Source organism: Leucopleurus acutus (genome assembly GCF_964270905.1).
Source record: "Leucopleurus acutus genome assembly, chromosome: 7".
Lineage (NCBI taxonomy): Eukaryota > Metazoa > Chordata > Mammalia > Artiodactyla > Delphinidae > Leucopleurus > Leucopleurus acutus.
Window position 1 is genome coordinate 62274416 of NC_139150.1, and position 144179 is coordinate 62418594.

At 37.4% G+C, this 144179-nt stretch overlaps 1 protein-coding gene across 1 annotated transcript; it reads left to right on the forward strand.

The window, feature by feature from the left end:
* The first annotated feature begins 25650 nt into the window (after positions 1–25650).
* LURAP1L (leucine rich adaptor protein 1 like) lies at positions 25651–70177 on the forward strand. Its single transcript, XM_082843133.1, has 2 exons — positions 25651–26618; positions 69490–70177. Exons 1-2 carry the CDS (start codon positions 26313–26315, stop codon positions 69865–69867), a joined length of 684 nt encoding a protein of 227 aa, XP_082699259.1. The 5' UTR covers positions 25651–26312; the 3' UTR covers positions 69868–70177.
* Positions 70178–144179: the final 74002 nt, after the last annotated feature.

The following is a 144179-nucleotide window of genomic DNA, read 5'->3' on the forward strand; positions in this document are numbered from 1 at the left end:
GCAGCATGATGGAATGGGGAGTGGTAAGAGGCTGCTTATTAACTAATCATGACAATAACCACCCACCCTCTGACTTCATTTCTGCTTTAATGGAAGGGGGATAAGTAGGTGGATATGGCTCTAGGGTTGTCTAACTAAGAAATGTGAGACTAAATTATTATCTTAAACCTAGCAGATGCTGGAAAATGCAAGAAAGAACACTTTCCACATTTTAATTCAGAAAAATTTCAGTACAGAAGAAATTTTTAAAAATTGTACAGTGAACACATACATACCCACCACCTAGATTCTATCAGTAATATTTTAGCAAAGGTGCTTTATATAGATAAAGGTATCTATCCATTTATCCATCCCTCTATCCATTTATTAATTTATCTTAATTTTTGATGCATTTCAAAGTAAATTGTGAATAATAGTATACTTCCCACCATGCACATTCCAGTATGCATATCATTAAATACAATCAATGTTTGTTTTTCTTTCAATGAAAAATTATACATGTAATGCACAATTCTTAACTGTACATTCACTGAATTTTGACAAATCTATCTGTGTAATCCAAACCCCTTTCAAAATATAGAAAATTAACATGATTCCAGAAATATTTCTCATACTCCTTCACATTCAATCTCTACTTCCACCTCCACAGAGGCAACCACTGTTCTCATTTTTTTCCATTCTAGAATTAATAGAAAGGAATTCATACAGAATATACTCCTTTGTGTCTGTTTTATTTTTGTTGTTGTTGTTGTTGTTGTTTTGCGGTACGCAGGCCTTTCACTGCTGTGGCCTCTCCCGTTGCAGAGCACAGGCTCCGGACGCGCAGGCTCAGCGGCCATGGCTCATGGGCCCAGCCACTCCGCGGCGTGTGGGATCTTCCCGGACCGGGGCACGAACCCGTGTCCCCTGCATTGGCAGGTGGACTCTCAACCACTGTGCCACCAGGGAAGCCCTGTATTTTTTTTTTTTTTTTAACTCAGCATACTGTTTTTGAAATTCATCCATGTTGTTGTGTATATCAGTATTTCATTCCTTTTTATTGATGAGTAGTATTCCAATGTATGAATATACCATAGTTTGTTTATCCATTCTCCTATTTGATGGATATCTGAAATATTCCAGGTTTTGCTATTATGAATAGAACTGCTATGAATATTCTTAAACAAGTCTTTTTGTGTACGTATATTTTTAGTCTCTTGGATAAATAACTAAGATTAGAATTGCAGAGTCATAATGTAGTTGCATGTTTAGATTTTTAAGTAATGTCCAGAACTCTTCCCAAATTAGTTGTTCCATTTTACATTCCAACCAGTAAGAGTTCCAGTTGCTCCACACTCTTACCAACATTTGGTTTATCTTTTTTTAAAATTCTAGACACCTCAGTGAGTTTATAATGGTATTTCATTGTGGTTTGAATTTCCCTCATGACTAATGGTGCTGACCATTTTTTGTTATGTTTATTACCATTTGTGTAACTTCTTTTTATGAAATAACTGTTCAAATCTTTTGCCTGTTTTTTAATTGGGTTGTCTGTGTTTTTATTATTATGTTGTAAGAGTTCTTTATCCATCTAACACCAGTTCTTTGTCAGATACATGTCTTGCAAATATTTTTCCTGGCCTGTGACTATTTATTTTCCTAATGATGTCTGCTAATAATCAGACGTCTTAAATTTCAATGAAGTCTAATTTATCATTTTTTTCTTTTATGGTTATTGCTTTCTATGACACAAATAACCTTTGTTTACCACTGAATCAAACAGATTCCTCCATGTTTTTTTTTCCCAAAGCTCTGTAGTTTTAGCTTTAAGATCATAGGTATATGATTCATTTTTAATTTATTTTGGGGTATGGACTAAGACAAAGATCAAGTTTCTTTTCTTTTTTTTTTTTAAATGAATATCGAGTTACTTGGTACCATTTGCTGAAAACACTTCCTTCCCCGGGCAAGCAATTACATTCCCACCACGCATTGCTTATCTTGAATTGTACTTCTTTGAAATACCTTTTTTTTGGCCAATTTTATGCGCTTATTTACGTTAAAGAGAAATGTAAAACAAGTGAGCAGTTTTCACTTTGTGTAAATATTATAGAACTTGCCTCATCCTCCCCCAGCAAAGCCAGTCATAAAAGACCAGTTGAATCTGACCCATGTTGTCATCTTCCTCTCATAGACAAATGCTGTTTATTACACTGAATAGAACAGCTCTGTACACTCGGATGATTCAGAGATCCTGGAAAATGAGGAGTTAGCTTTGATTCATGGGGCACTTCTTTCAGGGCTACTTACTAGTTGTGGTTTGTGGCTCATCTCCTACCACTCCCTGACAAACACCCTGCCCTCAACAATTCTGAAATACTTATTCCCAGAAAAGCCCAGGCTTTTCTCACTTCTAGGGATCTGCACGTGCTATTATCATTGCCCATAACGCCCTTGTCCTAATGCCTAAGGAACTCTATTCATATCAGAGGGAGCTTTCCTCAACCTCCTCATCAATGTGAAATATTCCCTCCTAGATGCTCCCATGCACATAGGTCATAATGTATTATATCACTTATCCATATTCCTCTGATTATTCGTTCTATATTTCTCTCTCCTCCCCACACATGGCCTTCTCATCATGAACCTCTGGAAAGTATAAATCTAATCTATCTTTCTCTGTACCCCAGTAAGTTAAAATAATAAACACAACAATAGTAGATTTGCTGGATGAAAAAATTTTAATTTTCTGATATAGTTTAAATTTCAAATATCTTCCACCTTACACTTAAGTATATTTATATTTATATTTACTAGATCTCACAGCCTGACCATTTGGTTTGGAAACTGTAATCATCTTCCTATATCCTAGAATAGACCAAAAAAACTTCCTTGAAAGAATAACAAACACCTAGTGTTTGAAGTTCCCTTATATATGGAGATTGGAAGAATAACTGTAGTAGGATATTTGAGGTACATCTCAAAGAAGTGTCTTACGTATAGCCTACTGTTTTACTAATTAAATTTCTTCTAATACACTGTTTGAGATTCTGTAAAGAAAGAACACTAATAAGTAGATGGAGTCCCAACTCTGCTATTTACTAGCTATGTGTAAATATCAGTGAGGACAGGCTGGGTTTTGCTGCAGTAATAGCAGTCTTGAACATCGTAGTTGTCTCACTCACATTACAAAACTCATCATGGATCAGCACAACGCTTTTTCATGTTGCCATCACTCTAAAAATGAGAAATACTGCCCATCATCGATACAAAGGGAAAAAGAGACATGGCAATCGGTACCCTGACTCCTGGAGCTTCTTCCTGGGAATGTCACTCACATTATTAATGGCCACTCCTGAATTCATCAGAGCATAGTCTTCAATTAGGGGGGAAATTTGGAATGCATTATTTGGCAAAATTAAATCTACTAAATAAATAACTTTAGGGAAAACACATTCTATCTGAATCTCAGTTTCCTCACACATAAAACGATAACTATGCAATGATAATAAAACTACTTCATAGGGTTATATGGATTAACAGAGATAATGATTTAAAAAAAAACACTTAGCACAATACCTAGCATGTAATTACTACTCAGTAAATGTTTGTTTAAAACATTAAGAAGAAAGAACCTCAGTTTCTGTATCTTTCAAATAAGTAATAGACTGATAGAGCTCCATGGTATCTGGGGTTTTAGCTGGGTGGTTAAAAGAGCTAGAGATGATTAGGATGGCTCAATTGTGGACATGTGCCTAGGGTCTTCATGCTTTTACATGTGGAGTCTGTTGGGCTGAAATATGCAAGATGTTCACATGCCCAGTGCCTGGGCCAGGACAGGTATAACTTCCGGGGGCTGGTCTGCATCACTCTCTGGCCACACATGGGGGACTCAAGGTAGCCTCAAACTTATATGGCCACCAGCTTCTCCCAGAACAAACATTACGACAATAAGTGTTCCAAAAGGCCCAGAAAGAAGATATAAGGCTTCCTCTGATATAGCTTCAGAGGTCTGGAATATCACTTTTAATGTATTTTATTAGTCAAGCAAATCACTAAGGCCAGCAGTGTTCTTATATCTTCACTAAAATAAGCTGAAAAACTACGGTTTGCTACAGGAAAAAACATAACATTATAATATAAAAAACATTATAATAGTGGTTTATTTATTTTGCATTTCCCTAATGGCTAATGAGGTTGAACATCTTTTCATGTGCTTATTTGATATCCATGTGTGTTCTGTAGTAAAGTGTTCAGATTGTTGACCAATTTTTAAATTGGGTTGTTTGTTTTCTTATTAAGTTTTGAGAGGTCTTTAAAGATATATCCTAAATATGTCTTTTGTCAAATATGTGATTTATAATTATTTTCCCAGTCTATAGTTATCTTGTTATTCTCTTTATAAGGCTTTTGTAAAACAAAGTTTTTAAAGATTGATGAAGTTTAATTTACTGAGATTTTCCTTTCTTTTACGGATCATGCTTTTGGTGTCAGATCTAAGAAAACTTTGCTTAACTCAAAGTCACAAAGATTTTCTCCTATACTTTCTTCTAAAAGTTTTGAAGTTCTACATTTTAAAGTCAAATCTATAAACCATCTTGGGTTAATTTTGTGTATTGTGAGGCATAGGTCACGGTTCATTTTTGTTGCAGATGGATGCCCAGTTTTTCCAATACAATCTACTGAAAGGAGTATCTTTTTCCATTGAATTGCCTTTGCACCTTTGTCAAAAATAAATTTACCACACTGAGTATATTTTTGGACTCTAGTCTGTTTCATTAATCTATGTGCCTATCCCTTTCCTAATATCACACCATCTTGATTAGTGTGAATAACATTGCATTATCTTGATAGCTGAATAACATGTCTTAAAATAAGGTAATTTGAACCCTCTTTGTTCTTCTTTTAAAAATTAATTGTTCTAGTTCTTTCTTCCTCTCCATACAAATTTTAGAATCAACTATCTAAATATGTACAAAATCATGCTGGTATTTTGATTTGTATAGCATTAAACCTATAAATTTGTCGGCGAAGAATTGGTACTTAACTATGTTGAGTATTCCAATCCATGAGCCCTGTATATCTCTCCATTTACTTAGGCTTTTGGGGTTTTTTTTTCAATTCTTTCTTAAACCTGCATTTTGTAATTTTTGGCATACAGATCCTGCACATTTTGCTAGATTTATACTTAAGTATTTCCTTTATTTGGAGCTACATAAAAGCTACATATTTTTATTGTAATTATTATTCATTGATAGTATAAGGAAATAATGATTTTGTATGATGACATTGTATAAGGAGAACCTGTTAAACTCAGTTACTAGCTCCAGGAGCTTTATTATGGATTCTACGGGATTTTCTTAAGAAGACCATCACATTATCTGAAAATAGGGATAATTTCAATTTTTTTTTTAAACATCTTTATTGGGGTACAATTGCTTTACAATGGTGTGTTAGTTTCTGCTTTATAACAAAGTGAATCAGTTATACATATACATATGTATACGTATACATATGTATACATATGTATACGTATACATATGTATACTCTTCCCTCTTGCATCTCCCTCCCTCCCACCCTCCCTCAATTTTTCTTTCCTGTGGGTATATGTGTTTTTTTTTTTTTTTCTTGCCCTCATGTACTGACTAAATAGGCATGCAGAGAGTAGACAACCTGCCTTATTCAAAATCTTAGAGATAAATAATTTGGCCTTTCATCATTAAGTATGATGTTAGTGAAGGGGGTTTTTTTGGTAAATGTGCTTTATTAGCTTAAGGAAGTTCCCTTCTTTTCCTAGTTTCCTCAGAGATTTTTTCATGAATACATGTTAAGTTTTGTCAAATGTTGCTTCTGCATGAATCACTATAAACCTGTGGCTTAACTTTTTAGTCTATGAATATGCTGGATTACACAAATTGTTTTTCAAATGTTGAACTAGCCTTGCATCCCAGGATAAATCTCACTTGTCGTTATATATTCTTTTTATATGTGACTAGATTTTGAATTGCTAATATTTTGTTGAGGATTTTTGTGGCTATGTTCATGAGGGAAATTGGTCTCTAGTTTTCTTGTACTGTCTTTTGGCATCCGGGAAATTCTGCCCTCATAAAATGAGTTTGGAAGTATTCTCTCTTCTTTAATTTCTTGGAAGATATTGTGTAGAGCTGGTGTTATTCCTTCACATGTTTGGCAGAATTCACCATTGAAACCATCTGGAACTGGAGATCTCTTTTTTGGAAAACTTTAAGCTGCAAATTCAATTTCTCTAATAGACATAGCTCTATTCATGTTATCTACTTTTTTAAAAAATTCATTTTAGTTATTTTTTTAGGCTGCATTGGGTCTTCGTTGCTACGCACGGGCTTTCTCTAGTTGCAGCTAGTGGGGGCTACTCTTCATTGCGGTGCGCAGGCTTCTCACCGTGGTGCCTTCTCTTGTTGTGTAGCACAGGCTCTGGCGTGTGGGCTTCAGTAGTTGTGGCTCACGGGCTCAGTAGTTGTGGCTCACGGGCTCTAGAGAGCAGGCTCAGTAGTTGTGGTGCGTGGGCTTAGCTGCTCCACACCATGTGGGATCTTCCTGGACCAGGACTTGAACCCATGTCCCCTGCATTGGCAGGCGGATTCTTAACCATTGCGCCACCAGGGAAGCCCCCATGTTATATACTCTTTTGGTGAGTTTTAGTATTTTGCAGCTTTCAAGGAATTGACCCACTTTATCTACATTATTAAATGTATGTACATAGAATTGTCCTTGGTATTTTCTTATTAACATTTTAATGTCTGTAATGATATATTCTCTTTCATTGCTAGTAATGATAATTATGTCTTTCTTGATAATTTCAGTTAGAGATTTATCAACTTTATTGATTCTAAGAAACAGCTTTTGATTCCACTGATTTTTTTCTCTATTTTGTTCTGTTTTCTATTTATTTCTGACCTAACCTTTATTTAATTCTTTCTGACTTCTTTAGGTTAATATTGCTCTTCATTTTCCAGTTTCTTAAGGTGGAAACTTAAATTGTTGATTTGGGACTTTTCTTCTTTTCCAATACAAGCATTCAATGCTATAAATTTCCTTCAGAGCACTGTTATAGCTTCATTCCTTACATTTTTATATATTGTACTTACATTTTAGTTCAGGTCAAAATAGTATATTTTCTAATTTCCCTTGAGGTTTCATCTTTGACCTCATGGATTATATAGAAGAATGTTTTTATTTGAGGATTTTCCAGATATCTTTCTGTTACTGATTTCTAATTTAATTAAATTGTTTTCAGAGAATGTACTTTGTATGAATTCACTTCTTTCACATTTGTTAAGTTTTATTTTATGATATAAGATTTGGTCTACATTGATGAATGTTTCTTGGACAACCAAAAAGAATGTATATTCTACTGTAGTTAGGTGGAGTGTCCTATGAATATCAGATAGACCCAACTGGCTGATGGTAATGTTCAGTTCTTTATACTTCTTGACTTAATATTAACTTGTTTTATCAAACACTAAGAGAGAAGTCATCACAGCCATAATTGTGCATCTATTTCTTGTTTCAGATCTATCCATTCTTGCTTCATGTATTTGATGTTTTGTTAAGACTGTACATATTTAGAATCATTAGGTCTTATTAATGAACTTTTACCATTATGTAATAACCTTTTTTTTTTTTTTTTTTTTTGAGGTACGCGGGCCTCTCACTGCTGTGGCCTCTCCCGTTGCGGAGCACAGGCTCCGGACACGCAGGCTCAGCGGCCATGGCTCACGGGCCCAGCCGCTCCGCGGCATGTGGGATCTTCCCTGACAGGGCACGAACCAGTGTCCCCCGCATCGGCAGGCGGCCTCTCAACCACTGCACCACCAGGGAAGCCCTGTAATAACCTTTTTTATTCTTGGCAGTTTTCCTTGCTCTGAAGCCTATTTTGTCTGATATAAATATAGACTCTCCAGCTGTCTTTTGATTGGTGCTTGAATTGTATCTTTCTTCATCCTTTTATTTTTAACCTATGTAGCTTACTTAAATCCAACGGATAATGTTGAATTGGTGTAGTTGCTTTTGCTGTTGTTGTTTCTGTAGGCTGGTCACGTATTTTGACTCACATTCTGTGGACTGTGGTTCCAGTATCAATTCACTATCCAAAGCCTTTGCTAGGCCATTTACAGCTGTCCTGTGTGTCCCTCACCCAGCAGCCAGTCTAGGACTTGGGCTGTAGTCTACCCCACAGTTCTGTTCTCAAAGCATTTAACATGGTTTTTAGCTTCAGATCCACCCCTGGCTCAGGAGTGAGCACAAGAATTCATATACATTTTATGGGATCATTTTCTCAGGCTGTCTCCTCCCAACTAATTTGCTCATTTAAAAAAATTTAATCTTACCAAATTAGCAAAACATCAACTAACCATTCTCGTTCTTCACTCAACTTGAGTTCTACTGAAGCTGTCAGATAAAGACACCCAAACTTTTATATCACTGCTTCAGGGTCTTTTACTCAACTCCACCCTAAATGACTCTTAGGGATTTATTCAATGTTTCCTTAGTCAACTTTCCTTTTTTTTCTCTCTCTCTCTCTCTCAGTGGAAATGTCCACCAGAACACACTCTCTCCTGGCCCAGTGACTACCATGTATCTATTATCTACCTCCTGGCAATAGTGAGTTTTGCCTGACTATGTCTTCATCTTACTTTCTCAGATCCAGTTCATGTGAGGAAAAGCACACCAATACCCTGTTGGACAGCCTCCCTCCTTTTCACGAGCAGTGAACTATGTTGATCTTTGTGCACACTGTCACTGGAGAGCCCACCATCTGAACACCAGAACTGGTCCTAAACCAAAGTGCTTAAGGGGGAGATGTGTCTCGAGTTGCCTGCTGCACTCTGTCTCTGCTTGCAGTTCCTTTCTTGTCCTCTCAGCACTCAGCTCAAGCTATTTAACTGGCCAGAATTCCCAGGCTTGCCTGCTCTCTGGTATAAGAGAGAAAATTATTAGGATAAATGAAATCATACTGAACTGTTCAAGTCATACTCCTTCAGGGAGCATTTGCATTTTAAATAAGCTTGTGAAGACAGGTTACTCCCTTCATTCTGGATTTTCTAGCAGGCTGACACTTGGAACAAGGGGTTAGTATGAGGCAGAGGTGCCCCTAATTTTTTTAAAAACCCTTCTGTTAATATAAAGGATTGAAAATGAGAAGAGTATTTTGTTTCATTTACTTGGAGGGGGGAGGTGTCTGTATGAGTGTATGAGAAAGATAATTTGTACAATTTGTTGTCCACAATATTCTAAATTTCAAAATACCTATAAAATCAGATGGAGAAATGAGGGACAGAAATGTATTACCTTCCCTTAAAATGCATCTCGATTCTCCTACTCAAACTGAGTGCATAAAAACTCTTCACAAGCTGTGCGTGCTGATAATGTATAATAATCTGCAATGATATGTAAAATACTTCATATTCCTCAGTCATATATATATATATATATATATATTTTTTTTTTTTTTTTTTTTGCGATACGTGGGCCTCTCACTGCTGTGGCCTCTCCCGTTGCAGAGCACAGGCTCCGGACGCGCAGGCTCAGCGGCCATGGCTCACGGGCCCAGCCGCTCCGCAGCATGTGGGATCCTCCCGGACCAGGGCACGAACCCGCGTCCCCTGCATCAGCAGGCGGACTCTCAACCACTGCGCCGCCAGGGAAGCCCTCCTCAGTCATATTAATAGGCTCACAAGTATAGAGAAAAGACCTGGTTCACCCACAAATAGCTATTATAGCTGACTACATATGTGTGTTATATATTTCTACTGAAACTTTAGAAAAGTATTTCATGAAGTGTTTTATGTAGAACAATTGCCTAACAAATGTTTCTAAGAGAAAGGGAACCCATGTAGCTATAAACCATATCCCCTCTTGGAGATTTAAAATGTATTTGACCATATGAAAGGCTCTAAGTGGCTCTGCAGTAAAGAAATCTAATTTTTTTGGCAAAACTTTTCCTAAATTGATTAGACTACTAACTCTTCTCTTCACATGACACCCATTAACATCGTGAGCCAGTGTATTGCATAGCACATTGTGGGAAACATTCCAGTACATTCTTATCATTTGGGAGAGATATATTCTGCTGCTTTTATAAATCCCCAAATTCATGAACACCACTGCAGCATATAATTTCTATCATAAATTATACGAATGTTGATCTTTATTGAAACAGTTTGTTGAACTATCTTTCCTGTTCCTGTGAGGAATACATGGTAGATTCAATAATGTCATAAATCCCACTACCTTCCACTGAATTAGGCATTTATCTCTGGACTTATCCAAAAATACTCTGGTTAGAAATACCACTTCTTTTTTAACTTCTTTACTTTTTCTTCATTTCCATCATAAGGATTAGCAGAGGATAATTTGGGGAACAATTTCTGTCTCTGCCTCTGCCCCCCACACACATATACACACACAATTTTCATGCTTTTGTTTTGCTTTGTATTTTGTGGAGTAATAAAAAGTAAATTATGGGGCTTCCCTGGTGGCGCAGTGGTTGAGAGTCCGCCTGCCGATGCAGGGGACATGGGTTCGTGCCCCGGTTTGGGAAGATCCCACACGCTGCAGAGCGGCTGGGCCCATGAGCCATGGCTGCTGAGCCTGCGCGTCCAGAGCCTGTGCTCCGCAATGGGAGAGGCCACAACAGTGAGAGGCCCGCATAGCGTAAAAAAAAAAAAAAAAAAAAAAAGTAAACTGTGGCCCAAGTTCTCAAGGCACTACATGCACGTAATCAGAAAAAAATACATAAGCAAATATGTATAATCAGCCTATCCCTTAACCATAATGACCTACCCACAAAACAGGAATTTGGGGAGAATGTTGGTATCATATCTGAGATGGTTTTGGAGTCAAACAGAACTGGGTGGATTCTAGGTGACACTGAGTAAGTTACTTTATCTCTCTGGGATGTGCTATCCTCATTTGTTAAATGGGATTATAATAGTTATTTGAAAACTAATTGAGATAAGGTGTAAATGCCTGGCACCTAGTAACTCATCCAAAGGCAGGAGTAATCATGTAAGGAACAGCCTCATGGCCGAAACGTCATTAAAATCTAAGTCTTTAAAAACTACATGTGTGGGCTTCCCTGATGGCGCAGTGGTTGGGAGTCCGCCTGCCGATGCAGGGGACATGGGTTCGTGCCCCGGTCCGGGAAGATCCCACATGCCGCGGAGCGGCTGGGCCCGTGAGCCATGGCCGCTGAGCCTGCGCGTCCGGAGCCTGTGCTCTGCAACCGGAGAGGCCACAGCAGTGAGAGGCCCGCGTACCGCAAAAAAAAAAAAAAGAAAAAAGAAATTACATGTGTGCCCATGTGTACAGCAATCAAGGCTAAGAGTGTATTTGATTTTCTCAACAACTTTTGCAAGCTAGTTCAGACTTATGCCACATTACAATTCAATAAACATCTATTGGGACACTCTTTTCCAGCCCTACATAGAAAGAACAATATTCTTTGACCCAAATTCTAGAAGCAGATAACCTTCCTGCACCAGTCTTCTTTTCTGAGTAGAGGCAAATAGGACACTAGTTTTACATACATCTCCATATCTTATATTTCTTCAGGAATTAATAATCTTTTTCTTTGCAAAGATGCCTGGACACCAACTTTCTACCTACTTCTATTTAGGTCAACACTCAGCAATTTTTTTTTTTTTTTAGTAAAAAAATGAGTATTAGATGAAATTATGAAGAGTAGGTATTTATAGCAATGACTGACATGGAAAGAAAAATAAAATCACACCCATATACCCATTTTCCTAAATACAAGTTATTTTTTTTACTTTTCATATCTTCTATTTGACCTCTCAAATACTCTCTATATGACCTGAAACAAAACAATGTGTGAATAAAACATAATAGTAGAAAACCTTCGTGTTGAATCTTCTTTTGTTCAACTTCCCTTCATGGCAGTGAAATGGGACAAAAATCTCTCAGATGTAATGTCACAGTGGCAGAAATACAATACACAATGCACTGTCATTTCTCTATGTCATACACACACACACACACAAATGGAAACCCATAGCACAAGTAGATGGTGTTTTATGCGAGGAAAATTAAACAAAACACAAACAATGGCTGGATTACCATGACAACAGAGTATATGCCATGGTTTCTGGAAACACTTGACAGCTGTTTTCAATTTTAACTGTTTGCTCTGGTACCTTATATCACGTTAGCAGCTCCATGGGCCTTAAAATGTGTGCCTTGGCCATTTTTTAAAAACTTTCACTCGTTCTGTGTGCTTCTAAGCATACAGAAATAAGGCCACAAGTGAGTCATGCTCAAGGCTGAGCCACTTCACAAGACTCACTCATAGAGAACCCAGAAGGTCTTCTCATTGTCCTGTAGGCTATGGAGAAACTGCAGTAGTGAGACTGCGCTGGTCAAACTTCTTTAAATTACCACAGAATTCTTAATTTCAGGCCATGTGAGTTTTAAGTGCTATCATCTTTTCTCCCATGGAGAAAAAATTCTGATATGAAATGAGAAGTCACCTTTCTTAAACAAGATTGTTAGGTAAAATTAGTTTAACCCTCTGAACAATCCTGTGATGTAAGTATTCTCGGCTTTATTTTATGAATGATGGAAGTTGAATTCAGAGAAGTAAAGCAATGTGTACCAAACCCACATTTTGAAAATAGGAAATCCTGGATTAAAACAGTTACTCTGAAATCCTATTCAATTCTTCCCAATTTGCACCTTCCTATGTCTTTTACTGCATTAATGAGCATGGTTCAGGAAATAATGTTTTGGGAACATCTTTGTCTAAGAAATATTTAATGAGGGCAAACAGTACAACTAAGAATAGTGCTATTGTTGTTAGTCTCCACTAGGTCTGTGTGTATATATGAGAAGGTTAAAAAAAAAAAGAAGAAGAAGAAGAAAAGAAAAGAAATTCAGTGAACACTTTTGAAAGTTGATAGATGCATCTGAAAAGCAAATAATTATCTTCTCTCACAGATACCTCCAAAGAATCTTAACAGAAAATGGGAAGATGTGAGTGTTTTAATCCCAGATCACATTGAGGATCTTTCTAACTTTACTGAAAGATATTGGATAGATTATTTAATCCCCTTACGCATGGGTTTTACCAACTATAAAATCAAAATTATACAACTTGGGTGAGTTGTAGAAAGAATAAGTAACTTGATGGTGATAAACTTAAATTCACAGTATTATTGCCTGTATAGTTTAATGCTTACTTACAATCAAGAGACAATCCTTTATTGCCCAGATCAGGTCTAGATGCTCTGGGAGATAAAAATAAACATACGAAAACACATGTCCTCCTGGAGGAGCTCACCAGGAAGCTGGTGAGACAGAATTCACAGACATAAAAGAATTAGAATATGCTAGAAGACAATGTAGAATCAAATGGTATAAAGTATGTTGCCCCCATCTAGCAATTATTGTTAGTCACATTTATTTTTTTCCGCCCAAACCAACTAAAGACCCATTCACCCTGTAAAGTCTTCCCCGAATTTTCTGGCTCATAGCTTCCTCCCTTGATCACTTTTTATTTGAGCCACATTTTAATCATCTTTTGTCAATTATTATATGTATCTTTGAATTTTAAAATTTGTTAATATGCAGTCTGCTTTCTCTAATAGATCATAAATCTCTTGATCAAAAGCCACATATGCTTCTTTATTATATCTTCAAAGCCAGATGCTTTGTTTTGCACAATGGACGTATTGCTGATTTTTTTTCTGATTATCATGAAAACGATGACAATTACTAGTCAAGTATGAATTCACAGAATGGAGCCACCACAGGAACAACACTTACATGAATGTGGTTACATTTCAGACACACTGGATTCACTTGACCTTGAGTTCCTTAAGCATGAGGATTGTCTTTTTCACGTGTATCCTTTGTTTTTGTCCTAGCGTGATGCCTGACATAATATCAATAGAAATGGAAGTGTCTGACAAAGGAAGGAAAGTAGGAAGGGAAGAAGAGTTGGAAGGAGAGAAGAAAGAGTCTGTTTACTGAAGAATGGACTTAAATATGAGAAAAAGTAGGAAATCCTAGACAAGAAGGATATTATCGGCAAAGGCAGAGTGGTTGAAATTGGCAGTGTGTGAGCGTGTACACATGTGTGAAACTATGTGGAAGGCATGCCAGCTGGAACAAGCAATTTTCTTTGTGAGGGCATGGGACATTGTGTTGAATAGGTAAGATGTTTTTCATGCATGGAGGTCATACTGTGAAAGTCAGAATGAATAATTTAGAACCGGGGCCAGAGGCAATAGAGCCATTACAGGTTCTTAAGATGATGAAAAGCATTTTTAGGAAAAGTACTTAGGAACAGCAGTATATGAAGTAGACAAGAGAGGAAACATTAAAGGAAGAAAATCCGCTTAGACCCAATTGTGCTAATGTAATCATGGGGTGATGAACCTGAACTATAGCAGAGTCACCAAAACAGAAAATCTTTTTATTGAAAAATATCAGTAGGATTTGATGATTAACTGAATATAAGAGTAAAAGAGATAAAGACATAGTAAATATTGCCAAACTGCTAAACGATGAAAGAGGTTGAGCTCACAAACTGTGGCACCATAAATTAAAATAAGGAAGTACAGAAATAGCTGGTTTAAGGAAGATGACAAATTTAATTTTAGACATGATGATTCTATGTAGCATGAGGTAGTAGGAAGAACATTGTATTAGAGATAAATTTGCAAAGCCTCTGGCTCTGTGAAGAGCATAAAGAAGTTACTTATGCTGTTGGGTTAATATTTTCATTAAGTCACTTAACATCTCTGGGTATTTACGTTTCCTGAGGTATTAAAAGGGCACATACATTCCTGCTATAATTACCACACTGTGAGGATAAAATAAGATGGTGATGGTTAGATTTCTTGGTTATTGTCAAATCTTATGTAAGTTAAAAATCAGAGATCCGAGGCAGAGGTACAAGTTGTTGCCTGATCCATATAGAGGTGGTTTATTTGCTCTTTCTAGGATCTTACAGAGGAATGATACTCTCCCATATCTACTTTCAAAGGGATGGAAGATAAAACTGCAGAGAACACAGGATTTATTTTCTAAGAAAACAAATCCTAGGATTGGCCAAGCTTTCTCCTGTCAACCAAGTACCTCTATTTTCCTAACTAGAACAAGACATCCCCAAACCATTTAACTGATTGGTTCTACAAGCTTCAGCAAACACAAGAACAGGGACATTGGATGGGTGGGAGAGGGAGAAAGTGGTGCTGGGTGACAGGGATATATGGCTCTCTGAGTTACAGCAGATCTACAGAAAGCTAGAACCAAGTAGAAGGAAGGGACCTTTTGATGAAAAGGGGAGAAAACATTCAATAATGATTAAGCTAAATGCATGGACTCTGGAATCAGACAGAAGAGTGTTTATCTTGAGATAAAACACAGCTCCTAGCTGTGTGGCCACAGGAAAATTGCTGAAGTTAGCTAAGCCACACATTTTAACATGGGCACAGTAAGAGCACGCACCCCCCAGAGTTGTGAGGCTTAGATGAAATACGAGTAAGTACTCCATAAATGCTAACATTATTAAAAGGAAACAGTGTTAGATCAACCTGAATCAGCATGAGGACACCACTAATTATTTCTAGTCTTTAAATATAAGGATAAAAAGAGACAGAGAGAAAATGGAAGAAAGGAGAGCAAAAGAGAGAGAGAGGAGATAGCAGCCAGGATAGGTAAAGGAAAAATGGGATAAAAATGAGGGAAAATGGGGAGAGAAATTGACAGGGAAGAGCTGAAAAGAGCAATGGCAAAAGGGGACAGGGGAAAGATTCTTAAAGTTAACACTTAACAGTTTGAAATTTCCACATTTTGTTCCCTGGTCATTGAAATAGAAGAACACAATAAAATATGATTATGAATGAAACTGGAAAAAAATGTTAATGAAAGACTCATAGGAAAGCTTAGTGGCAAAGCCAAAGTATAAAGGAGGAAAAAGCCTCCATGTTGTACTTGTGAGAACTGATTAAAAGACAGAGAAAAATAATTTCATCTAATTATTTTCTGTTCTTCTGTTTTACATATTTCTATAGCTACATAAAAATGCTACTTAAATAACGTGCATTGCAAGCCTTCTGAGTCAAATACGGTTTGGCCTTTATACACTACTTTAAACAAAGTGCACATATAATTAGGAAGGGTACCATAATACAAAGCAAAGATATTATATTAGACGAGGAAACTTAAGTTCTATAAAACAGAGCGTACATTCCAGCAAACTAGCAAATCCTTTTTATAATCCCTATTCATACACAACTCAGAATGATGTAATGCCAGGTTATATATCAACTAAACCATTCTTTCAATGAATCTCTGACCCAAATGCCTAAGGAGTCTGTCTGGAGTTGATGGCCTGTTGAAAAAATGAATAAACCTTGTGGTATGACTATCTATTATGGATTACTCCAGTTCTCACACAAGAACCAAAAATAATTCAATTCACGACACTCACATTATGCTTAGGAAATGAAGATTAATGTGATGTAAATTCATTGAGTTAGGACATTTTGCAATTTTCTTGTGAGTTGAGAAATCCTTCATATAGACTGAGATTTGTAAGAATGTATAAGACATGTACATTCAGAGGTGGCCATGGGAAAACTGTGTAGCACGTAGCTTCTATTTGATGACCCATCACCTCTCAACCCTCCTTCCCTCCCACACATCCAGATACACGTACCCAGAGACTCATCTATCTCTCCGGACACAGGACACCCAACCAAGTCCCTACACTCTAGTTATGGCTTTGGCCCCTTCCCATAATGTTACCCCATCTCTCAAACCTTCCTACCTAGTTATTTGCTACCCTACATGGCACAAACAAACCAGGAAAGGGTTACTGAACATTCATAGATTGAACTCCTTTCTAGTTAACATATTTGAAAGATAATGTTAAAAAAAAAGTTCAGTGGGAGTGCTGTGGGATGATAATTTTGCTAGATCATTTATTAAAAATATAGAGCACCCATTATTTTATGTCACATACAGTCTGCTTTTGACTATGATATTCCACGTTGTATCAGGTAATAATCCTACTGAATTTCTAGAGTTATTCTTTGCTCCCTACTTAAAAGTGTTATTCCAAAATCATATGCTATTCCAGAGTAAGCAGCCTCCTTCACTAGGGAAAGGTGTAACACAAGTTTGCCATGAGGTAGCCAGAGTGATCATATTATTGGCATTGTACAGAGTTAGGGTTTTAATATTCAGTATTAACAAAGGCTATTTAGAAAATCCCCCCGGATTCCCCTTCAAAATTATTCCACTTAATTTCTTTCTTTAGGGTTAAAAAAAACCCCGCTTGTTTTCAAATGTATGCATAAATATTTAAGAATAAAATAGAAGGCACTAAAAAGAAATTTTAAAAACAATGTTCTGAGGGTTTTTTAATAATTATAGTTAATAAAAATAGAAAAGCACAGAGATTAAATTAAAACTCCCATCATCTCACCACACAGTGATACTTTTGATAAATTTGCATACACATTTTATATGACTTTTATATACATCTAATATGTGAATGTATGTATGTGTATATACATATATGCATGGCAGCTTTTGCTTGCTTGGTTGTTTTTCTTTGGGATTTTGTATTGAACATATTTATAAATAAATCTCTCCACATATTGCTGATTACCGTTTTAGAAATAAATTCCTAGAAAATGAATTGCTGAGTCTAATGGTTTGCCTGATTTAAAACCCTGAACACCGGCTCACTCAAAATGTTATCAATTTACATGTACATCAACAGTATATTTAATTCATCCCAGATATAGTCCCAACTCAAGTGTTTTGAAATCTGAGATGGTAAGTAAACAAACAAATACTTTGCCTTCTGTTTTTCTTGTAAAGCAGTTGTAACAACTTGCTTAGGAGAAATCAAAACCTGTCTTTTCAGTATCCCGTTATCCCCCTAAATCATCTCTAGCACAAAACCAGATCTGAGAATGAGAATGAGAGGTGTTTCTGCTCCCAATTTGTACATGGCTGTCTGATGAAAGCGGCTGCTGTTGCAGCAGAGTGACCTTCACTGTCTGCAGGGGACTGTTAGGTTTGCGCTTGTCAGAAGCGCTCTCTGGCTCCCTCTATCTCTCCCCCCACCCCCGACACCCATCCTTTTTTCCTCCTCCTCTCCCTCCCTCTCTCTCTTTCTGAGACCATATCTTGTCCTATGGCACCTCAGATGTTTATGATCACATTTTTCCACTGACCCCTAAGGATCAGCATTGACACAAACTCAACTCAGATATGAAGTGTTTCTGGTACAGCATACTGAAATTTACCTATCGATAGAATTGAGCAATGTTCTTAAATCAAACCTTGACGTGTTTGAACTACCAAAGTATAGCCTAAGGTAACACGTCAAAGGTTATGGAACGGAGGGTCAGCTACTGCAAAACCAGCTACAACATGTGGGCTGGGTATAGGAAGAATACAACAAGAAGAGATGGAGCAATGGCAGTCTCAGCTGCCTTTTATCTTCTGGAACGGCAGTGTGCCTTGGGCTTTTTCTTTCCCCTGTGAAGTTGCCTTGCCCTTGGCATTTGCCACATCAGACTGGAAAAGAGCAGTCGCCCTGGTCAAGAGGTCATGAAACCTTCCGCATAGTGCTGATTATTGCCCAAGCTTTCCTACAGCACCCTTTCACGATTGCTCTGCTCCTCCATTTCCATTATTTCTTGCAGAGCTATCTCCCTTTGAATGAAAGGACTAATTCCCACATCTATTCAGATCTGGGCTCCACCGAGTGCCAGATTCGGTCTCAAATACTGGCCCCTTGCTGGAGGAGGGAGTGATAATTCACATGAAACCGAAGGTGGAGAACAGGAACCTCCTCATGTCCCTTAATGATGCGCTGTAAATGCATCTCCCATGAACGCACTTATTTTTTTCTAATCTATTTCACTTTTTAACTCTACCTCATTTGGAATTCGAGTTTCCCCAATAACATAGGAAGCAACTCAGTGTTGACTTCTTAAAAATATATGTGTAGCAGTGGAACCCCTGAACAGTTGTGAAGGAGGGCTAATGCCCATCTTTCAAAGAAATGGAAACAATAGGGGTTTGGGAGTAAACTCTAACTTAGGGCAAATCCCAGCTCTTCCACTTATGCTAATGAAGCATTAGGTGAGTAGTTTCACCACTTGGAGCTTCAAATTAATCTTAGGAGAGCAGGGTTAATAAAATTTGCTTCTCTGGGTTGTTATGAGGATTAAATGATACAAAATATGTAAAGAATCTGTCATAAAATGATGTTTAATATATTAACACCGACCCCTTTAGCCAGTGCTTTTTCAGAGTTTCCTCCACTTTATCACTGTGATTTGTGCTGCTCTGACTTAAAAGTGCTTTTCTACTTCAAAAAATGTTCTTGCCGATTCATCAGATGGGCATTATAACCAGTAACTATCTGCCTGAATATTCTGAGGACATAATTACAGTATTTATCTTTTATATAAGGTGCATATACTCAGTATGTCTCATTATGGTCACAAATTTATTCTCATTGAATCATACATACTGAAAGAAAATCACATTCTCTCTCTGACTCTCCAGGCAGCAAGCTTACTTAATAGCTTAAGAAGGCTAACTTTGAACTGTTGAGTAATGCTCTTAAGTCCTAAGACTAAGATCTGCAATTCTGCTATGGGGAGTTCTTGAGTTTTCACTTCCAAATAATACTAACTAATTTATGTGTGTCTTTACATATAATCCTTATGATCTTTTCAAAATTAAAAAATGCATAAAACGTTTATTTCTCTTCCTCCCAAGACTTTTGAAAGGCACTTCTGCTTTCCCTTCTGTACTTATGATGCTAAGTATAAGGAGAGAGTGGAAGCCTCAAATACAGACAGGAATTGAGATATTCATAGGACATTACCAGAAGTGGGCATTGATCCTGAAGCCATGACATTCAGGTGGGAATTCTATGTCGTGTGCCAAACCCCCAGGCCAAAGCTCTTGTGGAAAATCACAGTTCTCTGTAAACTTCTTGGACACCATCCTCTCTGTGAGCATTCACCATTGCTTTTTTCTACCCTGATTGGGGTTCTAGTTCAATACGCTTAGCTTCTGTGTTCCATAAAATCAATACTTCAAATAAAATCTGTCAAATAATTTTCAAATCAGTTCATAAGTTTGCTTCTAAGCTAGGACATAGAAATAGGGTATTTCTTTAGGCCTTTTATTTTTATTTGTAATGTTTACACTATATAATGTTAGAGCCAACCTCAAATTCAATTTTAGAAATTGTCAAGGTATTTGGTGAAAGATATCAAAAGTGGATTTATGAATTATGTCCAAGATCATGTAACTGGATTTCAAGATAGGGATGTTTCTGTGATCAAAGTTTTCTAGTCTATAAAAGCATACTTTAAAAAATAAAGCTAATAGCTGTTATTAACTAACTCAGAGGTGATTATTAATAAAGGAATAAATACATTTTTACTGATTAGAGACTTAACTATTTCTTTTCTGTGGCTTTAAGCCTTCAAGGTGACCTCCATACATCACTGCCAAATATAAAAAAGTACCAAATAAAACAAAGATTCCAGTTCTTTCGTATTATTCGCAGCCTCATGTCTGAAGTGGACCTGCAAGACCTACATCATTCCACAGTGTTATGGGTTGAATTGTGTCCCCCACAAAGATATGGTGAAATCCTAACCCTATCATACCTCAGAATGTGACTTTATTTGGGGATGCAGTTGTTGCAGTTTTAATTTGCTAAGATATACCGGAATAGGATGGGTCCCTAACCCAAAATAACTGACATCCTTACAAGAAGAAAGAAGTTTAGACACAGACACAGAAGGAAGACAGCCACGTGATGATGGAGGCAGAGACTGGAGTTATGCTACCACAAACCAAGGAATGCCTGGGGCTACCAGAAGCTGGAAGAGGTGAGGAAGGATCATTCCCTAAAGTCTCCAGAGGGAGTATGGCCCTGTCAGCATCTTGATTTTGGACTTCTCATCTCCAGAACTGTAAGGCAATGAATTTATTTTGTTATAAGCCACTCCATTTGTGTTACTTTGTTATGGCAGCGCCAGGAAACTAACACAAACAGTTTTATGAGACCCCTCATCTTTCTACTTTGACTTTGGGACTCACTTCCCCAATTATCACTTTACCCAACCTTAGACTTAAAGCTGAACTGCTTTCTCTGGCTTTGAGTTTTTATCTCTTTTCTTAACTAGAATTAATGATCATCCCCCAAGATTTTATGAAACAGAGGTACACTGGAGCCAGCCCATACCAGTTTACAGCAGCCAACTGTTAAATTTTTAGGAATTTTGTAAGCCAGTTGCTAAACACAGCCATTATTTTTAAAATAACATTGTATAAGTTTTAAATTAGGTAAATTATACTAAGACAAATGTCATAAATATCAAAACTCATCACTTCCTAATTGTTTGACTACTTTTTACCATAATCTGTGCTCTTGAGGTTATTTATGTCAAATTTATCTGTTTGGTGGAAACAGGTGGGGAAAAATGTGCTATTGCTCATTTTTTCCCAGCTTACACTGGTAGCTTGAAATCAGCCATGGTGGGAATACTTACACCATGAAAACTGTCAAAAGCCACAAGCCAGTTATTTTTATATTTTCAAAGAATTAATTGTAAACATTTACCAGCACTCCACCGAAATAACCTTTAAGTTCATTCAGTAAGCCAAACTAGGATGACTACAGAGGAAAAGCTCGTGGTTAGCTTCATTAAAGATATCTCTTTTCTGGGCCCTGCTATGCACCTCTCAGTAGAAATTCAGAGCTCAGGACAGCAAGTAAAAGGAAATAAAGGAGTCTATTACAAACAATGAAGACAGAGAGATTTGACAGGGATTATGAAGAGGGGATAAGACAGACTTAGATGCTGGTGACCTATTTTTAGTATTGTCTAGAAAATCTCTCAGGAAAGTGTTTAGCTCTGATTATACATATTAATTACACTCCAATCAGAGAACTATTTAAAGGATCTGTGCTCCTTAGGGAAAGGTATTTCAGACAGATAGATAGATAGATGGATGATACAGGGATATATATGGCATACACATGTATAAGTTGTTCAAGTGGGTAATAAACCAGATGATTTTTCTTAGTAAAACAGACCCAACCAAGCTACAAAATTATAATTGAATTAAATGACTCTATAGACAGGCAGGGTAAAATCTTCATAGCTTTAGCAAATATATAATCCCACTATGTATGGATGGGATCAACAGTCTTTAGTTTTGCTATGACACCTTCCTTGTTAAACACATCATCAGCTGAACAAAAATATTTATAGGCACAGCACCTCTACACATTTAAAACAAAGATTTAAAGAACCTGACACCCATTACATAGTTACTTCCTAAAATTCTTAAAGGTAACTTGAGGCTGTTAACCGTTTGAAATTACTCTGCACTGTGGGGAATGGAATCTCAGGTTAGAGACTCTGCCCTAGTCCTTGAACTCTGTGCCAGCGAGAGTTGGGAATGCTGCAGACTTTCAATCCGTGCCAGAGAGAAGGTAGAAGGCCTTTTTTTTTTCTTTTCACCGTAAGGCCAGCAGCAGATTATGGAGTGGCATTACTCACACCATACAAAGTCTTGCTGAGTCTACTTTTGCTCTAAACACTGTCTCATACCAGGAAGTGTTCTAAGGGTGGAATGTGTAAAGCTTGCACCACATCACTCTGTTTTTGTGACTGAGGCATTCTTTTAAAACCTGTCATCTGAGTCCAACAATGTTCCCACTTCATTAGCTACCAGATTTTTTTTTTTTTTTTTAATGATAAATAAGAGTCTCTCTTTCCTTCTTTGTGAACACAATCCAACTGGGGAAGAAACCCAGTCTCTTAAAAGTTCTCCATAGTTTAATACCCATTCTTAGATTCCTTAGGCATTCTAAATGGAACAAAGGCAAATCCAGCTCATACAATAAGGCAGTCAGAAAAGGACGCATATAATAAGGTAGTCTGGGTCTGGAAAATTGTATCACAAACACAAATAACAGAGTAACTACTTTTATGATTTTACTTTTCAGTATATTACTCTTGGGGAAACATCCTGAGTTTAGGTTGTTGCTGGAAGATGCTATCAATTAAGGAAACAAGAGGTGGCTGGAGAGGGACAAGAAAAGCAGAAGCAGGAAGGGAGCACTGCTGAGAGAGGGGGACCAGATAAATATAAAGAATTGCTCTGCAGAGTTTTTCCCTCCTATTTCTTCTCTCTTCTCTCCATGGGCCCTCTTTTTTGCTGATGACCTCACTTCCTCCCCAGGACTGCTACTGCAGTTCTTGTCAACTAAAACCTCAAATCAACGTATAATATAGGGCTAACAGTTAGCAATTAGTTAAACCTCTCACACATTCTTTTTCATCATAGAAAAATCTTGAAGACAAATAAAATATTCTCAAGACCCAAAAGTAAAAAAGATCCTTATTTTTGAACATTTTGGGCAAGGAATTTTCTCACATCAGACAACATAAAGCAGTAATGACAGGGTTAACACAGTCAATTAGAGGCCTAATAAGATTACTGTGATTCTAATATGTTTTGAAAATTATCATTTTGGCATTCAAAACATCTCTATTTTAAACTAAAATGTCATAAAGCATTAAGTTGAGAAATTTTAAAAGGCTTATCATAACTAAGCTTTTCTTAAAAAGCTCACATTTGTTTTATATTGCACCAGCACAAAATATTGATTTACATACAGATCATGTTTTTACCTTCAGAGATGGTTTCTCTGCAGAAATCTAAAATGAAAAAAATAGTTTTCTATTTTTGAATTATCTTTGGTATCAAATACAATTTTACTGTCTGTGACTCACAGCAGAGGAGGTGTTCCTTTTTTGTAGTTACACTGATGATAATTTGACAATAAACTACTTTTATGGACCAAGTTCAAGTTAGATACTGTGTTTGCGCACTACTCTTCTCAGCCAGCCCTATGCTGAACTTTGTAAGGGCTTTATGACAAAAAACAAAACAAACAAACAAAGAAAAGCGAAGCAAAAACCTCTTCTTTACTGAAATTCAGGCTTTCCATAATTACACGTTACAGTGTAATTCTTATCCAATGAGCTTGTGGTTTTCCAAATTTAGGACAGAGCATGTAGCTTTATCAGTGATTTGAGATTTAGTTTTGTTCTCCTTTGCTTCCATAAATGGTTGTTCCAACTCTAAAATGGGCCACTTAATTTACAACTATTTTCTTCATTTCTTTTTTTTTTTTCTTTACAGGTTTTTCACCCACAATAAGCCTTTTTTTTTTTAAGAAGAGGTTGGGGGTAGGAGTTTATAAATTAATTAATTAATTTTTGCTGTGTTGGGTCTTCGTTTCTGTGCGAGGGCTTTTTCTAGTTGTGGCAAGCGGGGGCCACTCTTCATTGCGGTGCGCGGGCCTCTCACTATCGCGGCCTCTCTTGTTGCGGAGCACAGGCTCCAGACGCGCAGGCTCAGTAGTTGTGGCTCACGCGCCTAGTTGCTCCGCGGCATGTGGGATCCTCCCAGACCAGGGCTCGAACCCGTGTCCCCTGCATTAGCAGGCAGATTCTCAACCACTGCACCACCAGGGAAGCCCTCTTCATTTCTTTTTAAGAGAAGAAATAACATACAATTTCTGACATGTTGACAAGAGAACTTTAGCAACTTTCTCCCTGACATGAAATATTTCACTCAGAAGGCTTGTTTCCTATCTAAGGCTTCCTGGATGAGGCTCAGCTAAAAAAGTACTCTGAGATGTATCTGCCCATGTGCTTATAAGTGTAAAACCTGAGTGATGTCTCTGGGAAGGACCAAGAACACAAATACTTACTTGTCCCAGAAAGAGAGGGGTCCCTGTTTTGAAATATCGTAATGGAACCCCGAATAGAGCTTACTAGATTGAAAATAGTACCCTCTACTTGAAGACTCTTAACACGAATTCAATGTTGAATCAAACCTATAATCCATATAGCTCATAATAACTTACTTGGTAGAAGAATCTCAGATCAATAGATGGCACACTTTGGGTTTCTTTCAAATAGTTGAAAAATACAGATAAATTATCAAAGACAACTTTTCACGAGTTTTACCTTAATTATGGAGAAAGACTATTGAGTATAAGTTATCTCAGCAACGTTCTCCTTTTAAAATCCACCACTATCCTCAGTAGTCATAGAGATTATTCTGGCTATTTTTCACATCTGCTTGCGGTGACAATGTAGCATTTGGTAAGACAATTAGCTTTGGTTGCACATTCTCACTGAACTTTTGGTGAATTTATTACACTGTATATTAGTACAAAATTATTAGGAAAAGCTTCTAAAGCTAATTTTTTGTCATTTAGGAAGATGGGCGGTAGGGAATGACACTACATTTAAAGTCATTCTTCTGCCTCTGTTGTTACCAGGCCTAAAAGTTGTAGCTACCCGGCAATTTCGCTGGGAAAACTGAAAATCTAATCCCCGTATTAGGCACTCCCAACTAAAACAGGATGTTGAAACTACTACTGGCAGCAGGGGTAGGAAATTTTCTGTTGCTCTTCTTGCCTGTGTTTTACGGTACAGGGGTTGGCCCTGGTTTGGTCCACCTGCCAGCGGAGCTTAAAGTTTCCGAGGCTTGGGGGAACACAATGACTTGGATCTAACAGCCTAAATGAGAAGAAGGGAATTTGTGCTGCCTCGAGGAAGCCGTTAAACTCCTGCTAAGCGAACTCTCTTTTTTATGCATCTATGCACACGACCGACCTCCTCTATCACTGACTAGAAATAATTTCTGACAATCCAGGATATTCCGAAAGCTTGGAGACATATGGCTGGAAAATGAAACTACCCTGGAGTGTGGCCACATCATTATTTTGTGTCGCATGGTACCAGATGGGCAGGTGGTGAATGGCGCTGGGATGTGAACGGACAGTTTAACAATGTGAATTTTTTCCCCCATAGAGCTCAGACAGACTTCATTTCCTTCTTGTCTTTCGGTCTCTGGTACTTGGAATTTCCCCCTCTCTGCAATATCAATTAACTCAACTTTGCAGTGGGGTAGCCAAAAAGGAAGAGGATGAAGGGGGCTCTATAATCTTAACAAGTGTCGAGGGAGTCACTGCGCCCCGGGAACCGCGGCGGCGACCCGCCCATCCTGTGCGGATTTCAGGGCTGATACCGCGCGGGCGGTTATGGAGCGGACCGTTTGATCCGCCGAGGATAGAGACCTGGCCTCGGTAGGGGTGTGCTGATCTTCAGGCAGACGTGGAGGCCCCTGCTGCCTCTCATCCGTAGCGTTTTATAACCATTTTCATCGTTCTTCAAAAGTCATGGACGACGGCCCGCTGCCCGACCTCCGAGACATCGAGCTGAAGCTAGGGCGCAAAGTGCCCGAGAGCCTAGTGCGCTCGCTCCGTGGGGAGGAGCCGGTGCCCCAGGAAAGGGACAGAGACCCCGCCGGGGGGAGCAGCGGCGGTGGCGGAGTCTGCAGTAGCAGCAGCAGCAGCTGCAGTTTCCCTCTCTCCCTGTCATCCTCCTCTTCGCCCTCCCCAACCTCTGGCTCCCCACAACCTAGCCATTCCAGTAGCGCCCTGGAGAGGCTGGAAACCAAGCTTCACCTCCTCAGGCAAGACATGGTGAGTGTGGTTCTCCAGCTGTGGGAGTGGGAGCGCGCGCAGAAGCACCGGGAGATCGGAAGATGCGGTGGAGGGCAGAGAGGGCGGCCGGGGCGGCCGAGCTGAGCCATGGGTGCGTGGGAAACACGGGGAGGGGAGCGCGCAGCGGGTGCGCATCTGGAGGCAGCAGCCGGGAAGCTTGTTTACCCGAGACTTTGCTCGGTCACAGTTTGCTAAGACAGCAGAGCCTGCCCTGCTCTGTGTACTTTCTGACGTCAACTCCCTTTTCCCGGCTCTGACCATTGAGATGCCCGTCTGCAGCCTCCCAGGCACAAGCCCGCCGAGGGGGTCTGCAGTTACTGCACGCATCTGGGGCCTGCTGTGCGCCGTTCACACTTCCAGTTCAAAAGGTGGCTCGGTCCCTTGCACTTACTGCAAAAATACTTCCTGGTTTGCCGAAAGGTGGCGCGGCGCGGTCTCTGCAGCCCTTCTTCCTGGCTCACTCCTCTTCCACCACCACCGCCCCGCCCCTTGGTGCAGCAGCCGAGCAGTTCCTAGGCCACTGTGGAGCTGATTCTTCACTGCTGGTTCTGAAAACAATGGCCCACTCGTCCTTGATGTCCTTATGAATAGCTTGTCTCCTGGTTGATCCAAAAGAGCAGGTGATCCCCAGGCCCAGGGATTTGCTAATGACCACTTCCTACCCTCCCCCGTCAGTCCTCAATCTGCAATTGTTTTCCGTGCTGTTTGCAAATGTTAGCCTAAGAATAGGACAATGGGACTAGGAAGGGTCCGAGAATACTTGTTATTCCGGATGTACTTAGAGGGAGACACTTATTTACTTACCATGAACTCAGGCAAGTCACTTAACCTCTGTGGACCTCGGTTTATTCGTACAATGAACTGCTTGGAGGAAATGATTCCTTCCTTAATCCTTTTAAGAAGATGACCACAAAACAACAGCATTTTCCACCAGCTTGGAAAGGAGGAAAGTTACAACAGGGGCCTCAGCCACTTCTACATAAATGACCCTATCTACTGGGGCTTTGCATGAAAAAGAAGTAACCGGTGGTGTTACTTTAGCTCCTCTCTTTTTGCAGTTGGAACACTGGGAGGGAATAAATTCCAAGCATAAAGTAATCTTGGCAAATATACTAGTGCAAAAAGCCATTCTTCAGAGATCATGTCCTATGCTCAGAATTTTTACCACACTATCAACACAAGGGCTCTAAAAACCTCTCTCAAGATCGTTTAAGCTGGTTTACTTAAGAACTTTAGTTTTTATGTCTCAAGAATCCATTTTCTTCCCAGTTTGAATGCAAATATATAGAGACATACATATATAGGTCTATGTATGTGTGTATATGTGTGTGTGTGTATTCATACAACATGTGTAATGCAAATGATTTTATTACTCTATTCATGTTTCACTAAATATACACACACACCACAGGTTATACATGTTAGTTATTCAACAAGTATTGACTAAGCATTGACTATACCTGGTAATTAACTGGGTGCTCAAAATACAAAACAAAAAGTTCAAGGAGCCTATTTAGGGCTCTCAAATCTCTTGCACTCATTTGCCATTTATTATTTGTAGTATATAAAGCCTAGTGTGCTGAAGAATTTTGTAGGGTACAAAAAAATCTGGTTATTTTCAACAAAAGACATTTCCCAGCCTTGTCTATTTTTCTTAATGAAAATGTCACAGAGTTAATAAAAATCTGTTTCCCCAAGCCAGATCTTGTTATGCATAATGATTATGGTATATACATAAATACATTTTAAAAAAGCAAGCAGAAACAACAACAGGAGGGGTAGATTATTAAACTGACTATTCATTATGTTTTCTACGTGAAGCATAGTTATCTATGAACCTAGGAGAATTTATGTCAGAACAGATGTTTTGTGTTCAACTCTGTACTCTAATAAAGGTCTCCTTTATTGAGCAAATGATAACATTGGCTATGGGAGTTTAGAGGGAAAGGATTGAAAACAGGTATATTCCCCTGCCAATGAGACAGTTTTCCCCCATTTTAACATAACTCTTACGGGTACTAAAAACCCCAGCTTCAGCATAATTGCAAAGCAACAGATTTGTTTTTATGCAGACTTGGCAGTTTAGTTATAAACATGGAACAGATGCAGTTGTGCAGTTCTTCCTGTCTCCTGGCATCCCCATGTCGAGAAGTTGGGCGATGCCCCTGTGAGTTTTATGTTCTTTTCTGTTCTCTTCTACGAGCACTGAGTCAGCCTCCTTGGTCTAATGCTTGACCACACATTTCATGCTCCTTACTTTGAGTTGTTCACAGATTTTTCTTCTGGATGGTCTGGAATTATCAGGCTTCGTTCAGTCCTGCCCTCAGAACTCCTTCGTAAGAAACACCTTAGCCATGTACAGGATTTTCTAGAGACTTTCAGGAATTAAGCCTTCCTTCTTTTCCTATTAGGATGGATGTACTTACCACTGACACCAGGCACCTTAGACTTGCAGGGACGGAGTCTCAAAACTTAAACTTATTTACATGCACCTGATCTTCTCATTGTCTCTCTCATCTCCTTTTATGAGATGAATCATTTCCTTAGCTCTTCTCTGTAAATATTACAATCAATGCTCTTGAAGTCTGTGAGATACAGGTGGAAAGGAAGCAAGATGAAAGAGATTGAAGTTGGGGGTGGACGGGGGACTGTTTCTGTGGCCAGACTTCTTCACCTTGAAACCCTTATTAACAACATAAATAGCACAATACATAATATAAAGGGTGTGGGAAGGAAAATATTGGAAAAGAAAACTTGCAGGCATATATTTGATACAGTAGGCCAATTCAGGATGTTCTGGAGAGAGAGCACATTTTCCCAATGTGTAAAATATTTTTTTATTTTTGATTTAAAGATAAGGAAATTTGACAATAAGCAAATGCAGGGATACACATAGGAAGTTTATAATGAAATCAGAAATAGATGTCAGACTTCTGGTACGAAGTCTGCCCAATTATATTTGTTCACTACTTTTCAATTCACAGTGTTTTACGATCTGTCATATTATTTGAGCATAAGGTCATACTGGGAAAGAAGTATTTTCATCCACATTTTGCAAATGAGATCACTGTGGCTTAGAGATAGTTGAGAAATCAGGCCAAGGTCACATAGCTAATCAGTCAACAGAATCACAATTTGAACTCATATCACCTGACTCCATGTACTGTGCTTTTCCCCCATTCTCGTCTGCATCCCAATAATTTCTCTTCAAAATAGTTTTTATAAATCTGTGGTAAGTCAGCAATCCCTAGAGTACTAAGGGACCAACAAACAGAAGCCATCAGGATGCATGTCAAGGGCTGTTTCAGATATGGGTTCATTCAATAATCAGCAAATATTTATTGAGTGCCAACAATGTACCAGGCCAGTCTGGAGACCTTGGGAATATAGTACAAAATGGCTACTTTAAAAAGTCAGTCTTCGGAAGGGGTCCTGTCCTATGATTGGACTTTTCATTCCACTGTCTATGCAGACTCCTTTTGCAAAATTTTCTTAAGACTTTAAGCATTACTTATCAACTGCTGCTCTAAGTTTTAGAACGCCTCATAACATCTGAAATATTTTTCCAGTAAATGTAAATAATCTCTGTCAAAGTCAGTGTTTACCACTTAGTAATACATTTTATACTGCACTTTTCTTTTACAAGATGTTCAAAGGATTTTCGTGCTATCTCAATAATGTCCATATCATACCTCTAGTTTAAGAGTGAAAATTATTTTCATCGATTTACTCTGGAAAAAATTTGAAATGCATAAGTTTATAAAGGCAATCACTAATGAATCAGAGCCTGGAATTAGAAGGGATCTAATGGACGCTCCCAAGTTTGCCTTCCTAGATAATTACTGTTCAGTCATCAAAGCATAGTTTGAAATGAAGTATATACTACCTATTGATGCCGTATTCCAGATTTTAGTCAATTCTGTGTCACGCTGGAATGGTTAATGCGGTACCATTATGAATAACTAATTTGAAGATATTGTGTCCTGATCTCATATTTTTAGCAAGTACATATTGGCACAGCAGCTGTGTAATAGTGAGAGAGAAACAATTTCAAGCTAATTACTTGTCTTACTATTAAAGCATTCAAATACCCCACCTGATTCCTCAACTCTTGCTTTAATAAAGTTTTCTAGGCAATACACAGGGCTAGACACAAACACACATAAATGATACCATAAGAACATGAATCAAAATGTCAAAATTTTTGAGAAGGATGCGATTGTACTTGTTTTTTATCAATATTTTCTCTTATTGATCTTTTTCATGTCCCCGCACCCCCATAATAAATGGCTTGCCTATTTTGTAATAAAAAATATACTTTATATTTCCTCAAAAAGAGATCATAATTTCATTACATTAACTTCACAACTGCTTTGGAAAAGATTCAGAGTAGGCTAGGAGCTTTCTATCATTTGTTCCATAATACTTTCAATAGTATTTTTACTATTTTATCATTTAGGTTTTTTTTTTAATTGAACAAAACTTTAAGGAAAACCCTTAAGGAAGGCGTCTTCCTTGATGAGTTCACAAGATAGCTGAAAAGATAAAATGGGGATATAATTTTGCCAGAGAAAGATTACAAACCAGCACGTCAGCACGTACACGATGCCATAGTGGAAATCAGACATAAGTGTTGAGATTAAAAGATAAAGCTGAGGAGATCGGTCATGGCGAATGTGCCTTGTACAAGGAATTAAAAGTGCTGATAGGGCTTCCCTGGTGGCGCAGTGGTTGAGAGTCCGCCTGCCGATGCAGGGTACACGGGTTCATGCCCCGGTCCGGGAAGATCCCACATGCCACGGAGCGGCTGGGCCCGTGAGCCATGGCCGCTGGGCCTGTGCGTCCGGAGCCTGTGCTCTGCAATGGGAGAGGCCACAACAGTGAGAGGCCCGTGTACCGCAAAAAAAAAAAAAAAAAAAAAAGATAAATAGAAAATAAATAAATAAATAAAACCCAAATAACTCTCCTTTTTAAGAAGGGGCTAAACACTGTGCTGGATGTTTATATATAGCTATTATGTTCATTTTACAGATAAGGAAACTATGGCTTACAGGGGTTAAATAATGAGTAGGTCACCATAAGTGGTTTCCCAGCCATTCATTCAAACAAGAACCACTGGCAATCCGCTGGATCCAAATTACTCCCAAACCATACTATATCTCAGCACCATGAAGTGTGCCTATGTATTGTGACTGAATATTTCTACAGTGATTTCATCCCACAACTACCAGTGGATCTTTTGGTATTCTTTTAAAACTGTTATTGTTTCCCTTTTAAAATTAAATATATGCTCTCATTATAAAACTTCCAGAAATATGATATAAAGAGAAACAAAAGTCCCTTTTTACCTACTCCCAATACATCTTCCCCATATTACTCTTTACCCCAAAAGAAACCACTGCTGACAGTTTGGTGTGAATCCTCTCAGGTCTTTTTCTACGTCTTTGCCTGCATATATAGGCACATATACATTTACATAATTTTAAAATGTCTGGATTTCACTTTTCTTGTTTTACATAATAATATTTTATTATGTCACCTGACATTTATTGGATGATTACAATATGTCAGTTGGCACTGTAAACAGTTTTCATGTATTATGTCATTTCATTCTCACTCCTCACCCACTTGTGAGGTAAGCACTGTGGGTTGTTAGGTAATATAAACAGATTCCTGATAGAATTTAAGAAATGTTTAGTTAATATTTATTTATTCTGTCAATTCTCTTATATGAACCTCAGCTAGTTACTAATTAAAATGAAAATGTCATTACTTTGCTTTTTATAATAAATGATTATCCAAATATTCAATAGTTCTTCTAGAATCAAATTCCATCCACAGAAATCTGACTTAATCAGAACACTTCATTCCTCTATTGAAGAAATAACCAAGTCTTCAAATTGGAATGTACTTCTCCTCCATCATATACCATTTTAACATAACCTTTTTTGTTGAGTTTTTTTTTTCTTTTTTGATAATAATAATATCAGTAAAACCTCTAAAAGTTGGATCAGAATGCTAACATGGCACAAGATGATCCATTCCACATGGAGAAGGCAGAATGGCCACCAAGAAACTATGGCTCAAAACCATCTTAGGTTTGTTCAGACTTTAGAAGGCCCATGATGACAAAACAGATTCTGCTCCTAGAGATCTGGCATAATCAGAACACTGGATTCTTTAGTTGAAGATATAATTAATATCCTTCAAATCAACTCATAACAAAGTGACGTATAACACTGGAACTAGGGACTTCCCTGGTGGCACAGTGGTTAAGAATCTTCTGCCAGTGCAGGGGACACGGGTTTGATCCCTGGTTCGGGAAGATCCCACATGCCACGGAGCAACTAAGCCCGTGTGCCACAACTACTGAGCCTGCGCTCTACAGCCCTCGAGCCAGAAATACTGAGCCCAAGTGCCGCAACTACTGAAGCCCGCGTGCCTAGAGCCCATGCTCTGTAACAAGAGAAGCCACCGCAAAGAGAAGCCCGCGCACTGCAGCAAAGAGTAGCCCCTGCTTACCGCAACTAGAGAAAGCCCGCATGTAGCAATGAAGACCCAACACGGCCAAAATAAATAAATAAATAAATAAATTTATCTAAAAACCCCAAAAAACTGGAACTATAATATATTACTAACTCGCCCTCTCCCTGAAGGCCCATTTTATGGACAGTTGGAAGACTGGTGAAGCAGAGGATCAGCACAATAGTGAGATAGGAATTTGATGGTATCCTGGCACTACCGGACCCAGTGCATTTGGCATCTCCAGGACAGCCATTTCCCTTAATTGTCTTGTTTGGGTCTACCAGCATGTCCACTGCTGTTCAGCCTGTATTCTGACACATCTTATTCTTCAAAATGTTAATCCCATCAATCAGGAGTTGGTCATATTGAGATCAATCTTGATCTCTGATGTCTTATTATTGATTTCAGATTTTCAGAGGATAATCAACTTCCCTCATTTCTAAGTGCTAGGGGGCACATCACATTCCCATGTATTCCCCCTCTACTATCAGCATCACATTGCTGTTGTAGAATAATTTTTAATTTTTAAAAAACATTCTGGATAACATGGCTTATTCTTATGTAAAAAATGATCAGATTATCCATTTGTAATTAAAATTACGGAATGTTCTTTTTTTCTCTGTATTTTAAATTAGGATGCCTGAAGTGAGCCAGATGTAAGTCTTCAACTTTCCATATATTTGGGAGCAGAACAAAATTGTTGCTATATTAGTACCCACCTCAGGAAACACATAGAAAGGTTTTAACACCAGCACCCCAAACAGTGAGATATATGTCACAACTCAGGGATTGATAGCCCAGGATATGATTATAATAGTTTCTCTGATTATTTATTTAGTTAGTTTTTGCAAAAGACATTTAACTAAATTTACGTTGATTTTGTTGTTTTGGTGCCGACCAAACGAAGCTTGAGACCAAAACTGAGAAGGAAAGTCCTTCCTCATGGTGATAAAGTCCAACTTTCACGGCTGCGCAAGTCACAGAACTACCTGTAGTTCTTTTGCTGAGAATTTAATCATAAAGAGCTACTACTAGCTCTTTATTGGTGTGATGTTAATTTTGTTTCCAGGTTTTCCCTTAATTTCATAAAATGTTTAAATTATTATAATTGAAATGATACATGCTGTTATTAAAACATGCAAATAGTACAAAAGGATCTAAAGTAGAAAATGAAGGTTCCCCACATCCTCCTTCCCAATTTCCAATCCCTAGAGACAACTACTATGAATAATATTCTATGTATCCTCCTAGAAATTTTCTGAATATATGTAAGTATACCTATAGTTTCTTATATACCTTTAGCTATAATTATAGACATATATTTGTGGAGGCATATGTGTGTATATAATTTTAAAATTGAGACTCTCAGAAGCTCATGTTGCAGCTAGTTTTCTAGATTCAGTAAATACTCTGGTATTGAATATATATCTATAGCTTCAAAACACAACTTACAGTGCTCCCACTTTGGATGGGTTACTGGCAAAGGACAGCAGTTAGAGTCTATTTGTATAAAAACATACTGCAGTTGGTGAGGCAAAAAGACAGAGTCAATAAACTCTAGAAACAGAAGAGACCACTGTAGAACCCTAGGGTGGGAAAGAACTTAAGAGGTTCCTTGGTGCCTTTAGACCAATTCCCCACTGGCATCCTCACCCATTGATCATCCATCCTTTGACGAATTTCTTCAGTGATGGGGACTTCACTGGCTCCCAAAGCAGACCATGCCATTTTCAGACACTTCTATTCATTATACTTGTTAACTGGCAATTCCAGTTGTTCATCAAAAAGACAAAACTATAACCGTTCATCAAGAGGTTAAAAAAAAAAAAATGTTCCAGCCTGTTGCCTACAAGCCATGAGTTTATAACTTAAGATGGATGCTCTATGAGGTGTAAAATACAATGAAAGCTCAGTGAGCTTCTCCTAGTTTGATATGGACATGACTAAAATAAAAGCCTTTCTTGACTTCCTTGCAAAATGAAAAAAAGAACGGCAATGCCATGTACTGGCAAGGATGGGGAGAACTGGGCACTCTCCTGCACTGCTGCCGGAAGTGTATGTTCAAAGCACCTTTTTAAGTGGTAAACCTGACACTGTATTTAAAAGAGGGGGGACTTCCCTGGCGGCCCAGTGGTTAAGACTCCGTGCTTCCACTGTAGGGGAATGGGGTTCGATCCCTAGTCAGGGAACTAGGATCCTGCATGCCACAGCTCAGCCAGAAATATATAAATAAAAATAAAAAAGGGGAAAAAAAAAGATACTCAACACAGCAATTCTGGTATCAGTAATATTTAAGATAAATATAAAAATTTACTCTAAGAAAATAATAATGAATTTGTACAAAAATACAGTTTGTGTGTACCTTTGGTATTATGTATGATTGAAAAAAAATGGAATCATCTAAATGACCAAAAATGGTAGGTAGGCTATTTATCTGCATATGATAGAAATTTGTGTAGCTATTAAAATTATACTGTAAGATTATTTATGGAAGAGAGAAAATGGTTATAGATATTTACATGCTTAGAACAAAAAGCTGGAATCAAATACTGCTGTTAACATTACAGGGTATCATTGGATGGTGAGGTTATGAATGACAATTTAAATTTTTTCTGTTCTGCTCTGTTGTTCTATTTACTTTATCTGCACTAAGTATACATTGTATTTTGATAAGAAAAAGTATAAATAGGCAGAATTTTAGAAAATAAAAGAGTATGGGCTTTAGAATAGGTAAAGGTGAATTCAAGGAATCACAGCCCTGCCTTTTACCAGCTACGTGTCTTTAAGCACATAATGAGTTTAATATATATAAAGTAGCTGGGAGTCTGCCTACTAAATAGTAAGCACTCATTAAGCATTAGTTTTTTTTGTCTTTCTCATTTGATTAATGGCTTAACTATATCATACTTATAGGAAAAGATGAGATTAGAAGTTGTCCTATTATCTTTCTCTTCTGTCCTTTTATTGTATTTCATAGAAGAAGGGGGAGGGGCATGGCTACATGTAAAATAACTTCTTGTCCTGCACAAACTACATCTGGGTTGCTAAATTTGGCATTGAGCACAAAAGCAACACCAGGAATGATTAATGCCCAAGTAAGAAATGACCACTTCAACTCCGGCAAGTCCTTTCTGTTGAAAAAGGTGAATTAAAAACCAACTGACAGGGCTTCCCTGGTGGCGCAGTGGTTGAGAGTCCGCCTGCCGATGCAGGGGACACGAGTTCGTGTCCCGGTCCGGCAGGATCCCACATGCCACGGAACAGCTGGGCCCGGAGCCTGTGCTCTGCAGCGGGAGAGGCCACAACAGTGAGAGGCCCGCGTACCGCAAAACAAACAAACAAAAACCAACTGACCCATCAGGATCTTAGAGTGGCTGATGGTAATCATGGGCAAGATCACCACAAGAAGGTAATGGAATGGACGACTGCTCTCAGAAACATTTACCAAGCATTCCACAGTCTCCTCCTATGGACCTTATGCCTCCTGCCAGAAACAGATGGGTAGAAAATATTAAGACTCTGATAGATGTTCACATAGGTTTTAAGAGAGAAAAGTAGTCACTGCTCAGAATACAGAAAAGGATAAGAAATAGTTGATTACAGACAAAGCCCTTTTTTGGACTTCATGGGTAAGAATCTGAAACCATAGTCCAGCCTTCTACCATCTTAGAAGGTGATGATAACACAGTAGTGCAAAAAATAATACACAGAGCCACCAATTTAATCACTTAGATCAGTGATTTTATAGTCACACTATAAAACTTAATGATTTAATGGTATTTTAAATATTGTTCATTGACACAATCTTTCTGCAGTAAAAGCACATGGTTATTTAAGTTATAAGTCTCTGGAGCTACAGATTTCCACAAGGTGAAAGTCTGACAAAATCCTGTGTACCTGACTTCATTTGTCACTTTATTATTGGGCCAAATGTTCAGCTGTATATTTCAACTTGGTTAATAAAACTGCTGTCTTTTTCTCCCTCCCTATAATCACCCTGAGGGCAGAAGCTATGATTAATCAATGCTTGTGTTTCTCTAACACCCAATCATTTAGGGACTCAGCATTTGTTTAATGTGTAAATTAAAGTACACCTTAGTCCTAATTCTAATTTTTGGGTTTGGAATGCATTAGCAATATTACTTTTTTGGACAGGAACACAGAACCCCAATCCGTCCTCTGCTTCCCACTGGCCAATTCCACTCACCTGGAATTTAGGTTCTTGGTTAAGAAAGACTAAAACATTTTTCTTCCTATTACCTGTTACTGTGACATTTGACTTAGAAAGAGAGAGGGAGAGAAAAAGAAGCAGCAGGGGGCGGGGGGGGGTGAGGGAGGAAGGGAGGAAGGAGAAGAGAAAAGAGAAGAGAAAGGAACCTTTCTTCCGCTGTGAAGTGATACAACAGAATTTCTTGGTTGCAGGACCTACTCTATCCTCAGATATGGTCAGTTGCAGAAACCATTGCTGTCAGGGGTACTGGCAACACATAGAAATGGAAGAGTTGTTTTGCTACTCTGTTAGGTGCACAAAGAAAAGGCACATTTTATTGATAGTTTTTGCCATCCTCTCTTCCTACTCAGGAATGAGGTTTTGAAGTTCCAGAGTGAAAAGAAAGAACTTACAAGAAAAAAGACATCATTTATAATTGTGTACGTATTGATATATGGTACAGTCTATGTGGTTTGGGTTGAAAAGAAATAATAGTCTATTTTGGCAGCCTACGTTAGTACCCAGATAGCATTGATTGTTTGGGCATTCCTTCTCTCACTATCCTTAGCACATCCTCAGTATAGACTTCGGAACTTAGGACTACAACGTCACTTGGGCACATTGTATCTGACGTGTTTGAGACAGTTAGCAAACTTGTAGTGAACCTCATCAGTGATGACCAGATGGTCAGTTAGATTGACAGAATGAAAAAAGCTAGGTTTCTTGAGTATTCATAAGATTCTAGAAGTGGAGACAGTTGCAAGGAATCAACTTATTTTTCTGTTTTTAATTAGTGACTAGATTTGAAAGATGAAAAATGGCTATCAAATATTCTAGTATTGCTACTAAAGCAGCAACTGCATGGGTTTCCTTCTGAATTTTTTTGTCCTTACATGAGCTTTTACATACCATTCACTTTCCCAAAGGCACTGGTTTTACCACCTTGCAAGAAGCTATATACTACATGGTCTTCTGCTGCTTTTAATCTTCATATTTCTTATTTATATTATCTGCAGGAAAAATTTACAAATATCTGGAGAAATATTTTTTAAAACCTGTATTTTAAAATAATTTTGGACTTTACATAACAAAAACAGTACCAAACATCACTATATACCCCACCCACTCTCCCACATGTTACCTTTACCTTCTCATTCTCTTCCCTCCCTCTCCTCTCTCTCTTTCTTCTTTCTTCCCCCCGCAAACACACACACTTTTCCTTAAACATTCTTCAACTTAAAAGCTGCAGACATGATATTACTTTACCTCTAGATAAATACTTCAGTGAGCATTTCTCAAAAACAAGAACAGTCATAAATGTTGTCCTTCCTCTCTCCTATATACAGTACAGTCATAATTAATGACTTACATCATTTTTTCCTGCTGAGTTTAGACCTGTCCTAAGAATATTTTTCAACAGAGCACTACAGGTGGCCACCTTGCATCAATCAGAAGCCTACCTCAGGCCAGCATTCAGTTAAATAATACAAGTGGGCCTACCTGAAGCATAGAAGGGGCAATTAGAAGAACATGCCCTCAATTTCCCACCTTCCTATTGACTTAATGTCAGAAATCCTGTTCTCACAAAATCATCTTTTGAGCCAGAGCTTGTGATCCATATGAAAAAATGAAAGAGTAACTGGAAGATTTTGGACCGTGGGTGGTATTCAGTAAATGCACTTTGAACGTTGGCTACACTAACAGCACTATCACCTTCTACCATGTAAGCTGTATGGGGGCAAGGATGCTGGGAGCCAGTTTTGGTAAGTGAGGAAGAAGAGAGAAGAGGACATAGGAAAAGGAAATATCTTTTAGCATTTTTGTCTAAGAAAAGATTTCTCCTAGGAGTCAGTATTTTGCACTGTACACAATAGTTTACAAAGCATTTTCTCATATGCTACCTTCTTTCCTCAGTCCTGGGATTATGAGGTTATAACAATTAGGCAATGAATATAACATTTGCAGCGTATGCTGTTATACCATGTTTACAGCATGTATTTGCTAGAATATAGTATTTGCCCAGTAAATGTGACCAATAATAATAGGCTTCTGCCTGATATTATACTTGCTTGGCCAAGGAAGTAATAAATCAAGCTATGCTATGACTGTCACTATGTGCTACATTCAATTTAGTTCTTAAAATTCAGACAAACTCCTTTTGGGGATTATATTGAATAGTAAAATCCATTTGTTGAATTAACTCTTGAAAATTATCCGCTTGTTTTTCCTTCTGGCTATGTTCAGAGTTTGCCAGGAACTATGGCCCTGACAAGTCTGATGAAATGAAACAGAATTTTAACTTTTATATTGTGCTTCTTAATTTTGAGTTTATTAGTTCAATTTCTAAATTGGTTTTGTGTTTGCTTTATAAAGTAATACTTGTTCCAATTATTCCTTATTTGAAAGTTTTTAAAAGTTAGTTTGGGAATGCCAGAATAAATACGCGAGAAGAAAGTCAGGATGACGAAGAGATGAGGTTTAGGGTCTTCTCTCTATGTGTGTTTCTGTCAGTGGGGAAAAATGAACTAGAATATGACAAGGATTCTTTTGGTGAATATTGGACTCATGATGATGAGCCCACATGGTTTTTATGGGGACCAAACTCACATAAGGACTTAGAAATGGATCTTGAAACTTCCCCCACTCAGTCCAGTTCCCCTCCCTCCAACCACCATCCTTCAGTAGCCTGGGAAATTATACACATATCTGCCATGTCTACCAACATGCATCCTACTTCAAGATAATCTGGTACCACAGGGAAATGCAGTCTGCATTCTCCTTATCAGTATGCTTAATGTAAAATGAAACTATTTTCTTAGATGTCCATATTGGTATGATTTCTTTGGCTTATCATTTGAGTTGATTTTTATCAGCACAGTATTGTCCATGACCTTGATCTGTACTTTGGAGTGGAGTTTGATGAACATCCTGTGTGTCCTGCTAAGCATTTTTTGGACTTGTTCAGTTACTCACTGGCAGTAATTTTTAATTGCCCTCCTTTCCAACCATGTTACGATTTACATTTATAAGTGGGATTAAAAGAGACCAATTTCATAGAAGATGAGAAACCTGTTCAGTGAAGCAACTGACTACTTCTACACTGTTGCAGTTGAAGTCTCATATGGATTCATACATGATAAGATCGGGAATTTTGAGATCTTAATGGTTGTCATGTATTATATTAACGTGTACTATAACTTTAAAGGGAAGTTAAGAAGACACAGTGAAAACATTTCTTTCAACAGTATTCCTCCCAGGCACAAACAAAGCAATCTTTTCAGTGAACCATAACTTTACTTGGCACTAGATGTGGAAAATCAACATGATTTGAAGGATGGTGCCAGCACAAAATGGAATTCCCCAAACATTTTGATTTAATTAATAAACGAAATGAGTTCAGAATATTGTCATTAGCAGTCAATAAATAAAAAAACAAGGCTAAAGTCACAAATGCATACTACTTTTTGTGTTGGAGACTTTTAAATAATCACAGCACAACCATATTATCTTATTGGCATTAATAAGCAAGTGGGTTAAAATGATTATTGTTAGAGTCTGTAATATTTTTATTTAAAACCACTAACCATTAATTAAGTCTCCTAGGAGCACTATCAAATGATCACATTGCTGAGTTGGACGTGGAGATACGGAGACAGAGTGATTTACAGTAGATTAAGACAAGCCCAGATTTCCCACTTTCCAAACTGACTGTTCAGGATGCGTGGAACAGCCAATACAAATAGAGGAGACGCATTTCCATTTACACTTTAATTCCAAAAGTCCAGACATCATTACTGGGACTGCTCAGTAATTTCCTAACATTAAGTGTTGCGTTATTTTTGTTTGCTTTCAGTCTTAAGACAAACTGATTCTATTTGGATTTCACCCAATATTCTTTAAGGAGAAATGCACTGTTCCTTTTTTTTTTTTTACATCTTTGATTTGATTTTGTGTCGACAGGATCAAATAACTTGAAAATTTTATCTACGTGAAAACCAGTACTTTTTTGTAAGCAAAATTTGGTGCTACTCAAAGGCACTAACACTTCGGAGAACAAATAAAGTAAGTTAAGTACACACTAAGAATGTCAAATTGATTCACGCACTTGGAAATGAGTCTAACAAGAATCTATTTTCCATCTCTTGACCTTACACATGATATTAATTTTGCCCCAGCCAAAAATCTTAGTTGTTCCAATTAAACACTGATGATGCATATCTATAGTAAATATACATATTTCCAAATCCTCACTCTTTGTTGGGCCTTAAAGACAGATGGAAACTCTCAGTTGCACACCATTTAACTATGTAAATGTCCACCCTGGACACTGTTCCCCATCTCTGCTTATAGAAATGTTTCTATAATAGAAATCAAGTAAATACAACACATTTTAAAGCATCAACTATATCCCACTCTTGTATAAACCCCAGAAGAAATACAAATGAATTTGAAGACATGAATTTCACGGAACTTGCAAATCAATCAGGTAAGTAAGGCATGAGGTTACTACTAAAACAATAGCAATATTTAACTTCCGTAGTATTGAAAATTCTGATCTAATACTAAAGGTTCATGATCCATAATAAAATGCAATTTTTATTTGAAACAAATTATACCGTAACCATTTAATGCTGTGCCTAAGTGCTTGTCTTTTACATCATAATGTACGACCCCACCTCAGCTCCTGAAATGTGCTATGTATATACTCTTGTCTCTGGACATTTGTACGTGCCATTCTTTTTGCCTGGCTCTTTCTTCCTCTCCCACCCTTATCCCTCACACCTCATCCAGTTAACTCTGACTTTTTACCCTTCAAGTCATACCATTGATAATATTGTATTTTGTTTTGTTTTTTATGTCCCTCATGAGACTATAAGTTCTCTCATAGCTAGAACCTTGTTCAATTATTCCATTTCTAGAATTTAGCAGACTGTAAGAGCTCAGTACTGGAGGAATAAATGAATAAAGCTCTCTAAAAAGTTATTACAGAGGAGGGTAACAGTAGGTAGAAGTAACAGTAACAAGTTTGGGGTTATAAGCATTGACAGCCCAGGCAACAGTAATGATTGTGAGAGTGATTGAAGTAGATGGGAAGGTTATGTTGGAGCTAATGAAAAGAAGATTGGAATGGTAAAATATTCCCAATGAATAGAAAATACTATTCTAAGAAGTTTGAATACAATTAGATAGGCAATAAGGACCAACAGTAGTTGTTATTTTAGAGAATTTATATAATGAAAGCTGTGTTATATTTTTTAATACTCTATTTTTTTCTTATAGTTGTCTTCTTGAGAAGTAAATGGTTCCATGTGTTTTATATTATGGGATCCTTAAAGTATGTTGTCCTTTTGAAATACTCATTAACAAGAAAGCATACTGTTTATTACTGAGGAATGAAAGTACGCAACAGAATAAAAAATGACAAAAATATTTTTGGAACAAGGAAAGAGAAAAGGTTATATTCATTCAAGACAAAAATATGTCAAAATTGTTTTCTTCCTACTAGATATAATTTCATAAGTACACAGATTTTGATTATAATATATGTCCTCAATATATTTAAGTTGCCTTTATTAGTTATGTTGACACTTTCTAAACAACAACAAAAAAATAAGTATGTTTTAATCATCCAAATGACATTTACCTATGAACATCTATTTATACAATTCTCTATGCTTAGGATTGCTTGATTTATTTTGAAATTAAGGGTTTTTCTGATTAAAATGTAATATACTTTCCTGATATATATTTCAGAGCATACATAAAATATAAGGAAAGGAGGGAGGGACCAAAAAAACATGATTACATTACCCTGAAGCCACTGTTGTAACATTTTTATCTTATTAAAGTATTTTTCTTCTGTAATTTTTCCTTTGCGTTGTTGAAGTTATAATATGTATCTTATATCTTACTTTTTGTAGATTCTGGTTTTTTGTTCAACATCATATCATAAACCTTTTCCTATATGATTTTTCTAAACTTAACTTGTATTACCTGAAAAATATTCAATTTTCTGTGTATTTCTCTAATATTGGATAGTTAACTTGCTTCTTGTATTTTTGTTGATGATATAACATTTCAGATTATTTCCCTAATAATTCCTAGGCAGGGAGAATAAATGTTATTCCTTTTGTAACATGATTTTCCAACTCTTGATTCCTTTTTCTTTTGTCAGACTGAATATTGAGTAGTTTGTTTTTTTAAAGGGTGCATGAATCCTGTTTTCTTATCTCTTGCAAAGGAGAAAAGAAGCAGGTAAGCACAAGGGCTTCAGAGCCTGATAGATCTCAGTCTGAATCCCAACTCCATCACTTATTGTGTGAAGCTGACAAGTTACAGATCCTTTTTGAGGTACAGTTTGAAGACAGTAATATCTATCATTTAAAGTTTTGTGAAGATTAGGTGATACTCATCATAGTGCTTGGAACTAGTGCTTTATTAAAGAGTAGCCATTATTTTGTATGCTATTACTATTGTTGGAATTCTTTGTTGTCACTATGGAAGTTACCTTAATTAAAAATTTCTGTGTGGGATTACAAAAACAATAAGACAAAAATCAAAACAGCGAATACTTTATCAAAACAAAAACCTCCACTACCTTTAAAATGCATTGCTCCTATTTCTGACATCAATCACAGGGCTTTATTTAAGGTACCTATGCTTATTTCCCAGAATTCAATATACAACCTCCAGCTGCTCTTTATCTGAGCAGTAAATTCTGATCATTGCAAAACCAGCCTAGAAAGATGCTATTACTACTATTGAAGAGTGGCAATGAGAATCACTGTGATTAGTTTATAAAAGCCGTACATACAGACTGTTAGGAGGGAGCCATGTCAAGTTTTAGTTGATTACAAGAATTACATTTCTGAATCAGGAGATAGACAGTGGGAAAAGAAAATAGGCTTTTTTCTACTTTTAGAGGAACCTAGGCACATCACTGATTACGTTTTAAATTGCATCCACCAGGATTTTAATTAGCAGACAATAATCTCAAATTCTAGTGATATCTGAGTGAAAGTCTGAGCTGTTATTATGGTAGTTTTGTCTTTTATTCTGTATTATAAGATAAGCTTTCAAGTTTTAAATTCAGAAAATTCTTCAAGGATTTTATTTCAGTTGGACTTATATATTTTCTTTAATAGAGAGAGATGAAATCAACCCAAATAGAGCCTTATTTAGAAAATTCACACCCAAGGAAAAATATATGATTTGGCATCATCTTTGCCAATTATATGGCAAACACTTGTATAAAATCCAGCTACTATTTACTATAACATGTGTGAATATAAATACTTTGGGTTTTTTTTATCATCTGAGTTGACGAATGGTATTTATGGAGCCAACTCCATAGATGATGGACTATCTCTTAAAAATGAACAGTACTTTAGAAGCAAGCATCCCATCCTGGGGTATCTCTGTATTGTTTTATAGGTATTAAGTCAAAGTTTTATCATAAGCATCATTCTTATTTCAAATTTATAAAAAACGGCACATACAATTATAAAACTATAAATGCTTCATAGATGAAACTTTCAGTGTAATGTTAGGATAAGGCATCATCTGAGTAAAAATAGTACAGTTTGGTATTACTACGAAGCCGGGTGTCTGGACATGTCCTGATGAATTCATCATGTGCCATCTGTTCCAATATTTCTTGCCACCAGTAACCATTTTTTTTTGCCAGTAGCTATTGTGGGTTTCTACCTATATTTGTTTGACTCTTTCTATTATGGATTTTTCTACATGGTTATGGAGAAAAATATACTCCATACTATGACATACATTTATACTATGACATAAAAGTCCTATACGTTAATAGGACATTTTAAAACTATAGGAAAATTAGGACCCAATTAAGACTGCATTGCCTTGATTTTTTTTTTTCTTTTCCATCCTTCTCACCTTATGTGATAAGAATTAGGAAAAGTGAACCATCCTATTCCCAGTAGCTCTTTTTAAATGTGGTGACCCATCTGTTGCCATATGCCAGGCATCTGTTTTTATCACCCTCATTTGTGGTCCTTCTAAGCTAAAAATGATGAATTAACATTGAATTTATGCTAATTTTTACTGCAAGAGAACAGCTATTTGCAAACCATTTAAGCTGGCAGCAGTGATTTTCAGGTGTAAGAGAATATAAGAAGATAAGAATAGAAATCAGCAATGTATTTTTATTCTCAGCTACCTTTTTGAATAGGTGTACAACTTTTAGGTAATTGTAATAACTGCGTGGCTCCATTCTTCAAGAGCAAAATGTGAGAAGTGATTCTTGCTTGTAAAATATCTGTTGAATTTAGATCAAAGTAAATATGACATTAAATGTAATAGGGTCGAACTGTTCATGAATGCTTATTCAGGTGAGTGCCAGTTTAATCCAAGTAGTAGAATTGTTTCTTTTTTGAAAAGATGATTCATTTTTATCCAATCCTAAACTATCATCAGAAAGTGTTGATGGACTATTAAAGGCTAATACTACTCTGATCAGAACATAATGTAATATTTCTCAACTTTTTAGTACTGTGGAAATATCAATGAATTGGAACCAGAAGACAGAAGTCTCAGTACTATTTCTGCCACTAAGTGGTGATACAATTTGGGGCGAGTCATCAATCTTAGGTCCACGTATAAGTCTCATAGCATATGGTAACCTGACTTGATTATTAACTGTGGTTTCTTTTACCACTAGCAATCTGAGATTCTTATGCCTGTCTTTAAGGTATATACTTTTTGGTTGCATGGAATTAATCATGTATGCATTCATCAATTAATCTAATTTTTCAATGTATACATGTAATTCTGAAGTACAATAGATATCAATGATATTAGATATTTAGATTGAAATAGCACTGACTTTAAAAAGGAAAATTAAAATGTCTTAAATAATGTGTATTATGCAGATTTTCTATCCTGAAGCCAATGTATAAATAATCTTTTTGAGCAAGGGAACAACCAGATTTTTATTGGAAACATATTCAGTCAGCTTCATTGACCTGCTTAATTACCTTGAATTTCAGCATCCTCAAATGTGGCAGACGTTATTTTAAAAATTCAGGTCATTTTGGGCTTCCCTGGTGGCGCAGTGGTTAAGAGTCCACCTGCCGATGCAGGGGACACGGGTTCGTGCCCCGGTCTGGGAAGATCCCACGTGCCGCGGAGCGGCTGGGCCCCTGAGCCATGGCCACTAAGCCTGTGCTCCGCAACAGGAGAGGCCACAGCAGTGAGAGGCCCGCGTACCGAAAATAAAATAAAATAAAATAAAAATTCAGGTCATGTTAAAAGTAAAGGAGGTAACTGAAATTTTTTATTGTGGTAAAAAACACGTAACATAAAATTTGCCGTCTTAAGTAAAAAGTACAGAGGTGTTAAGTTCATGCACCTTGTACTAAAGATCTCTAGAACATTTTCATCTTGGAAAACAGAAACTCTATACTCATTGAACAACTCCCCTCTTCCCCCTTCCCCCAGCCCCTAGCAACTACCATTTTACATTTTTGCTTCTAAGAGTTTGACTACTTTAAATACCTCATGTAAGTTAAAATTTTGCAGTACGGTTGACCCTTGATCAACAGGGGGTTTGAACTGCACAGGTCCACTTATACATGGGTTTTTTTCAATAAATACCAGAGTACTATGCCATCTGCAGTTGGTTGAATCTGCAGATACGGAACCGTGGACAAAGAGGGTCAACTATGGGACTTGAGCACCCTCTGATTTTGGTATCCTCAGTGGGTCACGGAACCGATCCCCAGTGGATATGGAGGGACAACTGTATTTGTGTTTTTCTGCCTTGCTTGTTTCACTTAGCATAATGTCCTCAAGATTTATCCATGTTGTAGCCAATGACAGAATTTCCTTTTTTTTTAATGGCTGAATAATATTACACTGTATGTGTTTCACATACACACATTTCACACATCACATTTTTTTTTATCCATTCATCTCTTGTTGGACATTTAGGTTGATTCCACCTCTTGGCTATTGTGAATACAGGTATCCCACATTTTTCAAAAGTTTGCTTTATGCCACTTCGCTTTTACAAAAGACCTACACTAGTACTGTACCTGTTTTTGCTAACTGAAGACATATGGAAAGTGTTTTTCCTTCCACAAAAAAAGGCAATTGCTTCTACCATTTATGACATTTCAGCTTAGGAAAGGTTTCATAGGAATGTTCTACTTTTGGATAGCTGAGGAAAGCTGTAATGCTGCAATGAACATAAGTCATTCTTTGAGATTCTATTTTCAATTCTATTGGCTATATACCCAGAAGTGGGATTGCTGGATCACACGGTAATCCTGTTTTTAATTTTTTTGAGGACCCGCCGTACTGTTTTCCATAATAACCACCATTTTACATTCCTACCAATAGTGCCAAGGGTTCCAGTTCTCCACATCCTCACCCACACTTCTTACTGAATGATTTTTTTGGATAGTGGCCATCCTAACAAGTCTGAAATGATACTTCATTGTGGTTTTGATTAACATTTCCCTGAGGATTAGTGATACAGGGCATCTTTTCATATGATTATTTGCCATTTGTATATCTTCTTTGGAGAAATGTCTGTTCAAGTCCTTTACCTATTTTAAATCCCATTATTTGTTTTTTTTTTTGTTTTTATGCTGCAGGAGTTCTTTGTGTGCTCTGGATATTAACCCCTTTTCAGATATGTGGTTTACAGATATACTCCCATTCCATAGGTTTCCTTTTCATTCTGTTGATTGTTTCCTTTGCTCCACAGAAGTTTTAAAGTTCGATGTAGTCCCATTTGTCTATTTTTTGCTTTTGTTGTCTGATCTTTTGGTGTCATATCCAAAAAAACAAAACATTGCCAATCCAATGCCATGAAGCCTTTCCCTCAGGTTTTCTTCTAGGAGTTTTATACTTTTGAGTCTCAGGTTTAAGTGTTTAATCAGTTTTGAGTTAATTTTTGTAAATAGTTTAAGGTAAGAATTCAACTTCATTCTTTCGTATGCATATATCCAGTTTTTCCAACACCATTTGTTGAAGAGCCTATCCCTCCTGCATTGTGTAGCCTTGGCACCCTTGTTGAAGATAATGTGACCACATACAGAAGGTTTTATTTCTGGCTCTCTATTCTGTTCCGTTTGCCTCTATGCCTGTCTTTGTGCCAGTACCATACTATTTTGATTACTGTAGCTTTGTAACATGTCTTCACTTCAGGAAAAGTGAGGTTTCCAGTTTTTTTTTTTTCTTTCTGAAGATTGTTTTGGCTGTTTAGGGTCCTCTGAGATTCCATATGAATCTTAGGATTTTTTTCTATTTCTGCAAACAATGCCACTGGGATTTTTATAGGGATTGCACTGAATCTGCAGATCACTTAGGGTAGTATGAACATTTTAACACTATTAAACCTTCCAATTCATAAATACAGAATGTCTTCCCATTTATTTGTTTCCTCTTTAATTTATTTCAGCAACATTTTGTACTTTTCAGCATACAAGTCTTTCACTCTCTGGTCAAGTTTATTCCAGTGTATTTTATTCTTTTGATGCTTTTATAATGGAATTATTTTCTTAATTTCCTTTTCAGATTGTTCATTGTTACTGTATAGAAATGCAACTGGTTTTTGTACGCTGATTTTATATCCTGCAACTTTGCTGAATTTGTTTGTTCTAACAGTTTTGTCTGTGTGTGTGTGTGTGTACGATTTAGGGTTTTCTAGATATAAGATGAATTCGTCTATGACCAGAGATATTTTACTTCTTCATTTCTGATTTGAATGCCTTTTATTTATTTCTCTTACCTAACTGTTCTGTCTAGTACTTCCAGTACTGTTGAATAGAGGTGGTGAGAGAGGGCATTCTTGCCTTGTCCTTGACCTGAAAGGTAAAGCTTTCAGCTTTTCACCATTGGGTATCATATCAGATGTGGGCTTTTAATACATATCTTTTATTTTGTTGAGGTAATTTCCTTCTATTCCTAGTTTGTTGAGTGTTCTTATCAGGAAAGGATGCCAAATTTTGTCAAATGCTTTTTCTGCATCAATTGAGATGATCATGTGTTTTTTGTCCTTCAGTCTGTTAGTGTGGTATATTTGATTGATTTTCCTATGTTGAATCATCTTTGCATTCCAAGAGTAAGTCCTACTTGGTCATAGCATATAATCCTTTAAATTTATTTTTTTTAATTCTATCTGCTAGTATTTTGTTGAGGATTTTTGCATCAGTGTTAATCAGGGCTATCTGTTTACAGTTTTCTTATTGTATGGTATCTTTGATTTTGGTGTCAGGGTAATGCTGCCTCATAAAATGACTTAGGAAGTACTCCCTCCTCTTCAAGTCTTTGGAAGAGTTTGAGAGGGATTGTTCTTAATTCTTCTTTAAATGTTTGGTAGAATTCTCCAGTGAAGCTTTCTGTTTCTGGTCTTTTCCTTGTAGGGAGGTTTTTGACTGATGATCCAACCTTCCTACTAATTATAGGTATAGGGGAGAAAAAAGTTTTCCTTGACCCTCTTAGGCCCGCAGCTGCGTCTGAAAATTAAACCGACAAAGGCATAGTAACAGGAGAAAAGCATACAAATTTGTTTATTTAATATAAAGTTTATGTGACATGGGAGCCTGCATAAGGAAATGAAGACATGAAGAAATAATTAAAACTGAGTACTTTTATGTTAGGTTTGCTGAAAAGTGGACAATCATGGAGAAATATCATAGGTCGAAGAGTAGGAGCTCAGTATAATAAACTGGAGGAAACTTAGCAAGGCCTGTTGGTTCAGATTCTTTTCAGCGAGGGCAAGAGCAAAGGCAAGGGCCTTCGAAGATAAGGATGCTTCTTTCCTCTGAAGATAGGGAAGGCACCTCTCACCTGAGAGTTTCAGGACCTGTTTCAGGAGAAGAGTGGGGAAAGGTGGTCAGAGTGACCTTCCTGCTTCTGCTGTCTTCTCAAGCTCCTTCAGCTTAAGATATTCAGTACACCAAGGTTCCTTTTTTGGAGGTAGCCTGTCATGAATGTCATCATAGGCCTGTTTAGGTTTTATTTATATATGATTCAGTCTTGGTAGGTTTTATGTTTCTAGAAATGTCTCCATTTCAACTAGGTTATCCAATTTGTTGGTGTATAATTGTTCACAGTAGTCTCTTATAACCCTTTTTATTTCTTCTGTGGCATCAGTTTTAATGCTTCCTATTTTATTTCTGATTTTTGTTATTTAAACCTGCTCTCTTTTTTCCTTAGTCTAGCTAAGGGTTTGTCAATTTTGTTAATCTTTTTAAAAAGCAACTCAGTTTCACTTATTTATTTTTTATCACTTTTCTATTTTCTATTCTGTTTACTTCTGTTTTAATTTTTTTTAATTTCCTTCTTTCTGCTAATTTTTTTTTTATTTTATTTTATTTTTTTGCGGTATGCGGGCCTCTCACTGTTGTGGCCTCTCCCATTGCGGAGCACAGACTCCGGACGCGCAGGCCCAGCGGCCACGGCTCACGGGCCCAGCCGCTGTACGGCACGTGGGATCCTCCCGGACCGGGGCACGAACCTATGTCCCCTGCATCGGCAGGCGGACTCTCAACCACTGCGCCACCAGGGAAGCCCTCTTTCTGCTAATTTTGAGTTTAGTTTGTTCTCCTTTTTATAGTTCCTTTAAGTGTAAAGTCAGATTGTTGATTTGTGATTTTTTTTTTTTTTTTTTCTTTTCCCAATGTAGGCATTTACTGCTATAAAGTCCAGGAGTTAACTAAGTTTTATTGAACACCATTGGGCCAGGCTCTATGCTATGTGTATACATTATTCCATGCAGTTCTTCCAACCATACTAATATAGTAATCCAGTAGGTAACATATGCCATCTTCTGGGTGAAAACATTGGTATAGAGAAAATACTAAGTAACATGTCTCATTGACCAAAATCTAAGAGCTAATTAGTGGAATAATTGTATTTTATCCCTGATCTTTCAAGATCCAAACCCAAGTTCTTTCTAGGATACCAGTCTGCCTGGGACACCATTTTCCTACACTGTTTAAGTCTGGAACTTCATAAAGATGTAGCAAAGAAATGCCCAAATATACTGAATCAAAAAGGAAAAAACAAAATAAAACAAAAAAATCTATTGTTCCTTAGTTTATTTAGAGAAAACGGTTAGGTAAAGTGTTTCTGTAAAGTGATATTACCAATGTATGAGCAAGATTCTGTTAAGATTATTTGAACGTCGAATAACTTTGTAGTTTTCACAGAGAAAAAGAAATAGTGTCTGGATGGTAGTCTTTTCTTGACAAGCTTAAACAGAAACTGATACCTCTTAATTTTGACTAAGCATAAAGTTAAGGTGCAAAAGCAACTGAAAATATTTAGGGCTTTCACATAATGATACAGATCAAATTCTTAGCCTTGGTACAAAAATATTTTCCCATGAGTTGCAAAAGCTGAGAATGAGATCTCCTAATTATGATAATCATACTGCAATTCCACATAGTTCCACATAGATGTTCTTTTATCCAAGAACATCTAACCACTCCACAAACTATACTGAACTGAGTCTAGCTGCATCTCTCTGAAGTAGCATGAGATATTATTTTGAAAGTGGTTAAGTATATTAAAGATGGCTAAAGCTGTCAAGAAAGTTGCTCAGAGTGAAATGAATCAGGAATCACCATATATCTTAGGAATCTATATCCTTGTTCCACAGAATGGAGCACCAGGCTATTTGTTTTTCTTCTTAAGGAAAACGAGATTCTCAAATCATCATTCATTTAAAGAAATTATTACTACATTAACTTCTTAAACTGCTATAAGGATACAATTTAAAAAGGAAATCTTGCCTTAAGAACTTTTTTAAATGCACTCATTTAAAACATAAAGTGTGTTCAGCAATTAAGTTGCAAGGCATGTAACAAACCTCTTTTGTGTTCATTAAAAAAAAAAAAAAAAGGCAGCATAAACATAGACTTCAGAGAAATTTAAGTATGTCCCTAAATAGGAAGCCAAAACTCAAGAGGAAGAACATATTTGTCATGAGAATTTTAAGAACAGTAAGACTGCGTTTATGGGGAGGAAATGGGAGATCAGAATAAGAATTTGGAGTCAAGACCTCTGGGCCTTTCTGTGTCATATGCTTGAAAAGCATTTTACCCACATCTTTGCTCCTGATTAAAAAATGGAAAACAGCCTTGCTTCACATGTACAAATAGACGTTTTCTGAATGCTCAGCCCGATTCCTCCTAAGAAAGAATCTATCACTTTGGATTCAGGAGCGTGAAGTAGTAGGTTATTTACAGTTTGGCAAAACTCTAGAAAAAGATGCACAAGATAAAGGTGGCCTGGTGTCAGTCTAAGCTCTAGTCCTTAGCTAACTTCTCTACACAGCCAAATTGTTTTCTTTAATATCTTTTGTTGTTGCAATTAGTAAAATTTTGTCCACACTGAAAATAGGCCTGAGATACTAATGAAGCCCCGTGAAGCTCTTCTGAGGGCAGCTTAGAGTCAGTAACCCGCAGCATAGCAGTGTGGTGATATCCTAATCAAGAGCTTCTGTTTAAGACAATATGGTGAGCTTTTCTACAGCATGGACTCTCGCAGCATTTCTTACCCTTGCTCAGCACTCCACACTCTCCATGACATGCCTCCAAATTACATTCTCACCTTCACCTCCAAAAACATTCTTGATCCTCGGCACCTCTGGTTGGCTTGCCACTTCCCCGATCAGGAAGTGAACTTCTACATCTCTAGTCTTTGCCTATTTTCTTCATTACAGGCTCAAATTATAATGTCCTTCTTGACATAAGCCACCCATACTCATCTCTCTCTATCCAAATCCATCTTGTTTGTCATTATGCAACTGACATAGGTCTTCTTTTCCCAAAGAAAATTAATCCATACTTATTCTCTGCTACATTACCATAGACATATGGACCAGTTATTTTTCTCCCTCACCCGTTTCTTCATTCAACATACCTTTGTTGACTTGCCATGGATTGAATACTAATAATCCCAGTCAGAAACTAGGATTAATGGATAGGATAGACCCATTGCACTGGAGGAGTCCCTGCTTACCACTTCTTTGTCATTTGTCTTTGCCTTTGATTGTTATCACTATATCTGTTTCTGCCATGTCTTGAAAAACTCTCTGCCTTATAAGATCCCTTAATCATGTGTAAACTCTTTCTACCAATGCAGTCATGTCCCAGAATCAAACTCTGGGATCATTCCAACAGTGTTCTATTGGACACATGGGGGAAATTTCACTTTTCTTTGCAAACTGTATATTGATCATATACTATTAATGTGATATTTTGGAGAATCAAGACATTTTAGGCCTGGAAGGAATCTTAAAGATAATCTCCAATATTCTTACCTAACAACAGGAAAATGTAGGCATTGGAAGATTAGGTAACTTATTACAAGTCATAGGTTAAGTTACTAATGGAACCAAAACTAGAATCAAGGTTTTAGGTTTCCTTGTTGTTCTCAACAAACTACCCCATCAGTGGGTAATTGAGTCACAGGACATCATTGATATAAATAAATAATAAGTCAGCCATCACCTCTGTTTTAAAAGCATTGTATGTTTTTAAACATACAGAAATAGAAATAGAGAATATATCTACACAGAAATAGATCAGTGTAGATATAAACATGACAAACTACATCACATTCAAAGAAGAGCAAACTCTTACACATCCAGGTGAAATCATCTAATTAGAGTAAAATTCTAGGAGAATACTAAATTGGAAAAATAAATATAGTTTTTGAGGCAATGTCATTTAAAGGGCTAAATAAGTTCATTTAAAATAAATCAAACACAGTAATTTTTTAAGATGGTATCATGCAAAGGGGCAGTTTAAACACTTTAATTTCTAAAAGACTAAAGATAGAAGCATATAAGTTTAGTTATTGATAATCTTCAGTGCCAGAGGCATCATTAAGCTATCTGCAGAAAATGGAAAGGGCTCAATAAGATTATGAGCACTGGATCATCACAGTACTAGATATATACTGAATCACAGATAATCAGAGAGAGAAAGCCATTGGAAATAAAGAACACAGGCGTGTCCAGTCATTTGCTGTGGCTGCTGTCTAGCAAATGGGTGCCTTTGCAGAGACCCTAAAGACTAGCTTGGGTGTAAAAGATATATAAAAAATGCACCCCTGAATTTGGGGTCTTATCTTGAGAAGGTAAAATTAAAAGGGTTAAAGTATTATTAGAATAGATTTAGTTGTTTGATTAAAACACAAGCATATGTGCCTGGAAATAATGAATGGTCATAGTTTGGAGTTAAGAATACAACACAATTTTTAAGTCACTCAATAACTCTTTAAGCAACTTTTTTTTTTTTTTTTTTTTTTTTTTTAATCAAGGACATGCCAAAGTCAACACAAAGAATGGAAACTTTTCAGGTTAGATAAGGAATCTCTGCTATCTGGGCAGATTACACAGAAGAATAACCTTTTACTTCCTCTTGTTAAGAGCAAACTAAATTCTTCTACACCAATTTTTCATTCCAACAGAGGGAAAAAGAAAAACAAGTTCTAGCTTTGCAGTAATAATAGTAGTAATTTATCCACAAACTCCTTTATAAAAAACTGTCTCCTAACATATTGTCTAAATATCTTTGATAACTAAACTGTTTAATATTTAATGAAATTTGTAGTTATTCATTGTTTTAAACCTATTTGTTTTTTTCTTCTAATAAAGATTTAGATTTTTAAAAATTTATCTCCTAATTAATCCATCAAAACTGAGCAAATTTTACCAACATTTTGACACATTTTATTGCTTTTTTTCCAGAATCATTCTTTGTAGATATGATAATTCAAGGCAAATATAGTTTGGATTTGTTGGCATATTTACTCAGTTTCTATTTCAATTTAAGTTCTGTTCTTTACTATCTCCTTTCACATTCTGGAACAAACCGTATTAACTGAGAACAAAAATACTCTCCTCTTTGATAAGCAAAAACATTTAGTTATAGTCCTTTGCCATGTTTATTTCTAGTTTAATCTCAACAACACATATAAGCCATAATTTTTAATCAAACTTACTATTCGTTCGGAGAAAAACTGGAAAGTAGTCACTGTCTGTCATACATAAGCATTTTAGGAGACCAGCAAAGCTTACACCACTACACTGTAAGATCTCCACAGCCAAAGGCATACCTTTAACACTTTTGTAGATGGAAAAATATGTTCATTAAAATGACCCAAAGATATAGTCACGTTATTACTGTTAAAATTAAAAGCAAAGATATACATAACAAATTGGTGTCCCATGTTTCAATATTCTATTTTCCTTAGAAATTAGATATCCATAGATTTTTAGTTATTAACTTGATTTATATTAAAGTTCTAAAATTAATAAATATCTTGCAAATTATGTTTAAACTGACACAGTACAGAACATAATTACAGTTGAATCAAAAAGATTAAGAGTTATAATGCAATATAGTTGAATACGTAATTGCATATTTTCTTAATCTCAATATATGGAAGAAACATTAGCTTATCTCACAGTAAACCAGTATAAGAAATTTAGGAATTTAGTATTAACTGGTCTCTTCATTAGAAAATAAATCCAAATCTTAAAAAATAAAATAAAATTGTATGTTTAGTCTCCATACTGAAAAAAGCTGAAAAAAGGAAAAGGTATTCTGTGATTATAACCTAAAATTACCAAACCAATTCATGTCTAAAGATTCACTTTGATGCTTCTGCGATAACACTGTGAGGACTTTTTTTTCCTTAAAATGTCAGTGCATTCAATATACTAGAGTTCGATTTTTTTATTTTCTTGAAATTCTGGGAATATTAAAATTTTGCAAGTATTTATTATGTCTCTAATTAGAAAATTCTCTTTTTGCCTAAGAGACTTTATAATTTGTTAGTATACTCTAGAAGTAGGGAAATATTTTGTTTTCTTATCGGTGAGCAGTAAAAGGTTTTTCTCAATTAAATAGCCACGAACAGGACTTGAAACTTTAGTTCTACCACCCCAGACACAGGGCACTAGAAAATGCAAAGCACACATTCTCAAAGAGTTACTCTACTAATCAATGGAAATAATATTTTATACATGGATTTGAGCACACCAAAAGACAAACAAACAGTATAGAACGACTAACCATATTCCTTGTCATCTCTCACCCAACAGAGAATAGATTCCCATCAACCTAACAGAGATCCCCAAGTGAACACATCATGAAACCAGATTGCCAATTAGAGCTACCCCAAATGGGGAATAATTTATAGATTATATGACCTTGAGTGGCCTAGGGGTTCAGTACACAAGTCCCTGGAATTGGCTATTTCACACATATTTTTTATACAGGAGAGTTCAGTACCCAGTTGTGGAAGTGGATATTACCTAAACAGTAAGTTAAGCAAAACGATTAGCCAAAAATCCAGAACAATAACAACAAAGCAAACAAACCAGAATAAAAAGCACCAAGTCAGAAGAAAACTAAGGTCCGAGAAGATAAAGTTCAATTGCTATTTGTGATTTCACTCCAGAGGCCACTTCCTGGGCAACTCTGTTTAACTAGTTCCAGCAAGTGAGCACACTAGGCATCTTGACGGCAACCTCCAACCCTATCAAAGTGTAATTATTAAGTAGTTGGAAATATGGCTCTCGTACAAACAGAGGGAGCACGTGTTGAAGATTTATTTAGCTCATTTAATGAGAGAAGCATCAAGATGATATAGCTGGTCCAAAAGAGAGGAATAGTTTATATATTTTCTCAGGAAAGACATATGAAATTATTTGGTTAGAGACAAAACTGTTTAATGTGGAGTGGGACAGTAAAACCATAACTTTGAGATTTATTATTTTTCACTGGACAGAAATCATTTTCATGTCTTCCAAACACAAATCTACAAGTCAACTTACAACTTCATTAACCTGGGCCAAATTAGTAAATTACGGGTCACACAAAGGTATCTCCCCATAGACAGTTAAATTATGCTTTGGTAGGCCTCTTAGGTTATGCCCCAGCACATCACTGAAGAGACATTTAAACTTGAGCTCACTGATCCTTTCCTTGGCTGTGTCCAGTCTACTGATACATTCATCAAAAGCATTCTTCATTTATATTTTAGTGTTTTTGACTTATAGCATTTCCTTTTGATCCTTTCTGCAAATTATCTCTCTGCTCACATTACCCACCTGTCCTTGCATGTTGCCTTTCTTCATTAGATCCCTTAGCATATTAATCATAGTTATTTTAAATTCCCAGTCTAAGAATTCCAAAATGTGTGCCATATCTGAGTCTGGTTCTGATGCTTGCTCTGTCTCTTCAGACTTTTTTGCTTTTTAGCATGTCTTATCATTCCTGGCTGAAAGCTGTATATGATATAAAAGGAACTGGGATAAATAGGTCTTTGATGTGAGGTTTTATATTTATCTGACTAAGAGTTAGATTGTGTTTACTGTACGCTGTAGCTGTAGTTATCAGAGAATAATATTTCCTCTAGGATCTTTTTTATGTCTATTCTGTTGTCTTTGGGTTTTCTAGAGACTCCTCAAATAGAGCCTGAGGCCTGTAGTACTTTTAGCTGTAATCCCTTTTCTTATGCAGAAGCCCTATCGATGTGATGTTAGGTGTAGGGAAGGAGAGGCATTCTGTAGTCCATGATTAGGTCTCAGTCTTTTCCGGAGCCTGAGTTGGGCATTTCCCTTCCCCCAGGTTAGTTAGGCTTTGGTAAAACCCCAATCAGTGAGGCTCTGGTAAAACCGTTTCCCTTGACAGCAGGCCTTGTGCAGGAGAACGGAGAGCTCTGGGCATATTTGAGAGGGCTCACTTTCCCCCTGTCTGTGCCAGCAGCATCGGGGATAGTGAGAACCTGGTGGGGTTGCAGGAGGAAAAACTCATGAAAGTGTGGGGCTCCCCCTGAAGTTTTTAACTCTCAAGGTAGTCCACACTGAATCTCCAGCACTCATCAATTAACAACTTTAAGTCTTCCTACTGATAATTGGCTCCAGATGGGCCTCCTGCTTCTGGGCATCTGTTTTCGGTTAGCTATGATCCTCTGTAGCCACCTCTTTGTCTCCTGGGGACAGCAGTTTACCCTGTGACATCAAGTCTCTGAGGGATCTAAGAAAAGTTGTGGATTTTCAGTTTAAGTTTCTTTCTTGTTGGGAAGATAGGAGTGGTAACTTCCAAGCTCTTTATATGTCAGATTGGAACCACAATGAGAATAATAATCAGCTTCCCAGATTTGTTGTGATAATGACATTAAATGTATTAGATAAGTTAATATTTAAGGCATGGCATATAAGTAGCAGGTAATCAATGACAGATATGTTTACTAATATCCCTAAAGCTGTTCTTTTTTTTTTTTTAATGAGACAAAATCACTCGATAAAAAAAGTCAGCGTATGATCAACGGATGTTGGAATATGGCAGGTGTTTCTCACTGGCCGCTCTTCAGGGTGTGAGATCACTGCTCCAACTTGTGTCATCTGGAGAGCCCCACCCAAATTTTCCCAAATGAAAATATTTAGTCAGTGTTTAGGCATCATATGAAAAAGAAAAGAAAACTAATCTTCATCATAAAGTGGAATATTCCAAATATTACCAAATTATCAACATTACGTAAAAAAATGAATGGTTCTAAAAAAAAATGCCAGTGCCTCAGTTACATTTCCTATGCAAAAGGACCATTCTACAGAAGGCCCTTTCTAAAGAAGATGGGTTAATATAGGAAATACAAGTCTGGCTCATAGGAGGCACTCAGTAAATACAGGTTTTATCCTTAACCTAATCTCCTCCTTCCTTTCCCCTAGTGAGGCCAAATTAAAGTGAATTCTTCGAATTAAATGAAGAATTTTGAAAAGCAAGAGTGTAATTTAGTCAATTTGTCAATATTGGAAATTCAAAGATATTAGTATAGTTAATCTTAGTGTATTCTAAGTTCTTAAACTATATCTGAATGTTATTATTTACATTTATTATCTTATACCCTCCATTTTATGACCATCAAATTATAAGGAGTATTATTTATAAGTGGTATCTATTGAAAGCATCATCTGTGTCACTAAATACCAGAGATATCATTTGTCATTTCTCCTTGAGGGTAATAAGCCATCTTTTCTTAGGGAGAAGAAAGGTGGTCCTATGGGAGATACAGATGGTGCCTCAATGAAGACCTTGAGTCCCTTGAACATTTCTTGTTCAAGATAAACATTTAACTACTTACTCGATTTTTTACCTTTTTCAAAATATAAAACAATGTATCAATAGTGTAGCATTCCACAGACATGGTGGTCCAGCATCTATCATTCAAAATTATCCACAAGTAGAAAGATATCTAGATCCTTGCTACTCATAGTGTAACCCATATACCAACAGCATTGGTGTATTAGTTATCCCCACTGCATAACAAATACTCCAAAACTTAACAAGGTAAACAACAAACGTGTTATCTCACAGTTTCTATGAGTCAGAAGTCTGGGCACAGATAAACTGAGTGACTCTGGATTAGGGTCTCTTCCAAGTCTGCAATCAGCACGTCAGTTGGGGCTGCTGTCACATCAAGGCCCTATTCAGGGAGCATCTGCTTCCAAGCTCACTCACATAGCCAGTAGCACATGGCAGCCCTAGCGCCTTGCTAGCTGTTGTCCTGAGATATCAGTTCCTTATCATGGAGATCTCACAATAGGACAGTTCACAGCCTGGCAGATGGCTCTCCTCAGAGCAAGTGGGAGAGTATACCCAAGACAGAAAGCACAGTCTTTTTGTAACCTTTTCTCAGAAGTGACATCCCATCATCTTTGCCATATTCTATTCCTGAGAAACTAGTCAGTAGGTCCAGTCTGCACTCAAGGGCAGGGAACTACACAAGGATGTAGATCCCAGGAGAGAGGGGGTTTATTGGGAGATATCTTAGAGGCTGCCCACCTGTACTGGCATCCACTGGGAACTTGTTAGAAATGCAGGATCACAGAACTAGTGAAGAGAATCTGAATTTTAACAGGATTCCAAGGTGATCCATATGTCAAGAAGCACTGCTCTAAGGAGCAAGGGCCAGGTGCTTTATTCTGTTGCAGAGGCTGCTTCCTCACTTAATTTTACTCACTGGTGAATGTTACTTTCTAACAATTGCAAAGATTAATTTTCCTTGCAACTCAGTTCTCTCATACTCAAGAAAAAGGAAAAAATGTAGGGTTCCTGAAGGACTACTGGGCTGCAGATAGCAGATCAGAAAGAGTTGAGGGACTGAGGAAGAAAAAGGGAGCAAAAGGACTGTGACAAACAGATCTAATATCAATATCCAGTAATTACTGAAAGAGAAGATTGAGCATTTGTACGCGTAGGGATGTTCAGGACCATGGGGAAAAAGGACTAATGTCCTATTCCCTCAACAGCCCTTAAGTGCATTGCTGAATAATTCTGAATTAGAAATACTCTGTTTATGGTGGTGGCCTCTTACTACTTGATTCTGCTTGGGTCTACTTCCTTCTGTTTACCAAGATAGAGAAGTTCACAGCAGATTTTAGAAATAAACTATCAAAAATTATAATACAGAAATGCAAATACTTAAGTGAGTTTTAGGCATCTTGATTATTCCCTTTCCAAATACATTTTATATCTCCATGATGCTTAAAGAATAATCTACATTCAGTATTTGAAACCTTTCCATAAAAAAACACTAATAACTTTGGTATAAATATTTTATATCTCCCTCAAATTCTTCTTAGGGGAAAAGATAAAATTCCATTGAGCTTGTAATCCTCCATTAAAAAATGGCCTAAGGGGAAAAACGAAAATCTCTAAATCTACTTATCACAAACACAGTAGATTAGGGAAAGCCTCTATTCTATACCTTCAGTGGTAGACTGGAGCCGACTCCTACGTGGGTGTGGGAGATGTTTGTTAAATTTTTAGTAGTTTTACATACTAGTTTTTAACCACAGTCACAATTAAAACTTAAAGTATGCATATAAACCTACAAATTAATAATTTATATGAAAAAACAAAGGTAACAGATACTCAAAATCATCACTTTGTAATTATTTTCTACACTTTACGATTAATCTTTTTTTAGGTTATTTAAAACATCTGTTGTATCTACAGGGTTTTCACACTACATAATGCTGTACTACTGAGCATCTCTTACGAACCCTGTTTAGTGACATCACATTGGTAGCTTGAAACTGGCCATGGTAGGAGTATTTACAGCACAGAAATTGGAAAATGCTATAAATCAGAACTTGACTTAATTTTGTTCATTGTCCTCAAGACAGGGAAATGTTAATACTACAGATTCAGCTTAAAAGTGTGTCATGTCCTTAGCTATGACATTATCAATAGCACAAAAAAAATTGGTAAATACTCTTCATGCAGTCAAAAACTATTATCCGGTTCAGCAAAACTGCTCCCATCACTGACAAACCAGTAAAGTTCAGACGTAACTCGTGCTAAGGCTGAAACAGGCTTCAGTTTAATGAATATAATTTGTACTAGGGTGAAAAATACTTTAGCAACAGATCACGTATCAGATTTAAGGATGAAAAATTATTTAGAAAAGAGTAGGTGGATTGGGATCAATTCTATTTGTTAAATTATGGTTGAAACTGAAACCACAAGTTGCTGTACATACAAGAATTCAACAAAAATGAACAAAAGCAGTCTCTGAGAATCAATTAGTTACAGTATATGGAATTTATAATAAAAGGTACTGTATATTTTAGTGTTATTTGTGAAGAGTGTGCTACACATCTTTTGTATCAGAACAGTTTCTACTACATGCATGTATGCCTGTTTGTGTGTGTGTACGTGTGTGCATAGTTTTGCCAGGGAGCCAATTATTCAACATCTACCAGCACACCGCCCTGTCTCCTTCCCTCCCAAGGGAAACATGGCCACTACAAATCACAGAGGGGTACATTAACATATCCTAGTCTTCCATGTAAAAATATCATTTTAAGTTCTAAATTAAAAAAATGCACATGCAGAGAGAACATTTATTATAAGTTAGTGGAAACACTTCTTGGCTGGTCTGTGTTCTGCTACAAATGTGGGGAGTCCATGTTTTAGTGACATCATTCCAAATGAATTTCAGCTCAGGTGATTTACAGTCTCTTACATTAGCCAAAATTACACTTTGCATATACATATTAAAAGCTCTCAGGAAAACAATTTTCACTGTACTAGGATGTGGAAAAGGAAATGACGTCATAGGCATCTAAGTATCAACTGGACCTAAAACCTGACCGAATAAGGCTGAAAAGCTCTCTGTCTTACTTTGGTAATCAGAGGACTCGCCAGCAGACACTATACAGATCTCATGAGCAGGCCTGGTGGCGGGAATTTACGTTCAAGATTCAGGGGAGTCACACGTGCCCCTTTCAAATAAACCAGATGCAACTTTCTAATTTATCAAAACAACATCAATCGGTCAGCTGTGCTGATGATAGTGTTTTTATGTAGTAATTTAGTCTTTGGGGAAATTACTCTTCTGTGAGGTTTTAAGAAAAAAGTGAACTGTTTTAGTTAATGTTCAATTCCACATAAAAACAACTCAAATGGAGGAAGACGAAGCCGACTGATATAAAAATGGAATCCTTCGTTGCCCAGTTCAAAACAAATTCTGTTGTAAATTTTGAACTGGCTAAGAAAGCAGAGGAAAGCTTTGGCAGAATAACACTGACTTGTAAATGCTACAGGCTCTTCTCCTAAAGCATTCTAAACCAAAAGCAGTGGGTGCAAATACTGTAGAGTGTCTTCTCAGACTGTAAAGAGACAGTGACATCCTTATGGGTCCTCTGAGAGAACAGTTAGAGGAGTGCTTTAGAATTACAGCTATTAATAAAACTGCTGGTAATTTTAAGGATGAGTAGGCAGAAAATCTTCTGTATTCATCAAACTGAGGATGAGAATTTGGCAAATTTGAAGAGGGAGCAAATTTAGACATGAGGAGGTTATATAAAGGGAATATCCAGATAAACTGCTGGAAAAACAATATTCTAAGCACCTTTACAAAAGCTCTTTAAATGAGTACACATAGATGCTTTTGAATTTTTTTTTTTGTATATTTAGAAATAAATATGGCTAGAAAAGAGGCCTCCCCCTAACTACAAATTTGAAAAAAAATGCCGGTTGGTTTCTTCTACTTACACGCTAGGATTAGAGCATCACATTACAAGGTAAATCTTATTTATTTTCCTTTCTTCATGTGCATGATTATGAACTTGCTTGCAAAGTAGTCTTTCTTCTAATTCATATAACAGCTTTCTGGACATTTGGGATTTGGGTCATGGATACTGTGGATTTTAGAGTAGGGATTTATAACTGGGAGATGGCTTGCTTTCATCTGATTAGTCAATTCCCATAAATAAAAGGATAAAAATGGCGCAGGAGAGCTTTGTGAGAGAGATGAACACACGGCGCTGTGCAAGCCTGCATGATGACAAGGTGGAGGGAGCAACGTCCCTATTTGGAAGATACATCCAGCAGCTCATGTGCACATTTCAGTTAATATATAGACCTATTAAAGATGATATGTATGTTTATCTTGGAGCAGACACAAATACGATTTTTAGTGAAACTCAAATGGCAAAAGCTAAAATTACTGTTACCACACAATTTCTGATACGGTGATTAAAATTCACATGGAGAGCTCAAACTTTAGCCTTGAGTTTTTTTACTAGCTAAGTAATTTGCCGGAGATGGAGCAGCAAATTGACTGGTCTGTCTCCTGTAGAGCTTGCATGGTTCTCTAGTCGTAGAAACAATTTTGTAATCAAATGGCCACAGGAATGACAATCAGAGACTATGTTAGAATGAAGAGTAATCCTGAGACAATCTGATCTACAGAATCTTCTTAGCAAATAACATTTTCAATGAAACCTCAATATAAAAAGCAAACAAAAGTGACAGGTGGATTCCTCAGTTGAATTAAATCTTCATTATTGGGCAGAAATTAGTCTTTGTTCACAGACTGCTTTCCTATGTTCACTGGATCCTGTGGCTCACTGGAGCTCAGAATAAACCCCCAGGATTCTTCTTCATGTATACGAAAGTTGTATATACCAAGCCACCTTGCCCAAAGGTCAACAGGTAGACGGTGGCAGTGGCAGGCCAGAGCCCTGTCCTGTGGTCCTCACACCATCACCAAAGAAGTCAACTTAGTTGGCAACTCCCTGATTAAATGAAAATGTGACCACCTTCTCTCTTTCTTGGATTCCACTGAGCCAATTCATAACCTTTGTATTCTTGCAGTATTAAAATGATAGTCTGGACAAAAACATAGATCTGGAAAAGTTTATTATTAAGAATATTTGCAAGATCTTTTCTGACCCACCTCCTAGAGTAATGAAAATAAAAACAGAAATAAACAAACGGGTCCTAATGAAACTTCAAAGCTTTTGCACAGCAAAGGAAACCATAAACAAGATGAAAAAACAACCCTCAGAATGGGAGAAAATATTTGCAAACAAAGCAGCAAAGGATTAATCTCCAAAATATACAAACAGCTCACGGAGCTCAATATCAAAAAAACAATCCAATTAAAAACTGGGCAGAAGACCTAAATAGACATTTCACCAAAGAAGACATACAGATGGCCAAGAGGCCCATGAAAAGATGCTCAACATCACTAATTATTAGAGAAATGCAAATCAAAACTACAATGAGGTATCACCTTACACCAGTCAGAATGGCCATCATCACAAAATCTACAAACAATAAATGCCGGAGAGGGTGTGGAGAAAAGGGAACCCTTTTGCACTGTTGGTGGAAATGTAAATTGATGCAGCCACTATGGAGAACAGTATGGAGGTTCCTTAAAAAACTAAACATAGAACTACCATATGACCCAGCAATCCCAAAGTACTGGGCATATACCCTGAGAAAACCGTAACTCAAAAGGACACATGTAACCCAATGTTCATTGCAGCACTATTTACAATAGCCGGGACATGGAAACAACCTAAATGTCCAATGATAGATGAATGGATAAAGAAGAGGTGGTACATATATACAATGGAATATTACTCAGCCATAAAAAGGAATGAAATTGGGTCATTTGTAGAGATGTGGATGGACCCTGAGTCTGTCATACAAAGTGAAGTAAGCCAGAAAGAGAAAAACAAATATCGTATACTAACGCATATATGTGGAATCTAGAAAAATGGTACAGATGAACCTATTTGTAGGGTAGGAATAGAGACACAGATGTAGAGAACGGACATGTGGACAGAGGGGTAAGGGGAAGGTGGGACGAATTGGGAGATTAGGTTTGACATAAGTACACTACCATGTGTAATATAGATAGCAGTGGGAACCTGCTATATAGCACAGGGAGCTCAGCTCGGGAGGGAGGTCCAAGAGGACAGGGATACAGGTATACATATAGCTGATTCATTTCACTGTACAGCAGAGACTAACAACATTGTAAAGCGATTTTACTCCAATTAAAAAAAAAAGAATATGTGCTCTTTCAAGACCCCCCATTTCAATTTCTACCCTAGACCCAGTTCATTGCTTGTTCAAAAAACTTCAGGCTTCATTCAGTCTAGAGTTGAGAGACCTGTTAGGATACAATCCTAAAGCATGAGAGACTTATGAAGTACAAAGATGGATTGCATCTTTGAAGGGGACCAAGTCCCCTTCACTGTGATGCTTACAAGCTCATGTGGGATACAGAAAATAATAAGTAAACAATAATAAGCAAGATGATTTCCACTAGTCATAAGTATTATGAGAGAACATAAAAACATAGAAATGTTGTGTACAACTAAGCGTGGGGACTGGATACCATGATTGATCAGACAGGCGCTCTCCAAGGAGGAGTCACTTAACCTCAGACAATGAGGAGGGCCTCCCAACTCCCAATATCTTCAGAGTAAAGCCCTGGGATCTTATATGACCTCAAGTGAGAAAACCACACATATTTCTGCCCAAGAGGCAAGTCTACCGTCTTTTTAATGGATGGCCAGACTTCCTAAGGACTGACATACTAACAGTGAGGAAAGGCAGGGCAGCTACTGGAGACAGAAGCCACACTGTGATTTAGTCCTGTGGTGAATTGTTCCTACTTTGAAGGTTCATCCGCAGTAACATAATCGCACCTTAGCTCCAGGAGAAAGCAGTGTGAAGTGGCCTGGAGCGCCAGGTAATGGGCAGGGAGCCGGGGGCTCCCACGGTGGGAAGCTGTTTACTCTCTCCCCAGGAGGACACAGGGTTAGACACAGTTAAGTCTGTAATCATTATCAGCCAGATCAACACGTTCTAAGTGACTTGCTTTTGTCATTTTTCCCCTAACAGTGGTTCAATGGCCTGTGAATGTTTGCTTTCAGAAGAAAAGAATTTTTTTTATTTCAATAAATCATTCATGGTCAAAGGAAGCTTTTGTTACTTCAGCGTCTACTCCCCTCTCATTCATATTGCTCAACAAAACTGAACAATTTTTATGTGATGCAGCCGCTGTTTAGCTCAGACAAAAACTGCTGGAAAAAAACTATCCTAAGTATGTTTTAACCCCCAGTTGATACAGTTGCTGGGAACGTGTATTATTGTTGTCTCAAGAGCTGAACTTTCTCAGATCCTAAAATTATGACTATTTCCAAAAAAAAAAAAAGCAATCCATGCTTAAGACAGACCTTAAGAGATGTACGAAATGTAAGACACAGCTTCTTTAAGGAACTGAAAGCTTACCTGAAGAACCAGTGAGAAGACACAATAATAGGTAGCAACATAAGTGTACAAAATTAAGGTATACTGTTAGATACAAACTAAAAGGACCGAGAGGTTAAGCGGGCCAGCAGAAGAGGCTAGAATCAGCAAGTGGTGCTTGATGGGAGAAGTAGGACCTCAAGAAAGGGGAGGATCTGGACAGCAAGAGAGTCAAGTATTTCAAGTGAGGGGAGTAACAAGGAACACGCCCAGAGCTGGGCAAGTGCGGGAACAATTTCACAGGACAGGGTGGGGATGTGAACAAATGCAGCTGTGTTTCGTTTGCGAGCTGTCGGGGAAATGGTCACACCTCTGTTGCACCACGCCTACAATGGGCACAGCAAGTTTTATCAGCTACAGATGACTAACTGAAGAATTTTGTAAGACTACAGCTCCAATTTATTTTCTAGGCTCCTTAGTGGATGTAAGCAAATTGTGGATGATTTGTAAATATTGGTTGTATTGCTTGTAATTTGAACAGTATCTTGATGACTCATGGAGTATGGGTAGTATTTGAATATGAAGATTGCCAAAAAAACATCCTGCCCCCACACAACATTACTGCAAGGTCATTGAGACAACACCACAAATAGAAAAGCATCTCAAGACTTACTAAGTTCTGCTCATGAATACCTCAGAGAGAAATGATTGTCATTGCTGACCCCCTATGCATTTTTGGTGCATTTCTCAGAGAAGATAAGGTAGTCACCCAAGTTACTTTATTTAATATCCTAGCAAAATTAAGGGTTCTTAAATTGTACTTCATGCTTTTTATATTTACACATACGTATGTATGTGTATGCACACACATTTCAACCTATAATCTTACATCTTTGAAGTCACTGTAGAAATTCCATCTGTCCCAATATCTGTTTATCATATTCACTCAATCCAAAGTTCCCCTTCAGTTATAGATTAACTCCTACCCAGGAAATATTTTTACAATATGAATGCATACATCTGAAGACAATAGGCTTCTTTCTCCCTTATGGCTTGAGTCACTCACGACCGAGTGCCTTTGAGAATTCTAGAAACCCACAAATCTGAATTAGTCCTGGGTCTTAAAGAGAGAATTAGCAAAGTCCAGCCTCTTGGGTTAAAGACCCCAACAGAAGAAACTGGAATCCCTTTCAAACCATAATGAGTGTGACTAGGACCTCTGGTGGCCAAATTTGTCTCTGCCTCCCTGTCCAGGCCCTGGCATTTTTGTAGGAGCCTTATTTCTTCAGTTCCAACAAGAACAAGGGCTATCATGAGACTTCTTGCAGCCTCCCTTTCCCCACCTTCCCCAGAACAACCACACCCTTGATGTTAACATATATTCCCATTGAACTGTAGCGCCTACAAAGAAATTCTGCTTTGTGGCTGAGAAGACAGATTTCTCTGAAGTAACTTAAGACCATCAAAAACACTATACACCTAGAAAGCACTATGGGGAGTTCTAGAACCTCCCCAGAGTCTCATATCCAATTTTGATTGGGACTTCCCTAGACAAATTTGAAGGAAATAATCAGATCTACAGAAAACATCTGTACATTCATTGTGTAGAGTGGATTGGCCTCGTTTATCAGCACACTTCTGGATTCAGGGAATATTAAAACACTTTGGTTCTTCTTAAAAATAAAAGCATTATTCAGCATTATATATTTGTCAATATAATCATGAAAAGTGCAGACCTTGGGGCTTCCCTGGTGGCGCAGTGGTTGAGAGTCCGCCTGCCGATGCAGGGGACGCGGGTTTGTGCCCCGGTCCGGGAGGATCCCACATGCCGCGGAGCGGCTGGGCCCGCAAGCCATGGCCACTGAGCCTGCGCGTCCGGAGCCTGTGCTCCGCAACGGGAGAGGCCACAACAGTGAGAGGCCTGCGTACCGCAAAAAAATAAATAAATAAATAAAAAGTGCAGACCTTTTCTGTACTCTGAACTTTTTTTTTTTTCTAGATTTCAGTTTCTTCATCTAAAAAATGGGGATAAAAATAATAATACCTACGGCACAGGGTTACTGTTATAATGTAATAAGTGTTCGGTTTTGTATTGGTGCTTGCCACATCATCACTCAAAAAATAGGAGCTGCTGCAATGACGATGATGATTCCTTAATTTATACATTCCTCTTCTCCCCACCTCTCAATGTCCACACACATGTTCTCAATTAACATGGATAAACTATTAATCTGGCCAGAGAGAGAACAAGATTCTTGACAGAATCTGCCATTCAATAGGTTACTTCCAGGTGGCTTGGTCAGGGTCAGGGATGCAGGTGGAGTTTTATCGTGCTTTTGGCGCCTGATGGGGCTGACAGAAGTGAGTTCTTTGATTAAGACGTCTACCATTTGTCAGCAGTTTTCAAAAAGATCCCGCACTCAAGTGAATTTGCATTTTATTCTATGGATTTAAAATCATGGACTGCAGAAGACAGAATTTAAATGCCTTTTGGGTCTTTCAAGAACACAGAGTAACTGGCAGGTCTCTCCTCTCTCCCTGTCCTCCGTAGGTTAACCTCAGAGCCACAGACGGCAGGCTCATGCGTCAGTTGCTCCTCATTAACGAGAGCATTGAGTCCATCAAGTGGATGATTGAAGAGAAAGCCACCATCACCAGCCGAGGCAGCAGTCTCAGTGGCAGCCTGTGCAGCTTACTGGAGAGTCAGAGCACCTCCTTATATGGCAGCTACAACAGCCTCCATGATGGCAGCGACGGGCTCGATGGCATCTCCGTGGGGAGCTACCTGGACACTTTGGCAGACGATGTCCCAGGCCGTGAGACCCCGTCAGACTTGGACCAGTTCAGTGACAACTCAGTCATAGGGGACTCACACGCACTGCACAAGCGTCCCAAATTGGATTCTGAATACTACTGCTTTGGCCAATGACCCAGTTTTTTGCATGGGATTGGTGTGCAATTAACTTGTATTTATCCTTCTTCTCCGCTGCTATATTTTTGGTGTGATTTTTTTTAAAATATGACAACCTTTTAAAAAGAAGCTTATTTTGGACGGCTTGATGGTATTTCTGTTGCTCCTAGTATTTCTCACCTGGACTGATTAATCTCTGTCTCTCTTACGTCTCTATTTTTATTTATTACAGTGATTTTTCTCCCTTCTTTCACAGTGGCACAAATAAGGTAGGGGGAAAAGAATAAGCAATAATTATGTTTTTGCTTCTGTTTTCAGGGCAAGGGGTCAGGGATTACAAGATAAACTTTGCTAAATTTTACAATAAACCAAAGTCTGATAGTAACTAATGTTGTTGCTTGTATTCTTAAATGTTTCAGAGATTCATTTTCCAGAAGACACTGAGGTTTATTACTGTTTGTATGTTGGGTTGAACAAAATGCTCGGGACAAAGCTAGGCATTATTTCTAGGCCACAACGTCCTAGCGTGAAGTCAACAATACTGTTAGTCACACACTTCTCATGACAATCATTTGGAAGCCCCAACTCTATGCAATCTGTTCAGTTAAATTTGCTGTTCATAGATCAGCATTTTGTCATCAGTCAAGCTGTAGACTAAGTTGTGTAATTATATATATGATTCTCCCAAATTTCAAAGAATAATTGAGATTAGGTATGGAGGTGATTAGAGGTTAAGGTGTCCTAAATTTAATTGTATTTTAGATTCCGTTGATGCTTACTGCATGCATTTTACAATTCTAGGATATATAAAGACACAGATGCACACAATGGATGAATGGATGGATGGATGGATGGATGGATGGATGGATGGATGGATGGATAGAGTGGGAAGTAGAATCACTATTCCCTTAAGAAGTCTAATAGTCTAATAGATCCTTTCATCCTGGGAAGGGTAAATAATCTCTTAATTTTCTGAAATGACATCTGAAAATATCACTCGTACTGAACATTTAGTTTTGATGTAATATTATTAATCCTCTACATTTATTTTACCTTGATGATTCCTAGTGAGTGAATCTTATTGAGATTTCAAGCTGTTCTTTGTAATGATATAGGTTTCTGCACTAAACACTTGACAATATGAATCAAAAAGTCCTTCTACTTGTAACTTTAAAATGCCTATACTTAAGAAATGATTTCCCCCAGATTTCCTTTGTTATTATACGTATTGCATACTTGTCAAATTTGTTCTTTCCAGGTTATATATTATTCAATTTCCAATTAATATAGACCCTATAGGTTTTTTACAGTAGTCCTTTTTTCATAAATTGCTGATAAAATCCTCATCAACAACAACCTCACGATGTCAGGATTGTCTCCGTTCTGTGTTTGAGGAAAATGAAACACGTAGAAAGTAGGTAACAGGGTCAAATCTCCCAGTAAGTGTCAAAGCTGGCACTTAAACATGAGCCTGTCTTATTCTAACAGTAAAACTTGGTACCTATAGTAGTAAAATAATAACGTATGGATGAGAATGCAAACTTAACCCCTGACAAAAATAAAGTGAGCAATCATTTTTCTTCCAAATCAGTAGGACCTACATTTTTGAATATGAGCTTTCTGAGCCCTTTCTTGAAATCACATGTCCAGTCAGTGATGTGCTCATAGGTAAATCAGGGAGTTGGCCACATGCCAGCTATTCCTCATCTATTTCCCCCTTTCTACTTTCTTTCATTTTAAACTTAGTAAAGGCTGGTGGGTTGGCTATTTTATTTGTTTGGTTTTAATCTGGAATTAAGCCAAGCAATTTGTAGCACAGTTTTTTTTTTACCATATTAAAATCCAAGAGCATGCATTATGATCTAGTAGATAAAACATCATTAGAACCAAGACTGAAGAATTTCAAACAGAGGGTAATGACATATGCAATTGTATGTCTATAGCACCGCAAGGAGAACATTTCCAACAAGAGAGAAGTGAGCAGACAGCAAGACTATACGAGGCTTCGAGGCTAAATTCTAACCTCTTCAAACCCTGAGATTTGTCTAGAACAAGCCAGGCACAGGAAAGATGATTTCTGTCCTCAGATCACTGTTTCAGCTTGTAAATTCAATCCGGCCAATTTCTTTCACACCCTCCTTTTACCAATCAGCTTCCCCTGCTATCTGTCCATCCTACGCCCGCTATAAATTTCTTCCCTATACAAAGGAAATGAACAAGCATGAGTGAAATGTGTAGAATAGTTTTCATTTATGCATCTTATTTTAAGGGACCTATAATGAACATTGGAAGAACACTTGAGAACTTTTTTTTGGCTCTATAAATTTCACTGTTGTATGTGCTTTACAGCTATTCCTGTTTTTTTTTTTTGTAAAAGATACCAAATATAGAGTCTATAATTTAGACATATGGAGTAACATATAAGCCAACAATGTTTTGATAGTTGATTTTACTAAGAGGAGGGGAATATGCAACTAAACAACACTAATTATTGACATATTCATTGGTCTCAAGAGAATGAATGCATTTTCAACTAAAAAATTCCTATAACAAATCTATGACCTGGAGCGTTTGATATTTGATCTCTGTCAGTACCACGAGGAAATGGGGTAAAAAGTTGAAGTGCCTTCAAACTATTCTGCCTGCACTGAGTTGTGTTCTCCCAGAAAAATGCAATTTTCCTCAGTTGCAGTAACCTCTCTTGTCTGTTTTATACTGGGGAGAAGATAAGATAATTGGAGGTAAGGAATTTAGACAATTTAAAGCTATTACATTTTTGGAGTTTTGAAAATAAAGGAACTCAAAATAACCAACTTAGAAGTCTTAACTTCAAAGAAACTTCAGTATTTATACTATGTCAGCCCCAAATTGCATAGCATCAAGTTCTAGGTATTTGCCAACCTTTAGAAATGCAATATGATCCTTTGCTGCCGGGTGAATTGTAAAGACACTTGGAGCTCCACGAATAATGTCAATCAGGCATTTTGACCCCCAATCCCATCAAAATACAATCACCACCATGATGCCCAAATAAATGGTTATTTTGAGGTTCTCATCTCATTGATATCTCAGCAGCAGTTGACACATTTGATCACTGCTTTCTTTCTTTTTTTTTTTTTTTCTTATTTTATTTCTTTATTTTTTGGCTGCGTTGGGTCTTTGTTGCTGCACGCGGGCTTTCTCTAGCTGTGGCGAGAGATGGCTACTCTTCGTTGCAGTGCGCGGGCTTCTCATTGCAGTGGCTTCTCTTATTGCGGAGCACGGGCTCTAGGTGCACAGGCTTCAGTAGTTGTGGCTCGCGGGCTCTAGAGCACAGGTTCAGTAGTTGTGGCGCATGGGCTTGGTTGCTCTGCGGGCATGTGGGATCTTCCCGGGCCAGGGATCGAACCCGTGTCCCCTGCACTGGCAGGCAGATTCTTAACCACTGCGCCACCAGGGAAGCCCTGATCACTGCTTTCTTGAAAGACTGTCTCATTTGGCTTCCAAGGCATCCCTCTCTCTTGGATTCCCTCATTCCCCACTGCCTGCTTGTTAGCATAACTCTGTTGCGGCTTCTCTTCATACTCCTGACCTCCACACACAAGAGTGTCTCTTGGTTCAATTCTGGAACCACTTCTTTTCTGAAATTATTCCCCTGGGGATTCCATCCAGTTCCACAGCTTTAAATGTCATCTACATGCTGAGATTCCTCAAAGTATATCTCTAGGCTCAGTCTCTCCCCTGCACTCTAGCCTCCTGCATCTATCTGACCCCACGGCATCTCTACTTGATGTCTGATAAGCATCTCAATCTAATCATAACCAAAATTGAAATTTTGCTCTTGTTCTGTAATCTTCCCCAGTTCGGTGAAGGATGGCTCTAATTATCAAATGCTCAGTCCAAATCCTTGAAGTCATTTCTTAAGTGCTCTCTCTCACACCATATCTACCATATCCAATCTGTCATGTAAATCATATGTGTTCTACCTTAGAAATATATCCAGAATGAGCTATAGATTTTCATAGTACCCCTGTTACCACTCTAATCGAGTCAGTGTCACTTCTTCCTGGGACTATTTCAATAGCCCTGTCTTGTTTCCTGGCTTCCACCCTTACTTTCCCACAGTTAATATTCAACATAGCAAACAGTAATCTTTTAAGAAACAAGTCAGATTTTTTGCCAGCCTCTGTACCAACCCTTTAATGTACTTCCATCTCTAAGCATAAACTAACTCTTTAGCACAGACTACAAAATCCTATGCAATCTGTAATCTTTCTACCGTCTGACTTCATCTCATACCATTCTCCACCCTCTCTCATTGTGAGCCTCATTTACATCTTTATTATTCTTTAAAAATGTCAAAGTCTGCGCTTCCCTGGTGGCACAGGGGTTGAGAGTCCGCCTGTCGATGCAGGGGGCACGGGTTCGTGCCCCGGTCCAGGAAAATCCCACATGCCGCGGAGCGGCTGGGCCCGTGAGCCATGGCCGCTGAGCCTGCGCGTCCAATCTCTAAGTCTATGCAAGTCCTTACCTCAGAATCTTTGCACTTCTCATTTCCTCTTTCTGAAATGTTCATCTCCTGAATGTTCTTAAGTTTTGATTCCCCAGTTCTTTTTGGTCTCCAACCAAATGGCAAGAGGACTCCTTACATAGCACACCTGGAACATGCTGCCCTTACCCTGGTTTATTTCTCCTCATATCATCACTTGATACATAATTTTTGCATTTACTCTCTGCTTCCCCACACTAGAATGTAAGGTCTTTGAGAACAAGACCCGTGTTTTGTCCACCACCATATGCTTCCAGACTCCTAGTACTCCCCGAGACATGTGTGTGCACGTGCGCACGCACACACACACACACACGCGCGCGCGCGCGCACACACACACACACACACACACACATCAGTCAGCTCTGGGGCTGCAGTATGTATGACCAGTCCTATGAATCACCTGGATAAAGTGAGGACTCAACAAGTATTTGTCAAATGAATGAATGAATGAGGGAATGGGTGACTGAGTGGCTGCATGAACAGGCAGACATATCCTTAGAGACTGCTTCCTAATCCAGGATGCTGAATGCTTCCAAAGAAAGTCATTTGGGACTTTCCTACTGAGCGCTCCATGACAGAGCCACACCCTCTAATTTTCCTCTAAAGTGTCTTATAGTAGACACAAAATAAATTTTTTTTTTTGACTAAAGCAATTACTAGTTTTCTGAGTGTCTTCTAGGTACAGGCAATAACTGTGCTAGGATCAGGTGATAAAAAATGGAGGAAGGTACCAACCATGCTCTCCAGGAACTCATTTGTGTAGCACGTTCTTTGGTAGGAAAAAATAATGGCCCACCCCCTCCATCTCCCAAAGATGTCATATTCTAATTCCTGTAACCTGTGAATGCCTTACATGGCAAAAGTGACTTTACTGATGTGATTAAGGTAAGGATCTTGAGATGGGAAGATGTCCCTAGATAAGGAAGGGGGGAAGAGCTTAATCAAAAGGGAACTGGGTCCTGTGGGACCTCAGTGCCCACACTCTGGCCCTTATGCTCCTAGTACAAGATGATGAGTGGGTGCAGGGGAAAGAACACGGGCTAGAACCAGGGGTCCTGGATTTCAGGCCTAACTCTACCATCGACTTGCAATGAGATCTGGGTTTTCTTGCCTTCTAAATGAGGGTCAAGTGATGAGTGCTGTGGCCCAGTGGGGTGAGGTGACTGGCCCCCAAACAACATCAATTCTCTGGGACCAAGTTAGGCTTTTCCACCCAGTTGCCACCATCCAGCTCCAGCTCACATGCCTTATCTCAGGCGATGTCTTGTTCCTGCATCTCACTTTGTAATAGAATCAGAACTCTGTCTGTGGAGAGTACATGGCAGGGACGTGTCAGCCACTGGGACCCTGCATTCCCAGGGCTGGTCCCATTCAGCTCCAGCCTCTGCCAGAACTTGGAGGACACCCTCACCTGTCCCCCTGCACCCCTCCCCAGTTCCTTACTCTGCTGAGATCTCTCCAGGACCGACATTAACTAAAGGGTCCTCGCTTGGAGTCAGACAAACGTGGGGACAGGTCCTCATCCTCTCCATACTCACTGTGTATTTGGAAAGTAGTTTCACCTCTCTGAGCCTAATATGGGTAAAATGGGAGAGCATGTGTCTCTTAGGATGGCCTAGAGGATTAAATCAAACAGTGCACATGAAGGGCCTAGAACAGTCCTTGGCACTTAGCACAGGTCAAGGTAAGCAGGGCACTAGAAAGATTATGGTGTGCTTTCTTTCCCCACATACATAATTGAAAATAAAAACCATCCTAAACCACAAAAAAAAAAAAAAAAAGGGAACTGGGACTTGATGAAATAGGAAATTCTTAGCTATCTAGATTGCAAAAGACACTACAATTAGGAGATTCACTGTTGAGAAAGAGCGTTCTGGTGGGAAAACCAAGAGTGCGTCTGGACAACCTTTGTCTAATGCCTCACAAGAGCCCAAAGGCCAGAGTATTCGGTCACAGTGAAGACTCTTTGAAGAGATCAGGCATGTGACTCATGGATCCCCTCAACCATGCCAGCAGAAGCCAAAGACACCGATGGAATTCTCTAAGAAAGGCCTGTGGAGGGGCTTCTTATCTAATTCCTGTGACGTACACAGGAGATTCATAACGTCCTTGATAATTTTATACCAGCAAAACCATTGCCATCTTGGACTGAAAGGGGTAGAGAAGTCAAAATGACAGAGCTACAGGAACCCCAAAATTCCATAGAGAGGAGACAGGCTGATAAAGCTATTCAGCTGCAAATACATGTTACCCTTGGTGGAAAAGGGAGGATGGCTCCAAGGGCGGAACCTCACCCTCAGAGGGAGGAGTCACAAGCCCAGAGGACAGAGCTGACGACCACAGAGGATATTCTCAGGCCTTGAAACCTAACACTCATGTCTCAGCTGCATTTTAAAATTGCTTGAGAATGGTGACCCCTATTTTTCTTTCCCTTCTTTTTCCCCCCTTTTGAATTGAAATGTCTCTGACTGTTATTCTATACCTGCCCCACCACTGTATTTTGGGAGCAAATAATTTGTTTCTTGAGTTTCACAGGTTTGCACATGGAGAATTGTGCCTTGGGAATGGATTATACCCAAGCCACACCTGTATCTGATTTAGATGATTTAGCTGAAGAAATGTGGGACTTTTGAGGTGATGAGATGCTGTGTTGAGTTGAGGCATTTGGGAATGTTGAGATGGAGTGAATGTAATTTACATATGAGATGGACACACACTGCAGGGGGTCAGAGAGCAAACTTTGTTATGCAGTGTGATGACCCCCAACAAAGCTGTCTACCTCCTCATCTTCAAAACCTGTGAATATGTTACTTAACTAATACAATGCCTCTACCTAAGTCTTTCTCTGCTGTAGTTCTGCGCTTGTTTTTATTACCCAAGAAGAAAGTAGATACCTCAACAAGAAAGTTCTGGGCTAAATTATAAGAGAGGGTACAATAGGATTTGGCCAGCTACCCAGAATTTTCACAAACCATGTCTTAAGACAATTCATGTGGGACCAAACTCCCATTCCTTTTGACTTCATGAATAAATACGATGAGTGCTAATAAATATGCTTGGGCTCCTAACAGCTAAAGTGACACCACTTGAAACCTCCACTCTGGGAAGAAGCCCTAAATATCAGATCTTCCTAAGAAGCACTTAGGACACTTTGGGGGGGTGACTTGAACCATATTACATGAACCGGTCAGCATGTGCTCTGTAATCTCCCTACCACACTGGTAAACGGGAGATCAGCCATCTTTTAAAACTGGGTTTTTAATTTCAACAAGATAATTTCATTTGCTTATTTCCTCAGTGACTCTTATGACTCATTCAGAGCTACCCTTCATCTTGAAGTGTTTGTCATTAGATGGCCATTTGTTTGAAGAGTGGTTGAGTTTGAAATACATTTTCTGACCTGTCAAAATGGATATTATAACAATACTTATTAGTTTCAATAGAATGCATTTGTAGCCAATAATATTGCCTCCGTTTCTCCATATTTTAAATACCACCTGAACCACAGCCAAAAAATTTTAAAAATCTCTAAAATATTTTTAGCTTTTTGTCTTGCTCATATAAGAGCTTATAATCTAAGGAGGAATGAAGACAATTACAATACAGTATGACAGTTGCTGAATAAGAAGCATGCTCTAACGTGGAAAGTGGTATTGTTGAATTAATGTAAAATCTGTAAAATATATCCTTGGGAAATATCAAAAGTATTATTTTAGGGAGATTTATTTTATTTGTTTTCTCATTACTAAGGGAGACATAGTATAATTCAATTATCTGTGCATAAATCTTTCCACTATTAATCTTGGACCATTTTCCAAGAGAACTATTTAAGATAATGCCAATAAATTGGTGGTTTGGAGTTTGTCAATAGATTCCTTGCTAACACAGCATCTACTTGTTACTTGTTCCAAGGGGATAGGTTTATTTAACAGAATCAGAATAAAAACTAAAGAGAATGAGAATACCTATTTCCATGATTACTACCAGATGCTGAATACCAGAAACTGCATCTCATGGAATTGAGAATATTCTTCTGCTGAGGGCTGTCTAATGACCATGGGTACAGTAGCAAATCCATGCTATTTCGAACCCAGCTAAATCTCTAAATAAATTACTGAAGTTCATTCAAATAGTAATGGTCAGATCTAAGATTCTAACTTAAGCATTACAGACTCCAAAACTTACAGCGTGCAGACTATAGCACAAAAATATTGCGCTTAACTCAAAGTACCTCTTCTTGGCCTGAGATGTACCAAAATAAGATTTGTCTGCATATAGTTATATTTATAGCTAACATGTATTGTTATGGTCCAATATCATGCTATCTATGTTTTCCAAAGCAGAAGAAGGATTTCTCAGAGTAAATATGGAAATATAATAGTGGTATGAAGCAAGGAGAGAAAAGGAATTAGAATTAGATTTGCACAGGGTTTTAATTCCTTGCACAGCAGGATATAGTTTGTTTGGATTTGGTTGACTGGTACATCCATCTCACACTATTTCTAGGCAACCACAGTTACCATTGCTTAAATGTTTAGCAGAGCATTCCCATAAATGCTAAACAACACTCTTTCAAATCTTGTCACCTATTATTCTGGATTATTGTGTAGCATGCTTAACCTAAGGCCTGGCCAAGCCAAACCAGAGCCAGTGCTGGGATCCTATGACATCCACCTCTATTTATGAGTGCTAGTTAAATTCCAAACATTGCCTCAAGTTGGCATTCCTTCAAGTCATTAACATCATGCCTGTTTGTCCGACGTGGGAGAAAGAACTGTCAAAGCCTGTGTTATTTCACTCTTTACTAATGAGGGATCATACCAATAGAGAGATGCTTCATTCTTGATGTTTTTAGATTATTCTCAGAGTAATTTACTACAATTATTTTTACATCAGCCAAATCCACCTATAAATCAAATATAGTTTTAGCTATTAACTCTGCATTTTTTCCCTCTCATGCAAAGGAATATACGTGAGAAGTCAGGAGACCTCCTACTCCTTAATAGCTGATGCATTCCAGCTCCTTATCACTTTCCCTCCCCTCAAAGCATTATCTTTGTGTTTTTTTAATTGAAGATTCTTTGCAAATTTACTAGTGATGACTCTCAAACCATCTGAAAATTTTGTCCCTCACAAAAAACGAACTGAGGTGACTATATTCTTCTGGACCCTCAAAGATCTGATATTTTTTTTAATTCAGAGATTATATGATGATGGATCTTGAAGGGCTGCTAGAGGGCATGAAGAATAATCTATCATTTTGCAAATAAGAAAAATGAAGCATTCTTGGGTAGCTTGTACCACATGACAGACAGTGTGGCCAAGTTGTCTTTCTGAATTATGTTTTAGAAAATGATCTGATCTACACTTGCTGCAAAGAATGAATGGCTTAAGGTTTTTTGAGGCAAAACAAAAATAATGAATTCTACTTAAAACATGAATAATGTAATACAAAAGGGGAAAAGAAAGACATTTAAGAAGCAAAATGGCACAGTCACTAACCTACAACTAAGGGGTGGTATAAAGTGTAAAGACTTTGGTTTCAGAGTGTTTTCCTTCTGCCAATTACTAGATGTATGAACTTTGAAATAACTAACTTTACTTCTCTGTGCTTCAGTTTTCTCATTTGTAAAATGGGCATAATGAAATCTGCCTCAGAATTGTTTGGAAAGGGCTTGAAATATGACCTAGCACACAGAAATGCTTGATAAATTATGTTATTACCATTATAATAACTAGTTAAGAAAAGGTATATGTTTATAATGAAGAAAGAAGAAATTAAGGATGACCTATTAATGGGCATATAATATAGGTACATATACTGTTGTATGACCAATCCAATAATCATTCCCAACTAACTTCTCTAATGACGACCCCTCCTGCAGAAGTTAAATAACTACCCTTGTAGCTAGGCATGGCCATGGGACAAAATTTTGGCCAGTAAGTTGTGAGCAGAAATCTGACAAGTGTTTCTGGAAACCCTTTTGCTGACTTTCAGTTGTTTATATAAACCATTCCTGAACTCAGAACATTTTGAGCTTCTCATATCCTTATTTCCTATGTCAATTGTAAAACTCTTGCAAGAAAATGCATTAAAAGTGCAACTTGCATGTTAGGACTGTTAACACAAAATGCCAGCAGTGAATTAGACAAACTGAACACAGTTGTTTTTCTTTTGTCCTCAGGGTCACAGTAATACAGCTAATAATTCTGTTGTGTTTTTTTTTTTTTAAAAGCAAAACAAGCTTTTGCCTTTATAATACATGCTTTAGAGTAAGAGTCAAGTCTTCAGAATGATGGAAAGGTGCTAAATTCAGATTCTGCTTTTTTTCAAATTTAGTTTTTGGAAACCAATCAAGGTACACAGAGAATTATTTAGACATCAATATTTTCTGAAACACTGTTAATTTGCTGTCTCAAATTTCACTTGGAGCTATGTTTAAAAAACTGGAAAAGGAATATTTATATGTCACTTTTTTTCTTTTAGCTCCCTTACAGATTTAGTAACAGAAAACTCATGATTTACTTTGGTAGATTTATTATAGAATGAAAAACAAAGCCAATATAAATACGAATAGAGTTTAAAATGTAACTATACCTGACCCACTTTTCCTACTAGGTTTGTCCTATCAATCAATGAGAAAACAATCGTTGGCAAAATGATGGCTAGTGATACCATTTAGAGTCACATGTACTACTTATCATAGAGTACATTTTGATTCAGTGGGAGTTCAATGATTTATTTTTTAAAAATCTATCATGAATCTACATTCTTCCACATGTTTACTATGTATAGAACTTTGGAACATTAAAATTCTTGTGGATTTTCACATTTTTGTGGAGGCTTGTGTTCCTAAGAAGGAAAGTCTATCCTATTTCACATTATACTTAGATTCCCTTTGAAGAAGTAACTATAAAACACTTTTTATGTATAACTTCCCTTTAGTCATAGTTATTCTATAGTTATATACTCTTAACATATTCCACCTAAGAGCTTTCTATTGCAGAATAATTCCCTTACCTTAGCATTCATACCTACAGTTTTATCTGCCCATGTTAGTTTTGCAATGTAAGAGCACTCTTCCTTCCCAATGGGAGGAGTAAAAAGACAAGAACTATCATAAAGATCTAAGGGATAAACCAGATAACAGCATCATCACTGAAGATTTTCTTAATAATCAAAGCCAATAATAAAAATTTGCAAAACCACAAATCATGCTCAACAGCCAAAGTCAAAGGACCAGAGAGTTAATCACAAAAAAACCACGTTAGAGAGCAAATCAGGATACAAAGCTAAAAGTGTTAAATCTTGGTAAAGGAAACCAGGGAAAGAGGTTAGAGTTCAAACGGGGAAAAGGAGTAAACTCTCATCCGCTATGCAAAACACTGGGCAGTTCTAAAGACCAGCAAAAGCATGGCTCATGAGTGAGTCAAACTAGATAAATGAAGCAGGGAAAGGCCACACGCACTATTCTCACCTTGAACACTGGTCTGCCTATTCTCTGAGTATACCCTGAGAATACTATATCCATGTCTTTGCTTTTCCGTCCCCATGCTCAAGAATGCCTTTCTCTTTGTTCTCTGTCCATCCAAATCCATTCATCTTTGCAGATCTACCTTCTCCAGGTAGCAGTCAGCTTTACTGCAGTACTTACTGACTGTACCACATGCTTTGGAACTTAAGAATTTGCTATAATATGATGTGAGTATATGTGTATATGAGCGTATATATGTATATGTAATTTGATGGTAGAACCATAAATTTTTAGCTCCTCATTGCCTATGTTACATATTTCATAATATTCATTCTCAGTATATGTTCAACAGATATTTCTAGAATTAGTTGAATTTTTATTTGTAAGCCCTACCAAATAAATAAAATTTCAGTTATTAAAATCAGTAGAAAAATTATTCATACCATCAACATATTACCGTTATTTAAATTTTCTTCAATAAATGGTAAAAAAAAAACGTGAGAAGAGAAATAAAAGGTATCAAAGAAAGAAACAATGGGAAGTTTTATAAACACTAAATTTAAATTCAGAACAGATTCAAAATTCAAAATGGATTAAAGACTTAAATTTAAGACCTGAAACCATAAAACTTCTAGAAGAAAACATAGGGAGTAAGTTCTTTAACATCTGTCTTAGTAATACTTTTTTGCCTATATCTCACCAGGCAAGGGAAACAAAAGCAAAAATATTGGACTATATCAAACTAAAAAGCTTTTCCACAGCAAAGAAAACTATCAGCAAAATCAAATGGCCACCTACTGATGGGAGAAGATAGCTGCAAACTATATATCTGCTAAGGGGTTAGTATCCAAAATACACAAAGAATGCATACAACTCAACATCAAAAAAACGCTATTAAAAAGTGGAAGAGGGGGCTTCCCTGGTGGCACAGTGGTTGAGAGTCCGCCTGCCGGTGCAGGGGACACGGGTTCGTGCCCTGCTCCGGGAGGATCCCACATGCCGCGGAGCAGCTAGGCCCGTGAGCAATGGCCGCTGGGCCTGCGCGTCTGGAGCCTGTGCTCCACAACGGGAGAGGCCATAACAGTGAGAGGCCCGCGTACCACAAAAAAAAACAAAAACAAAAACAAAAATGGAAGAGGATCTGAAGAGAAATGTTCCCAAAGAAGACATACAGATGGACAACAGGCACATGAAAAGATATTCAACATCACTAATCATCAGGGAAATGCAAATCAAAACCACGATGAGATATCACCTCACATCTGTCAGAATGACTATTATCAAAAAGACAACAAATAACAAGTGTTGGTGAGGATGTGGAGAAAAGAGCAGCCTCTTGAACTATTGTTAGAAATGTAAATTGGTGCAGCCACTATGGAAAATAATATGGAGATTCTTCAAACAATTAAAAATAGAACTACCATATGGTCTAGCAATTCTACTCCTGGGTATTTAATTGAAGAAAACAAAAACACTAACTAGAAAAGATATACGCACCCTATGTTCACTGCATCATTATTTACAATAGCCAAGATAGGGAAGCAGCCCAAGTGCCCATCAATAGATGAATGGATAAAGAGACGTCATATATTTATACGATGGAATATCAGCCATAAAAAGAATGAAATCTTACCACTTATGACAACATGGACAGACCTAGAGGGCATTATGCTAAGTGAATAAGTGAGAGAAAGACAAATACTGTATGATTTTACTTATACATGGAATCTAAAAAACAAAACAAATGAACAAACGTAACAAACCAGAAACAGAGTTACAGATACAGAGAACAAATAGGTGGTTCCAAAGGGGAAGGGGGTAGGGGGAGGGAAAAAATAGGTCAAGGAGATTAAGAAATACAAACTTCCAAGTTGCAAAATAAATGAGTCATGGGTATGAAATGTACAGTGTGGAGAATATAGTCAATAACTATGTCATATCTTTGTATGGTGACATATAGTAACTAGACTTTTCATAGTGATCATTTTGAAATGTACAGAAATATAAAATCACATTGTTTTTTAACAGGAACTAACACAGCATTGTAGGTCAATCATATTTCAAAAACAAATAAACTAACAGATAAAGAGATCAGATTTGTGGTTACCAGGGGTCAGGGGCTGGGGGAGGGGGAATCAGATGAAGGCAGTCAAAAGGTACAAACTTTCAGTTATAAGTCAAGTACCGGGGTGTAATGTACCATATGACAAATATAATTAAATGTGGTTTATGTTATATATGAAAGCTGTTAAGAGAGTAAATCCTAAGAGTTCTCATCACAAGAAAAAAATTTTTTCTATTTCTTTTATTTTGTATCTATATGAGATGATGGATGCTCACTAAAGTTACTGTGATAACCATTTCATGATGTTGGTATGTCATTATGCTGTACATGTTAAACTTATACAGTGATTTATGTCAATTATATCCCAAAAAAACTGGAAGAAAGAACTATGAAAACAGAAATAAAAGGTATAAAAGAAAGAAACAATGGGAAGTTATATAATATTGTGATTAGAAAAGCCAAAACTATCAAATAAAATTTTAATTAATAAATAAGTTAATAAAATGAATGACTAGATCAATAATTTTTAAATATATCATTTTGTTATATGCCAGAGTCATTTGAGAGATGTGCAAGGAGATATCCTTCACAATAAAAATATATAAAGTAATTAACAGTAATTCTAATGAGAAATTATTTGACCTACTGAAAAACCTATGAACCTTTCAGAAAGACAATATAAAAGTTGAAAGAATGGAAACATATTATAAATGTGTAAATTTTTTCCAATTAATTTGTGTTTATGGAACTAAATAAGCAGGTGATATAGACTGCTGTAGAAGAAAAAAACAAACAGGATAAGAATTAAATCAAGTAGGGAAGAATGGGCAAAAATATGAGAGAATATATTCAGCCAGGAAGAAATTCCCTATCAGATAATAAACCTCTTTGGATCTATAATAATTAAAACAGTGTATTGCTGGTACCAAAAATATATATATATATATATTCTGGAAGAAAACATAAAATTACACATAAAGATTTAATATTTACAAAAAGAAGCATCTGAAAATAATGGGAAAACAGTTTATTTAGTCAGTAACACTGAGATAACATGTTAGGAATTTGAAGACAAAAATCTCTTTTAGAGCTACAACTTATAGTATAAACCAAATTAATCCCATGTGCATTAGAGTGTCAGTTTTTAAAATAACCGTAAGACAGCTAGAGAATAAAACATCTTAAATTTCAAACATATTGGATAAAAATCAGATATTAAAAAAATTTAAAATGTATATGTAAAAGGCTACAACTCTGAAATTTAGAAAAAAGATAGACTGAGGAAACTAATTGCAGCAAATAGAATAAAAGGAATATAACTACAGAAAGTAACTCTATTGGGAAGCTCTTATCAATTATTTATTATTGTCTGGTGCTTGTGATCTTTATTTATGATTCATGTGAAATTATTTTAAATGAAATTATTCTATAAAGCAAGACTAATTGAAAATTCCATAGTTCCAGAAAAACTAGATAAGATAACCAGTTATTATTGAAACATAAGATTTATGCTTTCTTTCATGCTCTGAGATTGTCACAAAAGAATATCTTATCTCTAGCCATGAAAAGACTTTTAAAAACACTAGTCAAAAGCTATCAGCACTAAGAATTATTTTTCTATCTGCACTAAGAATGATTGAATCTTTTTAACTTAGTGCCAAACACACTGTACTCAATAAGTACATATTATATGATTTATACCATAAAAATATCCCACTTACAAATCATTTTCCAGAAAGCCTTTTGAAGTTGTTTGGTTAGTTTAAAAACAAGTTTATAATTTGATTTTGTATAATATGACTTTGTAATTTGTAATAATAATGCTTTTTTACTCCTTAGATTGGCACAATTACCATTTCGATTTGTATATTATTCACGTGTGGCTCTGCTTGGTTTCAGAATTAAACTCTAAGTTAAGTGGCTCTCACTGAAACTGCACTCAGGAGAGAATGTCTACGTCCAGCTGTTTATGCTTGCTTTCTTTTTTTCTTCTCTTAACTTACCAATTAACTGCCATTTTAGTCTAAATCAAATTCTCACAAAAGAACTGAAAACCTCCTTTTAACCCCAAGAGTCTAGTAGAATTTCTTGAACTTATGAAGAGAAAAATATGCTTATATACAAATAAAAGAAACGATAGGAAGATGATTTCTGTGTGGTTTTATGAATTAAAACATTATCCTATTTTAAGATTTCTGACAAAACATACGATATACAACTAATCTATACTGGGTCAACACTCACACCTTTGGAAGAACAGCAAGAGAATGTGGGAAGATGAGAAACAGTTTTTCTGAAAACAAATCTAATCTTTCAAGTGGTCATTCACTCAACAAACACATTTATGATGTGCTCTAACTGAGGTGGGTGCTATGTTGGAGGTTAAGCTAACAAGGAAAAGGTATAATTTGATTTTGAACAGTTCACAGTCACATAACAATGATAAAGTATGATGAGTGCTGTAAGAATGTGACAGAAATCACAATAATAAAAAAATACAGGTATCTGTCTTTCTCTCCACCTTCTAAGGATTATCATTTGTAAGCAAGGCCTGATTACATGGCTATTGTTTTTCTAAGAAGAGTCATGGCTGGAGGGGCAACACTGGTGAGCCCAAGGAGGCACTGACTAGCTTTGAGGTTAAGATACAAGTATCTGGGAAAAAAAATTTAAGAATTGGTGAGAAGACTGGAGGACTGGTGACAATGATGGAAGGGAGACACTAGAGAACAACAGTCAACTTGCGATGCAACAGAGAATTAGAGAAAAACTAAGAAAGGAAGAAGCTGTCATAAAGGGTAGCTCAGTAATTGGTAAAGAAAGAGGAAATCTATTTTAGGAAGTACTACTGGGTTCTATGTGGTGCAGCTGTTACGTAGCTAGTCAGACATGAGCAGGTCCTGCCCCATCCTGGATGGGTTATCCCCCACTTGGACACGTGATCAGAACACACCCAGAGATCCTCCCTCTTGTGGTCAAGGACCACTGCTAGATTTCCAGCCATATGAGGACCAAGCAAGACAAAACTGCCAGCACAGGTTGATGCAGGCACACCAAGACCTACAAGGTGACTCAAGGTAACCTGGGGTTCATTATGCCATACCTGTAATAAATTAGCATTGTGGCTTTTGCTTTCCCCACACCCATACCTACAGGTTTCACTTGGCTGCTTATGTGTTAGCACCTGTGCACTAGGAGAAACGTTACATAACCTAAGCTGTCCATCAACTTGTCAGTCAAATGATGCAAGACACAGGGAGGGACCGCCACTCTAAAAAACCCAACCCTACCCCATTGCAGGGCTGCTTCTGGTTTCCAGACAGCCTGCTCTCATCCTTTCTCCAGAGTGTAGTTACACTTCTGCTTAATAAAACTCTTGCTACTTAAAACTACTCTCTGCCTCTCAACTGAATTCTTTCCCTTGAGAGGGCAAGAACCAAGGAAATTGTCATTCTGTCAGTAACACAATTCCTCCTCTGTGATAGCAAAACTCTTTCCGTAACAATGAAGGTTACTCTTCAATCCTTTTTTAGAAGGATTTGAGTGCTTCTCCGGGAGCATCTACATTTGAGATTGGACCTGAGGTTAGCTGAGTAGTTCAAGATGGCCTACAGCATTTGCTTGGAAGTTATGTTTGAAGTGTTACGGGATAAGAGAAGAAAAAGCCGCCTTATTCTGAAAATAGATGAGCGATGTTTGGAAAAGACTTCATAAATGTAGTCTTTGAACAAAAACTTAAAGATGTCAAAAAAGGAGAACATGTGTAAAGGAAGGCTGAGGAACTTCCAGTTTAAATGTAATGGGTGAAATTTGGGAAATCAGACATGACAAGACTAATGATGGCATGTAATAGGCAGTAAATAACATCATCTAAATTTCAGTACCTAAAAAAGCAGGAACCACTGTATTCTAATAAGAATCTCTAGATTTAATAGCCAGATTAAAGGAAATCTATGAAGAACATGTTAAGGCACATGAAAGTGAAATCACCCAAAACCAGGATATGGACATTCTATAAAACAAAAGGCCAGGCTTCTCTAAAACAAAAGAAAGAAAGAGGGAGAACTGTCAAAGAAAAAAAAAAAAAAAAAGATTTAAGAAAAATAAGAGCCAAATACAATATATGGACCTTGTTAAAGCTAAGTTGACACAAACCAATGGGAAAAAAAGTTTTATTTGAGAAAATTAAGGAAATTTGCATGTGAGAGAATATGAAAAATTAATGATAGTTCTTTTAGATGTAAACAAATATATTTTAAAAATTCTTCATCAGAAGTACTTACGAATGAAATGGCATGGTGACTACATTTACAATAGTTAAAAGTGTAGGAGGCTAACTACTTCGTGATACATGTAAATCAAATCATTATGCTGTATATCTTAAAGTTATATAGCGCTGATGTCAATTATATCTCAATAAAACTGGGAGAAAAAATGTAGAAGGCAGAAATAGATTAAAAATTAAATAATGTGATCTAATTTTGAAATTAGGTGATGGGTACATGGATGCTCATTAAATACTCTTTACCTTTTATATAGTTTTCAAATTTTTCATAATAAAAAGTAAAAAATAAAGTAAATGTAGTAGAAGAAAGGTTTCTCTGCTCTTTTTTAACTCTCTAGAATCACAGTTCCAGAACTTCCTCTTTTTTTTTTTAATATTTTGTATTTCTCTGCTAATATTTTGCACCATCACATTCACTAGGAACATATGATCCTTTATATCTTTGAATACCAACGGAATTGCTGATTTTAAATTCTTGTTTGACAGGTGCCACATCTGGGTTATCTGTTGATTGGTCTCCACCATTTTGGTTTACTTCTCTTGAGAATGGGTCACATTTTCTAATTCTTTGTATGTCAGATAATTTTGAATTTTATGTTAGGCTTTGTCAACATTAAATTGTAGAGATTCTAGACTCTGTTATAGTCTTCTGAATAATCCACTTGTTAATTTTAGTAACCACAATTTATTTGGATTCAAAAAGTAAATTTTGTTTTCTGAGTTCCTCATATCTTATGTCAGCCTTTTATCATTAGCTGGATTTTGTCCTGTGCCAGACAAAAACATGGGCATAGTTTTACATGGTACTTGGGAATCCTCCTCTCCAACTCTCTCCTTTATAGGATCCTCCCTCAAATTTTAGTGACTTTGGTTGCACTGAACTCTGTATTCTGGTTTTTCAGTACTCAAAGCCTTCACAGTTCTTATTAGAGTATTAGTCAACTCACAAATAATCAATTTCAGCCAGTATTTAGGCTAAAAGTCATTAAAATGGAAAAAATATCTCTTTGTTGACATTCCCTTCTTCTAAAGGTCAAATTACCTCTAAAATCTACCTATTTTTATTTTCTGTCCAGGGCTTCCCATCATTTAAAAAAAAAAAATGTATGGGCTTCCCTGGTGGCACAGAGATTGAGAGTCCACCTGCCGATGCAGGGGACACGGGTTCGTGCCCCGGTCTGGGAGGACCCCACATGCCACGGAGCGGCTGGGCCCATGAGCCATGGCCTCTGAGCCTGCGCGTCCGGTGCCTGTGCTTTGCAATGGGAGAGGCCACAACAGTGAGAGGCCCGCGTAACGCAAAAAAAAAAAAAAAAAAAAAAAAAAAAATATGTATTCATTGATTGCTGTTATCCATGGGAGAGTTGGATTTGCTTGGAGCTTTACTAGGCATACTACACACACACAGACATACACGCGCATGCACACGCACATATGCACACACACATTATTACTTAAGGCTGAAGTCAAGTAGTGTGATTATAAGAATATTAAAAGGAGTCCTTCCCACCAGGAAGCTTGCACAAGCCTCTTAGACAGCCTCATCCACCAGAGGGGAAGAGCAGAAGCAAGAAGAACTACAATCCTGCAGCCTGTGGAACAAAATCCACATTCAGAGAAAGACAGACAAAATGAAAAGGCAAAGGACCATGTACTAGATGAAGGAACAAGATAAAACCCCAGAAAAACAATTAAACGAAGTGGAGATAGGCAACCTTCCAGAAAAAGAATTCAGAATAATGATAGTGAAAATGATCCAGGACCTCGGGAAAAAAATAGAGGCAAAGATTGAGAAGACGCAAGAAATGTTTAACAAAGACTTAGAAGAATTAAAGAGCAAACACCTATAAGAATTAAAGAAAAAACAGAGATGAACAATACAATAAATGAAATGAAAACTACACTAGAAGGAATCAATAGCAAAACAACTGAAGAAGAAGAATGGATAAGTGACCTTGAAGACAGAATGGTGGAATTCACTGCCACAGAACAGAAAAAAGAAAATAAGAATGAAAAGAAATGAAGACACCCTAAGAGACCTCTGGGACGGCATTAAATGCAACAACATTCACATTATAGGGGTCCCAGGAGGAGAAGAGAGAGAGAAAGGACCCAAGAAAATATTTGAAGAGGTTATAGTCGAAAACTTTCCTAACATGGGAAAGGAAATAGCCACCCAAGTCCAGGAAGCACAGAGAGTCCCAGGCAGGATAAACCCGAGGAGAAACATGCCAAGACCCATAGTAATCAAACTGACAAAAATTAAGGACAAAGAAAAAATATTAAAAGCAACAAGGGAAAAATGATAAATAACACACAAGGGAACTCCCATAAGGTTAACAGTTGATTTCTTAGCAGAAACTCTACAAGCCAGAAGGGAGTGGCACAATATATTTAAAGTGCTGAAAGGAAAGAACGTACAACCAAGATTACTCTACTCAGCAAGGATCTCATTCAGATTTGACGGAGAAATAAAAAGCTTTACAGACAAGTAAAAACTAAGAGAATTCAGCACCAGCAAACCTTAGCTCTACAACAAATGCTAAAGGAACCACTCTAAGTGGGAAACACAAGAGAAGAAAAGGACCTACAAAAAAAAATCCGAAACAATTAAGAAAATGGTCATAGGAATATACATAACGATAATTACCTTAAAGGTGAATGGACTAAATGCTCCAGCCAAAAGACACAGGCTCGCTGAATGGATACAAAAACAAGACCCATATATATGCTGTCTATAAGAGACCCACCTCAGACCTAGCGACATATACAGATTGAAAGTGAGGGGATGGAAAAAGATATTTCATGCAAATGGAAATAAAACGAAAACTGGAGTAGCAATACTCATATTAGATAAAATAGACTTTTAAATAAATAATGTTACAAGAGACAAGGAAGGACACTACATAATGATCAAGGGATCAATCCAAGAAGATATAAAAATTGTAAATATTTATGCACCCAACACAGGAGCACCGCAACACATAAGGTAAATGCTAACAGCTATAAAAGAGGAAATCGACAGTAACACAATAATAGTGGGGGACTTTAACACCTCACTTATACCAATGGACAGATCATCCAGACAGAAAATTAATAAGGAAACACAAGCTTTAAATGACACAACAGACCAGATAAATTTAATTGATATTTATAGGATATTTCATCTGAAAACAGCAGATTATACTTTCTTCTCAAGTGCACATGGAACATTCTCCAGGATAGATCACATCTTGGGTCACAAATCAAGCCTCAGTAAATTTAAGAAAACTGAAATCATATCAAGCATCTTTTCCAACCACAACTCTATGAGATTAGAAATAAATTACAAGGAAAAAACACTGTAAAAAACACAAACACATGGAGGCTAAACAATACGTTACTAAATGACCAAGAGATCACTGAAGAAATCAAAAAGGCAATCAAAAAATACCTAGAGACAAATGACAACAAAAACATGATGATCCAAAACCTATGAGACGCAGCAAAAGCAGTTCTAAGAGAGAAGTTTATAGCAATACAATCCTACCTCAAGAAATAAGAAAAATCTCAAATAAACAATCTTACCTTACACCCAAAAGAACTAGAGAAAGAAGAACAGACAAAACCCAAAGTTAACAGAAGGAAAGAAATCATAAAAATCAGAGCAGAAATAAATGAAATAGAAACAATAGCAAAGATCAATAAAACTAAAAGCTGGTTCTTTGAGAAGATAAACAAAATTGATAAACCCTTAGCCAGACTCATCAAGAAAAGTAGGGAAAGAACTCAAATCAATAAAATCAGAAATGAAAAAGGAGAACTTACAATGGACACTGCAGAAATACAAAGCATCATAGAGACTACTACAAGCAACTCTCTGCCAATAAAATGGACAACCTGGAAGAAATGGACAAATTCTTAGAAAGGTATAACCTTCTAAGACTGAAACAGGACGAAATAGAAAATATAAACAGACCAATCACAAGTAATGAAATTGAAACTGTGATTAAAAATCTTCCAGCAAACAGAAGTCCAGGACCAGATGGCTTCACAGGCAAATTCTATCAAACATTTAGAGAAGAGCTAACACCATCCTTCTCAAACTCTTCCAAAAAATTGCAGAGGAAGAAACACTCCCAAACTCATTCTACAAGGCCACCATCACCCTGATACCAAAACCAGACAGAGATACTACAAAAAAAGAAAATTACAGACCAATATCACTGATGAATATAGATGCAAAAATCCTCCACAAAATATGAGTAAACAGAAACCTGCAACACATTAAAAGGATCATACACCATGATCAAGTGGGATTCATCCCAGGGATGCAAGGATTCTTCAATATACGCAAATCAATCACTGTGACACACCATATTAACAAATTGAAGAATAAAAACCATATGATCATCTCAATAGATGCAGAAAAAGCTTTTGACAAAATTCAACACCCATTTATGATAAAAACTCTCCAGAAAGTGGGCCTAGAGGGAACCTACCTCAACATAATAAAGGCCATATACAACAAACCCACAGCAAACATCATTCTCAATGGTGAAAAACTGAAAGAATTTCCTCTAAGATCAGGAACAAGACAAGGATGTCCACTCTCACCACTATTATTCAACATAGTTTTGGAAGTCCTAGCTACAGCAATCAGAGAAGAAATAGAAATAAAATGAACACAAATTGGAAAAGAAGTAAAACTGTCACTGTTTGCAGATGACATGATACTATACATAGATAATCCTAAAGACACCACCAGAAAATTACTAGAGCTAATCAATGAATTTGGTAATGTTGCAGGATACACAATTAATGCACGGAAAACTCTTGCATTCCTATACACTAACAATGAAAGATCAGAGATAGAAATTAAGGAAACAATCCCATTCACCACTGCAACAAAAAGAATAAAATACCTAGGTATAAAACCACCTAAGGAGGTAAAAGACTGTACTCAGAAAACTGTGAGACCCTTATAAAAGAAATCAAAGATGACACAAACAGAGAGAGAGATATGCCATGTTCTTGGATTGGAAGAAACAATATTGTGAAAATGACTATACTACCCAAAGCAATCTACAGATTCAATGCAATCCCTATCAAATTACCAATGGCATTTTTTACAGAACTAGAACAAAAAAATCTTAAAATTTGTATGGAAACACAACAGACCCCAAATAGCCAAAGCAATCTTGAGGGGAAAAAAACTGAGCTGGAGGAATCAGACTCCCTGACTTCAGGCTATATTACAAAGCTACAGTAATCAAGAAAATATGGTACCTGAACAAAAACGGAAATATAGATCAATGGAACAGGATAGAAAACCCAGAGATAAACCCATGCGCCTATGGTCAACTAATCTATGACAAAGGAGGCAAGGATATAAGAGTCAATCAGCCATATTTGTATGGGTCTATTTCCAGACTTCGTATTGTCTTTCGTTGATCTATGGTCTCTTCCTTTTACCAATACCACATGGTCACAATTACTGTAGCTTGTATAAGTCTTAAAAATCTGGTAGTGTGATTTCTCCATCTTTATTCTTTTCAAAATTATTTTGGCTTTTCTATCAATTTTGCCTTTCTGTATAAATTTTAGAATCAGCTTATCTATACAAAAACAATGCTGAGATTTTGACTGAAATTACATTAAATCTATATATTATAAGTTTGGAAAGAATTCACATGTTTATGATACTGAGTTTGCTAATCCATGAACATGACATATTTCTCCATTCATTTACATCTTTGGTTTCTTTTACCAGCATTTTGTAGTTTCAGCATGCAGATCCTGTACAAGTTTTGTTAGATTTATAGCTAAGTATTTATTTCCTTGGAGCTGTTATAAATGGTACTGTCCTTCTAAAAAAAAAAGAATATTAAAAGGTATAAGAATAACTTTAGAAGAACTAAGAAAATATAATAAATGAAAATATCATTGTAGTGGTGAAGAAAGGATGTGGGAAGAAAAGAAAATATTACAGAGTTCTCATTTGTTACAAATATTATATTAGTGCTAAAAATAATAATACATTCCATATTCTAGAGTTGCTAATATATGGATTAGTGGGTGGGGATGTTGCAAAGTAGCTTAAGATGAATTCGATAAAATGGGTTCATATCAAACCTTGATGAGCTTCATGTAATATGCTAAGGTATTTGAAATTTTTCCTATAGATAGAAAAGAAAGGAATCCCCATAGGCAATGGGAAAGCTACTCAAATAATAACTAGAGTTCATTGGGAGAAGATCTGAAGAAGCCAAAAAAATGATGTGATATATTTTTTGTAAAATAGAAACAGTCTTGTGGTGATCATTTCACAATGTATATAAATATCACACCATTATGTTGTATAGCTAAAACTAATATGTTGTATGCCAATTATATCTCAATAAAAAAGAGTGAAATTTATATCCAAAGTAATTTGTAAATTTTTGTAAAAACGGGTTATTTCTTCCTGATCCATGTTTATATTTTTAAGCCAGCACAGAGAAAAAAATGCACCCCTAACACAACGGACCTATCAATAATGAGCCTGAAGATAAATTGCCATTTATTAGAAAGAAATTTTGCTCTTTTAAAAAATAAAACTAAACGTTACTGAGATATTACAAGTATGGATTTCTCAAGGTAGTTTTGGATTTACTATAACAAAAGTGGGCTGCAAACATTCTCCCATGAAACAAACAGCCATTCCACAAATGGCTAGGGCTGAAAAAAAAAAAATGAGATGCATATTGTTCTCACTAACTTTTCCTTAAAATAGGCTTTAGCATGTAGCTTTAAAAATAAATGAATAAAAACAAAATTGTTTACCTCTGAAAAGAAACACAGCTTTAAAAACATGGCTTGTGGATACACAGAATGAAATATATATATTACACATATATAAAATCTGGAGAACATTTAGTTAACATATAGTAACTACAGACTTGCTACAACATACATTGTTGTTAACCTTTTTTTCTGCACTTTCTCTATATGACATGGATCAGTTTTAAATCCCATTCTCTATAAATAAAATAATAGTAATAATTTTAAATGCTACCATTAGTATAAACTAATTATGTATTAGAAACCATATGAGGTATATTTATTTTATTTAATTCTTGGCATGTGTTTATAGCTTAGATACCATCGCCTCATTTTACAGATGAGGAAATTATCAGGGGCACGTCAAAGTATATCAACGTGTAATCAAGGTCATATAGCCAGTAGGCAACAGAGCTGAAAATGGCAACAGAGCTCAGTTTAGCGTGAAAGCCTTCTCTGTCCATTACAATTATATTGTGCTGTCAACCAAGATATAATACTATTCTAATATGGCCTGCACCACTAGCTGGAAGTCTCCATCACTAACACAAAGTCAGCATCTGTGTATCAAGTTCGTTATTGTCATCTAAAGCAGCACATCCCCTTCAACCATCCACCGTGCTACTTTACTAGCTGCATGAGCATCTGGGAAACTTAAATTATATATGATTCATCTTCCCATTAGTGGGTTACTGCAGCAAGGCAGATAAAACTGACTCATAGTTCAGATATTAAAAGAGATGGATGTTTAAGTAACTGTATGCAGAGAAATGTGTATTCTGCCATGTCAGTATTCTGAAAATAGAAGTACCACCCCTTAATTTATCTGTTTTGTAAGTTATAAATTTGGGGTTACCGCCATTCTTAAACCGAGTCATCTTTAGAGCCAAAGCCAATTCTCAATAATGTGTGGCTTAAAGAAAGTTATATTGTATGCCTAAGCTGCCGGCACAGTACCAGCTGGCTTTTTATATTTAGTCATCTAGCACCCTAAATGCACAGTTTCCACTGCAGGGTTTCATGGAAGACAGGTTTTCTTAGTGCTTTGAGTATACTGTGCCACTCCCTCTGGCCTGCAAAGTTTCCACTGAAAAGTCAGCTGATAGCCTTATGGGAGTTCTTCTGTATGTAACTAGTTGCTTTTCTCTTGCTGCCTTAAAGATTCTCTCTTAATCTTGATTTTTTTTACTTTTTAATTGTAATGTATCTTGATACAGACTTTTTGTTTTATTAACAAAAATTTTTAAGAAGGATATTTATTTTTGGCTGCATTGGGTCTTCCTTGCTGTGAGCAGGCTTTCTCTAGTTGCGTTGAGTGGGGGCTACTCTTCGTTGCAGTGCTCAGGCTTCTCATTGTGGTGGCTTCTCTTGCTGCAGAGCATGGGCTCTAGGCGCGGGCTTCAGTACTTGTGGCACATGTGCTCAGTAGTTGTGGCTCTCGGGCTCTAGAGCGCAGGCTCAGTAGTTGTGGTGTGTGGGCTTAGTTGCTCCACAGCATGTGGGATCTTCCCAGACCAGGGCTCAAACCCATGTCCCCTGCATTGGCAGGCATATTCTTAACCACTGAGCCACCAGGGAAGTCCCAGTGTAGACTTCTTTGGATTCATCCTGCTTAGGACTCTCTGTGCTTCCTAGACCTGAATGTCTGTTTCCTTCCCCAGGTTAGGGAATTATTGAGCTATTATTTCTTCAAAAAAGTTCTCTGCTCATTTCTCTCTTTCTTCTCCTTCTGGACCCCTGTAATGCGAATGCTAGTACATTTGATGTGGCCCCAGAGGTCTCAAATTACCCTCACTTTTAAAAATTGTTTCTGTTTTCTGTTCATCTTGGATGATTTCTACTACTCTGTCTTCCGGATCACCAATTCATTCGTCTACAACATCTAATCTACTGTTGATACCTTCTGCTGTATTTTTCATTTAAAGTTATTGTAGTCTGAAGCTCTGATGTATTTGGTTTTTTTTTTACATTTTCTAACTCTTCGTTGGAATTCTTACTGTGTTCATCCAACTTCTCCTAAGTTCAGTGAACAGCTTTACCTTGAACTCTTTACTGGGTAGATTCCTTATCTCTGTCTCATTTAGTTTTTTCTAGGGTTTTGTCTTTTTCCTTTGTTTGGAACATATTCCTCTGTCTCCTCAATTTGCCTAATTTTCTGTGTTTATTTCTATGTATTAGGTAGGTCCATTACATCTCTTGATCTTGGAGAAGTGGCCTTATGTAGGAATATCCTACCAGATCCAGGATCCATCAGCATGCTAGATGCTAGCCCTGGCCATCAGAGCTAGATGTTCCAGGGGTACCCTCTATGTGAGCTGCACATGCCCTTCTATTGTGGTGGGGCCAGTTACTGTGGGCATGCTGATAGGCAAGCTGGTCCCTGGCCCAGCAGGCTGCGAGGTCCTGCCTTGTGTGGTTGTATGGGTTTGCTGGTAGGTAGTGCAGGACCCTGGCGTGGCTGGATTTGATTCCTGGCAGTACACACCTGGGGCGGACCCAATGGTGAGCAGGGCAGTCTCCCCATGAGGCTGGCTATGCAGCCTGGTGGTTCATGACAGCTGCAGGCCTGCTGGTATGTGGAGCATTTTCCCCATATGGCTGGCTGTGTGGCTCAGCCATTCATGACTACGGCAAGCCCGCTGGTGGGTGAGGCAAGGCCCTTAGAGCTAACAGGCTAGACAGAGGATTCCAAAATTGTGCTTGCCAGCACTGGTATCAGTGTGATAGAACAAGATCTCAAAAGTAGCTGTTGCCAGTGTCTCCATCCCCCAGGTGAGTTCTAGCTGCCTCCTGCCTCTCTGAGGGGATCTCCAAGATCAGCAAGTGGGTCTGACCCAGGCACCTTTCAAACTATTGCATCTGTGCTGGGATTCAGAGCACATGAGATTTCATGCATCCTTTCAGAGCAGAGTTTGTTTCTGACAGCTCTCTGGCTCTCCTGAATGTAAGCCCTTCTGATTGTTAAAGACAGAATTTCTGGGGACTCATCTTCCTGGTGCAGGACCCCAAGCTTGAGAGCTCAGTGTGGGCTTCACAACCCTCACTCCTCAGGGAGGATATCTGCGGTTGTGATAGCCTCCTTGTCTGTGGGTCACCAAACGGGAGGTGTGGGTCCTAATTATACCATGTCTTCATCCCTCCTACCCATTGCCTCATCATTCCTTCTTTATATAGTTGTGGAAAACATAGATAATTGTCCTGTAAGTAGTTGTAATTTGAGTGTGCCCATGGGAGGTGGTGAGATCAGGGTCTTCCTACCCCACCATCTTGATCCCTCTGTCAAAATTATTTTTAATTAACAAATTTCACTAAAAGTTTAAATCAAAGAAAAAATAGTATAATTGCCTCCAAGAGAACAATATCTCCTGATTTTTATGATATGAATGCTAGAACATCTATGGTTGTATTCATATCTGTTCTAAGTGTAGGTATGAAAATAATCACAGAAGTTTGGATTCTGCATCCCAGTCTCCTCCTGTGTTCCAGGAAATGGACAGGGTGCTTCATAAAAAGATGTAAGAACCTCCTTTATGCACATTATGACACAGTGGTAATGAAATCTAAGCTTGCCAGCTGACTTCTGGCCTTGAATACATTATGGTTTATCTGATTCACCAGAATGGAATGGAGCGGATTTAGTGTTTTCCTCAGAGATTATATATCAGATTCATTTTAATCTCCCTAAACAAGACTATTCCATTCATTTTAACATTTGACAGAATCAGCCCATGTTTAGAGCAAGCCATATAGACAGCTCAAATCAAATCCATATTATTTAGCTATAGGATTTTAAAGTTTACTTAGTTAAAAAAAGGCAAACAAATGTGTTACTTCTTTATTTTCAAACTGTCTAGAGTTATACCATGAATTGTGAGGTTAGAGCTATAGTTTCTATTATATTGTGGCTGGTGACTTATTTGTTTGTTTGTTTATTTATTTATTTTTTATTCTCAATACCTACTCTGAAATGCCAGACGCTCTTCAAACTAACATAGTATTTGAGTAATAGCAGAAAAGGACAGAAGACCAAATATATTGTTGACAATGGTATCATGTGTGCTATATTAACAGCAAGGACAGGAACTGTGGGATAATGTTATAGAGATAGTTAAGGATGTTAGAGATACCATCTAGCGGGAAAACAACCCCTGAAATGGTTTCTACATGGTTTTAAATGTGAGATAAGCCAATTACTCCTGCCTGATTAGCAATGGGTGATAGGGCTTGTCAGAATGAATTTAAGCATGATAATGTCAATTTTAGTGAAATGGGAGGCATTCAATATGTTTAGGTATCATAATGAAGTATATACATGGTGGGAAGTGAGGCTACAGAGCTTGACTGGGACAAGATTATGAAAAGCCTTATAGCCTAGTGAGGGATCATAACCATTAAAAATTTGAGACGGTCGGGGCTTCCCTGGTGGCGCAGTGGTTGAGAATCTGCCTGCTAATGCAGGGGACACGGGTTCGAGCCCTGGTCTGGGAGGATCCCACATGCCGCGGAGCAACTAGGCCCGTGAGCCACAACTACTGAGCCTGCGCGTCTGGAGCCTGTGCTCCGCAACAAGAGAGGCCGCGATAGTGAGAGGCCCGCGCACCACGGTGAAGAGTGGCCCCCACTCACCACAACTAGAGAAAGCCCTCACATAGAAACGAAGACCCAACGCAGCAAAAATTAATTAATTAATAAACTCCTACCCCCAACATCTTCTTTAAAAAAAAAAATTGAGCTGGAGAAATTATAATAAAATAGTGAAACAATTTTAGAATCTCATTGTCCATATACATTCAAGACTGGCTTATGTATTGAAGAGAGACGATCATTCAACCTTTAGCTGAAAATACCCCTGCTAACAATTTATGGGCAATATTAAAGAGAGTACTTGAGTAATCAAAGAATTAATCCATATTTAATATGTGACTCTTGTGGGTTTCTCACCCAAGAAATGACTTTAACTATATGTAATATATTTACTTTCTGCACCCCCAATTCCTTTGATTTGTGTCCTCAGGTGAGCTTTAATTTATGGAAGAGAAGTGTTAAAAGCCAGGAGAGAATCTAGATATGGTTGGAGAAGAACAGAGGAGAAAATTAAACAAATCATTCATGGCGTCTACTGGGATAAGATTATTGTCAAGATAATGACTCCTGCTTTAACAACAACCTAGAAAACCTATCTGCAGCCTTATGAGCCCTTTAGCTTCTAAGAACCCCAGAAGGCCCCTCTGTTAATAAGCAAGCTACACTCTTCACAAAAAAGAACAAAGCAATAAAACAGATGAAACTTATTAATATAATGCTGACCAAAAGAAGAGCAGAATACGTATAGTAAGATGCAATTGTATAAAGTTAAACAACAATATTACTTAGAGCACTGTGTATAGGCAGTACAAGTCCAAATAAATAAGTTTTTTAAAAAAGGTCATGATTAGTACAAGGTCAAGACAGTGATTACCTCCAAAGAAGAACAAAAAGGACGTCATCAAGGAGGTAAATCATATAAAGGGTTTCTAGGATGTTAAAAGTGTCTTATTTCTTCACCTGGGTGGTGGTTACATAGATGATTCTTTTCCAATTAATTGTTTTTTGTACTTTTATATCTGATGTGATATATTTTACAGTAATATTTTTAAAAGGAACTAAGAATACCTAATTTTTTCCAACTCTGGAGGATTAGCAGAAAATAAAAATTGAGCTGGGCCTTGAAGAATAGATAGAACTAACACAGGTCAAGATGAGATGAAAGGAATTTCCAAAGATATAAAACTGCATGGCCAAAAGGAAAGAGGTAGAGTACCAAACAGATAAGTCTGGCTGTATTGATGGGTGTATGAAGGAGGAAAAAGGAAAATTAAGCTAGAACACTATAGGCAAAGGAAACCCCTGAAAACTAAGCAAATTTGTTACAATGACAGGATTAAGGTAATGGTATTTTACCCAAGTAAGAGACCTGGATTATTCCTCTGTTTTCCCTATGCTCCACCAGCAAAATCATTTCATCCCAATACCCTGAACCATTGGGACTTAGAACAGGCAGGGCTGAAAAATCTTTAGCAATTGCCTCCTTCCAGGACTGAGAGCGGTTTAATATATCCACTTCCAACACCATGGAGTTTTAAATCCATCAACGCCTATTCGTCCTGGTCTCCAAGACTAAAGTTCTGCTTTGGTTCCTATATATGTTGCTTTGTTAGTTCCTGTTCCAGAAACAGCCCTAAAGTGGTTGATTGAGCCTTTCAGGTTACAACTACACAATTCAGGTTCCCTGTCTCTGTGTTTCATCTGCCTAATGGGACACCTTTTCTGCACTTGGAATCTGGCACTGAGTATAGTTTGCCTTTTTGAGGTCTGTGTGCCCATCTCCCTGAGAGCCCCTGTTATCTAGGCTGCTCTGCAGGTAATGTGGGCTTAGCACCTCCTCCTCAAAAAGCCTGGCTGTAAAAAGTGTGGACAAGTTCCAAGATGGATTTGCATCTCCATTTCCAACTTAAAAAATAGAAATGATATTCATTGTTCAGCAAATAATGGGAATGAAAATCAACTGCTACATATGCAAAGAATTAATGCTTTATTTCTTGCTATGTTTATGCTAAAAATATCAACATCACTATTCCTAAAAGGGATGGAAAAACTGAATAAATATATGTTGCAGTTATCAACTATAGATTATTTTTTTAATTCTATTTTCATTTTTAGGAGAAATTCAATCCTATTTGCCCAGACATGTAACAAAAATTATCTTTGAAATATACCATTTCAGTAAACTCCTTGACAAGAAATGAGAAAAATCCAAGAGTAATTTCTAATGTCCTCTAAAGTTTTTCCATTCATTAATTGTGATGACGCATACATAGCATTTTCCTTCCCTTAAGAATGACGAGCCTCCACAGTAAAAACAAACACATGAGTACATTTTAAAAGTCTTGGATGTTTATATTTTAGCTAAATGAACAATTTATTGGTTTAAAAAAATGAAGAGCCTTTGTTTTCAGATATTTTGTTTTTATTTAATATCGTCCCCATAAAACAATTATAAAAGAGGGTGGTACAAAGCAATTAAAATAGCTTTGTTTATAAATTATCCCTCCAGAGACTATGATTTGTAGTGATACATCTGTTTTCACAAATAATGATTATAATAACATTGCGTGAGTACATTTTCTTCTATGTAAATATTTGTGTCCACCCAACTTATCCCACACTACTCCCACTGAAGCTATTACTGATGTGTGCTGCTTAGAAACTTCAGTGTTTTGACATGTCTCAGTTCTGTTTCCTTGCCTGTTGTATGAGTCAGCGTGCCATCCAAGGGAATTGTCAGCTCTCAGTTATTCTGTTTCATGTGTGGCATACCATTAAAATACAATGTTTTCTTTCCGGCTGTTTTCTGTGCAAAATTGTAAATCAATTTCAATTTCCAAAGGGGAATATTAAGAGTGTCTGCCCATATTTACTTGTGTATTACTATCAGTCAAGACCCTTTAACTGCAGATAATTGGCAGTTACTCAAGCTAGCTCAAGCAGAGGGGAAAAAAGAAGGAATTCAGGCAGTCCTCCCAGGACAGAAAAGAGATCAGGAACCTTGGTGGAATTGTCTCAACTGTCTTTACGTACATCCCTGTCTGAAAACTGGCTTTCCCTGCTTCGAAGTGCACATAGGAAATATGAATGCCCCATGCTCCTGAGTTGTTAATATACGTATTAATGTATAAACTACGTATAAACTTCTTAATATACGTAGTATTCCATTCTTTGTTTCTTGGTCTCTTCTCAGTTTTCAGGAGAGTGAAAGAGGTTGCCCCCATCCCAGCATGGTGTGAAACACTCCTCATTACAAGGAGTCAAAGCAAACCTAGCTGCTGGAAATCAACAATTCAGATAGGTTGATTTGGAAAATGGTTTTTTAAGAGGGTCAAACACTTTACACGTGTCTACTCTAAACTGTCTTATCCAAAACTAGCCTTTTTGTTTCTTGAAATACACATCTGCACTGTTAGAACCGCCTTTGGCGTCCCTGTGAATTCAGGCCCAGAATCTGAGAAGAGGCCTGAGAACCTAAACAGATATATTTTGTAATAATTAGTCCCTTTAAGAGAAAACACAAAAGTCTTTCTGATCTACTCTGTGATTCAGTTCCCTCAGGTAACTTCGGCATCAACAAATGCAGCTATTCAAGGCCCTGCCGCCTCAATTCTCACACAGAGGCTCGTTAAGCAGGTAGACAATTTGAAACAAAGCCCAGGAATGGATGTTACAAGGAAGAAGCTGTGTGAGTATTAGGCAAAAACAATGCACCATTCATTCCTCTTATTAATGAGCCGTTTCCTCTTCAGGCAAATTATTTCACCAGCGTATGATAAAGAAGGGCTTCAGTCAGACCCTCTTGACAAATTGGGCATGTTGCTGGACAGGTGCCACTGTCTTAGAAAGAAACAGAAGGCTTTTGCAGCAGAGCTTTCTCACAAAGCAACCAGGAGAGAGACGCACAATTTGATCAGTCTCAGATGATCTGATCTGCAACTTCAGAGGATTTCTTTATGAGCCCAAAAGACAATAAGTCATTTGGGCAGGAAGGGAAAATGAAGACTTACAGAGAACCAAAGTCAGAGATGAATTTAGTTAGTGGAAGAGAGATCCACAAGACCTACATGGCAGAATATGGGGATTAGAAATACTATCCTCTTAGGCTTTTTGTTCTGATTTTTAGCAAATCTACAGCTCAGAGGCAGAAGATGCAGAAAGCTGAAGTCATGTTGTCAGTCCAGCCAAGCACTTCCACTGAAAAAGCTCAGTTTTGAATGTACTGCTTAAACATGCTGTTTCATTTTAACAAAGCAAATGTATTTTGATGGGATTGAATTTTTTTAGCAACAGGATAAATTTAACGAAATCATCTTCTTATGATTCGAAAATGACAAGACATTTCTCAGCAGAGAATTCTCGTTCTTGTAGCATCATGTAAGAGATGGGAAATGGATGGCAGTAGGACAAAACAGAAAGAAAGAACTGAAATTTTACTAATGGGGAAAAAAGATCATAGTACTCTAATACGTTAAAGAGAGAAAATAAAGGGGAAAGAGAAAGAAAGGGAGGGAGGGAGGGAGGCGAGAGGGAGGGAGGGAGGGAGGGAGGAAAAACAGGGAGAATCTTGCATTATTGCTTTGAGAAGTCCTACAACCAATATCAATTTGGCTGCTTCTCCCTTTACTCTGTCCTATTTTATAAGATTTTATGGTTTTAATCACTTTAGGGAAGGAAGTGCAATAAAAGAGCAGTGTGATTTTCCAAATACACAGACTCCAGTAATTCCTACGAGATCCCTGTCAGGATTTTGGAATCGAGATTATGACTACTTTATGAAACGTATCCACTGAAGAGAGCTCATTTGTTACTTCATTATAACTAGCATTTACTTTGTGCCAGACAGTCTCAAGGAGCTAAACCACAAAATGAGCAGTGTTTAATATGTGCTTTGGCAGTCATGCAGACTCAAATTAGGATACCTGATTCAGATTACGATTTACCCATGTCTTTCATCCTAAAATTATGTCTCTGTAACTGCTGAGGTATTCTAAGATACTGATTTTTCAGCTCATAGGATTTTCAGCTTCCCATCAAGGACAATTTGAAATATTTTAATACTCAGCATAAAGAAGCTAGTTTCGTCCCCTCACATCCCAAAAACCTCACTCCAGGACAACACAGAGGTGACCTGACTCAGCTCCATCCTGGCACAGACAATTGATTCTCAGTGAAATGATGGTAAAATGAGAGGTTGGGACAATAATATTTTATCTTTTCCTCTATGTGGTGTTATTACTGCTGCTGGGAGATCATACTGGATCCAATCTTCCCAAACTCTGAAAAACATTCTACCACAAAAGTTGTATTATCTTCCTCCCTGACCTGATTTTTTTTAGAACTAGAATCCCTGTTATGGACTATACAGCTATTTCAATTGCAAGTAATATGTTCTATTTTCCTCATATGCAAATTATTATGCAGACAGGAAATGCTGAGCAATGGTTCTCAGAAGACAACCTTGGTAGTAACTGGTTTCTGCACTGGATCAGGAGTTCTCTGTCAGGGAGGGTTATGTCTCATTTATTGTTGTATCTCCAGCTTCTAGCTCAGCACTTGGCACATCGTAAGAACTCAACAAATATTGAAGGAACACATGGACTTCAAAGGGAGCATCAAGTGGCAAAAGAAGGAGTGCCTCCATTTCTCTCCTATTAGACAATGGCACCATTTAGAAAGATAAAGTCCACTTTAAATTGAGTTTGTATAGTTCTATTGGGTTGGCCAAAAAGTTCTTCCGGGTTTTTCATAGGCTCTTACAGAAAAACCCAAACAAACGTTTTTGGCCAACCCAATACTTCCACAACAAATCAAGAACACCAAAAAATATCACACTTACGAGGGGACCTAATGCCAAAATCCCAAGAGTTAAGCCTGGGTTAAATATGAATCAATTCCTGATAAGGCATTCAACACTAGGCTTGATCACTGTGACAATATATTCATAATTGAAGGGAAATAACCTAACAATTGGGGAATGTTTCAATAGATCAGGGCACAACAATGAAACAATGAAATGAAGTAAACTGTATATCCATGGAAATATAGTTTTAAAGCACCTTCAACAGCATGATGTATCCAATTACCTGTGCCACATTTCAGATCCTATTCACCTACTAGCCATGCCTTTTTAAAAATTCTAGCTCTGCTCCAGTGACCACCTTTGCCTAAGTTCTAAGTGATTCCCATAAGCTCAAGTTAACACAATTTGCTTTATGTCTAATACAGTGCCTCCTCCTTTTATTCCATGGCTTCCCTGCTGACTATGAGGTGTGGCTCACCAGGGGACCTGCTCACACACTCATGCAAGGGAGTTCATATACTGTAGAGCAGACTATGGACCTGGGGAAAAGAGTCGCTGGTGAATGAATTATTTTCCCTTTTCTCCCCCCATGACTGACAACTCTATGACGTAGTTCATTAGCTTTCTTGGAAAATGTTTCCACAGGACTGAGTTGAAAACTTTGTATTGGTTCTACCTGCTTCACTTCCCTTTTTCCTTATTCCTCCTCCCTGGAATTGCACTTTCCAATGAAGTAGGAGCACATAAGACTTTACCTCAAGCTCTGCTTTCTGGAGAAACCAGGTAAGACATTTAGAATGTCCTAGAAAGAAGACATGCAGGCTAGGATTTTGGAGCTGGAACACCCAGTTGTTGGATGGCAGCAAGCTCAAGATATTTCTGCAGAGATATATCACCCTCACGCTCCCTATTATACTACAGTCAGTAGAATCTTTGATCATCTTGACATTTGAGGGAACAAACCGGTCCGATAATTTAATATCCTACTAATTTGACTCTGTGAACAAGAAGAGGTAAGTATGCTAGTTGCCCTAGTAAGACACATGCATGTCAGAGAAGTAGAAATAAGATCCACGAATCCTCAGTTCTACCACATTAGTGAAGTTCTTCTGGACCTAGTGGCCTATGGCCATTAAGGTAAAGGACGTGACTGCACCTTGCACCTTATACCAAGAAAAAAGAGGCAAACACCTGTACTCTGGATTTTGGAGCAAGCATCTACTATACCTTTTCTCAACTCCATTTATTTGGAGACTCTTGACTGGTACTCAGAGCAAAAGAGGGACCCGTAGTACATACAGGCTGAGGTGCGTGTAGCAGTTCTATTTTATTATACTTTGGGGAGTGGGCCTCAGGAGTTCCAGAAAGTGTAACAGGTGATCAGACTTCCATGTCAATCACCTCTGTTGTACGGACCTCTTAACTTCAACTCACACCTAGGACCATATGGGGATTTTTTTTTTTTTTTTTATAATCAACAGAGAAGAAATGAACTTGGGCCTGGTTTACAGGTGAGGTGGCACAATATAAAAGTGGATTGTGGACTGCTGAGCCCCACAGAAGGTGGCCCTAAGGAACAGTGGGAAGCTTAAGCAGTATTAGATGATCCACTTTGTATCGAGGGAGAAGTGACCTGAGGTCCAAATATACAATGACTCCTGGGCAGTGATAGATGTTTTAGTGGCTGGGAAAGGATCAGTAGGGGAAAAAGACTGGGAAATTAGGGATGAGAAAATATGGGGGAACACTAGGTGATCTGCGTACTGCAAGGGGTTTGCTGTAACAGATACAAGAATTGCTTCAGATCTCTCATCCACAGCTGTCTCTTATTCCAGATGCCACTGTGGTAACAAGGCATGCACATGTTCTGACCAACTTTACACTGTGACATCTCGCCTCCTGCCTGAAACTTCCTCATTGATGCCAAGGTTTGAGACACAATCAGAGCCCAGTGAACCCCATTTTGTAACCGAAGCACGTGCAATGCAGAAGTACAGGGGTATCGATATTCTGTGAAAAGTTGGCCAGTAGGAAATGCATCTAATGTATAAATTTTCTTCCTTTGTCCCCTGGAAAAGAGGTCCTAATACAGTATGTGGTGTTTCTCATGGAATGGACCCCACGACCAAGTACGCGGCACTTATTATCCGTCACCTTGCTATCACATTTTTATGCTGGCTTTTCTCTATCCTTTCTCTGCTTCATTTGTTCCTCCCTGACCTGCTGCCTAGTATACTCCAGAATAAAGTCCCAGGCTCTGATTTCTTGAAAACTAGATTAAGACACATGAAAAAATCATCATGGTATAAAGTTATATGACCAAAAACAGAATACAAAATTATATACCTGAATGACTTGTTTTGTAAAAAGTGATGTCTAGAAAACAATGTTAAGAATATATATCATGAGGGAGATGCAAGAGGGAAGAGATATGGGGATATATGTATATGTATAACTGATTCACTTTGTTCTAAACAGAAACTAACACACCAAAAAAAAAAAAAAAAGAATATATATCAAACAGAGTGTTAACAAGTGCTATTTCTTGGGAGCAAGACTAGAAATGGTTACTTATTTATTTTATATTCTAGAGTCTCCAAACTTTTTACATTGAATATATGTTATCTTCAAACTCTGAAAAAAATTTTCTATGGAAAAAAGTGTCATCAGGTTTCTATAATAGAAAGTGATCTAAGGACATGGTCATGGTATAATCCACTCCCTGCATGGGAATGGATTTCTTATAAAACAATGAAGAAGGGTCAAGTTCTAGAACAAGCTCAGTTTGCCGCAAAACAGAGATGGAGCTCAACAATGTAGATATGCAGAAGCAAAGAGCATAGAGACACTTGCAGAGATGCAACAGGGGCTGTGAGTTGTCACGGAAGCTAGGACTGGGGCTGAGGACAAGTAGACCCAGATCCCTAGGTACACTGACATCATGGGGGATGGGTGCTGGTTGCAGAACTCATGACAGTGAGATGTCATATTAGCCAATGTACATGTGTGCTATGAGGCGGTCAAGATGAAGAAACACAGCTTGAGTTGATGGCCAGGGAGCAACATGAGGAAACTAGATACCAGAAAAGGCAGTGCTTCCTACATTACTTCATGCTGCCTGTCAGCCCCTCTGCCGTATTTGTAAAGTAAGACCAGGAATGTACAGTAGCCATCCTGGAAGAATTTTCTGCAGCAATTTATTTAAAAAATAAAGCTAGACCCCTGTAAATAGGGTTAGGCAAGTCATTATAACTTGGAGGTTCATTCAAAGAATACAGTTTTAAAATCAAATGACAAGCACTCGCTGAAACTGATGTTGATTTTACCCACAAAATCAGACAGGACCCCAGAACTTCGTATTTCCACTTTTAACTTTCAGTGATTCAGCCCAGTTTGCCCAGTCCACGAGGTGAAAATATCCTTGGGGGGAGAAAAGACACATGATGTTGTTTGTCAGAGAGAAGGAAATAAAGGGTAGAGAGAAGGAGACTGAGGACAAGAAGGGGGGTGGGTAGAAGTAAAGAGGGACAGGGCCAGCTTCCTGCAAGTGTGTTTCCTGCAGCTGCACGAGGCCCTGCACTTAGATTCCAAGTTTGGTTTAATGCCCTTTTGTCGGGGTCTTGAAATTCTTAATGTTTATTTTGTACAAGTGATATAGCCGGTCCTGAGGCAGAGAGATAAGGGAAGAGAAGTCAAAATGGAAATAAAGAAACAAAAGAATTATTTTAGTCTAGTTAAGATGAAAGAACTAAGAGGCAAAATGGGCTTTACACAGCAGGTGCTCGGTGAATGTGGCTCAGTATTGAGTTGAGTGGGATGGGGAGAAACTGGGGCATACAAGATATTTGATGCTGTTTTACTGTCATTAACTAAGTGCTCAAAGAAGCTTATCTGTGGCATCCTCTTAGTGTCTCAAGACCCGGAGGCATAGAGTGATAGAAAAAGCACAACAGATACGCAAATGTGGTAACGGGAATAAACATGAACACTGAAGCTGAACAAGTTCATGTGCACGTGTGAGGGTTGGTGGCAGGGTTGGGGGATGTTCAAAGGGTGACACTGGGGGCATCTATAGGACACTGGGATCAGTGACCTGGAAGAGTATAGGGTAGGGGCCAAACAGACAATAAACCGAAGTGCCTTTATACCATATAATGTTGATACATTAAAGTGTCAAAAATCCAACCTGAAATGAAATCTACCTCATGGAAAGTTTCCTTACAAATAAGATTATACGATAATATTTTCTTTGTCACGAGCACTGTTTGAGACACTGGGAGTCTGGTGGTGAATAGGAAAGAGCATGAGTCCGGTCCTAAGAGAGTTTAGAGCTTAGTGGGCCTACTTACGCAACTCTATTATGAAAATTGTAATCAGCGCTCTGAAGAAAATATAATGAGGTATAAAAATTTATATATTGGACACCTAATCTAGCATGAGGAAGGGAATTTGAGAGCCTTCCTGAAGAAGTAGCATTTAAATTGAGATTTGCATGAATAGAAGTCAGCCAGGCATAGGGTGAAGGAATTATAGGAGCATTTGGGGCACATAGCTACTGTACCCAATTATGTGAGGCCTAAAGACCCCACAGCAGAGAGTTTTGCTTTTCTTTTGTTCCCTGCTGTACCCGACCACTTAGGGCAGTGCCTGACACACAGTATATGCTCAATAAACACTTAGAGGATGAATGAATGAATGAATACATGAATGATATGTTCTAGGATAGCACTAAAGTTTGAAAAGCCCTGAGCCAATGGGATCAAGATAAAATTAACCCTTCTAAGAGTAAGCAGATTGTAGCCAGCAACAAGTAGATGTGGAAATAGATTCAGGAAATAGTGGGAAAACGGCACTGCTAATTAACCATCAAGGTCTGAAACAGTTTCAATCACTCCCATTCAGAATCACACTCCGCAGAGACAGCACTTTTTCACAAGCTATACATCAAGGAAGTCTACAGTTAAAAAAGCACACGTTATGCAATTCTAAGTAATGGGTCATCCTTTATAGAGACCAGCTCAGCCCTAGTAACTCCACAGACCTTTGAGTAAACTAACACGCACTTCTCGTGAGCCATTAAGGCTTGAGTAGATGCTTCTGTTTTATTTTCTTTCAGTCTAAGCTAGCTGACCACTGACCAAGACAGAGAGTTTTTATTGCCTAATTCTTAAGTCACTTTGCTGGATTGTTTGACTTGGACAGAAATGTAAGGCTTAACAGAGACTCACTGGGGTGAGGAACTCAGGACTCGCCCCCTTTTCTTTTCTATGATTCCAGTCTCCACTAAAGGGCTGCCCCACCCACAGAATCAATTTTCTGAAAGAGTGACTTCAGTCTTTGCAACAGAAAGCAAAAGAAAATTGGAACCTTACTTAAATTATTGCTTGCACTTTTATACTTTATAATCACCTAAATGAGAATTTCCTGTTGTTACCATCTAATCTTGCTGTCTCTAAGTGAACAGTGTAATTTAAAATATTTATTTTGTAAATTAGTATTCTTTGCCTCTCACATGTAATAAAGCGTAAGTACCAGTAGGCTCTATATAAAAATCACAATACATTTTCATTATTTCTTTGATGAAGTCCAGTACCTATAATGAATAGACCAAGAGCTCCTGAAAGGCAAGAACGATGTCATCCATATTTAAAACTATTTTAACTCTATTTTTAATGTGCCCGATACGCAGCAGTTTCCTTTCTAGAGCCTATCTCCTCACTGAACAATTTTTTAAATCCGATTTTATTTATCATTTATTTTGTGCCAGACACTGAGCCAGACACCACATGCACATGACATGCTGATTACAAGAGTCCATATATACAAAATTCTAAAAAATACACTAGGCACAGAATAAGCACTCAACAAATGTCAGCTATTAGTTTCTCATTTAAGCTGCACGTATCTAACAATATCTAACAAGGTAGGTATTATTTTCCCACACCACAGTGAAGACAGTGTTCAGTGAGGGAAGCGTGAAGCAACTTGCCCGAAGTAACCCAGCCGGTTTGTGTCTGAATTCAGATGTGTCTCCTCTCCTGCAGCCACTCCTCACTGCATGTGATTTCATAATATTCTTGGTACAGATTTTGTGGCTTGACAAAAAACATGTGCCCTGATAATACAGAAACCTAAGCCCAGCTCAGACGAATGGCATAATGTAAAGTCCACGCAGACAGAAGAATACTGATTTTTCTCTTTGAGGAAGTGAAGTCAGCAGCATAAGGAACACAGGCTGCAGAGACTGCGGTAAGAGCAAAGGAGAACTCAGCCTGTCGTGTGTGTGGCCTTTCCCACAGCACAGACCACCCTAGAGGACTCACTCCTCCAGCATGTTTACTAAGTACCAGCTTTGTACAAGGTACTGTGTTGACACTGGGCAATGAGACAAAGATGGGTAAGTTAGAAGTGCTAACAGCCCTCGGGGAGATAACAGACTAAGAGCAAAACAGACCCAAGACAAAAAAACAAAATAACTGCAAACGGGGATATATTCTATGATGAAAGCAAAGGGGATACTGAGATAGAGGCTTGGTTACAACTTTAGGCATTCAGGAAGCAGTCCTTGTAGTTTTTGGATTTCATATTCACTTTTAAAATATAATAAATATTATTCACAACCACAAAAAATGCATCATAAGTACAGACTGTCCCATAAGTAAAATGATATTTTTAAAGTATTTTAAAAACCCATTCACAGAATGCATCATATAGATGGGTTAAAAACAAAACACTATACGGTCTTAATAGATTCAGGAAAAAATGTCATAAAGTATCATCAGTACATGACAAAAACTCATAGCCATTTTCCAATAAAAGACATCTCTTCTCTTAATGAAAGGTATTCACAGAACTACAGAGAGCACTGGTTCTCAAACTTCAGTTTGCCTGAGAAACACCTAGGGGGTCCCATTAGCACACTGATTTCTGAGACTAACCCCTGTCCCTCAGAGTTTCTGATTCAGTAGGGCTAGGGTGGGGCTTAAGAATTTGAATTTCTACCAAGTTCCCAGGTGATGTTAATCCTGCTGGTCAAGGATACTGGCCCTACTTTTGAGTTCCACTGATTCACAGGCTTAATTGTAAAATGGCAGAAGCATTCACTGCTTAAGTCAGGATCAAAATAAGAATTTTTCCTTCTACTTTATCATTTATAGACCCTATATAGAAAAGTTAAAAAGTAAAAGAAAGAAGAGGTTTAAAAATTAAGCAGAAAAAAATGTTGTCTTTATTTGTGGGCAATGTGAAAGACAATATGTATGATCCATTCACCTACTGAATAAAAACATTCAGCATAGAGGTTCTTACTATATGCCAGCAAGAACCAATCAAACAGGTAATTATATACCTTTCATAAAATTATCTCAAAAACAATGCTCTACCTAGAGATAGAGCTAAAAAAGGTGTAAGAGCTATATGTAGAACATATTTTAAATTTACTGAAGCATGCAAATGAGGGCCTCTGAAAGGGATGGAGATATATACAATTTAATAATGCTATTAATCTGTGAATTTAATTAATTGATAAATATAAAGCAACACCAATCAACATCTCAACAGGGCTTTTCATAGAATGTAACAACCATAAATTCATGGAAAAATACAGAAACAAGGAATCTAAGAAAAGTTGGAGGAGTAGGCGGACATATATAAATTAGAACTATAGGTGCAGTCAGACAGAATGAAGATCAGAAGAGAAAGCCCAGAAATAAACAAATCCACAAATGGAAACATAACATATGAAAGAATGGCATTAGAAAGTACTGACTTTAAATAAATGATGGAAAAAAGAGACTTTCTATAAGGAGCAGAACTTTAAAACTTATGTAAGTAATTTCTCCCTAACCAAGATTATAAAAATACTTCATTAGTTTTTTCTTCCATAAAAATAAAAAACAGGGATCATAAATTTAAAGACTAGTATATTCAAAAACATCACATTTCAAACTTCAAAGCAAGGGACTTCCCTGGTGGCCCAACAGTTAAGAATCCGCCTCCCAGAAAGGACAGCCTCTTCAATAAGTGGTGCTGGGAAAACTGGACAGCTACATGTAAAAGTATGAGATTAGATCACTTCCTAACACCATACACAAAAATAAACTCAAAATGGATTAAAGACCTAAATGTAAGTCCAGAAACTATCAAACTCTTAGAGGAAAACATAGGCAGAACACTCTATGACATAAATCACAGCAAGATCCTTTTTGACCCACCTCCCAGAGAAATGGAAATAAAAACAAAAATAAACAAACAGGACCTAATGAAACTTCAAAGCTTTTGCACAGCAAAGGAAACCATAAACAAGACCAAAAGACAACCCTCAGAATGGGAGAAAATATGTGTAAAGAAGCAACTGACAAAGGATTCATCTCCAAAATTTATAAGCAGCTCATGCAGCTCAATAACAAAACAACAACCAACCCAATCCAAAAATGGGCAGAAGACCTAAATAGACATTTCTCCAAAGAAGATATACAGACTGCCGACAAACACATGAAAGAATGCTCAACATCATTAATCATTAGAGAAATGCAAATCAAAACTACAATGAGATATCATCTCACACCAGTCAGAATGGCCATCATCAAAAAAATCTAGAAACAATAAATGCTGGAGAGGGTGTGGAGAAAAGGGAAACACTCTTGCACTGTGGTGGGAATGTGAATTGGTTCAGCCACTATGGAGCACAGTATGGAGGTTCTTTAAAAAACTACAAATAGAACGATCATATGACCCAGCAATCCCACTACTGGGCATATACCCTGAGAAAACCATAATTCAAAAAGAGTCATGTACCAAAATGTTCATTGCAGCTCTATTTACAATAGCCCGGAGATGGAAACAACCTAAGTGTCCACCATCGGATGAATGGATAAGGAAGATGTGTCACATATATACAATGGAATATTACTCAGCCATAAAAAAAAACTAAATTGAGCTATTTGTAATGAGGTGGATAGACCTAGAGTCTGTCATACAGAGTGAAGTAAGTCAGAAAGAGAAAGACAAATACCATATGCTAACACATATATATGGAATTTAAGAAAAAAAAAAGTCATGAAGAACCTAGGGGTAAGACAGGAATAAAGACACAGACCTACTAGAGAATGGACTTGAGGATATGGGGAGGGGGAAGGGTAAGCTGTGACAAAGCGAGAGAGAGGCATGAACATATATACACTACCAAACGTAAGGTAGATAGCTAGTGGGAAGCAGCCGCATAGCAGAGGGAGATCAGCTCGGTGCTTTGTGACCGCCTGGAAGGGTGGGATAGGGAGGGTGGGAGGGAGGGAGACGCAAGAGGGAACAGATATGGGAACATATGTATATGTATAACTGATTCACTTTGTTATAAAGCAGAAACTAACACACCATTGTAAAGCAATTATACTCCAATAAAGATGTAAAAAAAAAAAAAAAAAAAAACAGAATCCGCCTCTCAAATGCAGGGGACATGGGTTTGAGCCCTGGTCCGGGAAGATCCCACATGCCGCAGAGCAACTAAGCCTGTGCACCACAACTATTGAGCCTGCACCTCTAGAGCCGTCGTGTCGCATCTATTGGGCTCGTGTGTCACAACTACTGAAGCCCGCGCGCTTAGAGCCTGTGCTCTGCAACAAAGAGAAGCCACTGCAGTGAGAAGCCCACGCATAGCAATGAAGAGTAGCCCCTGCTCGCTGCAACTAGAGAAAAGCCCGCGTGCAGCAACGAAGACCCAACACAGACAAAATTTTTTTTAAAAAAAAGTTTTAAAACTTCAAAGCAAAAGACCCATAAGCAAAATTAAAGGTCAAACAACAGGCTGGATCGAGATTATTTAAATACATATAATAGACAAAGAATCTCAACCAGAATTCTGACTAATCAACATAAAGCAGACAAGCAAGGGCTAAGAAAAGTCACAGGATGTGAACAGCCACTTGACAGAAGAGGATGTGAACAGCCACTTGACAGAAGAGGAAAGCAAGATGGGCAATAAACTCGTGAAGTGATGTTCAACTTCACTGGTAGTGAAGGGGACACAAATAAAATAATAATGAAAGACAATTTCCTACCGCCTCTGATTTAAGAAACTTTATGAAAAGCCTAGAAACCCCAGGTGTTGGAGAGGATGTGAAGAAATGGTATCTCCTATCCTGGTGGAAGTAAAAATTGGTACAGACACTTTGAAGAGCCATTTGGCTGTACCTATTGTGCGTATCCAAGAGGAATACATTAATGCTGACACATGTAAATGATGTTAAATGTAAGAATGCTCAATGTAGTACTGACAGCAACAGTAAATGTCATGAAATAATGTTTTCAACAATAGGAGAATGGACAAGTTGTGGAAAAATAATATAATGAACAACATACAACTATCCGTTAAAGATCCCTAATAGCATAGATATCTGGTTTTGAGTGGGGCAGAAAAAGTCAAATTCCAAAATGAGAACATTTGTGGGTATTTTGAAAACCTACAGATCAACCCACTGTATTTCATGTAATAGCAATATCACAATCAGACCCACGGGGCTATCCATCAACTTCGGAATAGTGGTGCATTTTTGGAGATGGGAGGGAAAGCTCAGGGTCTCCACCTGTATTCCCAATACAGTGCCTTATAAAGCTTGCATTCATCAACCAGCTCACCAAAATTCATGTTAGTAAAGACTCTAGTGATTCAGATAAATAAATTCCTTTCTTCTTTATTGACGGTGGTGACTTGACACACTTTTACAAAGACCTTGGCTCATTTCTGTTAAAAGTTTCTTTGGGAAAATTCAATGACGCAGAATCCTTCCATAACCCCTCAAGTTGACGGCTGCCATTATTAAAATTGTTACCATATTGTGATGAACTTCTGGGAATTGTGTTAATCAAATTGCAAGAAAATGTCATTTCCTTAAAGAAAATATTTGGTTGCACCAGGCTGTAAATCTGTATTAACAATTGTAAGTCACCGGTTCAAACTGAAGGCCAGTACCTTGTTCATAGTAATCAACTGCAGATAAATCAGTTTGAGTCATTTGGCTATTGTCTCTAAGAGACACTGTTAATATTAAAATACTCAATGCCACCTGCTTAGGATGCTTGCCCTCATACACTATTTCCAGTTTCTTTGTAAGTTTGCCAAGTGTTTTCAAATATATCCCTTGGGAAAATGACCTATCAGTAATTTTTTCCTGCATTTTCTCAGGCTGATAGGAGAGAAGGTCTTTGATCACGTTGACTGAGGGCTTTCTTTTCAACTAAGAAAACTTCTTAGTTTTCTAAGTACAGAGAAACCTTATGCTTGTGCAGCTAGGCAGAGCTTTGTGCCAGCACTGGATATTTGTATGTCATACATAAAGCTTAAAAGCCAAAATCATTACCTACAGGTTGGAGGAATAGAGAATGTCTCAATATTTTAACTGAAATTATGTTAAGGCTCTTTTAAATTTCATCCTTTGGAATGCCAGTTATTTACTCTTTTCCATTAGTTTTCTCCACTAAATCCTCTTCCCTTCCCACTCAATCCCTCCTCCCACACCCTACCCCTACACAGAAAATAACTGAGGTTCTTTCACAGAGGAATATTTTGTTTCCATTATTTGAGATAAAAAGCTAACAGTAATAAAGTCATCATTTTCAATGAAACTGACAAAAGTCATCATTCTTTTTTGTTTCCAAGTGGTGGGAGAACAAATGTTATTTAGAAATATCACACCATAAGACACTGGAAAGCATTAGGGGAATGGGTTTCACATCAGGAAATCTAGGGAGGAAACAATCCCTTCTTGTGGGATGGTGTTAAGTTTCTTTTTCCAGGGAGGGCAAAAGATCCACTAAGATGAAAGCAAAGCAAGGATGCCTGTGATAGCAGTGAAATTCATTTATTTATTTTCTCCCAGGCAGAGAAAGAAATCTGACAAATTAATTCTAATTTGGGGCAGGGGAGAGGTCAGATTTCATTTTCTTTCTTTCTTTTTTTTATTGGAGTATAATTGCTTTACAATGTTGTGTTGTTTCTGCTGTACAAGGAAGTGAATCAGCTATATGTATACATACATCCTCTCCCTCTTGGACCTCCCTCCCACTCCCCCCACATCCCACCCATCTAGGTCATCAAGAGCACCGAGCTGATCTCCCTGTGCTATACAGCAGGTTCCCACTGGCTATCTATTTTACACATCGTAGTGTATTTATACCAAACCTAATCTCCTAATTCATCCCACCCTCCCCTCCCCCCTGTGTCCACACATCCATTCTCTACATCTGCATTTCTATTCCTGCCCTGAAAATAGGTTCACCTGTACAATTTTTCTAGATTCCACATATATGCGTTACTATACAGTATTTGTTTTTCTCTTTCTTACTTCACTCTGTATGACAGACTCTAGGTCCATCCACATCTATACAGATGACCCAATTTCATTCCTTTTTCTGATTGAATTTCCCTATATTTTGAGTATCGTTGCATTTAGAAATAAAACAATTTCAAAAACTTATATATTTGTTGAATTGTTTGACTCTGGTCCATCATAACATCATTGAGAATTGGTTTCCCACCTGTGAAATACGGCTATCTTTACCTACCTCACAGGGTAATTATGAAGCTGAGCTGTTGGGAGAAAAAAAAACTGGTCTAAGAGAGGAAATCCAAACATTTGCAGAAGTTTAGGGGGTCACTGAAATATGATCACCAAGGTGAGAGGCGAGTGGGCTCTGCAGAGTTTGAGACGAGCAAGTACACTCACAAAAGTATTTCATTTCTTAACAAACTGTTAACCCTGCGCTAGACTAAAACCAAAAACAAAACAAAAACAAAACCACAAGTCTTTGACCACTCCCAAATGTTAGTTTGCAGCCCCTTTAGTAATAAAAGAATGGGCTCTGGTTTGAGACAGCCTAACAGTTTGAAATCACCTCAAAGTAACTTAGGTCCTTAAGTAAATTAGGAAAGTTCTTAATTTCTCCCCCCCCTCATTTTATTGAGATATAATATACACTTAACATTGTGTAAGTTTAAGATGTACAAATGTGCTGACTTGATACACTTATAAAGTACAAAATAATTATCATCAAAGTGTTAGCTACCACTTCCATCCCATCACATATTTACCATTTCCTTTTTGTAGTGAGAACATTTAAGGTCTGCTCTTAGCAACTTTCGAGTATATGATACGGCATTTTTTTTTTTTTCTTTTTTTGCGGTATGCAGGCCTCTCCCTGCAGAGCACAGGCTCCGGACGCGCAGGCTCAGCGGCCATGGCTCACGGGCCCAGCCACTCCGCGGCATGTGGGATCTTCCCGGACCGGGTCACGAACCCATGTCCCCTGCATCGGCAGGCGGACTCTCAACCACTGAGCCACCAGGGAAGCCCCAAAGGTTTGGGGTTTTTTTGTTTTATTTTTTTTAGTATTATTAGCTATCATCGCTGTACATTAATTAGATCCTCAAACTTGTTAATCTTATAACTGGATTGCACCCTTTGACCAACATCTCTCATTCTCACCACCCCTCCTCAACCACCACTCTGCTCTCTGCTTCTCTGAGTTTGTCTTTTTTAGATTCTTCATGTAAGTGATATTATACAGTATTTGTCTTTCTCTGACCTTGGAAGTTACTTAATTTCTTTAAGTCTTGATTTCCCCCAAATGATAACATTATAACATTATGTTTCCACATTGAGACATACAGATAATAATAGTATATTCCTCTTACAGTGCTATAGGACTCAAACAATGTCGTGTGTGTACATCCTACCTCCTCAATAAATGGCTGTTGTTACCACCTCATTAGAGTACTTTGTACACAATAATGTTCTATACAGATGTAAGAGGTTTTGGGTTTATTTACTATCATTTGCTATGTGATATTTAAATAATAAATTACAAATATCAAATCAAATATACAGAGTTCAGATAAATTAATCACTTCCAGGGTGGCGGTGAGGAGACATTATTTTAAATGTTATAATTCTTTTGCATGCAGATAAATGTTTATTTAATTATTAGATCCTTGTGGGATACATTCTTATGAATACAATGAACAGAAAACTATTCTTAAATTTTCATTGAGAATAAAATAGATCTAAATAAGTTAATCTTTTTTGGGGGGGAATTTCAGACAGTAAAGAAAAAAACATTGGGCATGATCCACCAAAAAAAATATATAGAGCTACAAAGCTTCCTTTTTTTTTCTTGTGCAATATATCATACACACCAAAGTATATATAAAGATATATAATTTGAAGAATAAAAATAAAGCAATCACCCCTAGAGACATCATCCAGGTTAAGTAATAGAACACTGCTGGTAATGTCTTAGCAGCCTCCTGTGCTCCCCTCCCAAATGAATTTCCTCTCCTTCCCACAGATATGTCAACTAATTTCTTTCCTTCCTTCTATGCATGCAAATTTAAACAATGCATTGTTTAGCTTGGCCTGTTAGAACTTCGTTAAAATAGAATCACATTGTATAAATTCCACAGCCACTTCTTTCGCTCAACATTGTGTTGATAGAATTTTTCTACACTGGTGTGTGTAGCTGTAATATGTTCATTTTCCTTGTAGTCCAATATTATAATGTATGTATATACCATGATTTATTTATCCAATCTATATTAGATTAACATTTCTATTGTTTCCATTGAGAGTTGCTATGAAAATTTTTGTGTAAGTTTCCAGGTAAACACGAATAAGAATTTCTCTAAAGTATGGATCAAGAGTGGAATTCCAGGGGCTTCCCTGGTGGCGCAGTGGTTGAGAGTCCGCCTGCTGATGCAGGGGACATGGGTTCATGCCCCGGTCCGGGAAGATCCCACATGCCGCGGAGCGGCTGGGCCCGTGAGCCATGGCCGCTGAGCCTGTGCATCCGGAGCCTGTGCTCCGCAACGAGAGAGGCCACAACACTGAGAGGCCCGCATACTGCAAAAAACAAAACAGAACAAACAAAGCAAACAACAACAACAACAAAATTCTTCATACTAACTTCTAAAAATCTTTATAATTTTGCTTTTCACATTTATAACTGAGAGTCACCTGGATTGATTTTTTGTGACGTAAGAACCCAATTTCATTTTTTTCCTATAGGTATAAACAAATGTCCCACTTACTGAAAAGTCCAGGTTTTCTCAATGAATCTTCAATACCTCCTCAGTAAAATGTCTTTTTTCCATGTAATCTTTACTAGATTCAGTGTTCTATTTGTTTGACAGTTTTTATATCCCTGCACCCATAGACACTAATCAGTAGAGATTTTTAAGTTTTCATGTCCAGTAGGGCCAGTATACCCAACTTGCTCTTCAAGAGTATCTTGATGGCTTGGGAACTTTGTACTTTCATGTAAATTTTTCATTCATTTTGCCAAATTCCATTTAAAAGATAAAAATTTTAAAAGCATTTCTACAGATTAGGAGAAAGTGACTCAATATTCACAATATTGAGTCCTCTATGCCATGAACATATTCTATTTGTTTTCAAAAAAATGTTATTTCAAGAGTTCTGCAAGTCATTCTATACAGATTTTGGACAAATGTTGTTGGATTTATTTCTAGTTACTTTATGCTTTTAAGTTAATATAAATGATACACTTTTTAAAAAGATTCATTTTAACTCTTTTAGCTACTATATTAGAAATGCAACAGATTATTGTATTATTATTCTACCTACACTCTTACTAAACTCTTGTTTCTAACAATTTACTCCTTGGGGATTTTAATTCTTTTGACTATTCTATGTGTTACCTGCAATTAATAACAGCTTTGTTTCTTCTTTTAGGATTTTTACACCTTTTCTTTACCTTGCCTTACAGAACTGGCTCAGATCTCCAGTATAATATTGAATAGAAATAGTGATAAAAGGCATCTTTGTCTTTTGCAGATTCTAAAAAGAAGCGTTTTGGTTACTTACTATTGAATATCATGTCTGTGTATGAAAGGATGTTGAATTATAGTAAATGAAAGGCTTTGAGGAGCTTATATTAAGATGATACTATATATAGTTTTTACATTCAATCTATTCATATTTATTTCCTAGTTTTAAACAAACTTTATTCTTAGCAAAAATACAACTTGGTCATGATGTTTTATTACATTTGTTCTACATTGCTGGATTCAGTTTCTTAATATTTCAGTTAGGCATTTTGCATTTATGTTCATTAGTGAATCTGACTTGAATTTTTTCTTATGTATACTCTCATTAGTTATTTTGGTATTAGTGTTTGCTAGACTAACTTTAAAAAATGAATGGGTAGAGGAGAATATATCTGTCTTTTTCTATGACCTCAAATCTTGAAATTATTTATTTCTTTAGCACGGAGCACAACACTGTGGCAGTCACAACGACATGTGATCCACAAATCTTCTTCCTTTTTCTGCAAGGCACACAGCTAGACTGTAATTTTCTGCCTCCCCACAGTTATATGGAGCTATTGACTACGTTCCGGCCAATGGAATGTGGTCTACACTATGAGAGTAAATGGGATACAGTATGTAAAAGTCTTTTGTTATAATGAATATTCACATCTGACACATTACTTTAAAAACTTCCCTCATTTTTTAGAGGTGGACAGTAACATAAACCAGAAATGGTAGTGTGTGGATTAAAATCTATATGTAAAGGGCCTAGAAGCTAAATGTGTACTTAATAAATGTAAATTGTTACTATCACTTGAGGCAATAATGGTATGTTGATAACACAATACTATTACATATTCCAAAGAGATTTAACTCTGAATCTATATTCCTTGTAAACAAAAAAAAAACAAAAACCCAACTCTATAACTGTAGTTTCCAAAGGAAATAAAATAGAAATAAAAGAAATGTAATTAAGGAAAATAAAGTCTTTGGAATTAAAAGTTACTCCAGACAACTATCATACAAATACTTTAAATATTTTATTTTGAATTAGGTGAAATGGACAAAAATGTGGTTATGGAAGCATTCTTAGAACTTCAGAGCATTTTGTTCTGTTCTTCATCCAGCATCAAAGTGGCCGAGAGGAACAGCAGGAAAAGCTAGGTGGTCAGCCTTTGTACCCTTCTATGCAAGGCTCCTTTCTGTCATGATAGAGACCAGGGATCTGAGAAACTGCTAGATCTCTCACAGACTGGAAGGTCTCTCAGTTCTGGGAGAGTCACCCCCTCTGTTCCATTCAGAGCAACAATAGGTTGAGTTTAGGCAGGAGCAATGATGTTTGTCTATAATGCCTGCTCTCCTGACAAGTGAGATCAGTCTAATTTGAACCTCAAAGACAGCCTCTGAGGAAAAATGGGGTACAAATCAGTTAAGTATAGCGACTGTTTTTACATGAATCTTGGATATTGTTAGAATAAGCTTTCTTTATTTCTTTCCATAAGCCACTGTCCAGCTCACAGTACCTTTGGGTAAGGTAAAACAGAACCTGTACTAGAATACACAGTATAAGGACTAGGTATACTAATGGGTAGGATATGAACCTGGCCTCCATGATGTGGTCAACCAGATCAGTTTGGTGAGGGTGATAATTACTGACATGGTAGTTATGACCTGGTAAATGGTCAGGGAGGCAGTAAGGACACTAGTAAAGAATGCTAAGTTTGGCATGTGTGGAAATAAAAAAACTAGATTCCATTCCAACTTCTTTTCATTGTGAATTATTGTGAAATCATAATATTTCTTCACTTCTAAAATGGGGCCGTTAGTAGGCCTGAGTAACTTACTTGTTCACACCAAGCAGCAAGGAGGTAGAGGAAAGCAAAGAAGGGTCATATGATAGCTAAAACCACCTGGACAAAGACGACATAGCAGCAAATTAGCTTTAGAGAACAAGAAGCTTATGAATTTTATAAATATAAAAATATGTATACATATAATAGTGTCAGGGAGAGAAAAGTAAATAGTATTGGTTATTTTGTGGCAGTCAGTTGTACAGTTCCAATATATTCTAAGTTCTGGGGCTAAAATCAATGTTCTTTTCAATGTGACCTTTTCCAAACAGTCTCTGACATTGATCAGTGAAATGTTGATATTGATGTGCCTTGGTAATTTACTTACTGCTAAAAATAAAAATGTCTGTTGTCCTAATCAATGATGAAAATGAGTCTTTTTACACAAAACAAAGAGCCACAAGCCCTTTATGGTTAAGGTGAGTTTATCTCTTGACTATAAAAAACAAAACAAAAAAAAATAAAAACCTCTTTAAGTGGTATTAGAATGGGATTGAACAAGTTTCATTTATTTTAGAAATATGTGTAAAATAATTGTGGGGAATCAGTACATGGGTTGGATAAAGCCAGAAAAGATTTTCAAATCAAAAAGGAACCAAAATATCATAGAAGAACTTAAAAATTTCTAATAATAGGTATGATATATAGTCATTGTAGGAAAATTAGAATATACAGAAATATAAAACCGTATATAATAATCAGACTTTACCCTCAGAGTTACCTATTTATTAATGTTTTGACCTATATCCTTCTAGACATTTATTTGGGGAGGGAGATTTAAAAAAAAAGGACAACTTCTCTGCCAGGGACTATCCTTACAACAGTTCTAGGAGTGACTTGACATTATCTCCATTTTACAAAGCAGGACACCAACATTCAGAAAAGTCGAGTTACTTGCTTAGAGGCTGATAAGTGGCAAAGTATGATTCAAATTCAGACAAAATGATTGCAAAGTTTAAGGTTTTCCCTGAACCCAAAGACACTGAAAAGAATAATGGTGCTCAAAGTGACATGAGCAAGATGGAGAAGAGGAAGCACCAGACCCTCTTTCCTCACATGTAGATACCAATTCAACAGCAATGCATGAACCAATTCTCCTGAAAATAAAAAAAGAAAAGAAACCAGCAAATTTCTCTAATTAGGAATACACACACACAATACAGAGCAGACACATCCACAGAAAAGGTTAGAGAGGTCTCAAGGATCAACAGCTGGCCTGATGGTGAAGTTCTTTCTGTGTATGAAGCTAGTCCATAAAGACAGGGCGAGGTGGCTGTTACTTTAAATCATGGATACCAATGCAAACTTACTAGGAACACAAAGAAACAGGGGGAAAGAGCTCAATCAAAGGAGCAAATAAATGTCCAAAAACCAACCTGAAAGAAATGGAGGTAAATTAATTATCTGAATAAAAATTCAAAATAACTGTTGTAAAGATGTTCAATAAGCTCTGGAAAACAGGACTGAACAAAATGAGAATTTCAACAGAGAGAAAAGAGATTTTGTAATTAAAGAATGCAATAACTGAACTGAAAAGTTTACTAGAAAATTTTAACAGCAGACTTGATCAAGCAGAAAAACAAATCAGTGAACCTGAAGATAAGTCATTTGAAATTATCCAGTAAAAGGAGGAAAAAAAAAAAAAAAAGAGTGAAGAAAGGCTAAAGGACTAATGGGATACCATCATGTGGACCATTATATACATTAAGAGAGCCCCAGAAGGAGAAAAGAGAGAGAGAGAGAGAGAGAAAAGGGCAGAAATATTATTTAAAGAAATAATGGCCCCAAACTCCCCAGATACAGAGAAGGATAGGGACATACAGATTCGAGAAACCCAACAAGTCTCAAATAGGCTAATCTCAAAGGAGTCTACACCAAGTACATTACAATCAAATTGTCAGAAGTCATGACAAAGAGAGAATTTTAAAAGCGGCAAGAGACATTTTTTCCAAAGAGGAAACGCAGATGGCCAACAGGCACATGAAAAGATGCTCAACAATGCTAATCATCAGGAAAATGCACATCAAAACTATAATGAGATACCACCTCACACTTCTCAGAAAGGCTATCATCAAAAGAGCACAAATAACAAATGTCGGCAAGGATGTGGAGGAAAGGGAACCCTCATACACTGTTGGTGAAAATGTAAATTGGTGCTGCCACTGTGGAAAACAGTATGGAGGTTTCTGGAAAAACTAGAAATAGAACTACCATATGATCCAGGAATTCCACTCCTGGGTTTATGTCCAAAATAAACAAAAACACCAATTCAAAAAGATACATGCACCCCAATGTTCATAGCCACATTATTTACAATTGCCAAGATATGGAACCAACCTAAGTGTCCATCAGCAGATGAATGGATAAAGAAGATGCAGTATATATATACAATGGAATACTACTCAGCCATAAAAAGAATGAAATAATGCCATCTGCAGCAACATGGATGGATTTGGAGGGCATTAGGCTAAGTGAAATAAGTCAGACAGAAAAATACAAATACTGTATGATATCACTTATATGTGGAATCTGAAAAATACAACAAACTAATGAATACAACAAAAAAGAATCAGATTCACAGATATAGAGAACAAATTAGTGGTTACAAATGGGGAGAGGGAAGGGGGGGAGGAGCAGTAATCAGAAACATTCTAACTAAGAAAAGCCCAAGGGCAGATGGAGTCCCTGGTGAATTCTACCAAACATTTAAAGAATTAATGCCAATCTTCTCAAACTTTTTCCAAAATATGAAGAGGAGGAAACACTTTCAAACTCATTTATGAGGCCAGCATTACCTTGATACCAAAGCCAGAAACACACACACACACACACACACACACATTAGGGGTATAAGGATGGTTCAACATATGAAAATCAATCAATGTGACACAAACCACATTAACTCAACAAAGGATAAAACTCACATGATCATCTCAAAGTTGCAGAAAAAGTATTCGATAAAATTCAACACCCTTTCATTATAAAAACTCTCAGAAGCTAGGAATAGAAGGAAATTACTTCAACATAATAAAGAACATGAATATAAAGCCCAAAGCTATTATCATACTCAAAACCTGAAAGCTTTTCCTCTAAGATAGAGAACAAAGTGAGGATGACTGTTTTTGTCACTTCTATTCAACATAGTATTGGAAATCCTAGCCAGAGTAATTAGGCAAAAAAAGAAAAGGCATGGCATGCAAAGTGGAAAGGAAGAAGTAAAATTATCTCTGGTTGCAGATGACACAACCTTAAGTAGAAAACCCTAAAGATTCTATACACACACACACACACACAAACTGTTAGAACTAATAAATGAATTAAGTAAGGTTGCAGCATACAAAATCAACATAAAAAAAACAACAAACTGAAAAGCAAATTGAACAATTAATGCCATTTACAAAGGCATCAAAAAGAATAAGTTTCTTCCTATATAAACTTAACCAAAGAGATGAAAGACTTGTACACTGAAAACTATAAAACATTGATAAAAGAAATTAAAGAGGACACAATTAAAGGAAAATATATCCCATGTTCATGGATTGTAAGACCTAAGATTAAGATGTTCATACTACGCAAAGCAATCTATAGACTCAATGCAATTCCTACCAAAAACCCAATGACATTTTTTATAGAAACAGAAAAAAGTCTTAAAATTCGTATGAAACCACAAGGATCCTGAATACATAAAACAATCTTGAGAGGAAGAAGAACATAGTTGGAGGCCTCACATTTCCTGACTTCAAAACATATTATTACAAAGGTGCATAATCAAAAAGTGTGGCACTGGCTTAAAAACAGACATTCTAGTCCCAGGGAACAGAACAGAGAGCCATGAAACAAACCCACATATATATCTACTGGTCTTCAAAAGAGCGTCAAGAATACACAATAAGGAAAGAATAGTGTCTTCAGCAAATGGTGCTGGGAAAACTGGATATTGAAATGCAAAAGAGTTAAATTAGACCCCTATCATAGATTATACACAAATATAAACTCAAAATGGATAAAAGACTTAAATATAAAACCTGAAACTGTAAAACTCCTAGAAGAAAACAGGAGAAAGTCTTCATGGCATTGATCTTGGCAGAGGTTTCTTGAATATGGTACCAAAAGCATAGGTAACAAAAGCAAAAATAGATAAATAGGACTAAATCAAACTAAAACATTTCTTCATAGCAGGTAAACATTCAACAGAATAAAAAAGTAGACTTAAAAACTATATATCTTATAAGGGGTTAATATTCAAAATATAGAAGTAACTCCTACACTCAATAGCAAAAAAATCATATAACCCAATTAGAAAATGGGCAAAGGACTTGAATAGACCTTTCTCCAAAGACAACATACAAAAGATAAATAAGCATATGAAAAGACACTCAGCATCACTAATCCTCAGGGAAATGCAAATTAACACAACAATGAAATACTACTTCATACGCATTAGTATGGCATATATATATATATATATTTATATAAACAACATCATGTAACATGTTTCGGCACTCTTGTGCATTGTTGGGGAGGATGTGCAATGGTACAGTGCTGTGGGAAAACAGGTTCCTTAGAAATTAAAAATAAAACTACATATGATTCAACAATCCTACCTGTGGGTAATTATCCAAAAGACTTGAACCAGGACCTCAAAGAGGTATTTGCCCCCCCATGTTCACTGCAGCATTAATCATAATAGTCAAGAGTGGACAACCTAAATGTCCATGGACAGGTGAATGGGTAAAGAAAATGTGAGATATATATATATATACACACACACACACACACACACAATGGAATATTATTCAGTCATACAAAAGAAAGAAATCTTTTCATGTGCCACAGCATGGATGAACCTTGAGGACATTACACTAAGTGAACTAAGCCATTCACAAAAGGACAAATACTGAATGATTCCACTTATATGAGGTACATAAAGTAGTCAAACTCATCTAAGTGGAAGGTAGATGAGTCATGCAAGATGAAAACATTCTAGAGATCTCTTGTACAACACTCTGCCTACAGTAAATAATACTGTACTGTACTCTTGAACATCTTAAGAGAGTAAATTGCATGTTATATGTTTTTTACCATAAAAATAATTTAAAACCTTTTAAAAAAAAAGGCGATGGTGCTCTTCTCTCCACTCTGAATTCCAGAGACAATGTCTATTCCATTACTCCTGATGTCTTATTACTGTTTTACTATACCATCATTCTATAAATGTTGATCAAGCTGAGTATATTTTTTCTGTATCTCTCATGTTACCTAGTACAGGGTTTTGAACACAGAAGACAGTTAACAAACACTTGTTGAATAAAAACATTTATGCATTTGTAAAGGACAACTCTATTAAAATTTTCCAAATGTTGCAGGCTAATTTTTAGAATTCACTTCAATGGCTGATTTTCAGAAATCTATACAGCTATAAATCCACCAGGAATTCAAAGAAGGTAGCATTATTAACTGAGAAAAACAGCTGGGAAAGACTTAATGGAAGATGCTGGTCTTCATTCATTCATGTATCAGACATCAGCGGTCCCCAACTTTTTTAGCACCAGGGACTGGTTTCGTGGAAGACAATTTTTCCACGGATGGGGTAGGGGGCGTTCAGGCGGTAATGTGAGCGCTGGGGAGCAGCTGATGAAGCTTCGCTCACTTGCCAACCGCTCACCTCCTGCTGTGCGGCCTGGTTCCTAACAGGCCGAGGCCTGGTACTGGTGTGCAGCCCGGGGATTGGGGACACCTGTCAGGTATAGTTAGCAACTACTGGATGCTGTGAGGATAAAGTTAGGCTCACAGTCTAATGAGTAGCCAGATGATATGTAATAAATGCAAAAAAAGTCAATAGATGTGGTTAAAGGTACGGCAAGATTAAAGCAACTGGCAACTATCAATGTCTTAAGGGGTCGCTGAAGGCTTTACATCTATGCATACTGAGTTTTAAAGAAACAATGTATACTCAAAAACTACATGGTAGGGGCTTCCCTGGTGGCGCAGTGGTTGAGAGTCCGCCTGCCGATGCAGGGGACACGCATTCGTGCCCCGGTCTGGGAAGATCCCACATGCCGCGGAGCGGCTGGGCCCGTGAGCCATGGCCGCTGAGCCTGCGCGTCCGGAGCCTGTGCTCCGCAACGGGAGAGGCCACAACACTGAGAGGCCCGCGTACCGTAAAAAAAAAAAAAAAAAAAAAAAAAAAAAAACACCTATATGGTATATAGTATATAGTATTCCTAGGCAGAGGAAGCAGCAGGTACAAAGGTGAGAAAACATGAAAGAAAAAAAAAAAACTAATTAGGACATTTGGTAAAAGTTCAGAAAGTATGGAGTATAAGACATAAGTAGGGGAGTAACAGGGAATATATGGTAATCAGATTGTGAAGGACTTTAAGGTCAAAGTGAAGGTATTTGTTAGAAATACAGAGAAAGACCCATGTCAGAATTTATGCCATCTTCTCTCCAATTTCAACGAAATGCAAGGACTAAAAACAATGACAAAAGATTCTGTTAATAGTATAACCATGATCTAGATAAATGCATGTGAAAATCGTACCCATTTGCTGGTTCCAGTCAATGTATTTGATCTCCTCAAGCAGAATTAATCTCTGTCTCCTTTTGGATATTTCAGAACACTTTTTACTGTCTAATGATATTGGTCACCTTTGACTTTATACTCTACACATATTTAAGTAAATTGTACTATTTCCCCAACTACATTTTTAGCCCCTTGCTTATCTCTGTATCTACCACAGACTTTGGGTTAATTGAACGGCACCAAATAGAACTGAGCTACAGCATTACTTCTTTCTCATAAATTTTATAATCTTTGATCTTTTTTGAATAAATGCAGGCAAAGAAAAAGTATCTTTCACAATATGGTTAACTTACATTTAAAAAAAAAAAACAACTAAGAAAGAACACAGTGTTTGGTTACTGACACCTAACCCTTTGTTTTTCTTAGACTTGAGTCAGCAGAAATATGAACCCTGGTAAGACTGCCTGTATTTCCAGCCTTTGTGACCCTTGTTTATTCATCAAACTATTATGAACTTTGGCCCAGTTATGCTCTTTTGCAGTCTATTTGTAACATTCACCTGGATGGAAGAGATGTTCCTTATTTTAAGAATCTGTTTACAGACATTTTGGAGTCATGGAAAGAAGCTAGTCAACAATATACATTTTGTGTTTCTATATAGAATGACGAATTGATTTTTTTCAGGGTAATCTCAGCTCTGAGTACTAATCTGGATAGGAAGTGCCTAATCTTTACAGAACTACTGGAGTAAAAGGGTATGTTTTTCTTTGCTTATCGCAGGTCCAGTTATAGGATAAACCTCAAAGAAGTGTGTGCCAAGCCACCCAACGGGCTCAGTGTAGAAGAAAAAAATTTCTAAGATTTGAAATGCTAGAGGAATAAAATAGTTACGGGAACTAAATCACAAGTCAGGCTTTAGAGGGAATATGGAAGTCAAGAGAGAAGGACAAAGATTTTCACCTTTGTTTTCTAAAATTTTGATTTCCCTTTTTGTAACTTGTGCATCACACATTTCCTATTAGAGATATTTATGTGAATTTACCCTACTGTAGTCAAAAGTCATTTTAGGATTTTAAGTGCTAAATTCAAAAAGATATAAATTCTGTAATTGAATATCTACATAGCTCAAAATAATTTTATAGATATTTATGCTAAGCTCTTGATAATCATATCTATCACTTTTATGCCATTATCTTACTATTTGGTATACAAATATGTTAATTTGGTTAATGACACTTTAGTTTCCTAAGGGAAATAATACAATTTCTAACGGTATTCAAAGCTTGAAATGCTTCTTAAGCTCTGGAAAAATTTGATAAACAAATAAAGCCAGTGTCATCATCCTTGATGAATTTTAGAAAAAAATCAATAGTTTAGTTTGAGGGTCACTCAACTATGTAATTCAGGGAAGGGACAGTACGACAGGAGAGACTGTCTCAGATAAATGAAGGGTTTCAGATTCCGCAATTGGAAAGAATTTAAAAGGAGAGTCTCTCTTAAATCTCTGAGGCTTGTCTGTTTACTTACGATAAGTTACATGAATATATCTAGGTAGATATTTTTTCAAAAATATGCTTCTGTCATCCTTTTGCTACCAGGAAACCCAATATAGTTTATTTTTAATTGTATCTACTCTTTTTTAGGATTAAAGGTAAAATTAAGTCCCTTCTCTGGTTTTTGTGTTTTCTAAAAAAAAAGTGTTATTCCTGATCTGTCTCTTGAAATTTCCTATAAAATATGCACCTCATGACAATATACACTGATTATTTTTAGGAAGGAGAAAAGTGTGCATTATACATCAAAAGAATTTTAAAAATGTACTGAGTTATAATTCATTGTTTTAAAATATATTTAGTAACTTTGAAAAAGATGTACCTTTTGTAATGTTATACTTTATTAGACAAATGTTTGGGAGGCTCTGAGGTTCCTTTCCCTTTTGCGTTACTTTTCTGTTTACATGAGAACTAGCATAATTATAGAAACTTTCCTTTCTTTCAAAGAGGACTTAATTCTCTTCTAATGAATTTTGTATTGAACAAACCAATGGAAACAAAAGATGGGAACAGAGTCAGAGAAGGAAAATGAAACTGGGAGTTGAAACTCTTAGTGAGTGGGAAGAATCAATGACTCCTAGTTTGGTAGTTTGAAAAGCTAATGGAAATTGGTGCCCTAAGTAAAATACAGGGTACAAAAGGAATAACAAGTTGGAAGAGAAAAATAACAAGCTCAAAAGTGGTGATACCATGCATTAAAGCAATTGGAAAAAAAGAAAAAAGAAGGAAACTATGAGTGTCTATGGTAACTCACTGAATCCCACCACAAACACACCTCCTCCAAACACTGGACGGAAGACCCATTTCAAAGGGGAGGTTTCCAGTACTTATCTGCAAGATGGACCTCAGTTCAGGGAAAGCATGTAGCACCTTATAACTTAGATCATCCCCCCGGGTTGAAAGGTAAAGTATAATGTAACATACCCCATAGCCGGAGGATAAACAGGCTTGGGTTACCACTGCATTATTTGGCTGCCCTCATCAGAAACATAACCTGTCTCCACAAGTTTAAGATAAAACAGGAGAGCCCTGATCATTTGACTCAAACAAAACCATCTTAAGTGCAACTGCTATCTTCCCTCCTGATACAGCACATGACTCCTTGTCGAGCCCAGCTGGAGACTGTGTCTAGAAGGATTATAGTTGAGGTTTCTAAAGCTGCCCTTTTCTCTTACTATTCACTATGATCATCTCGTTTTTATCAAAACAACGTGATAAAAGTTGCACAGAATCTGCAAATGGTAACTAGACATGGAGAATCTCTGCCAGGAGTAGTACTGTCCTGAGACACATCCTGAAAGGTAATAATAGCTTTGTGGGATTTGGCTGCCTGTTGATAATATTTCATGTAATTTTCCACAGCCAAGAAGAAACAGATCAATCCAAGGGATTTTTGCAAACTTTTTTTTCCCTCCCTGTATGTGAAAATACAAGGAAAAAAAAAAACATAATACAGTCCTCTAATAAAACTTTGCGGATCATTTTCATGCAGATGGCCACACATCTGTGAATATTAAAAATGAACTTTGGCACTTTCCTCCTTATCGTAATATTACTATCACTTATTTCCTTCCCTATGAATATTTTATACCCCACCCATTCTATGACCCAACCCCAAATCAATCTACTCCGGGGAAGCCATGTATGCTTGTCTAAACACTGCAAGCAAGTATAAAAGATTAAGACAAAGCTCCTACTAAACAATGAGAATGTTAAAAAAATAATAAGACTAAAGTCTCTCTTTTAGCAATATGTGTTTGCTTTAAGTATTATTCTCCTGGATTCACTATAAGCATTCGAGATTTCAAGAAAAGAAGCATTCCCTTTTGTAAAGTTTTATAAGCACAGAAACATATTTAGTATTTCAGAAACAGTTACAGATCACATACACACTAAGAAGGTTAAGCATATGATTTGTAAGATTCAAAGAAAGTAGAAGATTTAGTTTTTGTTAGGGTGATAATTGCTTCAAATGTTTGTCTCATTAAGCAATTAATTGTTGATCATCTATTATACTTCCTGTGTTGGCAAGAATTACATACACACACAATGTATATAAACAAATATAACTGAAAAAGGAAATTATTTTAAATATGAAAATGTAAAAAATGGGACCAAAGGGTTAAAAACAAACATTTTAAAAGCGATGACCTAATTCACCTACAACGTTTGATGTTTAAGATTCACGGGCGAAATACAGACTTCAGAGGAAGGTATTCCTTTGTGCAGTGAAGCTGAGAAGGGAAGATGGAGAATTCTGCTAAAGGTGCAGATAATTAGATTGTGCATCCTCTGTGGTCTTTCCAAACTTTTGGTTAAAAAAAAAAAAAAAGCCTCCTCAAAACAATAACTAGGCAAATACTATTGATTTGGCCTCTTTCTCTCAGTGTACACTGAGTCTGGTGCTACTTTGACCTAAAAATAATAAATCAACTTTAATTAGTTCTGTGAACTGGAGTGTAGCATTGCCTATGATGAGTTGAAAGGCTCCATTTCTCCAAATCCCCACTCTGGTCCTTGAAACTGGAGTTTTGCAAAGCCTCATGTGCTATCACCAGCTGTAGTCAGGAAGGGGCTATTTGGAGTTCATTGTGGAAATGAGACCAGAGCTGCAGTGGGAGCTTGTGGAGTTTTACACAATGTCAGCCCACCCTTTCCCTGTGGAATAGGAATTGTTGGCCAAGTAGACTTCCTCTCATAGTCAGAATAATCTCAGCTTTCTCCTTGGAAAACATACAAAAAAAAAAAAAGAACATTCTAACATGCAATCATGAGGAATGTGCACTAGCATCCTCTTCAGAGGGATCAAAATCTGCATCTTGTATCAGCATTCTTGACTGCCCTCCATATGTCTGTCGTACTAGGAATTAGATGATCCTTTTTATCTAGTGATATTTGAAAGACTGTGGCGTTCACTGCACTATATTAAGTAGCCAGTGAAATGCAAAGTTGAATGGAATGTTCCAGAGTTATCCAGTAAATTCATCCTAAGAAAATAAACAACCTGAATAATTCAAGTAAAAAAATTCCATTACCACTCTTTTTTCTCATTAACAAGTTTATTTTGGCTGCATTACCACAACATCTATAAGATCAGAATTTATCAAAATATAACTGTACTGAGTTATATTTTTGCGATGAGGAATAAAATTTAATAGTCTGTTTTCCTTTGTTGACAAGCTCATTTTGGAGTTATTTTAATGAATGACCTACACTTTTATATCCTCCTAATTTGCAAACCAAACAAGTTCAATCACCTCAAATTTGTACCAAATAAGGTGAGAAATGGTGCTGAGAAAAATCTGAGGTTTCGAAAACTTTCAAAGACTTGCTAATGGCTCTTTCAGCAGGATTTGCCAATTATAGCTACTTTCATCCCTCTAATAAAAGCTACCACTCAATTGAGCAAGTCTAAATGGGAGGTTGATAAAATTTTCCCAGGATAATCATTTGATATTTGTATATCTTCAATTGTAGAATATGACAAGACTGTGGCATTGAGATGTATATATTATTGTTTCGTATTCTGTGATGATAAATTCTACTGCACACAAATGAAACCAAATTGTGCATTTTGCACTAGTCCCATGGGAAGCTCATTCTTTACATAATGTAGGGGTGATGACTGTAGCTTTCTTTAGGAATGGGAATATTGTGATGAAAAAAGGATCTGATTCCCTAAGCCCATGACTGAAAACTATCTGGTTCAGACTGTAGTACATCACCCAGGGGTCAGGAGAGAAGAGATTCTTCTCTGCCTCATATCTGTAAATATCTTGCTGTCTTCTCTAACGATATTTTTTTCACCATCTTGCCTAACGCTGTATAGCACTGGAAGATGATTCCAGGCCATAGGCTATATAAGGGAAAACAGTTTGCACGCTAGAGAATGAAGGAATATTACATCGTATGCTTACATCACTCAGTTGTTCATCTTTTCCTTTCTCATATTCTTCTTTCACTCAGCCGAAAGTATTACCTTTCGAAAAGCAATTCTATGGTCTGTTGCTTAAAACCTTCCAAAGGCAACACATTGCTTGTGAGACAAGAACAAATCCACTGCAGGGCACACAAGCCCAACTATCATCCGATTGTTCCTCATCTTCTCCACCTTTCACTTTATTACCTAGAAATACCAGATTACTGTAATTCTTCAATGCACATCATGACAAATCATGCATGCTGTTGCCCCTTATGTTTCCACTGCCTGCAGTCTTACAAACCTTGACCTTGCTGACCCATGCTGACCCATACTTAAGACTCAGCTCATAGCACCCATGAACCCTCCCTGAACTCCTCAGACTCAACAATGGGCCCTTCTTGTTGATCCCATAGCACCCTCTGCTGTCTTCCATTATAGAATGGATCATAGTGGGTTCTCTTCGTCTTTCCTTCTTAGGAGACTGTAAATTTCTCAAGTTCAAAGGCAAATGAGTTCTCCAACATTTTATTCCTCTCTTTGCTGCCCCCCATCTCCACCTTCCAAGATGGGAATGGGTGGACAGAAATAGAGAAAAGCAAACACAAAGATAACAGAAATGTCTAGAGAGAGAACAGTAACACCAGGTGAATTCTAGCACAGAACAACTTGCTTATAATAAAACAAAGCCCACAACAGGAGATTGGGTATGTCTCTGCTGCTTGAAATCTAGAAGAATAAAATGGACAAAACACTCCGTAAATGTTCATGGGGTAGCTTCCTGGTGAATGATAAATGTTCACTCTGCTTCCACATCATTCTCTGTTTTTTCCTCCAATTATTTTCTCACCTGGAATGCTTGTACCAACCCTCTAGGCCCATTCAGACCTAACTTTCTAAGCCTGGGCAAAATCCAACTGTCTCTATGAAGCCTTCTCTAATTACTCCAGGAAACATTATTTTTATTATTTCTGAAACTCTAGAATACTTATTCTTATTCCCACCATTCATAAATATTTTAGGGCCTTCTTTTCTTCATCTTTAGTCTCAAAAGATGTCTGATTAAACCTATCGATAATTGTATTGTGGCTGAAACCACTGATACTCATATTTATTATTGACAGTAAATGGAAAGAATGCTTAATTAAATGTTTTTCTCTTTTCTCTGATTTCCCTTTCAGTTAGAATATTCATAAATCTATTGAGAACAAATTTGAGTGTATTTTAGACTTCTTTTACCCATCCATGTGCTCTTATAAAAAACTGAAATTTCAAGTGTCTGAGGGTTGATAAAGGAGCTGTTTATACACAAGGGAAAGTTTAGCTCCCCTAAAATAATTGAAAAATACTGTATGCTCAAATTTTCCACAAATCCTCTATGTAACCTCGGGAAAGTATATTTCCTCTTTGGATTTTAAATTTCTTCCTATTAAATGAAGCATGAGATGATTGGACATTTATATTTAGAAAGATTCATCAATGTGTATAAACCTATAATTTCTTGATTCAGTTGGTGCTAAAGGGTGGTATTAGATTGTTAAATTATTACATAAAGATTGTTGAACACGTATTGCAGATGAGTCCTAGTACACAACTCAAATTCACAAGAAGTATGTTTCTTTTTAAAAATTTCACTCCGTTTTTACATCGACACTGAATTTTATAACTTACTTTTTATTTATATATATATATATTTTTTTTTGCGGTGCGTGGGCCTCTCACTGTTGTGGCCTCTCCCGTTGCGGAGCACAGGCTCCAGACGCGCAGGCTCAGCGGCCATGGCTCACGGGCCCAGCCGCTCCGCAGCACGTGGAATCTTCGCGGACCGGGGCACGAACCCGTGTCCCTTGCATGGGCAGGCAGACTCTCAACCACTGCACCACCAGGGAAGCCCCTTTATTTAAATTTTTAAGATGTTCCTTATTTTTCATAGTACAGGTCTTCTCACTTCATTATTAATATTTTCTATAATTGTCTATAATTGAACAGCTTCTATTTTGTGCTTCTTTCTATCTGTATGGCAGAAACTTAGTGAGTTTTGGGTTTCTCCCCTCTTTTTCCTCAGATGTACTCAAGTTCTGGGGTTTACATAGTGTCAATGCAATGGGAATATGGCAGGGATAAAGTGCTCAATAACAGCTGTCCATAGTGGTATTCACTGAGGTACCCTATATTGCTGCATCATTCTCCATAGGTTATGCTAAGTCATCCATCCCTGAATCTTGTCCATAAGCCCCTTGAAGCCCAAGACCTCTCTCCACATGTCAGAATGGAATATATATATATATCTTACAATAATTAAATATAAAACAATATATGTAAAGTACCTAATTCTGTGTATGATGCAATATTAGAAACTCAATAAATGCTAAGCACTACTACTATTATTATTTTTTACTTCTTTGAGTAGGTAATTCAGTAACATTGTTCAAAAATCAAATATATATGTGTACACACACATATAAAAATCAAAGTGAGAAGTATTCCCCTCATCCAGGTACCACTTTATCTAGTTTCCCTATTCACCCCCTAAAATAAACTTGATAGAGCTTTTTTAGGCAAAGATAGTGAAATAAAGTTTACGATATCCATAAAATGGGGAGTTGAGGATATTCATTTTCATTTATACATTAAATATACAAATAAGTATACAAATGTATACTTATATATAAGATTATTATCAAAATCTTGCAAAACAGGTTGTCAAATATTTATGGAGCACTTTCACAGACACTCTTCTAAGTGCTTTCGAAGTATTAACTAAGTTATTCCTCATACAACACTATGAGGGAGGTGCTATTGGTAGCCTCCGTTGACAGATAAGGAAACTGAGGTTCAGTGAGTAACACTTGGAAAGCAGAGGTGAGATTTTAATTTTTAGCACTTCTACCCTAACACAACTATTATAATTTATATCTGTACCCATTAGCCTTTGTATATACATATATTTTAACATTCTCTTTAATTTTTTTATCTCTTCATCAATTGTCGAAAGTTGCCATTATTCTCAGAAACACTTTGGATAGCCTAAGAAATAATGTATGAAGAATAGGTTTGAATAGGGGAGCATCTACAGAGTAAAAATCAAATGTATGTTTCCACTTAATCTTTGAAAACATTACTTATTTTTAAAAGCACTGACAGTTGCATAAAATCAAGAATCCTAACCTCTAATAATGATGACTTATGTTGAAACAAAACACATCCAGTAACCCTCTGTATCCTCACAGCAATTCTATTAGGATAACTTTCTTATTACTACCTCTGTGACTTATTTTTCTCCTTTAATATATCTTTTGCAATGTCAATATGTCTTCTAAAAATGCAAAATTTATAATGGAATCCATGTTTTTAGAAAGTTTGAATATTTCCCCAATAATCTGTGAGTTTAATTTTTTTAAATATTTAAAATTTACTGACTCATAGATTCATATATTATATAAATATGTATATATAAGCAATATATATATACTTCTTATACTATATATAACATAACCATCACAATGTCAAGTAAAGCATTCAATTTTCAACATACGCTTGTAGCCTTATCTTTTACTCCTTGACTTTGCCCCCATCACCCAGATATTCAATTATACTGAATTATCTGCTGTCACCTCAATATGATATTTGCTTTCCGTGCCTTTGCTTATATTGATCCCTTCTTCGCTGATGGAATACTATTCCTCCTTTAAGGCTCAACTCAAATATCACCTACTCAAGTTTCAAGACTTAAAAATGATGTCAACTTGGAAGTCTTCCAATCATAGCAACGTGCTTCCATAGCACTGTGCACGTGCAGCCTAGGCCACATTTTATTATCGTATTTCTTTGCATGCCTATTAAGAGTTATCATTGTTTCCTAACAGAGTACCCGGAATACAATAAGTGCATAATAAAGGATTATAAACTCCATGAATGCCAGTGAGATGACACAGCAGGAACTCTTACTTGTATTTACAAGATGAAGCATATTCCAAAAGTAAAAGTGGTTTTCTCAGGGCTACAAACTCCTTCAGGATATATTACACGGCTATATGAGCATGTGAGAAAGCTAGCTTCCCAATGTTCCTACCTTTCTCGTGATGCATGATAGGAACTGAAGAATGACAAAGCTGGAGAAAAAAAATCTAGGTATTTGCAAAGAGTTCTAGGGCCAGTTTACAGGGACTGAATTATCGATATAAATACTCTAAATTTATTACTACACATGTCAGTGGGCTCTGAGAATTACCTGCTATAGCTATTCTACATCTCTATTTTTTTAAAGGGCCTTATATGTTTTACTTTTTCAATTGAAGTATAGTTGATTTACACTGTCATGTTAGTTTCAGGTGTACAGCAAAGTGAGATATATAGATAGATAGATAGATAGAGATATAGATATAGCTCTGTTCTTCTTCAGCTTCTTTTCTCTTATACATTATTACAAAATACTGAGTACAGTTCTAGGTCCTTATTGTTTTGTTTTTTTGCGGTACGCGGGCCTCACTGTTGTGGCCTCTCCTGTTGCGGAGCACAGATTCCAGACACGCAGGCTCAGTGGCCATGGCTCACGGGCCCAGCTGCTCTGCGGCATGTGGGATCTTCCCGGACCGGGGCACAAACCCACGTCCCCTGCATCGGCAGGCAGACTCTCAACCACTGTGCCACCAGGGAAGCCCCTGGTTATCTATTTTATATATAGCAGTCACACCTCTCTTTAATCCTCCAACACCTCACGCCTCTCCTCACTCTCAAAAGCTGACCCTTCTTACTTCAATAAAAAATAAGAAGTAGCTGCAACAGAGCCTTATTGCAAGGGAGGGTAGAAGGATGGATGGACAAACAGATATATGATAAGAGACCAAGGGTGATCTTAATTTTGACATCTGGGTCTCCTTTGATTGCAAGGGCTTAACATCTTGACTTGGCTAACTGACCTCTTGTTCCTTACTCTGTACCCCTCCCAGTTAACGCGCCCAAGAGAGAGGAGATCTGAGACACGCTGCTGCCTTGGATCACCTCAACTAGTTCTCTGGATCAATGTTTATAAAAATAGAAAGAATAAATAATGATGGGAAAGAGACATAAAAATGAATTAAACTAGTCAGTAAAAGAAGATGGAGCATACCAATTTTTCTGTGATGGTGAGACAGACTTCCTGAGACAACTTTCATGTATCAGTTGGATATTCTGTTGCCACATAATGAAAAGAAGAAACTTTTTGGCTTTTAGATTTCTTTAGGATAGTGCAAACTCTTCCTCAGATTTTCTTTCTGTGGCTATAACAAGTGATAAGGGCTATTGAAGCTTAGGTGACACTCTTTCTGAAAGTTAAGCTCACTTAGATATATAGCTTATACAGTACAGAACATACCTCATCAACTCTTTTTGCTTATATCACTCTGTTCCCTCATACTGTGAGTTTATGTGTATTCCCAACACCTAGTATATCACTAAACACATAGTAGATACTCAATAAATGCTTATTGAGTGAACATATACCTTGCTTGTGCCAGAAGTTTGGATGGAACTACAATTCAAAATGAAATAGAATGCACCATATTTTAAGGAAAGGTAGCAGTTTGAAATAATTATGTTATGGATATGATTTGCATACCACCTCATAGGACAAATACAACTTGGGGCAGTGCTGGAAATCTGGTACTAAGGAAAGACCAGCAATTTTAAATTCATTTTTTAAAGTGAGAGAGTACGGAATATACAATTTCAGAAAAGACTCCTATGTTCTTGGTCTGATTCTATCACACTAAAAAAAAAAAAAAACTCAGGAAAAACACACATTTTAATAAGTTGCTTTCACTCTAGTCCCACCGCTAATAACCAGATTTAATTCTTAGCTGTAAGATTTGCTGTGGTGTTCATCAGAAATTTCTTCAGAAGAATGGATTACTTCTTGAGTGTGCTTCAACTTTAACAGGTTCAGAGTCATGCTCTGGATTACTTATAAAGTAAGAAGAACAGACAAACTGAGAGTTTCGTATATAGTTTTTTCCTCTTTGATTCTGGCTCATTTATAACTCTGGTGTGGTCTCAGGGTGACATCGCCAGATCTAAGCGCCTTCACATAAAATGAAAACAGACTTCAATCAAGCTTAAAGCAGAAGGAAATGACGTTCCTGTAAGACTTTGCTTTTTGTTTTTGTGGATGCATGTTTTCCACTTCCCATGGGATTGGCAATACAGTGCATGATGTTTATCCTTAGCTTCTTATACCTCTGAGAACTTTATAAGGCTCTGCATAGAATTATATTTGTTGGTTTACTATGAAAAGAACATACTCTAAAAAAAAGGTTTAGGGCTTCCCTGGTGGTGCAGTGGTTGACAGTCCACCTGCTGATGCGGGGAACACGGGTTCGTGCCCTGGTCCGGGAAGATCCCACGTGCCGCGGAGCGGCTGGGCCCATGAGCCATGGCCACCAAGCCTGCGCATCCGGAGCCTGTGCTCCAGAACGGGAGAGGCCACAACAGTGAGGGGCCCGCATACCGCAAAAAAAAAAAAAGTTAAAAAAATAAAAGTTTAAAAAAAAAAGGTTTATTTACCATCTACATCTGATCTTGAGTTGGTCAAACTAGGCCCTGCTATTTAGAGCAAGTTAAAATATTTAGCCTTGCTACACACAGGGCTTATAATATTTTAACTGAAAGTTGAATGTTGCCTGACTTTGTTTAGATATCACTCAAGGACTCAGTCAAGGCAAATACATAATTCTTTAGGTTTATATTATAAGACTTAGAGAAAAAGGCGTTTGCAATTATTTCTATGTTACAGGATATTTAAATTTAAATTTCGCTTCAACCTCCAATATGTAGGTCAATTCACCTTTTTGCAAGGCATCGTTCTCTCACCCAACAGGATTTTGCTCACCTAAGTACCTTCAGAAAAGATCAGGCTCGTTCAGGGTGGTATGACCGTAGCCTCACTTAGGTACCTTCAGAGAGCACAACAAAAGCAGGGTTAAGTGAGGAGTTCAGTGACTACTGGCTGTGAGGACATTCCTGGGTCTCTGCCCTCACTGACCTGTTGATTCAGCTGGAGCAGGAAAAAATGTGGTGGCTGGCATAGGGACCATTGTTTCTGCTCTTATCATTACAGTGAGACATTTTTTGTGGTTTACAAGAAATGTCAAACCCCTGATACGGCAGAGACTTGCCATTCTAGACTGATTTTGCGTCAGTAGTTTATTTGGCACAGAAAGAGTCATTTATAGGGATTCTACTTTTCCTACTCTTGAACATTCTTCTTTAATTACTTATAGGAATCTGTCATAGTTGGTCCATAATTTTGTGTAGGCTACATTGCTTTCTCTTTTCTGTCCTCTATTCTTCCCAACTCTTTCTTCTCTGTGTGCATCCAAGGTTCCTCTCAGCACCCTCAGACACTTCATTCCTTTGTCCGTAGAAGAAAAGCAGGTTATGCCAGGGCGTGGATGGATGAGGGTAGGAGGAAGCCAGGAGAGTTTTCATGCTAAATTGACAGAATCCAAACTGTAAGTCGGGGAGAATCTTACCACAGTTATGACTCACTTTCTACATGTGCAAATATTTAAGTTACAGGTGGTATTTTCAGAATTCACAACCAAATGCAGATCTCCCAACTTTCCCACAGGCTGACTTCACTATGCTTAATGGATTAAGAATGCATGCTTGTCTAGTTAGTTAATTAGTTATATGCAAAACTAATACCTTTCTCACCAAAATTTAGGCAGTAAACATGTCTCAGAGGAAATAAGCATAAACTAATATTAGGCAGACCTGGGCAAAAATCCCAGCTCTGTCACTAACCAGATTTTTTTTAATATGAACAAGTTTAGTTTAGCACTTTTAACATTCTGGGCCTTATTTTTCTCTTCTATAAAATGGAAAATAATTCTGACCTCTTAGATGTGAGAGAAATCTAGAAGTGAACTCTATCAAAACATTGATAGAGTTGATTTTGCTGGTCAGGTTAAAAAGGCAGGCATCTCTTTTGCCACCTATGGTTCCATGTAAATCCTGAAACTTGATTGATGAAAACAACTTTCCAATTTAGAAGATCGTTCTTTGAAGATCACAACACCACGTAACAAGGTTGCTAGGAAGTACACATAAGAACATAGACCAAGGATATTACAGTATACCTACACACAGTGGGCTTTTAGTTAATGCTAACCTTCCATCCTGATCATGTTAATTACTATCAATACAATAACGATAATAAGCTGTGATGCAAAATCCTCAGTCATAATCTAAAGGTGATGAGGCTAGAGGTCGGACTGGAAACCTGGGAGTAGGACATTGGTCAAATCGCCTTAGTCTGGAGTTTGGCCCTAGCACGTTGACTCAGTAGACAGGGTGCTGGTCACTAGTAGAGGATGATTCTCAACCACCAAACTCATTAACAAGAGATGTAACCATTTACAATGAGAAGTACACTTATCACATGCAAAGATCCTAGCATTCACAATTTAATTCGGCAGGAGAAATCAGGGTAAATTAAGGTTCATAAGCAAGTGAAATCAGAACCAAGGTAGGAAGTCTCTGGCTGACCTTAAAAATGGGGGTTACCACACTTTGTTAAGCTGATGTACTGCTACTGTTGGAATTAACTTACTGTATGGATCATAAGGACAAGATATTTACATAGGAGAGCTAGAACTTTCTAGCACCTAGTCACTGCTGGTGACACACTGACAATGGATCTTACTTTTTTCTCTTTTTTTTTTCTTCGGTATGCTTGCCTCTCACTGTTGTGGCCTCTCCCGCTGCGGAGCACAGGCTCCGGACGCGCAGGCTCAGTGGCCATGGCTCACGGGCCCAACCGCTCCGCAGCATGCGGGATCTTCCCGGACCGGGGCACGAACCCGTGTCCACTGCATCAGCAGGTATATAGACCCCCTCACCTAGACAGGTATATAGACTGCTAAAATTCATCAGAATAAATACTGTGTGTGTAAACTGGCCTTGATAAAAATTAAACAAAAATGTACATATGTTATATTTAATCCTCAAACTCGTCCTATGGGAAAACCACAGGTCATCGTGTTTAAGAAACTTGCCACATTATGCTATGTATGGGACTTAACAGTAATTTACATTTTTTAAATGGCAATTTAATATTATATCTACTCTCCTTCCT

Bases quoted from the DNA above. Each gene is read 5' to 3' on its own strand.
- LURAP1L (XM_082843133.1), top strand. From the start codon at position 26,313: ATGGACGACGGCCCGCTGCCCGACCTCCGAGACATCGAGCTGAAGCTA. The intron at 26,619-69,489 runs GTGAGTGTGGTT...TGTCCTCCGTAG, and splicing joins ACCTCCTCAGGCAAGACATG to GTTAACCTCAGAGCCACAGA.